The 143,141-nt window shown below is 41.8% G+C and overlaps 1 protein-coding gene across 10 annotated transcripts; it reads left to right on the top strand.

Annotated features, from left to right (window-relative positions):
- Window positions 1-43,983: 43,983 nt before the first annotated feature.
- On the top strand, window positions 43,984-142,715 carry TRAF3 (TNF receptor associated factor 3). Of its 10 annotated transcripts, XM_075926521.1 has the most exons (15): window positions 44,034-44,103; window positions 44,536-44,602; window positions 50,210-50,335; window positions 63,229-63,372; window positions 87,745-87,858; window positions 95,311-95,566; window positions 97,980-98,031; window positions 101,430-101,534; window positions 102,660-102,827; window positions 108,121-108,201; window positions 112,674-112,748; window positions 114,555-114,647; window positions 120,287-120,427; window positions 131,388-131,562; window positions 132,874-142,713. In XM_075926521.1, the coding sequence occupies exons 6-15, from the start codon at window positions 95,328-95,330 to the stop codon at window positions 133,443-133,445; spliced, it is 1,701 nt and encodes a 566-aa protein (XP_075782636.1). In that variant the 5' UTR covers window positions 44,034-44,103; window positions 44,536-44,602; window positions 50,210-50,335; window positions 63,229-63,372; window positions 87,745-87,858; window positions 95,311-95,327; the 3' UTR covers window positions 133,446-142,713. The 10 variants fall into 10 exon arrangements, with proteins under 10 accessions (XP_075782639.1, XP_075782635.1, XP_075782636.1 ...); XM_075926520.1 differs by lacking the exon at window positions 50,210-50,335 and having other exon boundaries at window positions 44,031-44,103; XM_075926522.1 differs by lacking the exon at window positions 44,034-44,103 and having other exon boundaries at window positions 44,546-44,602; window positions 50,270-50,335.
- Window positions 142,716-143,141: the final 426 nt, after the last annotated feature.

Genomic DNA, 143,141 nt, shown 5'->3' with positions numbered 1-143,141 from the left:
AACTCCTTCTTGAAACTCCCTGTTAGCTGCATCTGTTCACAAAGCTCCCTGGTTGCTTACTCTTCGGCTGTGTCTAGACTGGCCAGTTTTTCCGGAAAATCAGCCGCTTTTCCGGAAAAACTTGCCAGCTGTCTACACTGGCCGCTTGAATTTCCGCAAAAGCACTGACTTCCTACTGTAAGAAATCAGTGCTTTTTGCGGAAATACTATGCTGCTCCCGTTCAGGCAAAAGTCCCTTTTGCACAAAACTTTTGCACAAAAGGGCCAATGTAGACAACTGAGATTTGTTTTCCGCAAAAAAGCCCCAATCGCAAAAATGGCAATCGGGGCTTTTTTGCGCAAAAGTGCGTCTGGACTGTCCACGGACGCTTTTCCGCAAAAAGTGCTTTTGTGGAAAAGCATCCGTGCCAATCTAGATGCTCTTTTCTGAAAATGCTTTTAATGGAAAACTTTTCCGTTAAAAGCATTTTCGGAAAATCATGCCAGTCTAGACATAGCCCTGGGGTTTATAAATCCCTGGCTTTCCTGATAGCCCCGCCCCCTGGCTAAGGCTCAACCAATGAACAGGGGTTTCTAGATTTCAAATCCTCGTTAAGAAGCTCACAGCTTCCAACTGCTGGCCACAGCACATGGTCCTTCAAATGAACAGTTCAGCCCCTGAATCTCCAGACAAACAAACAAACAGAGAGAGACAAGCTCAGCAGAGTTTCTTTCAGGCAACTAGCAAGTAACCCCCAAACACATTTCAAAGCTGGCACGCCCGCATGCCACCCGGAGTCAGCGGGACTTCCCACTGGCCCTGGGCTGCATGTGGATTTCTTCATTCCTCCTTTGAAATGTACAAGAGTCCCTGCTGCGGCTCTTGTACATTTCAAAGGAGGAATGAGGAAGTGCCTATCAACTAGTCAAGTAGTTGCTGGAAATTCTGTCAACTACTCAACTAGTAAATTAATCGTTAGTTAACATTCTTATTGTAGAATGAATTTGACACAGCGCCTGTCAGTCTATGCTCTTATTTCTTGGGAAATATATGGGTAGGAGCAACATTAGCAGTTATGATTCTGCACTTCAGGATGAAATTTTAACTGTGGGAAGGGGAAGTAAGAATGACCAGGGGAAGGAGGAAAAAACAAATACAGGCAGTCCCCGAGTTACGCGGATCCGACTTATGTCGGATCCACAGTTACGAACGGGGCTTTTCTCGCCCCGGAGGACTGGAGCAGTGGGACGCCCAGATGCGCTGCAGTCCCACCACCCCCGTCCTCCGGGGCGAGAAAAGCTGCTCCCCGTCTCTCTGGTCTGCAGGGAGACCGGGAGCAACGCCTTGGAGCACGCCCGCAGCGGGACAGCCCGGGTGCGCCTGGGCTGTCCCGCTGCAGGCGTGCTCCAAGGCTTTGCTCCCCGTCTCCCTGGTCAGGAGACCAGGGCGACGGAGCAAAGCTGTGGAGGACGCAGGCGGTCCCGCCACCCGCGTCTCCCTGGTCTGCTGGGGGGGGGGGGTGCAGCTAGTGCCAGGCTTTTCTTGCCTACGCCTGGGGTAGAGCAGCTGGGGCGCTGCCGGGTTGGTCCCGCAGCGCCGCTCCTCGGCGCTACTGTACCAACCCGGCAGCACCCCAGCTGCTCTGCCCCAGGCGTCCTGATTCAGCCGCTGCTGGTCAGTTTCAGCAGTGGCTGAATCAGGATGCCTGGGGCAGAGCAGCTGGGGTGCTGCTGGGTTGCTCCAGTAGCGCCGAGGAGCCGCGCTACTGGAGCAACCCAGCAGCACCCCAGCTCCTCTGCCCCAGGCGTCCCCAAGTCAGCCGCTGCTGAAACTGACCAGGGGCTGACTACAGGAAGCCCGAGGCAGAGTTGCTCTGCCCTGGGCTTCCTGGAATCAGCCGCTGATCAGTTTCAGCAGCAGCTGACTTGGGGACGCCTGGGTTTCTTAAGTTGAATCCGTATGTAAGTCAGAACTGGCGTCCAGATTCAGCCGCTGTTGAAACTGATCAGTTTCAGCAGCAGCTGACGCCAGTTCCGACTTACATACAGATTCAACTTAAGAACAAACCTACAGTCCCTATCTTGTACGTAACCCGGGGACTGCCTGTACTCAATAAATGCAATCCTATGTGACTATACATACTAGTCTGTACAATATCATGGCTGAAGTTCTTCATATTTAATTTATGAATGTGAAACATGTAGCATCCAATAAGCTGTGCAATAATCTTATAAAACACAAATTTATTCTTAAGTATCTATGAGTTGAAGACACAGCAGAGCAAATATACAAGAATACGGTCTCTCCTCCTGCTTCTTTTGCACAGTGACATTTTCACCAGAATTGCATAGGGCCTTAACCCAGAATTTCCCTTATTGTTGTGGACTTGTGTCTTAATATTATTTTGTTTTTGTTTAATATTATTTGCATTAAAACAATTTAATTTGCATTGACCTTATTTCATTATTACAAAACTAATCTGCAATTTTTCTCATATTTGTTTTAGGATTGTAATCACATCACCACAGTCTTTTTCTTAAACTGGAAATGTATTTTAATGGTCCTGCCTTGAAATTGTTTTGCCATATAAATCTCACATTGTAGCTTTTCTGTAACAAAATCTCCTTATACTTTCACTAAAATGGTTTCCCATCATAATTTCACAGCGTAGCACTTCTCTCCATGATTATGATAAACATGGGGAGAGGAAGAAACTGGCAAGAGGTCTTTGTGTCTAGCAAACACGGGACACAGGAAAAATGTAACAGATGGTGAAATTCACGATGAGGTACTTTGTGTTCTCCTTGTAACACCAGTATTTAAATCATGAATTCAGATTCTGCCTTAGAATGCCCATGATGTGGTTTCATCCTCATTCCTCTTGAAGGGCATAGCTAAGGCAAGATTCACTTTCACTGGCAGAGCTATGTGTAGAAATTTTTATACAGTGCCTACTTACTGGCTTATAGGTCTAGCCAGTAGCATGGAGCTACTTCAAGAATTCAACTAACTTGCCAATAGTATTGTCGCAGCAAATTTTAAAATGTCATACATAGTGAAATAAACATGGAGACAGACTCAATTGTACTTTTAGCTAGTGGGGCAGAAAAGAATGCCTTTTTCCTGGAAAACACTTTCTCTTCCCAAAACTTATGTCTGTGCCTTGGCCTTTCAGAATGTTCCTGTTTCAAAATTTCAAGTGGCACTGGTTCACCAAATGAATGCTACTTGCAGATATTTATAAGAACTCCTGATTATTCAAGTAGTTCCACTGATTTCAGTGACATCACGCACGTAAGTGAGAATTACTTTTGCAAGTTAGGACTGCATGGTCAGGCCTTAAATATTTGTCTAACAGAAGATAACTGAAATGGAAGGGTTTTTTTATCACTAATTCAAAAAGAATTTTGTTGATATTTTAAAAGCCAGAGTAAATTTTAAAGCTGTACTGACAATACATGTTAACTAGAACATCCGGCCTGCACCTCTACCAGGTAATGTGATGAAATATGCATTACTTAAAATCAGAGGGGGAAAACCAGATAGCTGTTGTGCATTGATATCCACCAATGCAATCAATAAATTATAATGGCGGAATAAGTGTAACTGAGGACTGGATTTAGCCTATTGATGTGCAAGCAGAGAAGACCCAGCTTGTTTATCAGATCCCAGATTATATTTATGGTGCTGGTCATTTGAAAAGTGATCCTGTGAAAATGGCATGGTGGTGGTCTGCATTGATTGTGTGTCAGTGACTCCAGGTGTGGCTTGCTTACTTTTTAAACAGATATTATCTTTAAAAAAAAATCAGAATGTTAAGGCTCCAGTTTGGAGCACAATGACCCTTGCTCTTGATATTCAAGGACTCTGAGTTTTGTTTTTTGTTCTGTGACATATGTTCTGTTCTGAACAGACTGTCTAACTCTCCTGTGTGTTGTCTCCTAGTTCCTGCTACATGCATGTCTATCATATTGTGAGGAGCTAACCTGGAGAGGATGCTCTCCATTTATCCCTGTGCTAGTGCAGTGTTTCTGGCACAAAGATAGCATCTTACACTTTCTCCATTCTGGGGCTGCTGAGGGGCTAGCTCAACACTCAGAATAGTGTGAGGGCTGCCCTCCATTACATCTCAGATGCTTTGGCCCCCTGCTTATTGCCACCACTGGAGGAACTGTCAGGGTTTAGAAATGTCCTAGCCATACCCTTCCTACTTTTTATTACAGGTGTGGCAGGGTCAGACCCACGCCTGTGTCCCAGACCTCTGCTCTTTCTATAACCCCACAGTCTCACTTGCCTTTTCCAGTGTTTTGGGCTTCTATCCCTTGGCTAATGGGGTGCAGATGCCCTGGTCAACCTGGGCTGAGTAACTAGGCCCCCTCAGTCACCAGCAGGGCTCTCAGGCCGCTTGGGGAAGGGAGCTCAAACGCTCCCGGTCAGAGCTCCTTCCCTTCCTCCTCTATTCTGGCAGTGCTGACATTTAGTTTTCAGCTTCTCTGTCCTTTTCCTTATCAGCTCTCACTTCCCTCCACTGCCTTCAAACTCCTCTTCCACTCTCCTCCTCACCGAGAAGGCTTTTAAAGAGGTCCTGTGACAACCTGAAGTCAGCTCAACTGGTTCTTAATTGATTTGTCAGTCCTATCTCAGCTGCTCCTGATTAACCAGGGCAGTTGCTGGGTTTTTTTTCTCCAGAGCTGCCTCTCTCCCCTTCTAATCAAGCCTGCTCACCTGCCCTGTCACATGACCTCGAGGTGGCGAGAGGAGCCACTCTTCCAATGAGCACAGCAGGCTGCTGGTCTGGGCTTGTTGTGCTTCCCCCTCTCCCCCCCCCCCCCCCCGCACCCTTTCCCTCTTTTTTTTGGGGGGGGGGGGGATACTGGAGTTGTGCCAGGGAGGCCCAGGCTACTTTTGGGTCAGGTACCCTTGTCTCTCTGCCTGCTCAGTTTGCAGGCAGCCTTCTTCCCCCCACCCCTCAGCTGGCTGCAGAAGCTGCTGGGGGTGTGGTGGTGGATAGGGGGGCCTCTGCTGCCCTCACCCTGGGTGGGGGGAGGAGGACCCCCATTTTCCATCTTTTTGGGGACTACCTGGCCCCTTTCTTCACTGCTGCAGGCCTGGACCTTACCTTTCCTATGGCTTCTATACCCTCTGGAGTAGAGGAGGTAAGGGGGCTGCTTTACAGCAACTCCTGGGGTTCTTCCTTCCCCTCCACAAGGGGGGTGGTTCCCTCTGCCCCCCGCTGGCTCCTCTGCATCTCAGCTGCTGCTGCTCCTGTCCCAGCCCCAGGTGCTGAAGGGGCCATCTCCATCCTTGGCCCCACTGCTTGCCTCCCCACCCCTCCCTTGCTCTGTTGGGTCTTGCAGCAGGTGCTGTGAGCCTGCCACTCAGGCTCCCGTGAGCACACTAGTCCCTCCCACCCCCCAGCGGTGTCTTGCTACCCACCCTGCTTTGTTGAGCAGGCCCCTCCTCGCAGCCTACATTCCCCTCCCCTCTTCTCGTGTGCCCATGCCCCCCTCCAGGGGCAGATGACGATTTTGCAGGGCCCAGGGCAGCACAATTTTTCGGGGCCCCCCCTTTGACACGGCGCATGCGTGGGGCTTCTTGAAACGCGGGGCCTGGGGTGGCCGCCCCGCTTGCCCTGCCCTATATCCACCCCTGCCCCCCTCTGTCATCTTGTTTGGCACCGGAGCCTCCCACTCTTCTTTAGTTACCCTCCCCCTACGCACCGTTTCACTTCCCACGTGTCTTTCAAATAATTGACCCTCTCACATTCCCCGTGCAGCCAGAGGAGCGGCTCTTACCATCCTGTGCTGGGAGCTGTACTCCTTGTTCCTATGTGCGTTGCTTCCCTCTCATCCTGCTTCCAGCCTAGCAGGGGGAGTGGTGAGCCTTTCTCTCCATCCCTCTCCCCTGCTCCTTGGCACTATTGAGCTCCCCTAATTGTCTGTCCCTGTCTCTCCCCCTCCCCCTCCGCCCCTCCATCCATGAACATAATGGAGGGGCAGTCGTGCGATGCCCATGCCCACCGCCCCTCACTGCCTCTATGAACACTGAACCCTCTGAGGCTGCCGGGCCACCCACTCATGCAGCAGAGGTGGTGGACATGGGTGGGGATTCCAGAACCCCAACTGCTCCTGCCGTGGCACCTTCTGCCACCAGTGTCACCACCGAGAAAGCCTCCCTGAAGGGCAGGAAGGGCCGGGGGACCAAGAAGTGAAAGAGCCCCGCCTGGAAGGCAAAACCTCCTGTGGTGAAGGCTAACCCCCCTGCCACAGCCTCGGCCATGGCTTCTCCTCTTTCCTGTCCCCCTGTTCCTTCCACCAGCTCTGGGGACAATGGTGTCCCAGACCCCAGGGCGTACACCCAGGTAGCTGCCACCCCCTCCCCCCCACCTACTGCCTCCTGGTCCACCAAAGCCACCTTCTGGAATTCCATCCCCGGTAGCTGCGGCCTCTTCCCCACCCTGAGCAGGATGCACGGGGTCCGTTGTCTCCTGGTGTTGGCCTCGCCCCATGTGGAGAGCTACGTGAGGGCGTTGGCCCATGCGGTGGGGCCTGCAGCCATGGTGGCAGCCTCCAAGATGTTCGGGAAGGTGGTATTCTTCCTGGCGGTGGAGGCTGCCGCCCAGGAATTCATAGAATCATAGAATAATAGGACTGGAAGGGACCTCGAGAGGTCATCGAGTCCAGCCCCCCGCCCTCAAGGCAGGATCAAGCTCCGTCTACACCATCCCTGACAGATGTCTATCTAACCTGTTCTTAAATATCTCCAGAGAGGGAGATTCCACCACCTCCCTTGGCAATTTATTCCAATATTTGACCACCCTGACAGTTAGGAATTTTTTCCTAATGTCCAATCTAAACCTCCCCTGCTGCACTTTAAGCCCATTACTCCTTGTCCTGTCCTCAGAAACCAAGAGGAACAAATTTTCGCCTTCCTCCTTGTGACACCCTTTTAGATATTTGAAAACCGCTATCATGTCCCCCCTTAATCTTCTTTTTTCCAAACTAAACAAGCCCAGTTCATGAAGCCTGGCTTCATAGGTCATGTTCTCTAGACCTTTAATCATTCTTGTCGCTCTTCTCTGTACCCTTTCCAATTTCTCCACATCTTTCTTGAAATGTGGCGCCCAGAACTGGACACAGTACTCCAGCTGAGGCCTAACTAGTGCAGAATAGAGCGGCAGAATGACTTCACGAGTTTTGCTTACAACACACCTGTTGATACAACCTAGAATCATATTTGCTTTTTTTGCAACAGCATCACACTGTTGACTCATATTCAACTTGTGGTCCACTATGACCCCTAGATCCCTTTCCGCCATGCTCCTTCCTAGACAGTCGCTTCCCATCTTGTATGTATGGAACTGATTGTTCCTTCCTAAGTGGAGCACTTTGCATTTCTCTTTATTAAACCTCATCCTGTTTACCTCTGACCATTTCTCTAACTTGCTAAGGTCATTTTGAATTATGTCCCTATCCTCCAAAGAAGTCGCAACCCCACCCAGTTTGGTATCATCTGCAAACTTAATAAGCGTACTCTCTATCCCAATATCTACATCATTGATGAAGATATTGAACAGTACGGGTCCCAAAACAGACCCTTGAGGAACTCCACTTGCTATCCCTTTCCAGCAGGATTTAGAACCGTTAACAACAACTCTCTGACTACGGTTATCCAGCCAATTATGCACCCACCTTATCGTGGCCCTATCTAAGTTATATTTGCCTAGTTTATCAATAAGAATATCATGCGAGACCGTATCAAATGCCTTACTAAAGTCTAGGTATATGACATCCACCGCTTCTCCCTTATCCACAAGGCTCGTTATCTTATCAAAGAAAGCTATCAGATTAGTTTGGCATGACTTGTTCTTCACAAACCCATGCTGGCTATTCCCTATCACTTTATTACTTTCCAAGTGTTTGCATACGATTTCCTTAATTACCTGCTCCATTATCTTCCCTGGGACAGACGTTAAACTGACCGGTCTATAATTTCCTGGGTTGTTCTTATTCCCCTTTTTATAGATGGGCACAATATTTGCCCTTTTCCAGTCTTCTGGAATTGGTGAAGGGTTTGGCGGTGGGGGGAGTCCATGTCCCACTTGAGTCTTTGGAGGACCTGGGCGTATGGGTGGTATTTTCCTCCGTTCCTCCCTTCCTCCCCAATGCCTCCCTATTGCCTTTCCTCTCCACATTGGGGAGGCTCTTGTCAGTCCTAAGTCCCCTTCCTTTGGGCTGCAAGGACCCTACCCTTCGCCCTTTCTCTCTTTCCTCCGGCAGGTGCAAATCCAACTCCTGCCAGCGGGGCATGGTGGAGAAGCCTAAGAAGGGTCATTTCTGGTGCCCTATCAAGGGGCCCAGTACCAGGTATATTACACCTTGGGGGAGGCCCAGTGCTTTCTCTCTTGGGCGACAGGGCACGTCCTAAGGGACTGCCCTCTGGCCCGGCTTGGAGGTGCTTTCGGGACCCCTGACGCCCAGGAGGGCACCGGCCTTACCATCGCCGGTAGCCCTGATGGTCTAGACCCTGGGGTCATCCCTCCTCCAACCATGACCGTCGTCATTCCTGCTTGGGCTCTGCTCTAGAGCAGAGAACCCCAGTGAAGCCACGAACGTGCGGGCACCGCTGCCACCACCAAAAGCGGCAAGGCCGGACCTGTGGAGGAGAGGGCAGCGGGGTTGGAGACGGGACTCGGAGACGGGACTCGGACAGGGCCTACCTCAGGGGGAGGTTTCCCCTTCCCCAGCTGCCTAGCCCCTGTCTTCCCTCGCCCTCCCACCACTGCCCTTGTCCTGTGGCTCTTCTCCTAATCGGGCCCAGCCCTCCTCCTCTGAGGGTTGGAAGGTTGCCATGGGGAGGCGCAGCAAACGAGCCCGGCGTTCCACCCCATCTACTGAAGGGGAGGATGCCCTCCTCATGCCTCTAGGTGTGGATGTCAGAGCCATCCCTCCTTCTGAGCCCCCGGACGCTTCACAGAGCTGAGGTGGCTGTGGCAGTTGAGAGGGGGTAAATGCCTCCCTCCTGGAGTCCCTGCAAGAGGGAGTGTCCACGGGGGAAGCTCCCACCATCTCCACCTCCACTGTGAGGGCGACCGCTGACCCTGACGCCGACAAGGGCAACCATGTGGCAGCAGGCAGTGGGCTTGCCTTCCTCTCCCAAGAGGTGGAGGCTTTAGGGTTAATCCCGGCTCCCTCAGAGGGGGATCAACATGCCTTGGAGGGACAGCAGTTGGCCTCTCCTTCCCCTTCTAGCCCCCCTCTCTCCCTTTTCCCTGCCTCTGGGTTGCCCCAGGGTGTAACCAACTGCCCAGACATCGGCAGCACTTCGGCCACCGAACCCCTGACGGATCTTAGTGGGCGTAAGTTCCCCTCATTCCCCATTACCCCTGCCACTGGGGCCTCTGGCGCTGCACTCTCAGTGGTGCTGGAGCCTGGTGCTGGGGAGATACTAACTTCCCCCACCACTGCCACCGATCCCCCACCCTGCGAGGAGACGCTGCATCCTGGCGCCTCTTCTGCTGAGGCTTCTGATCCTGCTCCTGTTCCTAACCCCTGCCCCACTCGGCTCCCTATTCAGCCCCTCTCCTAACCAAATTTCTCATTCCTCTTCCTGCTTCCCCTCCTCCTTGTCTTTTTCCTAATCCCCCACTTTTTCCTCCCCCTATTCCCCTTCCTCCTCTTCCTCCTTTTCCTGATCCCTTCCTTGACATCTTTTCCTCCCCTTACACTGTTACTGCTGCCCACAGGGCTGCCACGTTCAGCTCAGACGTTGGCCCCCAGGAGGCGGTTTTTGTTTCTCCTGCTTCTAGCATGTTTGGGGCTGTTCTCCCTCCGCCACTACCCCTGTTGTCATCCCAGCAGGGACTCCGAGTTCCTGCTTTCCTGCATCATTCGGTTGCGGGGCACGCGGAGGGGTCTGACCTGAGGCCCTGACACCCGACGTGCTGAGGGGCGAGATGCGTGACTTCTTGGAGGATATTCATGGCTCCAAGAACAAAGTGGCTCTCGCCCTTTGGCACTGGGGGGATTTCCATCTGATCCCCCAGACTGTAAGGGCCATTTTGGGGGAGGGTAAAGGGACTGGACGGCAGGAGGCTGTGGCCTACCAGAAGGCCCATGGCTTCCGTGATGCCCTGCTTACATTTGGGTACGGTCACGGTTTGCTGCAGGATTCAATGGGAACTGCCAGCATTCCTGCCAGCGAGGATCTTCTCCAGCCCTCTCAATGCTGCCATTTGTCGTTGCCACTCTGAACACCCGGGGCTGCAGGCTGGGTCTCCGCAGGTGTCAGGTACTCTCCTTCCTTTGGAAGGGGGGGTACTCTGTCATTTTCCTGCAGGAGACCCATACCGCGTCAGCCGCCAAAGCTAGCTGGCGGCTGGAGTGGGGAGACAGGGTGTACTTCAGCCACCTGTCGGCCAATCAAGCTGGGGTGGCGACCCTGTTCTCCCCGAACCTGCAGCCCGAGGTGCTGAGGACTGCTGACGTTGTGCAGGGCCACCTGCTGCACTTCCGGGTCTGGGTAGAGGGGCTAATATTAAATCTACGTCCCGACATCTGGCCCAGAGAGGCTTCACTTCTACCAGTGGCCTCGGCTCTTTGGATCCTCGCGAGTGCCTGGTCCTGGGCGGGGATTTCAACTGCACCCTCGAGGAAGAGGACTGCACGGACGTCCTCAGGGAGATAACAGACCAACACTCCCTGATGGACATCTGGTGTGACCTCCACCTGGGTGAGGATGCAGCATTTACCTTCGTCTGGGTGGAGGGTCAACGGTCATTTCACTCCTGGTTGGACCGCATTTCTCTCTCACGTCCTCATCTCTCTCAAGCCCACTCCTCCAGCATTCAGCCAGCCCCATTTTCGGACCACCACTTGGTGGCTGTGATGGCCTCTCTCTCCTCAGAGAGGCCGGGGCCAGCCTAGTCACCGGCCCCAGAGATCCACCCCTCAGCTGAATGTACTGGGAGAAGCAGGAGGAACTTTGGGCCCTCAACCTTCGGGCCCGGGGTGCCTTTGTTTGTTCTCACATCCACCTCCTCAGGGAGATGGATCGTGGTTCCCGCTTCTTCTATGCCCTGGAGAAAAAGAGAGGGGCTAAAAAGCACATCGTCTGCCTTCTGGCACTCCCCTCATGGATCCGGTAGAGATGCGTGAGAGGACTCATGCCTTCTATACCTCCCTTTTCTCACCGGATCCAACCAACGCACGCAGAGTTCTCTGGAATGAACTCCCGACAGTCAGCATGGGTGACCGGGACCGGCTAGAGCTGCCTTGCTCTCTGGCTGAGTTGTCGGAAGCCCTCCGTCTCATGCCCACCAATAAGTCCCTGGGCATGGACGTGCTGACCGTGGAGTTCTACCGCGTGTTCTGGGATGTCCTCAGCCCAGACCTTGCCAGCGTCTGGGCCGAGTCCTTGGAGAGCAGGGTCCTCTCTTTATCGTGCAGGCGAGCTGTGCTCGCCTTGCTGCCCAAGAAGGGGGACCTCCGTGATCTGAGGAACTGGCGTCCCATCTCACTCCTCAGCATGGACTATAAAATCATCGCCAAAGCCATCTCCCTGAGACTCAAGTCTGTGCTGGCAGATGTGGTCCATCCAGACCAAACCTACACCGTCCTGGGCTGTACCGTCTTCAACAACCTTTATTTGGTCCAGGATCTCCTAGAGCTAGGGTGTAGGGATAGTCTGTCGTTTGCCCTCCTGTCCTTGGATTAGGAGAAGGCATTCGACCGGATGGACCACAGGTACCTCCTGGGCACTCTGCAAGCCTTCAGCTTCGGGCCCCGTTTTGTGGGGTTTCTCCAGGTGCTGTATGCTTCCAAAGAGTGCATGGTCAAGCTCAACTGGACCCTGACTGCACTGGTCAGCTTCGGGTGGGGAGTACGTCAAGGCTGCCCTCTGTCAGGCCAGCTGTATACTCTGGCCATCGAGCCCTTCCTCTGTCTCCTTCGCAAGAGGTTGATGGGGTTGGTGCTTCGTGAGCCAGAGATGCGGCTGGTCCTGTCGGCGTACACGGATGATGGGCTCCTCGTGGTCCAGGACCCAGAAGACCTGGTGCGGGTGGAGGCCTGCCAAGCCATCTACTTGGCGGCTTCCTCCGCCCGGGTCAACTGTGTCAAGAGCGCTGGCCTGGTGGTAGGGGCCGGGTGGCAGACAAGCTCCTTCCCATCCACACTTCAGGCCATCAGATGGAGCGCAGGTCCGCTGCTCTATCTCAGCATTTTTCTCTCTGCCACACATCCATCTCCACTGGAGAACTGGCAAGGTTTAGAGTCCAGGGCGGCTGAGCGGTTGCGGAAATGGACAGGACTGCTCCGGTGCCTCTCCCTGCATGGGAGGGGTCTGATGCTTAACTAACTAGTCCTGTCCATGCTCTGGCACCGTCTCAGCACCCTGGTTCCGACCCCGGGTTTCCTGGATCAGATCCAGCAGCTGATGCTGCGGTTCTTCTGGTCAGGACTGCAGTGGGTCTCTGCAGGGGTTCTCCATCTTCCCCTGGAGAAGGGCAAGGTCTGATGTGTTTGTGCAAGTGGGTCCGTGTCGTCCACCTCCAGGCCCTGCAGAGGCTCCTATATGATGCAGGTAGGCTGGCATGGAGCACGCTGGTGCACACTTTCTTTCACCGCTTCTGAGGGCTCCAATATGACCAGGAGCTCCTTTATTTGAGAGGTCTTCCACTGCCGGCCTTTTACCAGTACCTCCTCCAGGTGTGGAAGCTGCTTGCGGCAACCAGGTCCTTAGGAGCCACCGTGGGGGCAGATCTCCTCACGGAGCCCCTGCTACACAATCCCCGTCTACGTGCGCAGGCAGCGGAGTCCCCCTCAGTGCGCTAGAGGCTGGCAGAAGTCACAAGGATCAGAGACCTCCTGGACTACGACCGGAGAGACTGGGTGGATCCTCGGGTGCTCACCCAGCGCATGGGGCTCTCTACCCTATGTACTCCCAGTGCATGCTTCCGGAGGTGAAGGACGCTTTGCTGCCCACTGCTTGGGTTTATCTCGACAAGGTCCTGCGAGAGGGTGCACCCTGCCCACCCCTCACCCCTGGCCTGCCTGATCTATCCATTGGCCCTAAGCCCCGTGTATCTCCCCAACCGCCTCCCCCTCGTCACCCGAGCTGGCTGCACGCATTGCAACTGATCCCCTTCTGAACCGAGCCAAAGAGTCACTTCTACATGCTCGTGCTTCATATGCTCCACTTCCCACCCTCATGTCCCACCCAGACACCAAGTGGTGGGACCTCCTACCACCAATAGAGGGTGGGGAGCCCCGGTGGGCCAGTCTCTATTCCACCTTGGTTCCACGGCCCACTGGGGACATCAGCTGGAGAATCCTGCATGGAGCTGTGAGCAAGGGCGTGTATTTGGCGCAGTTCACCCCCATTCCTGACACTTGCCCCTTCTATGGCGAGAGGGAGAACCTGGTGTATGTCTACCTCTAGTGTGCCAGGTTACAGCCCCTCTTTCAGCTCCTCCAGAACCTCTTGTTGAGGTTCTGGCTGCACTTCTCCCCTCACCTGTTAATTTACACACACCCCATCAGTGGCCCCACAAAGTGGGGGACCCCCTGGTCAACCCACTCTGGGTTATTGCGAAGATGGTAATTTATAAGACTAGGGAGCAGAGGTTGGCCGAGGGAGGGGCCTGTGACTATAGGGCCTATTTCCATTCCTGCATCTGCTCAGGTATCCAGGCAGAGTTCCACTGGGCAGCATCCGCTGGTGCTCTCGAGACCTTCAAGGGGCAGTGGGCGCTGTCTGGGGTTCTCTGCTCGGTGTCCCCATCCAGTTCCCTTGTTTTAGCCCTTTGACCCTCACACCCCCTTTGACCCTCACACCCATCCCTGTTTTTTTCTTTATTTGTCCCAAGTAATTACTTGGTTCTCTGAGCTCAGTGGACCCTCCCCATAGGCTGGGGGGAGGTCCTTTAGATGTGAACTGGCTAACACCCACCCACCTCTCAGACTCCAATAGGCACACCTGGGCTGTCAGAGAGTTGGCTACAGTAGCTCTGCACCTGGTGGCAGAGTTTTCCTATACTGGGATAATTTTCCAGGAAGGCTTTATGGCTTCGTTGTAATCCCTTCATGCTGGGGTGGCGACCCTGTTCTCCCCTATTGTTGGACATTCCAAAGGGAAGGTTTAAGCCTCCACCATGTTCTCTGAAACAATCATTTATTCTTTCTCTTTAGGCATTAGGAATAGTATTAGGGAAGGAAGCAGACGATATTTAAATTAAATTTCCATGTGAGGATAAGAACCAGGCTCTCTGAGGCAAGAATTTTCCTTGCTTGATGAAATATATCTGAACCTCAGTTACAAACACCAAACTGGAAACGGACCAGTCGACCATACACCTCTTTTGGAACCGGAAGTACATAAATAGGTGGCTGCAGGACAAGACTGGAAAAAAAAAGCAATACAATACATTAATGTATTAAACATATACTATTAATAAACAAAGGAAAGGTTTGACAAAGTAAAGAAATTGCTTTGTGCTTGTTTCATTTAAATTAAGATGGTTAAAGGTGCATAATTCTTTTGCATAATAAAGTTTAACTTAATACAGCTGTGAATGTAAAGTTTTGGAAGAAGCATCATAGCATTTTGTTCTAAGTTACAAACATTTCAGAATTATGAACTGTGATGGATAGGAAGAGTGCTGGCCAGCACTCAGTAACTAAAGAGTTAAACTCAAGTAACTAGCAAGGGAGTTGGCAGGGGTCCAGAAGAACCAATGGGGATACAGTGCTGAAATTTGAATTGGATATAGCTACCTGGTTTGCTCTTCCTTTATGTAGTCTAAGTAAGGGCTGGAGAGAGCAGAGGTAGGGAGCAGAATTATTATGCCTATAAGAAATATTGGACGTGGGAGTAACTGGACCTTGAAATACGGATCAGAATGGATCATGAGTAGAGGGAAACATGTATTTAGTCGCAATTAAAGTATTTTTCTTTATTTTTGTGGTTTGGTTTGAACTTCTCTGTGTGAATCCATGCCTCCTCTCCCTCCTTCACTAAGAGTTGTTCCCAGAGATATTCTCTGTGTTTTAATTTGCTTCACTTAGTTGCTTTGTAACACTGTGACGGGGTCCGTTATGGGCGCGAGCGCGTGCCCCGCCCCGAGAGTCACGGCCCAGCGAGCCCTAGTCCACCCCTTCGGTCCGGGAGGTGTCGGTCCCGCCTCCCAGGGGTCACTTCCTACTCCGGGTCCTTGTCTCTAGTCCCCCGGGGGGGGGGGAGGGGGAAGTGTGCTGCGTTGCGGGAGGGGGCTAGGGGGACCCGGGCCCGCCCTCTCCACCGGGTCCCAGCCCGGGACCCTAAGGGCTTGGGGATTACCACTCCCTCACCCGGCTGACAGGGTTCCAACCCGTAGCGCGTCAGCCCACGGGCGCCAAAAGGTCCCTGTCCCGGGCTGTTTCCTAGCCGCCCCCATGGGGTCGTCCCTGGCCCCCGAATCGCCTGACCTCACCTCTTCACCCGCGGCGCTGGGTCCTTGCCCGCTGTCCTGTTCCTCCGGCTCCACCGCGGCGGGAGGGATCGTCTCCGCGGCGTCCTTTTAAATGCCCCGCTTCCGCCCTCGGTGGCGTGGGCGCCCCGCGCCGGCACGAAGGGGGCGGGGCCGTTTCTCGGCACGCCATGCCGGGGCCGCACACACCCAGCTCGCTCCGCTGGCCCCAGCTGCCTGCACCAGCCACCAGGCTTTGCTCCCCACCGCGAGCGGCGGGCGCGTTTCCCCGCCGGTGTGCCGGCGCAGCCGTCCCTCCCGGGGCTTCGGTCGGTGGCGGGGCTGTTGCCCGCCCCATTCTAGTGCGGGCCGCCGCTGGCCCGTCACACACACCTAGCAGTCAAATATGCTTTATCAAGTGTATCTTTTGTTTTGTTAATAAAAATCACTTTTTTTAAGGTGATGTTTTGATTCTTGTGTCCTGGAAAGTTACTGGAGGTCTGTGTGTGTATTTGCCTGCCTAAGACAGGGCGGTCAGCTACCAAAGACTGCGACTTGTTTCTCTCTCTTCCTTTTTTCAAGCTCTTTTGGGGTAAAAGAACTTGGGGTACTCCTGAGGAAGGAATTCCTTTCCCCTCCTGTTTTTTTTTTTTTTTAAGGGTGAAATCACTAGATGGTAGTAGCTTTTTGTTTTTCTCAGAGCCAGTGCATCTGTGACTTTGGGGAGTTTTTTTTATTCATAAGCAGAGCCTACAGAGGGAAGGTATTTAAGGTCTTTGCAGGCCCACACCTTCTGCACTCGGAGTGCCAGAGTGGGGAACAGCCCTGACACTATCTCCATTCCTGAGGTGCTCATAACTTTGAGGATCCTACTGTGTAAGGATAGACTGATATCTTTTTGTGAGAGCTTGCAATTAAAATCCCAGATCATAGGTTATTTTCTCTGCAGGTTTGGGGAAATCCTAGAGGTGGAAAGCCAGAGCTACAAAAAACATTCACTCAAATTTGGAGCTGTATACGTAAGAAAAACAATTCAAAACCTATGCTATTTATCTGTGTGAGCTTCTGCTCCAATTGGACTATTTTTTTCCAGTGTCACTCATCTTGTTCTTGGGTCTGTCGTCTGTTCCACTATCCATAACTCTCAGCTCTGTTAACAGACCTGTCCTTCAGCTGTCTGCAAGGACACTGATTTTCTCTTAGAAAAACAAAACCCTGTTTAAAAAGATTCCATGTAATTGCAACATTTCTCCGGTCAAAGTCACATTTCAGAAATTTTTGAGTGTAACTTTCTTTACCTTTTTATATTATTTTTTTACACTGGCACCTTCAAATCATGTACTATTAGCGGAATTCAGCATATTCTGGTCAGCATGACTTTCAGTTCTTCTTTACTGCAAGGGACCCCTTTCCCTACAACCAGGGCCAGTCCACAACATTTTGGTACCTGAGGCGGGGAGCTCAAATGACGCCCCCATATCCTCTCGCTTGGGCCAAAACTTTGAAAGGTCTCAATTCTGCCTTCTTCGTGTTCTACTCCTCTCATGGTACTGCAGAGAGAATACAGATGCATCAGCAGCAGACACAATTTTCTACACTCTGGGTCCTAGTGCCCCCCTTTCCCCAGTCTGGCACCTGAGGCGGCCGCCTCAGTTCGCCTCATGGTAAAGCCAGCCCTGCCCACAACCCTAATTTAAGAGGGGAAAATCTGTTCAGCAGCTTTTCAGCTCTCTTAGCATGAAACAAGGTGTGAGAAGCTTACAGTAAAACTAACTTCTAAGACTCCAGTTCCGCAGGTGATTCCCTGAAGATGGGCCACTGTGCCCCCATGTGAAGCCCCAGTGGCTTCACTGGGGTTCTCTACTCTAGAGCAGAGTTACTGGCAATGTCAGGACTAAGACAGAGAATTCCCTCTGTTAAAGGCTACATCTACACTACAATCCTCTTCCACAAGAGGAAATGCAAATCCTGTGCTCATTTGCGTATGTCACACTCTCATCTGCATTTCCTCCTCAGATCCCTTTTGCGCAAGAGGTTGTTGCACAAAAAAGCACTGTGGAGAGGGAGTTTTTGCACAAAAAGGAGCTGTCTACACTGTGCAAAAAGCACTAAAATCTCTAGCGCAAAAGGGATCCGAGGAGGAAATGCAAATGAGAGCGTGACATATGCAAATGAGTGCATCATTTGTATTTCCTCTTGCGGAAGAGGCTCGTAGTATAGATGTAGCCTTATACTTCTGAGTTCCATGTCTGGAATACACATCCAGGTCTGCTTTTCCTGGCATCTCTTGATGTATCAAATACTTCAGGGTCAAAATATTAACTTCTCACCTTTCTGCTTTTTTTATATTTGCAAATGTCCATTTCTGGTGCTGCGAGCATAAAATTCTTCTTTAAGAGGTCCCTGTGAATGCTCCATGCTTGGTCTTGGTGCTGTCCTGGCACCTGGATTGGAGATTTTGAAGCAGTCACTGTGGGATCCATGCATGCGCAGTGCCAGCTGACACATGCCATGCCAATAGGCTCTGTGCATGCCCAGCCTGAGCCCTCCAATTCCTTCTCAACCACCCTCGGCCTGAGACTGAGCTCACAGTTCTCTGCTTTACTCGACATTTCTCTAGCTGTCTTCAGTTATTAGCCAGTTATAGTTCTTGTTCTTTCTTTCTTTCTTAGTTGTTAGCAGGGAGGCAATTCCAATTTCTGACAGACATTTACAATGCATCTGGTGTTTAGGGGAACATCATTCATCCCAGGATTGTCCACATTGTGCCAAACTCAAGGCCAGAACTTGCAGGGACAGAGATCTCCTTTTGAAGCTGATTCTTATGGAAAAGAATGTGCACTCTACCTCAGAACCAGGAGCACAACCTCAGAACCTGGAAGGTACAATCACTCCCAGGTTCTCCTCAGGACACAAAAGGTTCCTCAGTGACTCGTTGTGAGCCCTCTTCCAAGAAATGGTCTCTGTCCAAACTGTCGACACAGAGGTCACGCATCAGTACTTATGACGATCCAGGTATCCCAGACATGACAGCACCATCAGCTGCAGCTGGCTCTGACTACAAAGAGTCCAAGCAGTGCTCTAAAGCTGTACAGGTACCAGTTATGATGCCAACTATTACATCATCTCTGCTACATACGTCATCAGTACCAACAACTGCAATGGTAATGACAACTGTGGCACTGCCATTACCATCGGCACTGCTGCCACATTCAACAGTACTGACAGCACTGTTGACCATCTCTGCACCAACAGCACCTGCTTGCTCATTGGCACTGTGGCACCAACAACATTAGTGGCACCAATTACGTACTCAGTACCGCCAACGTACCAGTGGTCACTACCATCCATACTGACCACGCCATTGGCACATTATAGACCGACACTACAGTCTCCAGCACCGATCCTCGCGGCACCGTTGCTGTATATGCAATATGCTAATCTTGTGGTGACGTCTGCTCCTTAATCACTTTTTGGCACCGATGCATCACTGGTACTGAACACATATCATGCGCTGTCTCCGGTGCCATTGCAATTTTCCAGCAATGAAGATGATGCTATGCAGGCCTCCTTCTCTCTGCACTGTACTCCTCCAACACAATATTATAAGCCACATTATGACCCACAAGTCACTCCCCCATGGAATGGACACCACTGGATGCCCCGTCCAGTACCGCATCCTGCACAATGGCCTTACTGGAACTCTTGAGGTTTGTAGAGGAGGCACCATAGTTTGCAGCCTAGTCCCTACAAGCAGGCTAGTTTTTATAAACCATGCACAACTTCATCCATGCAACAGCCAGGCCCTCAAGTTCCTCAGGAAAGGGGGGAGTCACCTCCTGATGCATCACCATCTACCAATTCCTCATCTTCACATGAGGACGCTGTGATGCTGCCTCCACCTTCAGCCACGGGTGACTTTGTCCGCCTTCATGAGCTCTTTAAGAGAATTGTAGCTGAGCTTAAAATAGCTACGGAGAAAGTCTCCGAACCTCAGCACAAGCTCACTGATATTCTACAAGCCTAACCATCATCCAAAATTGCCCTCCATTTTGGATCCTGCCAACACAATCCTGCATCAACCATACAGTGCTTTCAAAAATTGGGCTTTGAATAGCTGGGAAAAGTCATCTATCTACCCTTCCCAGATCATACAATTCATCGGGCCTGCCTGGATTCCACAGCAGCACAAGTCTACCTACCTCATGACAGATTCCTTGCCATTCAAACGCTGGTCTCAACAATTTATTTTTCAACATGCGCTACAGCCAAGGACTGGCTACAACTTCTTGGCCACATGGCAGCTAAGACCTTCATGGTATCACATACCCAACTCCACACGTGCTGCGTACAGGTTTGGTTTGGCATCGTATACAAGCCATGTCAGTCCTGCTCACCATATCTCATGAGGTCAAGATATCCCTCCGCTGATGGACCAAACCAGCCAATCTGTGAATGGGGGTTTCATTTCCCCAACATTCCCCCTCCTGCACAATTACAACAGACACTTCACTCACCAGCTGGGGCACTCCTCTCCGAGACCAGTCCACCCAGCGACTCTGGTCAAGAAATGTCCCTACACTTGACTTAAATGTGCAAAATCTGTTGGAATTGCACGCCATGTGCAATGCTTGCAGGTATTTCCTGCCTGCCATTTCCAGCAAGCCCGTCTGTGTCCTTACAGACACCACTGCCTGTGTATGCTATATCAACAGGCCACTGGGAGCCAGGTCTCGATCTCTGTGCATCGAGGCCATAAAATGGTGTAACTTTTGCATCAGCCACAACATCCACTTCATATACCAGATGTCACCAATGTAACAGCAGATGCTTTCAGAAGACATTTCCCTCAGCATCACAAATGGGTGTTGATTTTTCCATAGCATACTTCCTGCTCCACAAATGGAGTTGCCCATCAATAAATATTTGCAACACCTCCCAGTAGCAAATGCACACAGTTTTGTTCCTGTCAAGGCTGATTCCCCACTCTGGCACGATGAATGCAGAAGTGGGGGCCCGCAAAAGTACCCCAAAACATTATCTTTTCAGGCTTTGGTATAAAACTTCCCCCAAAAATCCTAACGGGGGAATCCAATGCCACCATCAAGTGCTTTTGAACCCACAAACAGGGGTGGATACTTGAAACCCACCCCAGAGTACCCCAAGCTCTTTTCCCCAAAGAGCTTAAAAAAGAAAAGAGAAAATATAAACTGCAGTTTGTGGGTGCTATCCCCTAGTCAGGCATGCAGATCCCACAGACGGATTTTCCAGGATACAGAATGGAACCAATACCAAGTTAATAAAAAATAAAGAACTTTTATTATCAAAACAATACTCCTGTTTCAAGCATAATGACTAGATGGAAAAGTTACCAATTAATATACTCATGGGAGACTCCCGCGGGCCAAAACTTAGTTACAAAAGGAGAAGAAACCCCATTTCTAAATGCACAGACATCAGATTCCCATTCCGAAACCATAAAACAATAAAACGTAACAGATTTATCTAGACTTTGCCCTACTTACAGATGGTGAAGAGTCTTTTCTTGGAGAGGGACATGTTGTCTGTCCTCCCTCAGTATCTTGAGAGTCAACTGACCAGAGATAAAGAAGGGAAAACCCAAACATTCCTTTGTCTCAATTTGAAATCCGTACCTGCATTCCTATTGGCTGACTGCTTCCTGGCTAGGTACAATTAACCCCTTAGGCTGTTAGCTAACCTTCATGGTTATGACAGTTCCAAAGTGGGCATCGACACAGGATCACTCAGAAACGCCTTTGTCATTCTACGGAATTATGAGCTCGCTTACGCAGTTCCTCTGATACCACTTCTCGCCAAAGTCATTCAGAAGGTCAGGACAGAGAGGTCCACAATCATACTAATAGCCCTTTCCTTCCCCTCCTCCCCCCCACTGGCTGAGACAACTGTGGTATCCCTTCCTGCTCAGGATGTCACACCCATCACCCTCCCTCTTCAGCTCAATCTCATTACTCTGGGTCAGACAGCACAAACCTACTTAGACCTAAGCAAGCTGCATCTAACAGCATAGCATAGCATGCCTCCAATCTGAAGTAGGGCTTACAAAGCAGATATGTGCAATCCTCATCCACAGCTGTAAGGTTTCCATCTGCACCTCCTACACCTACAAGTGGAAATGCTTCGCAGCATGGTGCACCTCGAAGGGGCAGGACCCGATATCAGTGCCCTGTCTTTTATCCTGGACTATCTACTCTCTCTAAAGCAATCATTGCTCTCGTTTAGCTCCATCAAAGTACACCTGGCGGCCATTATGGCCTTTCACCACAAAATTGAGGGATGGTCTGTTTTTACTCACCCTACAACTAAAAGATTCCTCAAAGGGCTGCATCTCCTGCACCCTGATATCACACAACCCGTACCTTCCAGGGACCTCAGTCTGGTACTGCGAGCCCTGACCAGGCCACTTTTCTAGCTTCTTGCCTCTTGTTCACACCTTTCCATGAAGGTTGTGTTGCTAGGGGGCCATCACATTGGCTCACCTTATGGGGGATATGGTGGCATTTATGGGCGCCCCACCTTTACAATACTCCATTCGGATAAGGTTACCCTTCGCACACACCCAAAGTACTTACCCAGGGTTGCGTCCTCATTTCATATGAATGAACCAGTGAACTTACCCAAAACCACATGGAAATACAGTTGAGGCTCCCATGCATACCCTCGATGTCAAGCATGAGTTAGCATGTTACCTGCAAAGAACTAAGTCCTTCAGACAAATGCCTCATCTCTTCCTCGCATTCACCAACTGAGTTAAATGGCTACCGATATTGAAACAGAGGCTGTCCAAATGGATTACTGACTGTATAAAACTCTGCTACAGCCACTGTTACGTTTGACAACTCATTCCACCAGGGCCGTATCTGCACTGCGTATCTGCACAATGTGCCACTGATGGACATTTGCAAGGCGGTACTTGGGCATCACAACTTACCTTTGCTAAGCACTACACACTTTCTTGTGTAGTCAACACTTCGCTGGGCTCCACAGCATTATCGTCGGCTTACCGCAATATTCTGAAGCCCCAGCCACCATGGGCTGAAACTACTTGCTAGTACCAAGCTTGGAGCATCCATGTGGACCTCTCGAAGAAGAAATGAAGGTTACTCCCCTTGTGCAGTAACTGGAGTTCTCTGAGATGGTGTCCCTGTGGATGCTCCACAACCCACCCTCCTCCCCTCTGCGTTGGACCTGGAGGGCCTCTGGGATAGACAAGGAACTGGAGGTCTCAGGCTGCACATATGTGGTACCTACCGGCATGGTGCGCGCTGGCTGGTGTCACGCATGCATGGTCCCCACAGAGACTGCTTCAAAATGTCCGATCCAAGCACCAGGCTGGCACTAGGACCAAGTGTGGAGCATCCATGGGGACACCATCTTGAAGAACTCCTGTTACTGATGAGTAACCTTCGTTTCTTGGGTAGAAAACTTAGGAATTTAGGTCTTTCAAAATACTCAACCAGTCATACAATAGAATGAAGAGAATTGGGGGAAAAATTATGTTTACCCAGCTTATTTAGGGGCTTAGCAAGAAAAGCACATAGGACAATAGGCAATGTTTCAAGTATTATTATCCTTGTTTTAGGGATGGGGAACTGTGCCATAGAGAGACTGAGTGACTTGACTAAGGTTACACAGGAAGTCTGTGGCAGAGCGTGGAATTGCCAACATTCTAGAGGGGATCTGCCTTCCTCTCTATCCCTATTATGCCAGGTGTGCTACAGACACTCAGGAAGACATGCCTGGGCTAAAGATCTTGAAATCTAGAAAGCCTGGGGAACAGATATAACGTATTGGCAAGCTGAACAGGATAATTGTGAATATATGTCTTGTGACCAGCCCTGCTGACTGAGGGAGGGAGCACTGGAAGGGATAATTGCCCTTGGGCCTGTCAATTCAAGCTCTGGATAGTGCTGAGGGGCTGGCGGAAGCCTGGAGTGCTCCAGGTGGTGCTGAGGGCAGCCTGGGGGACACTAGCTGCAGCCCTTCCCTTTCCACCTGAGGCCATACTCCTTCTGGAGTGTGGAGCTGGGCTCTCCCTACCTTGCCCAGAGGCCCAGTGAGTCTGTTGGCCCCACTGCTTGTTACATTATCTCTTCTTTTCAGCGTTCTTTAGGAGGCAGGTTGAGGGGATGGCAGGAAACAGGACTGTGTGTACTACAGATGTTAGCTTCCTCAGGGCCCTGAAAATACACCATCCCCTGCTCCGTCCCCTTCCTCCAAACCTCCACCTCTGCCCTGCCTCTTTGTGTGCCACCCTCACCCCGCTCCATATCTTTCCAGCCACTTCTCCAAATGTACCCTGTTCCCTCTCCTCCAGCCCTGAAGCAGCTATGCTGTCATCACCTATGTTGTGTCTGCTCTTTGTAAATGAACAGGCTTGCACCAAAGAAATACCCGACAGGAAGAGAAGTAGGTGATACTGAACAGAAACAACTGGGAAGGCCCCAAATACTAGCTGAAACGCAAACCAATGGGCCACCAATATATTACTTAAGGCTTTATTGCCTGCAGCTAGTTATTGAGGTAGAATTGTCATTACCACCTGTGGAGGAAAATGGATGGGGACAAGTTTGTTTTTTCTGAAATAGGAAAAAAGTGACTTAGAAACTAAGGGAGCATCTACACTGCACTGTTGTTTTGAGATTACTAGTGTTATTTTGAAATAAAGCGAGCATCTACATAGCCATTCTGTTATTTTGAAATAATTTTGAAATAAGACAACTTATTCTGAAATCTGTAAACCTCATTCTGTGAGGAATAACGCCTATTCTGAAATAGCTATCTTGAAATAAGGCGTGTGTAGACACTCCACTGCTGCTATTTCAAAATAGACCCTCACCAGGGCCATTCTAAGTTATTTCTCCTCAGTATTTCCTGGGGCTCTAAATCATGATAGCACGTCTACATTAGGGAAGCCTGCCTCGGACTAATTTTGAGGTTTCTCTGAAGTGTAGACGTGCTATTTTGAAATAAGCTATTTCGGAATAACTATTCCGGAATAGCTTATTCTGAAAAAAGCATGCAGTATAGACTTACCATAAGAGGGGGGAAAAAAATCAGCTTTAGTAAACTTGGTCCAGGTTATTATTATTGGAATACACCAAGGATATGAGTTTGACACTAATATATTAAATGGGTTATTCAATTTATTTGCCTTTCATTACTTTGAAGGCATGCATAATGTACCATATGTTTATTCTGAACTATTCAGTAGTGTGTGTTTATTGGGTCTGTTTAGTTCGGAGAAGAGAAGACTCTGAAGGAACATGATAACCATTTTCAAGTACACATAAAATTGTTACAAGAAAAAGGGAGAAAATTTGTTCTCCTTAACCTCTGAGGATAGAAGCAGCAATGGACTTAAATTACAGCAAGAGCAGTTTAGATTGGATGTTAGAAAAAATTTCCTGATTGTCAGGGTGGTTATGTACTGGAATAAATTGCCTAGGGATGTTGTGGAATCTTCATCACTGGAGATATTTAAGAGCAGATTAGACAATTACCTCTCAGGGATGGTCTGGATAATTGATCCTGCTTTGGGCAGGGGGTTGGACTCGATGACCTCCTGAGGTCTCTTCCAGCCCTATGATTCTATGATAATACTTAGTCCTGCAATGAGTGCATGGGACTGAATTAGATGACATCTTGAGGTCCCTTTCTGTCCTACAATTGTACAATTCTATGTTTTTAATGCTTCAGGGGAAAAGCAGATTTATTTGCATCTGCATAACTCTGGTAGACTGATTTTAGAACTCCAGACTTCCTGTGAACATTCTCCCCAAGGAGGACAGCGCCTCAGATATGTTTCAAGAAATGTAGTGACTGCTCTCTAGTCGTTTAGCAAGGCAGGAGAACTAACGTCTACCTCAGGGGCGGGGAGTTTTTTTTGGGTTGTGGGCCACTGACCCACAGAAAAATCTGTCAGAGGCCACACGCAAGAAGCAGAAGAGAAGAGAGAGACACCTCACCTGCTCTGCCTGCCTAGCTCAAGGACCAGGTAGGTGGAGCAGGGTAAGCCCATGTGCCCAACCCCATTTCCCTGGCAGGAGCAATGGGGGGCAACAAGAGGGACCTCAGGTGGAAGAGGTGAAAACCCTAATCTATCCTGCCCACTAAAAAGTCCCCCGACTCAAGCTGCCTTCCCCCTCCTTATACCTTCCCCCTTTCATGACTAGAGACAGGCCACTTCACTGTGACTGTTCCTTTGAAATGTGTGTTACTTATTTATGCTAAACAATTTGTTCTGTCTAGGATTTAGTTGTGACACTTTGAGTATGTTTCACAGACCTGAAGAGCTCTGTGTAAGATTGAAGGCTTGTCTCTTGCACCAATAGAAACTGGTCCAATAAAAGATAGTATCTCACCCACCTTGTCTCACTACAGTGCCATATTATGGAATAGAGTCCAAATATCCTGACTCCCAGTCCACTACTTTACCAGCTAGATACACTATAACTACAACAACTATAACTATCAATGCATATATAAAGGAAGAAAGTGTGAAGAGAATATTTATTACTTAGAATTTAAATTAAAATGAATTCAAATGTATGATTCACATGGCAACCACAACTTGGCTAAGTTGCATGTACATGCTAAAGCATGCATTATAGGTAGAACGTTATCTTTTTCTGTGTTGGGTGTTGGCTTCAGGCTGAACATTTTTTGAAAGTTTCAGCCAAAATAGTTCAGACATTTTCCGAGAATGAAGCTCGGGGAAAATGTGTTGTTTTGCAATGTTAACAAAATGCAGAGGCACACTTTTCTTGGAGATGCTCTAGCATACTTCAGAGCAGGGACCTGAAATTTGGCTGGGGGTGACATTTTCATTAGGGGGATGTGCCTTGTTCTCTTGCTCTGAAAACCCAGCCAATTTTAGCCAAGTTGTGGGCCTTTGACAAATCTTATCTTACACATGCTCAATGGAAATTTCATAGAGTTTATTAGATACATTCTCCACAGATTCCATCCTTCCCTTCACAGCTCCTAGTGCTGACATGCACCATCCCCACAGAATGAAAGCCCATATTTTCAGTGGTTTCAGGATGGCTCCAGGGACTAGAACTGAGCCTAATCCTCCTGCGATATCAATGACCCCCTGCTGCCCAGGAAAGGTAGAGGGAAGGCTGGGGCTGGGAACAGGGAAATGGGTGGCTGTGATTGACTGGGCAAAGAGCCTGGGAGCAAGTTGGTAGAAGAAGTAACATTTAGACTGGACAAAGCACAGGGGGACTGGACAAAGCACAGGGGATCTAGGATGGGTTGGACAAGGAGACTGAGACAAAAGGCTGGGGAAAATAGATTGGATGGGGTGGCATACTGGGACTGAAGCAGAGGTGAAAGTAACTTACGTTTCTCACAGGTACTGTCCTATTGCAACTCCCCCAGGGGCTGGCTCGGGGCAGGGAGTTGAGTTACAACAGTACCTGTAAGAAATGTAAGTGTGGGATGGAGTGGTGAGGTATCAGGGCAAGCGGTTGGGTATGTGTAAGTGTGGGGGAGCTCAGGGCATGAGGGCTGGGGGATGCCAGGGGTGCAGGTGTCAGGCAAGGGGGTTAGGTTGTGAGGGGTGCAGGACAGGAGGTGCTGGTTCAGGGCAGGGGAATTGGGGTGTGTCAGAACTCAGGGCAAGGGATTAGGGTCAAGATGTGTGGGGGGTCAGGTTTCAGAATGGAAAGCAAAATAGTGGTGTCTTCCTTGGATCGGTATTGCAGACGATACAAAATTATTCAAGATTCTTAAGTCCAAAGTAGACTGCACAGAGTTCCGAAGGCATCTCACAAAATTGGGTGACTGGGCAAAAAAAAAAAAAAAAAAAAAAATGGCAGATGAAATTCAATGTTGATAAATGTAAAGTAATGCAAATTGGAAAACATAATCCCAATCATGCATACAAAATATGGGATCCAAATTATCTGTACCGCTCAAGAAAGAGATCCTCGAGTCATGGTGGATATTCTCTGAGAACATCCAGTCAATGGGTAATGGCAGTCCAAAGAGCTAACAATGCTAGAACCCTAGGAAAGGGATAGATAATAAAATAGAAAATATCATAGTGACACTTTATAAATCCATGGCATGCCCATATCTTGAATACTGAATGCAATTCTGGTTGCCCCCTGCTCAAAAAAGATATATTGGAATTGGAATAGGTACAAAGAAGGGCCATAAAAATGATAAAGTATGGAACAGCTCCCGTATGAGGAGAGATGAAAAAGACTGGGATTTTTCAACTTGGAAAAGAGATGACTAAGAAGCGATATGGTAGAGATCTATAAAATCATGAACGGTGTGGAAAAAGTGACAAGAAAATGTTACGTACTCCTTCATATGACACAAGAACCAGGGCTCATCTAATGATATTAATAGGCAGCAGTTTAAAACAAACAAAAAAGAAGTACTTCCTCATGCAATGTACAGTCAACCTCTGGAATTCATTGCCAGCAGATGTTGTGAAGGTCAAAAACTACTAATTATATAAGTTCTTGGAGAACAGATCCATCAGGGCTATTGCCCCAGGTGGTCAGAGACTCAGCCACGTGCTCAGAGTGTCCTTATTCTTTGATTGCCAGAAGCTGGGATTAGATGACAGGGGATGGATCACTTGACAAATTGCCCTGTTCTGTTCATTACATTCGAAACACCTGGCACTGGTCACTGTCAGAAGACAGGATGCTGTGCTCGGTGGACCAGTATAGCCATTCTTATGACTGAATAAGGAGATGGGGGTTGGGATGAGGAGTAGCAAAAAGGGGTTGGATGAGGTTAGCCACAGGAGAAGAGGTAGGACTAGGACAAATGGGTTGAGGCTGAAGGGGTCAAGCTTGATAGGAGTGGGCAAAAGAGTCTGAATACTATCCGGAGCCCAGACTATACCCCATGACTGATGAGTCTCACCATTCCTCAGCTTTCAGCAAATATCTGGGAAACCCACTGGCAAAATCTGTGACATATCTCTTCCTAGTGCAATGATAGGTTGCCGGCTCTATCAGTTACTCCTTACCTGATGTGCTGAAGTTCTGTGTGGTGGATTGGAATGCTCCAGCACACCTGATGTACCCTCTTGGTGTCAATATAATTCCACATGGTGGATTTTTTTGTAGCTTTTTTTTAAAATTTAGGTAGTTTATTTTTGTGTCTATGTAAGCACACACATACTATGTTAAAAAAATAAAAGAATGAGGCAAAGGTCCTGTGGACAAAGTGTGCTTGTAGGATTAAAGACTATATCATAAGGCATATATTCAGGCAATCTTAATTCTGGCATTTCCTATCTTTTGCGTGCGTGCCTTTCCAACTTTAATATTCTTTTAGCAATGTAAACACACACAAAGTATTATATTTGCACAAATATGAGGACATTTGTTGTTTTAAAACACTTAGTGCCTTAATCTACCATGGTGCTGTACATAACAGACACAAGACACATTCCACAGTTCAGAGTTGACCATCTGAACTGGTGCACCGGTGGTTTCCCCCACCTCATATTAAATTACCAGATTTGACTATAAGAAGAATGCTGGCTATTGAAACTGAGAGACAAATTTGCTCAATTAAAAAGAGTATGAATTAATTCTAGCATAGATAGCCACAATGGCATCAATTGAGTTAGGCTTTGTCTACACTTACAAGTTTAAAGCATGGTGATTTAAACTGAAAGTGTGGCTATGGCATGAGCACTGGGAGAGATCTCTCCCAGCGCTCTATGTAAACTACTCTGCAAAGGGAGTAGCTGATAGCGCTGGACATGCAGCTCCCACAAGTGTAGTCTGGTTCACACTGGTGCTTTACACCACTGTAACTTGCTGTGCTTGGGGGCAGATGGGGTGTGCTTTTTCAAACCCCCATAGCAGAAAGTTACAGTGCTGTAAAGTGCCAGTGTACACTTAGACCTAAGTAGATTTACTATAGATTTATACTTGTATGACTGGAATGGATGGCAGGCAGCACTCACTTCTTGCAAGTGTCCCCTCTTGGCCAAGTGTGTGTGCCTGCACTCTTTTCAGTTTGCAGACAAAAGCTTCTTTAGCAACTTAGCCCTCCAACTAAGTCATACCACTGTGCACAAATCATACAAATCCCCTTCTGAGAGACACATTTAACAGGGGCCCATCTCAGTGCCCTCTGCTAGTGCCTCTCTTAGTTTGTTTCTCATTCAGAGTGGTGTCCCAGGGCTTCCCCTCCTGGAGACAATGTCCTCACCCTTGCCTTAGGGCTTTACATATCTAGCAGGGCTCATTATAATTCATGTTCAATAGTTCTCCACACAGATCTGCCCATGGTTGCTGCTACTCTTTCAGCCAGCCAATCCCTGGTATGCACACCTTCAGGGCTCCAGAGATACTGACTGATGTTCTGCTCCCTAGTTCTTTTTGTAGGCCATAGTGGCCCCTGATTGGCTGTTTCCTTTGCAGCCATTCTAAGCTCCTTGGAAGACTTCTCTATGGCTTCTTTTCTGGGGTGGTGTGTGGCAAGGCCACAAGCCTATAGCAGAGAGCTTCAGGGCCTGGTCTACTCCATCATAGACTGAAACAAGAATTTGGCTCCATGGATCTAGAAAAGTTTATGATATAGAGATAAATCCCATCTATCTCACATGTCATTAGCTTCTATTTTTGTTATGCCTCTCACTTCTTACATTTGTCACATATAGGTCTCTGCAGGATGAAAACTATGATTTTCCATTAGTCCTGACTGTACTATAAAAATTTAGTAAACAGATGATATTTCAATGCAGTTAAGAGTGTACAGCATGTTTGATTCATTTTTAGTGCATTTACTATTGGCTTCATTCAGTTTTTCAATATGGGGAAAAGTTGTATCCACTGTTAAGAATGATCTATACAATATTGCCTCCCCAGCATTGGAAATATTGAAAAAAATTAAGATTGAAAAACCATGAGATTTAAATCAGTATGTTCTGGGTTCTTTTTCTTTCGCTATGTCTACACTACAAAGAAAAGACAGAAAAAGATACGCAAATTGCAAAGTGCAATTTGCATAACTTTTCCTGCTTTTCTTCTGAAAGAGGCTTTTCCGATATTTGGCCCATCTACATGGGGCCAAATGTTGGAAAAAAACCCTCTTTCAGAACATCCCTTCTTCCTCATAGAATGAGGTTTACAGGGATGCCAAAAAATGTGTCTGCTTTTCTGAAAATTTTTTTGGAAAAGCAGATGCGTTCCTTGGATGCGGCAGAGCTTTCCCCAGATACCTGTAGTATCTGTAGTTCCCAAAAGGTGCTCCATTCTAAGAGCTGCCTTCTTGCTACAAAGATAGCACATCTTGAAATGTGTGAAAGATAAGAGATATATACTTCCATAAGAATAATGTTGGAAATAACTCGGTAATGGGATAGTCTATATTATTTGTGGGACTGTGTTTACGAATATGAATATGACATAAATGAAATATGCTTTATGCAAGATACTTCATGTGAGATATCATTGGAAAGGTTGTAATCTACAGAATATGATTGTCATTTGTAGGTATGTATCATTCCTGAATTTGACATTAGAAATATGAAGCATAAACCTTTGCAACTAATGTAGTCATGCTATGTGAGGACCATTAGTAATAATCAAGGACCTTAATGGCCCAATACTCAGGACAATGATCTGTGATTGGATTTGTTTTCCTTTGTCTGCCCCTTTGTCTGTGTTGCAGGAGGTTAGCACATCTGACTCAACAAGACAGGTTACTGGGGACCCAAGCTGACAGAGAAAACAGGCTCAGTGATAGAACCAAAGGGAGCCTGAACCTGTCGTCTTCATTCAGTGAAAGATTCTCTGCAACCATTGTGGTGAGAAGCCCAGCTAATGGAAACTAATCTCAGCTGAGATGCTGATCTCCATTATTCCAATATACATCTGGAGCTGCTCCATGAATGTGAGTGGAGTTATTCCAGATTTCTGCTATATAACTGAGGTCAGAACCTGCCCAAATACCCAAGGGATATTTGGAGACTCTGTTTATGATTTCTATAAAATTGTCTACTGTTTGTTATATGTTAGTCTGGTTTTGAGGCCCAAATCTGTTCTCCATTACACTGCTTTAAATTTAGAGGGACTTCACTGAGGTCAACTCACTAGACATTTAATCTGAAGAAACTCTGGATGTATACTGTAGGGCAGAAGAGAAGAACTTGACCAGTATTTTCCATGGAAATTGAAATTTGCGGGGGAAGGGCAGTACAAATGAACTTGGGGAGCAAAGGCCAAGTGATGAGACCATGGGAGGAAATGTGGGCTATATAACACCATAAGAAAACCCGATAAATGTTTCATAATCATTTTATTAAATTTAGCTCATGTTTTAAAATCATCAAATTAAATTTGGCTGCTCAAGCCTTCTGCAAAGCACTGTATCAACATCCTGCTTGGTTTCATGGTGTAATTTTGCATAACTCAGTTAATGTACTTCTGATTGCAATGTGTTCATCTTTGGTGGCTTCTTGTATGTATGGTACTTCCAGCCGTTCAACCGATATGCTTATTAGTTCAGTCATATGACAAGGCAGAATTTGACTTCTTCCAGAACATAAAATTCTAGTCAATGAGGAAAAAAAGCACTCAACTGTGGCTTGTGTAACTGGGAGTAGAGAGAGATTAATTCCTATTTCTTTCATCCCAGGAAATATAGCACAAAGAGCATGTCAAGCCACTAGCGAGCCAAAAAAGGAAGTTGAAGTCAAACTTTTATTTGTTGTATGATGTTCCACTCTGTGTTCAAATTCTCTGTTCTGTCCTGATCACATTGTAGCTCCACTGTTGGTAGTGCCTCACACCACACAAGTGTCAGTGTATTATAAGACCGGCCTCTCTAAAAGCTTTGTGTTTTAATTGGCATCAGTCAAAGCTACGTAGAGGTGGAGTAGAATCCAGAAGTTGCAGTTGCAGGTTTGTAAATATCAAGTAGTATACTTTTTCAATTGACTTAACAAACATTTCATGTCTTCTTCAGTTAAGGATTCTCGGTTAAGCGCCTGCAGCTCTGGACTGGTCTTTGCTTCGTCTACTACATTTTCAATGGCCAGCTCTCTAACTGAAGTGAAGTTCTATTGCTAGACAAGGATCTACTTCTGTTGTACCAGATGCCAAGTGATTTCAAAAGTAAACTTATAAGAGGGAGAAGGGGGATTGTCTTCTCTGAACATAGTAGCAATAGAAGTCTATCAGTCTCACTACTTAAGAGTCATCCCAACTTGGTAAATACTTTACAAAGCTAGTAATAATGGTTGGAATAATTTTAAGACAACAGCCAAGGATCTAGGATAAGAAAACCATTTTTTCCCTTTAATTTGGACTAATCTGAACTTCAGTCCCGCAGCATCATCTATTTTTTTCTGAACTATTTAGTTTTTTGAACACACAGAAAAAAAGAGTATAACAAAGACTTTTTAATGTCTCTTGAAGATTCTGAAGCTTGTACTAATGCTAACTGAATAGATCACAGAAACATTGAACCATAGGACTGAAAAAAACCTTCTTCTAGACCCTTATAAAGACTAATGCTGCATCTAGACTACATTCCTCTGTCGGCAGAGGGATGTAAATGAGGCACTTCGAAAGTGCAAATGAAGCGAGGATTTAAATATCCCGTGCTGTTTTTGCATAATTGCGTCATGGCACTCTTTTGAACAAGTGCCATTACGAAAGTAAAACCACGGTCTAGATGCGGTTCTTTCGAAAATGGCAGGGATGTAGTCTAGACGCAGCGTAAGTAGTTCCTATATAATCCGTGACTGGTGATTTTCTAACCAGCTCTTAAAAACCTCCACTGATGGAGATTCCCCAGTCTCCCTAGGCAACGTATTCCAGTGCCTAATGACCCTGACAGTTAGGAAGTCCAATCTAAAACTCCTTTGCTGGAATTTAAGCTTATTGCTTTTTGTCTTACCCTCAGAGCTTAACTAGAACAATAGTTCTTCTTGTTAAAATCTTTTATGTACTTGAAAATGTTTATGATGCCTCCTCTTAATCTTCTCTTTTGAAGACTAAACAAACCCAGTTCTTTCTGTCTTCCCTCATAGATCATGTTTTCAAGACCTTTAATAATTTTTGTGGTTCTCCTTTGGACTTTCTCAAGTTTGTCCACCTCTTTCCTGAAATGTCACCCAGAAGTGGACATAATACTCCATTTGAGGCCTAATCAGCATGGAGTAGAGCATCAGAATTACTTCTTATGTCTTGCTTACAACACTCATGACATAATATTCGCTTTTTTTGCAACAGCATTACACTGTTGCCTCTCATTTAGTTTGGGATGCACTAGAACCCCCAGCTTCCTTTATAGTAGTCATTTCCCATTTTGTATGTGTGTAACCAATTATTCCTTACTAAATGGAATACTTTGCATTGGTTCTTATTGAATTTAATCCTATTTCCTTCAGACCATTTCTCCAGTTTGTCTAGATTATTTTGACTTTTAATCCCATCCCCCAAAGCACTTGCTGCCCCTCCTAGCTTGTATAGGCCACAGATTTTATAAGTGTACTCTCTATGCCCCATTATTTAAATCATTGATGGAGACATTAAATGGAACCAGGACCAATCCCTGCAGAACCCCACTCGATATGCCCTTCTAGCTTGACTGTGAACCATTGGTAACTACTCTCTGGGAACCATTTTCCAAACAGTTATGAACCCACCTTAGGTAGTTCCATCTAGGTTGTATTTTACTAGTTTATGTATGAGAAGATCTTGAGAATATCACAAAACTTACTAAAGTCAAAACTTACCACTTGTGCCCTAACTATAAGGCTTGTTACCATGTTAAAGCAAGCTATTAGATTGGTTTGACATGCTTTGTTTTTTGATGAATTCATACTGACTGTTACTTATCACTTTATTATCTTCTCAAAGTTTGCAATTTGTTTTAAATTATTTGCTCTATTATCTTTTCAGGTATTGACATTAGGATGGCCTCTTCAGTGTGTATAGGAGAGATTAGGGTTACATTTTTCTCTGACCATGTCTTCTAGAGAAGTTTGCAGCTCCATCAAATGCACAAGCAGCCATGGGTCCATTTTACAAGCAATTAACTCTTCTAAGATGTGGCTTCTCACAGATGCAGCCAACATGTCATCTATAACCTAAACATTTAGAAATGTATCTGCTGGCCTACCTCTGACATCTAGATAATGTACTCATTGACTTAGTGCTCGATGCACGTTTACATGGGTGCATTCATCAGCCACGTAAGTACATTTTAAGGGGTGAGAGCATTCTTTATTTTTTCAGCTGCTGAGTCTTTCACTGTTGCATCCCATGCTTCTAACTAGTCAGCTGAATTTCTTGCAGAAACCTGGTGAGTATTCACCAGTCTTGTTCGGAGCCAGTGTCCAGTTCAGGATTAAAGAATGCCAATGCAATGAACGTTGGCCTCCAGTTTGTAGCGTGTTGTATCTTTTGCTTAAATAGAAAGTATGATGTGACAGCCATGTTGCTTCATATAAACTGTGTTGTGTCTTCAGTACTATTAACAGCCTGGTTAACTATTTCTAAAACTGGCTTTGGCAGTGACTGGCTGATAAGGCTTTCTGCATGTTGATAAAGTCCAGAGGCATGATGCTTTGTAGCCTTTCCATCTAGTATGTGAGCACTGGCTTTGCTGATCAATCTGGCAAAAAATGCTCCTCTAGTTTTACCTATTGTAGTAGTATGGAGCTTTCTTTCCTCATAAGCTCATTTGCAAGAGGTGTACCAGTAGCTGTCTTTTGTAACTTTGATAAAAGAGACAAGCTTGACAAACAAACATCAGGAACTGAATATAGGTTGCAGAGGCAGGTTTTCAGTAGGTAGCTGTAGTTGTGCTTTGGACTATTCATATGTTGATACTGGAACCTTCAGGTGGCATGTGGTATCGTCTTGATTCTTGGTATGATATTCATCTTGGTTGGTTTGACCACAGAGTGGTGGGTGGAGAATAATGGAAGAGTTTGGGGAGTGGGGTGGAGGGAAATCCCTGACTTGACCCTTTGGACCTTTTTCTTTGGCATGATGATGCCCTCAGTTACAGCTGTGCAACCCTGCTGATGGCTAGTGGGGCAGTAGAAAAGACAATTAGGGCTATATATGGGAGACCCAGGGATTGCACATGTGCTAGTGAGGGTGTTCTCCGATCTGCCAAATGTTTTTAACTAGTGAGAAGGAAAGAAACCAACGTGACTGTCAGACTCAAGCCTGTCAGGTAGGTTTTAAAAAAGTATTTACTTGTAAACTGAGCACATGTGCTATAAAGATCATTGTTGGAGCTCAGTTCCCCACTGTTGGATTCTCATTGCTGGGTCTCAGCTCCCCAGTGCTGAGAGACTAGAACTATTGCACTCCATGATTATTAGCCCTTTCTGGCACATGTATGGGTATCTCAGTCTCAGGCCAAGTGCCTCAGTGCCCTCTGCCGCATTGTGTTTCAGTTCCTTGAGTTATCTGCAAGAAGCAGAGAGCTCCCCAAACTATTATGGAACATTTCTATGCTAGGGAGAGATCATGTGGAATAAGAAAATCAGTCTGTGAAAACATTTCCCTCCAAATTCTGTAGTAGAATGCAGTTAAAAGACACCTTCAGAGAGCTGCCAGTTTGTAATTATCCCTCTAAACTGCATATATTCTTTGGCGTCTAACAGCTGAGGGGAAATCTCTCTAAATCCTAGCCCTAATCAGATCATGAAACTACAAGTCAGGACAGGCTGTATCCAAAAGAACATGGTGACTTTGTGAATTGCAACCCACAATAGAAGGTGGGTGGCTGAATGGGGAATATTGAATGGCCAGAGGCAGGGTCATATGGTCCCAAAATAGAGGGCAATACAAGACTTGTACTATGAAGCAAATAGCCAGAAGAAAATGTATTCCTTTGTATTAGCACAGATTCAAGTCTTGGATAAGACACTTGTGAATTGGTCCAGAAGCCTTGACAATACTAGACATCATAAAAGCTTTTATTAGATTAATATCTGTTGGTGAAAGAAACAAACTTGCAAGCTACAAAGCTCTCAAAAGCTGACCAGGAAGGGCCAGCTTAATAAAGAAGCTCCTACACAGCCTGTTAGAGAAACTGACCTGGGAGTGGAAGATTCCCCAAGAGGATCATGACCTCCCTATAGTATACAAGTCAAGTTTAGTGCAATATTCAATAATAGGGACTTGGGTTCCATTGTGAAAACAACTCTGTCACTCTCAGGACATTGAGTTGAGAAGGGAAGAGATATCGACTACTTCCCACCAGGTTTCTAGAAAAACTTCAGTAGATAAATGTTGCTATTGATCCTATTCGATTCATAATAATACCTGAATGGACAAATCAGCGTTGAGTATATACCCAGTTAATAGCTAGGATCTTTATGCCATTATTGGATAAGTTATTTTGCTTTTAGTTAAGGCTTTGTGTCAGCTGATGTACAGCATATCCTGAAGATTTATTCAAGGATGGGTGTATTACCCATGAAATAAGTAAATCAGGATCAATAAATATGGATACAGAGATGGTCTGTTATGCTCTGTCCAGCCTTTCTCCTCTGCCAGGTGGTTAGTAGAGTCACTGCTGTTGTTAATTATGTACAACAGGCATGATATAGGTGTGGAAAGATTTTGGGCCAAATCTGGTTCCAGCTAAGGGTCTTTTGTGCTGCTCCAGAGCACAAGGCAGCCTTCAAATGCTCTTGCCAGCTACACGCAGGTTCAGCTGTCATAGGAGACTCTCTGGGAAAGAGAAAGCATTGCTGATTCTGCACCATTCTCCCTCTCACCCCAGATTATGGGATGGGCTGAGCAGAGGAGGTTTGGCTGGAACATTGCTGTGCTCCATTGAGTACTCTGTTGTGGAATTGCCTCTTGAGACCAACGCCGAGCCAGCTATAATCTAGAGAATCTCCAAGGGCCTGATCCAAAGTCCATTGAAATAAATGGAAAGACTTGTTTGGATTTCAATGGATCATGTGCTAAGTTATGCTGGGGACTAAACAAGCCCAGCAGCCATGAAGTTGGGAGCGAGGGGGATCTGGCTCATCACCTCTCTCAATAGTCTCAGGACATTAGAGACTCTGCCATGATTAGTTAACTAGTTAATGTAATAAAGAGAGGTCCCAAGATCATCTTCAGCAGGATGGCAACTACCATTTCTGAGGTGACCCAGGAAGTAAATCAGCTTAAAAAGGGAACCTCACTTATCATACCCCTGATGCTGCTTATATAAACAACCTCCAGAGAACTTGAAGAAAGTTTAATTTCAGATATTCTTGTCACCCAGGAGGCCATCACTTTCCAGGAATTTCAAACTAGAAAGACCAAAATGGGGAGCTTTTCTTTTCTCGAGCAAGAAGGCTTTTATGCCCAAGATTATAGTCCTGTAGCAGTTGAAATGAGCCCACAGGAATCCTTGTACCATTCCTGGGATGCGAAAAATGAATGCATGTTCCCAAGGTGCTGGGAACATAGGCTCTTCCACAGCAGTAATGAAGTACTGTAAGCTGCAGCTTCATAATGTGACTCTGAAGCATATGCTGTTTACAATGGGAATCAGAATGCATATCAGGAAGGTGAAACAGAAAGTCCCAAAGGCCATAAAGATGAGTATCTGAGAAACTATACTGTAGATGTGTTCCAACCTTGAAATTTGGAAACATTTTCTTAACTGAAAAATTATCAAACTGGAGAGAAATCCATAATCCCCTAATATCAATATGCATGCAGTGCCATAAAAACAAGGCAAAGAGGCCTGAAGATTTTGTAGCTAAAAAAAAATGCAGGAACTGAGTTCTCTCAGTTAAGTCTTATCCAAATAATCAATAGTCAGTTAGGAATGAAAACTCATATACCTTCTTTGGGAATAGAAATTGTGGGATAGGCATACACAAATCATGGGGCTGCAATGGTTGGAGGGAGTGCTATGTATAGGAGCAGGGCAAGAAAGCACCCCTAACAGCCGCACTAGGGTTGGACACACAGTACTTTGAAGTTACAACAGTTCACATGAATTACTGTAAATAGCAACAGTCTCGTTCTCTTCCTTATTTTTCTCACACTCAGTAGCCTGCTCTAAGCTTCAGAAAAGAAAATCATGCGTTGTTGTTGTTGGAGTTGCGTTGGCAAAGGGTGTCATGGGCCCAATGAGGGACAAAATGTTAACAAATCTCTTGTTCATTTATCACATTAACCAGATAAACATGGTTTTGGGTTTTGTGTCAAGTTATCATTCCCATTATAACACCCATCACTAATCTTTTACTCTAAACATGCAGAAAAAGGTACAACAGCTAATGCATTTACAACGTGAAGTATTAAGTAAAGATTTCATTTCAGTAAAAATTTTCTCTCTTCAGCTGTAAAGTTTTTTTTCTTAAATAGGGAAACTCTTTGATTGACAGTCTTTTAGGGTATGTCTAGAGTACACACTTCTTTCGAAAGAGATCATCTAGACAGCCACAACTTTTTTGAAAAAGTGATCCACTTTTTCGAAAGAAAGCACTTAGGCAGTCTAGATGCTCTCTTTCGAAAAAGCCCTGTTTGCGGTCAAGAATGCCTTTTTTTGAAAGAGCTCTTTCAAAAAATGGCATTCTTCCTCCTAAAATCAGGTTTACCACTGTCAAAAGAACGCGGAGGCAGTCTAGATGCAGGTGAATTTTTTTTTTTTAAAAAAGGCCACTTTTTTTGAAGAAACCCTGTACTCTAGACATAGCCTTAGAGACGCAAGATGGGTGAGATAATAGCTCTTATTGGGCGAGCTCCTGGTGGTGAAAGAGACACACTTTTGAACCTACACAGAGCTTTTTTTCGGGTCTGGGCAACAGCAACACTGCAAACAGTCCTGGTAAAGGTATTTAACTCCCTTTTTCAGGGAAAAGGAAAAAAAATAGCTTAGATGGTACAGAGCTGTTGGGAGTCTGAATCTATTTTCTTTAAGACAACACACTCACAAAAGGGAAGACAAAAAGTAGCATAATAAGAAAAAACAGGCGGTGACTTTTATTTGCAACTTTTTACTAAAGAAACACAGGCCCAGCAAATAGTCTTATCAGCCCTTTTGAGACATGGTACATTTGTACCAGCATAGGGGCTGTTTAAAGTTTTGCTTTTCGCTTGCCTTTCTGGTCACAGGCTCACAGCATTGTTGAATAAGGTGTAAGTTGTCTTGGCAGATAGGCCAGACTTTTCTTGGATAGACATTTGGGATCTGGAGCATGAAGACTAAGGATGTCGAGGCAAATTCCATGGCCGAGACAGAGGGGGTGACATGTCAGTCAAGACGTTAAAGCTTGCTGTGTCCGGACCACTTACCCTGCTGCTCCCAGCTACTGCCCTCCCTTCCTGTGCTTAAAACTCCCGCTCTCCCCACAATAACCCAACGTCCAGGTAGCAGCAGCAACCCAGCTCATTAAAATTAACCAGTCAAAACATGTTTCAGTGCTTTCAACTATAAACATTTTCTCCTCTTTCTAGAATATTTTATTAGTCTGTTTGCCCATTAGTTTTGCTGACATTCATGAACAACTCTATGTAACCATCTGAGTTGGACTTTTGTTACTTTGGACAACTTAGATTACAGTACTTTTTACAATAGCAGCTCCATAAATGGCACTGATTGTGTGAATCTAATATGGGTGGGCATTTTTACCACTGTACCATCTAATTAATGATCAGTCCATCTAAATAATGTTCCCAAACCATTGGTGGCTAGTGCATAGCAGTACTGCCACCATTCCTCACCACTGGGGGAGGAGAGGAGCCTGTTAGTTGTGTAACGGTGAGAGTTCTGAGAAAAGTCCAGGATAGACAAAGGCCACAGAACCTCCATTCCATGGCAGAGAATTAGCCAGTGCAGGTGCATAGGGCAAAGTACCTTAGAAGGCCCTGAAAGGTGTGCAAGTCTGTATCATTACTAAGGCTCAAGGTTTGTCATTACATGAAAAGTCACAGATAACATGTATCCATGAAAACAGTGGTTCCCAACCTTTTCTGTACCGCGGACCGGCAAACTCATTCAAAAGCTTTTGGAGGACCGGCACAGAAACATTTGCATTTCATTATGGTACAGCCTCTTCCCGACTTATGAACCGGTTACAGACCAAGCAATTGTTTGTAACTCTGTTCGTTCGTAAGTCGGACCCCATAGAGTTACACACGACCGTGCTGTTCATAAGCGCGGATCACGTTCATAACTTGGGGTCCGCCATTTATGACAGCTTTGGTCGTAACTGCAAACGGTCCTATGTCGACCGTTTGCAACTCGGGGACCGGCTGTAATTAATTGCAAGCACGCATGTGTTATTTGACATTGCATCTGTACACACACAATACATGTCATTGTTACAGATTTTTTAAAATTATCCCTCCCAAAAGTATTTGTTTTTCACCTTAAAAATCATACATAACACATCAGTAGCTATTCAAAGTATTTTATTTCCACCACTGTTAAAAATCATATTCTAGTGATACCCAGTACAACTCAGTATTTTATGTTAGGATTTCTCATATAAACTCTATTCCCGAACTCCTGGTGGAATTAAATAGCGAATCATTACAATGTTAATAGGACAGGGACAGAGGAAGAGGGGACAGGGATAGGGGAAAAGGGAGATATTATTTCAGAGCGATAAGCAAAGGAGAAATAGATCCCCAGTTAAACAAATGAAAGATGGAGCATCAATGAGATACAAGAAGGTTGTTCCACTTGGCAGGGGGTGCAAAAGAGAAGGTTCTTTCATCAACAGTACTTAGGAAATATGGAAGAAGGAAGATCAGGGCCCCATTGTGTGCTATGCAGTGCACGCATATGGACCAGGAGATAGCCTGTGCCCTGTGCAGATTACATTACCACTAGAAAAGACAACCAAAGCTCAGAAAGGTGAAGTGACTTGCCCTACGGGAAGGCAAAGTCAGTGGCAGAGTCAGCAATTGCATCCAGCTGTCTTGAATGCTTGTTAAGTGCCCTTTCCACCAACTTTGGGGGAGTGCACTCACCAATCTATGGTCTTGTTCTTGCACCAATGAAGTTAATGAGCTTTGTTGGTGATTTCAGTGGTGCAGGATTGGGCCTAGGAGACAAGGGTACAGTTAGCTCAGAAGGGCTTTGAAAATGGAGGCTTATGGCCTGGGGGCACCTTTGAGCTGCTCTGCTGCAGACACCCTCCACACAGAGCTGGCCCCGGCCCCGGCCCCGGCCCCGGCCCCGGCCCCAGCCCCAGCCCCAGCCCCAGCCCCAGGAGCAGCCACCCTCCAAGTGGTTCTGGCTTCAGCTCCGGTCGCTGGAGCAGCCGCCCTCCACACAGTCCTGCCAGCTGGGCCACGTAGCATTCTGCTGTAACTGAAACCAGGACCACGGTGAGGCTGCGCCATTTAGGGACAGCCTCACCATGGCCCCTGCTCCAGCAGCAGCACACCTGGCTACTCACCTCACCACTCACTGTGCTGCTGGTGGGATGTGGGAAAGAGGAGAATTTTTTGTGAGCATGTAGCTGTACACCTTATGGTGAACCCCAGTGGATGGGGCTCATTTACAGCTGTGGGGCGTGGCCTGGCTGAGTGCCTCGGTCCAGCAGGCAGGGGTTCGCGGACTAACAGATTAATCTAAGATGCCACAGGCCTCCTCATTGTTTTTGCAGATACAGACTATCACGGCTACCGCTCTGAGATCTATCCCTGACTTTTTTCTGTGTCCATGACTCACTCCACAGAGATGGCTCCTGTATCCTGCGAGGCAGGGTCTGGCACCCCATGCATTGCAACTTGATGTGCAGGGTCACAATGACCCTCAGGTTTGGCAGACCTGATCTTCCATCATTTGAGGTTGGGCAGGCCAAATGTGAGTGGCACTGTGACTCTACACACCAGGTTGGAGCAGGGTTCCAGGGCCACCGCTGAGGACACAGGAACCACAGCAGTCAGGGTCAGTGAAGGTGCTCGGCTCAGCCTAATGGGTTATAGGAGTTGCTAAAGTCACCGTTCCAGGGAAAGAATGGGGGATGCTCACTGCTACAGGTGGTGCTGCTGGCTCAGGCGGTTCACAGTAAAAACCTGTACTGGGCCCCAATGGTCTGTTCTTCCAACACCCTCCCCACCTCTCTCACTTCCTTTTAGTTCAATATTATATTTTACTGACATGACAAACTATACAAAATTGTCCATGTGAAAAGAGAATCTTCTGTCAGCATCTAAGACAGGATTTAGCGTTATGTTGGGGGGTTAAACCCTTTTGTTTAATTAACTATTATCCACTGTTGATTCAGTAGTAGTTTGCTCTAAATAACATGGCATTGTTGCTGCCATCTTTTTCAATTTTCCCAGAGTTATGTATCATTTCCCCCTTCCTTCTGTTCAATGTGAAGTCTCTTATCATTTCTGATAATTGAGTAAATACAGTTCTCGTGCTTCCTTTTCTTTTGGACACAGAGTAGAAAATATCTCCTGCTTTCAATCTGTTCTCTTGTCACAGTGGTTGCACACTCTTTCTGGGTTTGCACAGTGGTGTGACTCTGTTGCCACCTCTAGTTTGTTTACTGACTGTATTTGGTGAGAGCAGGCAGTAGCTTTGCAATTTCCTCTGCATTGAAGCAAGTTTTGTGCAGAGAAGTAGCTCAGTGATTTGTATACTGGTATTTTAGGGTTTGGTCTAGTCACCCTCTCCCAAAGATCATTCAATTTTGGGTGGGGTTCTTAGATCCCCACTGGTTAGGAGTTTAGTCCAGCCCAGGATGGAGTGATATTATGTAAAAATGGGTATTTTCATGTGTGATAATCCATTTCCTCCTTATGCTCCCTCTTCCCATTCTAGTCTTCCCCTTGTTTTTCTCCATCTTTACACTCCATCTCCCCTTCCCTTTTTTCCTCTGGGGCATCATTTCTGAGAAATTCCCAGGGGAAGGGAATATGTGCCAACATAGAACTTTGTGTGTGATTCTATTAGATCCTGTAAAGTGTGTGTGTGTGGGGGGGGGGGGGGGAAGGAGTACGGGGAGAGAAAAGCAAACAGCAGAAAGTATAACGGAGCCTACAGACTTGAAGAAAATCTAGAGGCAGGAATCGGACTAAAGCGCGGTCAGCGGCCCCTCTCGCCCACCCCGGCCCTGCTCGTCTGGCCCCCGATCTCCTGCAGCCACTCGTCCAGCTAACCGGGGCGCTTGTGCGTTTGCGCGGACTCGAGCGCCGGCTAGGGGCCCCGCGGCAAGGCCGGGCGTTCCGGCTCCTACCCAGCCGGCCGCGGCTGAGCTCATGGGGCCAGCGACTGAGCCAGGCTTGCGGCAGCGGCCACGTTCCTCGGCCCCAGCGCTGCACCGCGCAGGGGCCTCCCCTTCCTCGGGCGTCGGGGCTGGCGCCCCAAAGCCGAGCCCGCTCCGCTTGCTGGCACAGACGCCCCCCTCCCGGGGCCGGGGGGCGGCAGCATCAGGTGCAGCCGGGGCGGGCCACAGGCCAGGCCCGGCCCCCTCTCGCCTGCGCGCTAAGGAGCCCGGCTGGAGGGAGCCGCCCCTCGGTGTGTGAGAGGACTAGAGGCAGGAGAGCAGCGCGCCGCGCCGGGGATTTCCAGCCTAGGCGGGCGGGAGAGGAAGTGCGGGGCGGGGGGAGCCGGGGCAGAGCAGCAGGGACTTTCCAGCCGGGCAGCGGCCGCCTCCGCCGGGCTGCAGTGGGTCCCCCTCACTTGCTACCAGGTAGGGGCGGCGGGGGGCTCTGCGCTCCTGCAGGAAGGGGCTTGAGCGAGCTGGCGGCGGCGGCTGCTGCCCGGGCTCAGGCTCGTAGGCAGGGGCAGGGCTGCTGCGGCGACCCGCGCTGCTGCCCCTGCGCCCACCTAGGGACCCGCTGCGGCTCGGCGCCGGCTGCTGGGGGCAAGGCGGCGGGGCGGCAACTGCTGCCTGGCTCCTGTGCGGGGACGCGGCTTCAGCCACCAGCCAGGGACAGACACATCAGACTCAGCCTGTTGCCCGGGATCTGGCCGCTGCTGCGCCGAGGGATTGATTCAGCTTCAGGCTGCGCCTGCTACTGGGGGCTCAGCTTCGTTCTCAGGGCGGCTGCTGCTCAGACCCAGCCCAGATACATTCATCCTCCGGGCTGCTGCTTTATTCTCCCTCTTTTTGTATTTTGAGGTGGGGGAGACGTACGTGCAAGGCTCAAGCCCGCCTGGCATCTCCCTACCTAGAGAGGAGCCGATCAGTAAGTGTTGATACAAAAGCCCCTTCCTCTTGTCGCTCTGCTAGGCGATGTGCTTAAGGGTTCTTGCATGCATTTGATGTGTTGTTTGAATGCAGAAAGCTCTCTCAATTTCTGGCTCTCATAGGCAGTGTGGGCGGGCCATATGCTTTAAAGGGCCAGTGTCTGTGTGCTTCGAGCTGTTCTTTTCACTTGTGGCGAACGCTTATTTTGCTAACTTTGCGTCCCCCAAAGACTGCTTTGCTTCGTTAACCATGCAGAAATATCTATGTTGAGCTGGCTTTTAGCAAACCCTTACCATATTGTGTGTGTGTGAGTGTGTGTGTGTTGCGGGCAAGGAGGGGTTCTCTAGTGAAGGATGTAAAATAAATTCAATTAATGTGAGTTTCATCAGTCCCTCTGGGGACTATCTCAGTATTTCAGCCGTATTTTTACAATGCATACACACCAAGGCCTTATTTTATGAAATGATCTTTCTAGCACGAACAAAAACTTCAATTAATTTTACATGATTTTAATACTTAGTAAACGTGTGCACTATTGACAGTACCATGCTTTAATGATTTCATTTGATAGGTTAGTGGAAAAATAACTATTGTTTAAAAGTTTATACTGAGTCATTCTTCTGCAGATGAACCTATGCTTGACTCATAATCAGAGAACTGCAGTGGCTTGTAAGATAGGAAGGCAAGACATTTACATATGTGAGATTTATTTGTATCTTCAGATAATATAGAGGGTTTAAATAAACTTCTGAAAAGCAAAAAAATTATAATTATGTCTACTGTTCTAGCGCGTAGTCATGTTATGCCATGCTATTGCTCATGTATGGTTTGGAAGGCTATATAGACTCCTGTATCTGGCTGCTCAGCATGTATTTGAACATTGTTGTATCACCTCCTGTGTTTCTGTAGTAGTAAGATGTGGGTTGGTGCTAAGGATATGCTTTGAAATGTAAGCTCTTTTCAGTTCAGTTGTTTCACTAGATTGTCAAGATTTATCTGAATCTTGCATATAGTGTATGTTTTAATCAAAAGCACCTTACTGAATATAACTGGTATGCATTTTGTATTATAGGTCTGTTATATAGAGAATGTATTTAACATTGCTGTGTACTAATCTTAATTCACATTCATACACCAGAAAAAGGTGTTTATTTTTCAGTGTATGCTGTGAATGCATATGAGCCGTGCTAAGCCTGGGCACATCATATATCGTACTGCTGAAATTTAGTAAAAATCCATATTTAAAATAGCTACTGTCTATACACAGGAGCTGCATTTTAATTACTGTATATTGACAGTCAAATCTTTTTTTCAAACTACAGTATGTGTGAAGCAGCATACAACCTTTTATTTTATAAAATGAGCCATTTTTAACTCGCAGGAGTCTAAAACTGTCCAAGTGTGGCAATTTATGTACAGTTCTATTTACAGTTTGGAATGTAAAAATGACACTGTGTGCATAACACATTTAATGGGTTTACAGAAAGAAGGTTCCTAGCTTGAGATAAAATATACCATGTTTCAGCCCGAATCTGAGTTTTTATGGTCAGGTTGGGAAACCCCTTATAATACAGCTTGATAATGGAGACACTGACATATCTTGAGCTTGGGCAGCACAATCAGACACCAATATAATGTTATAAATGGTGTCTTGTTCTTTAAAATGTAAGATGTGTTACTGAAACCCAACCTGGCTGGAAGCTTCCTGGAAGCTTCAGTTGGCACTGGATGTAGAACATAGAAAAGCAACCATACATGTAACAAGAAAGCAGTTAATCCTTATTAAAAGTGAATGTCAAAGGTCTCTGTCCCTGTGCTTTTCTGAAGATCTGAAATGAAGATTAGTGTTAATGCTGGTTTGAAAGACAGAATTCCAGTGCAAATAGATAATGGAATAGACCAGTAATTTGGATTCTCTTCATAATAATCTTCTAAACATCTCTACTGTTGTTAATATCTTGAAGCAGTGTATAAAAATTTCACCCGTTCAATTCCTATTGATGATACTATATTCTTTGTGTGACTGTTGAGATTCCATGGATAGAAGTAGCTGCTTTGACTTTCAAAATGGCTTTGAATCCTGCTGCATTTTATTTTATTTTACATTTAAATGAGGAAAGAGGAGCCCTCTTTTAGAGGGGGATATTTGATCTGCTAATGGATGTGAATATTGTGATGAAATAGTAAAAGCCAAAAATCTTTTTCATTTACATTATTGTTAAATTACCAGAGAAAATACAACCCTTTCCTCCCCCAAGTTTTGGAAACGTGAATTAAACCAATAAAACCGAGGAATGAAATAAGCTGATCTGCTGTCCTTATTTGCCCTGTGGTGAATAGACACTGCAGGGATACCAGGACATTGTGCTCTCATACATCTCATGTGAGTCAATAGCTGAATTTCTCAGAGTTTTGTTGATTTATTAAAGCTTTTAAACTCAAGCTCTTGAGTCTTATGATGTCTGAGGAATGCTCAAGATCCATCACTTTTGGAGGTCAATATCCCCCTACATACTTCCTTTTAAGAATTGTAAGAATTTGACATTCTTTTTCATGCCTAGGGATGGGTGATTTTGAGCTGGGTATCTATGCTTGAAACTTCCAGGTATTTTTTGGCCTCTGAACTATAGCACCATCTGTGCTATTGTTAAGGTTGAGAATGCTTTTCTGTTTTAAAAATTGATTCTTCTAAGTATTCAAAAATACATATTTGCTCATATTGTCTGAAATTTCGTGTGCTTCATAAGAATGCATGTCCTAGGGGTTTGCTAGCCTGCCATGACCAGCTGGATGTGTGTGGGTCAAGAGGACACGTTAAGGTCATTGAACATGTCTGACCGACCCTATGAGACATTTTAGGATTCAGCCCAACCCAACCTTGGCAGAAAGCTGAAAGTAACACATCCATGTTGCTGCAATCTGCCTCTCTCAAAGCCTTTTTATTATTTTGGGGAAATACAATACTGTATCTGAGTGTGGCAGAAAATTTAGAAGGCAATCAAATTATTTTCTGGTAGAAAATAAACTGCACATGCAAATGCGTGCTGGGGGAAAGGAATTTGGGGTTGGAGTGAGGGAAGAAGTCTCATTCTTAATGCTGAAGCTGTTTGTCAGTGAATATGGATAAAGAACACCAAGAAGGAAGAGAGAAAAATGGGGATGTCAAGAGGAAAGAGAGAGAATACAGAAGTTGGAGAATGAGACAGAACTAATAAGAGAAACTGAAGGAGGTAGAAAGAAAGGTGGAGACAAGAAGAGGGGAGAAGAAGCAGTAGAAAGGGACTAGAAGATGTAGTGCTGTCTTTTAGAAACAGGGGGAAGAGGGAGGAAAAACATAGGGAAAAACTGGAAGAGTAGGAAAGAAAATAGAAAGGAAAAAAAAAGCTGAAATGGGAGGCTTTGTATGCTGAAAATGGAGGGAGACAAGAAAAGAGAAAGAAGGGCAAGAAGAGAGATCTCATTGTTGAGTCTGTTCATTTTTTCTAAGTTCCTCCATGCCTTTGCATTCTTTCTGGGAATGTATTCCACTCTACTGTCAACTTGGACAGATGTGGAGAGAAGCACGGATGGTACAATATTTTTGTGTTTGTGACTGAGATTGAATTGCTGCTTATTGTTGGTTTTATAACTAGGTTACTTAAGCCTTAGAGTTCCATGCTGTTGCTCTTGTGCCGTGTGTGTGCTGAGTAAAAAACTTACATTTACTAGAATCTTGTGTTCTGAAGCATAAAGATGGGACAGAAATAATAATATGGGAAGAAATATAGTGAGTGGCTGTAGAGGAAAGACAAAACCTTTAACATGTTTCTGGAGATCAATATTTATATGGGAGATGTATAATTATTTTCCTCCCTCATGCTGTGTTCCTGGGACATCTCTCATGTTTTATTCTGTAACATTCGTTTTACAGCTCATCCTACTATAAGAACTGCACCAGGCTTAAAATCCTAGAAATGTAGGATTCAAAGAGATGTTGAGAGGTCATTGAGTCTAGCCTCTGCACTGAGGCTAGACCAAGTAAACCTAGCCCATCCCTGACAGGTATTGTCCAACCTGTCCTTAAAAACCTTCAATGACCGGGGTTGCACAATTTCTCTTGAAAGCCTATTCCAGAGCTTAACTGCCTTTATAGTAAGAAAGTTTTTCCTAATATCTTTCCTAAATCTCCCATACTGCTGATTATTTCTTGTCCTATGTTCAGTGGACATTGAGAAAATTGAAAACCATTTATAACAGTTCTTAACATATTTGGAGACTGGTCTCCAGTTCTTCATCCCTTCTTCTTTTCTTGAGACTAAACATATTCAGGTTTTTTTTTTTAACCTTTCTTCACAGGTTAGGTTTTCTAAACTTTTGAGCACTCTTATTGCTCTTCTCTGAACTCTTAATTTGCCCATATCTTAAAGTGGGTTCCTCAGAACAGAACATAGCACTCTAGCTGAGATCTCAACACTCGGGAGAGCACCCCTCAGAATGATATAAACCATATTCCTTTGTAATCCGCTATAACTCCCAGATCCTTTTCAGCAGTACTATTGCCTACCCCTTTTCTGTTTGTGCATTTGATTTTTTCCCCCTATCTTGAGTAGAATACTTGGCACTTGTCTTTATTGAATTTAATCTTATTTATATCAGACCAATTCTTCATTTTCTTAGTCTTTTTTTGAATCCTAATTCTGTCCACTACAATGCTTGCAACCTCTTTCAGCTTGGTGTCGTAAACATACTCTCTTTTATCCAAGTCATTAATGAAGTTCGTATTTAATTTAGAATGTTAGCTTTAGTGTGGTGTTCTTATAGGTTTAGTGTTAATATAAGTTCATTTAAGAAACAGATTTCTTTGTAATGCATTGTGATAACGGGTCTTAGACCATGTGCAGTCGAGAACAAAACTTTGGTGCTCCTGTGATATAGGGTATGAATTCTAAAGTGAATGTATCCATTTAATGGATCTGCACAGCAAATGCTCCAGCCCAAATACTCATGAATGCAAGCTTTATAGGTCTCTTCACTGCCGTAATAATGGCTATACTGAGACTTCTAGTAATTATACAAGTCTCAGAGGGGTAGACGTGTTAATGTGTAACTAAAAAAAAACTTAAAACAACAAATAGTTCTGCAGCATCTTAGTTTGTAGCATCTTAGAGACTAACAAAAATGTAGATGGTATCATGGCTTTTGTGGGCAGGGGCGGATATAGGGCAGGGCGAATGGGGCGGCCGTCCTGGGCCCCGCGCTTCAGAAAGCCCCGCGCATGCGCCGTGGCGCCGCTGTGCATGCGCATGGCGTCGCTGCGCATGCGCCGTGGCAAAGGGGGGGGCCCGCGGAATTATGCTGCCCGGGACCCCGCAAAATGGTCATCTGCCCCTGTTTGTGGGTACAATCCACTTCTTCAGAGGAAAGAAGTAAGGGGTCCAGGGTACAAATAAATAGCAAAGAAAGAGAGGTGATGGGGAGGGAAAGAGAAGGAAAAAAATATTGTCAATTAGAGTGTCCGTGCTAAACGAGGCTAATAACGTGGACTGTAAGTACTGTGTGCTTAGCTTTTTATGTCACTAGAATGTGTAATTATACAAGTTCAGCATCATACTGACCTTTTTTTCAGTTACAGACTAACATGGCTACCCCTCTGAAACTATCATACTGACCGTGTCTCTCTTCATAGTATCTTCATTTATATGAAAAACAAAGCATAGTGAATACAATAAGAAAAGTAGGACATGAGCAGTAGGTATGTATAAAACTTAACATTGTTGTTCTCACCAATGTTCTTGGTCACTTAACAAAATAGTTGCTTTGCTTTGTTCTGTCTTAACTAATGTATCATGGGCACTGCCATAATACAGATGCATTGTTCCATGTTGCCACTTCATGCCCACAGTGATTTCCTAGTTAGCACTTGCAAAACTCCTTGATATCCCATCATAGGAAAAAGGAGGATCCAGTCACTCGGGTGCTAGCCTAAATCTGGGATTCAGTTTCCTGCTCTGTTAGACCTCTGTGTGATCTTGGCAAGTCATTTAGGCCTAAACTATACTTAACATTTACATCCACGTAGTCCGCGGCACCATCGGGTGCAATAAATCCATATGCCCAAGAGCCAAAGCAGTACTGACCTAACCCTGGAGTTGACTCAGCTAGGTTATAAAAAAAATGCTTTTCTCAACTTAGCTTCCGTTGCTCAAGGAGGAAGGGTTTTTATATTGGTGGAAAAACCCTTTTGTCACTGTAACCTGTATCAACATTATTGCGTTAGGCTGCTATCTCTACAGTATTGTAGCTTTAGCTCTGTAGTCCCCATAGTGTAGGTGTGACCTGAGTGTGTCTGCTTCAGTTCCCCGTCTGTAAAATGAGGATAATAGAGTCTCTACTTCACAGAGGTTGTGTGAGGATAAATACCTTGAAGATGTGCAAGGTGCTTGGTATTATGCAGGCCATCAAAGTGCCTTAGATAGATATGCAGATAGAGCTGCTTTGTTACTCATTCAGTTTATAGTAACCTCTTGCCATGCTTTGTCTATGGTGGTATGCCAGTCACTGCCTCTAAATGGTAAGCCCTGTGCGGGCAGGAAGCCTGTTGTTGATTGCAGTTCTTCTGTTGTTCTGAGCAGTGTAATATGCAGTGCTATATAAACGTTATGTAGCTGTTTGTATAATATCTGTCAAAATGCTATCTGTTTTGGTTCTTAACACTGTGATTTTCTGCTAAATTTCTGTTTGGAATTTCTAGAGTGATAATAAATTTTCATAATCCATAACAAAATCAATTTTCCTAAAATCAAGTTTAACGCCTCCTGAACACCCCCCCCCCGCTGAAAATTGGCAGCGTGACGAACCTTGGTTTTATACATGCAGTCATTTACATGAGAAAATGGTTTAAGAATGCGGTAATACATGATACAATTAATATTTTAAACAGAGAAACTGGGTGCACCTTTCCAAATAGCGACTCTCTGAAAACTTAGTCATGCAGAATCTTTTTTGTCCCCTGCAATCACAGGACTTTCCAATGTGGTAGCGCAGAGTGGACAAATACCAGCCTGTGGGCTGGATCCGGTCCACCAGAGTTAGCTCGTGGTGGGCCCCTACCACTAAATTTACCTGCGCAGCCTCTGTTACCAGCAATTGCAGTTCTGGTTGGCTGCGGTTCATTGTTCCTGGCCAATGGGAGCTGCAGAAAGCGGTTTCCTGGTCTGCATCACTTCCTGACGCTCCCATTGGCCAGGAACAGTGATTCGTGGCCAATGGAGCTGTGACCACTGGTACCAGCATCTGTGCAAGTAAATATAGCAGTGGTGGCCCACCAGGGGCTAACCCTGGTGAACCGCTGTCATATTATTGCTGTCTCTTGGACTCACTGCTCTCCAAGTACCTTCCTTCCTGTATATTGGCTTATTTCTCCCCAGATATGCTTGCTTTTCCAGGATTATACTCATTTATGTACCACCTGCTGATATTTCTAACCTTTAAATCCATTTTTCTCTAACCTCACTGATATTCACAGTGGCTATTTATTTACTATCATTTTCAGAGTTAATTAACATACTCTGCTCTTCAAGATCATTAAACATTTTACTACAGTCAGAATCCAACATCAGTCCCTACTCATGCCATGCTCTAAATATTATCTATACACTTGTGGTCTTTCCCTCACATACAGTTTCTTGTTTCTTTCCTCTCTTTGCTTATCCCAGTATCCATAATAGAGGAGCTTTGTGCCTTTGTTATTCCTGCTTTGATTTACCTTGATTAGGATTGCCAACACTAGCCTCAGTAGGTGCAAAGAACAAAGCTGGTGTTACTGGGAGTCCCTGAGTGGAATTGCACCCACAGAAATCAAGCCAAATAAATCAGGTCAAACCGAACTGATACCACAGCCTGGTATACAGGGTCACAATGCCACTTGCTCAAATTTGGCCCAGACATCCCTTCCTCATGTGCACTGTGTGGGGGAGAAGAGGGTGTTAGAACGGCACGGTGATTAGTATTGTGGTCTAGTGCTTGTGGTTGCAATGACAATCAGCTTTTTTTGCCTGCCATTGATAGTGCTGATCTGGCTGTCAGGTAGTGAGCCCAGAGGCTGGAATGAAGTTGGGGATCCTGTTCCTACCTGCAGTGGGGCTCAAGTTCAGGAAGAGGTGGGACTTGGACACACAGAACCCCCTTATTCCCAAAGGAAGGGAAGCAACCCCATGGGCTTAGGCCCTCTCTGATCCCTATTCCCCTATTATTTCTTCTACCCCTGGGTCCACCCTGTTGAACTGGGAGGCTACCTTTGCCCCTGCACAAGAATAAAGAGCTTGAGTACAGGATTGCAAAATACTCTTATTCTTAAGATGCCAACATGTGCGTGTTAACTTGGGCTGGAAAGATGTAGTCACTTGCTTAAATAGTTGAAGGCTATGGCATCTTCTAACTCATATCTTACTCTCTCTGGTAGCTTGTGAACTAGTGCTGCAGTGGTATCTCAATACAGGCAGTCCCCGAGTTACGCGGATCCGACTCCGCAGTTACGAACGGGGATTTTCTCGCCCCGGAGGACTGGAGCGGTGGGACGCCTGGTCCTGCCGCCCGCCTCCTCCGGGGCGAGAAAAGCTGCTCCCCGTCTCCCTGGTCTGCTGGGGGAGCCAGCAGACCAGGGAGACACGGAGCAAAGCGGCGGAGGACCCGGGCCGGACCCACGGTGCTGATCTGGAAGCGCCGTGGGTCCGGCCCAGGTCCTCCGCCGCTTTGCTCAGCGTCTCCCTGGTCTGTAGACCAGGGAGACGCTGAGCAAAGCCGCGGAGGACCCGGGTCCGGACCCGCGGCGCTTCCAGATCAGCTGGAAGCGCCGCGGGTCCGGCCCGGGTCCTCCGCCGCTTTGCTCAGCGTCTCCCTGGTCTGCTGGGGGGGGACACAGCTAGTGCCTCCCCCTCCCCCCAGCAGACCAGGGAGATGTGGAGCAAAGCCCGGGCCTGTGGTAGAGCAGGTGGGGCGCTGCCGGTTGGTCCCGCAGCACCGCTCCATGGCGCTACTGGACCAACCCGGCAGCACCCCAGCTGCTCTGCCCCAGGAGTCCTGATTCAGCTGCTGCTGATCAGTTTCAGCAGCGGCTGAATCAGGACGCCTGAGGCAGAGCAGCTGGGGTGCTGCTGGGTTGGTCCAGTAGCGCCGAGGAGCGGCCGCGCTACTGGACCAACCCAGCAGCACCCGAGCTGCTCTGCCCCAGGCGTCCCCAAGTCAGCCACTGCTGAAACTGACCAGCGGCTGACTACAGGAAGCCAGAGGCAGAGTTGCTCTGCCCCGGGCTTCCTGGAATCAGCTGCTGATCAGTTTCAGCAGCAGCTGACTTGGGGACGCCTGGGGTTCTTAAGTTGAATCTGTATGTAAGTCGGAACTGGCGTCCAGATTCAGCTGCTGTTGAAACTGATTAGTTTCAGCAGCAGCTGAATCTGGATGCCAGTTCCAACTTACATACAGATTCAACTTAGGGACTGTAGATTTGTTCTTATCTTGTACGTAACCCGGGGACTGCCTGTACTTCAGTCTGTTTTCCCCATCTTTATAAGTCAAAGAATATCCACAGTGATTTGCATAAAGATTAGTAGTGATCTTTCCATGGGCAGCTTGTGAGTTGGATCATGTCTCTTCTATATAGAGAACCTGCTTGTGCTAAACTTCAGCACAGTGCAATGTGAGTGATAAAAATACCCAGTTTTAAAGGGATGGATTTATAATGGAAATACCAAGAGATCCTTTTCTGTAATTCTGCTAGTGATGTTGCTACAATGCTGCCTTTACTATTTAGTAGTTCCTTTTATGTGTGTGTCAGGGACACATTATGAAGTATTTTGAATTTTTCTTTTGGAACATACGTAGAAGAAAGCCTGTGGCAATCTCTGGAAAAATGAAGAGTTTATCGTAAATCATTCTTTAGTAAATACACGGGGATTTATGTCAACTGTTCTTTGATATCAGGGATCTGGGACCATAAAGTACCTTTGTTTGGACTTTTTCGTTTTCCAAATGCATGAAACTTCACTTTCGTTTTGAAAAGCTGTAAAGAATTTATACATTTCACATCCGGTATTTCATGTGGGAATGTTTGAGGTAGTTTCTGGGGCTTTAATTTGTTTAGTGGGCATACATGTCCAAAGTTTGTTCTAAACACACATACTTGCTGGTTCTAAACAACATATTCTTGCTGGCTTCCCTTATGGGATTCGTTATCGTATTTAGGAAGAAAAGAAATAGGTACTCTGGGGCGTGTACTGAGCAAATTGTTGAAACTATATTAAAAAATCAGAATAGTCAGACACGCAGATGAACATAATTTGTTGGGGAAAAGTCAACATCGTCCTGTAAAGGGAAATCATGCCTCAATAATCTACTAGAATTCTTCGAAGAGGTTGACAAGCATATGGAGAAGGGGGATCGAGTGACTATAGTGTACTTAGATTTTTCAGAAAGCCTTAGAAAAGTAAGCTGTCATGGGATAAGGTCATCTCAGGGATTGATAAGTGGTTAAAAGACAGGATACAAAGCATAGGAAAAAATGGTCAGTTTTCAGAATGGAGAGAGGTAACTAGTGGTGTCCCACAGGGGTCCGTACCGGGACCAATCCTATTCAACATATTCATAAATGATCTGGAGAAAGGGATAAACAGTGAGGGGGCAAAATTTGCAGGTGATACTAAACTGATCAAGATAATTACGTTCAAAGCAGACTGAAGAGCTTCAAAAGGATCTCACAAAACTAGGTGACTGAGCAACAAGATGGCAAGTGAATTTTAATGTTGATAAATGTCAAGTAATGCATATTGGAAAACATAATACCAACTATATGTACAAAATGATGGTGACTAAATTAGCTATTACCATTCGAGAGAGATCTTGGAGTCATTGTGGATAGTTCTCTGAAAACAATGTGCAGCAGATACCAAAAAAAGCGAATGGAATGTGCGGAATCATTTAAAAAAGGTTAGAGAATAACACAGAGAATATTTTATTGCCTGTATATAAATCCATGGTAGGCCCACATCTTGAATACTGCATACAGATGTGGTTGCCTCATCTCAAAAAACTTCGTAGCATTGGGAAAAAGTTCAGAAAAATACAACAAAAATGATTAGGGGTTTGGAACAGCTGCCATATGAGGAGAGATTAAAAAGACTGAGACTTTTCAACTTAGAAAAGAGGAGATGTGATAGATTCCTATACAATCATGACTGGCATGGAGAAAGCAAATAAGGAAAAATTATTTACTTGTTCCTATAACACACGAACTAGGGGCTCACCAAGTGAAATTAATAGGTAGCAGGTTTAAAACAAAGAGCAGCAAGTATTTTTTTCACACAAATACATAGCCATCTTGTGGAACTCTTTGCCAGAGGATGTTGTAAAGACCAGGACTTTAACAAGGTTCAGAAAAGAACTAGATTCATTCATGGATAACAGGTCCATAAATGGCTATTAGCCACGATGGGTAGAAATGGTGTCCCTAGTCCCTGTTTGTCAGAAGCTGGGGAGGGGTGACAGGGGTGGGATCACTTGATGATTACCTGATCTTTCATTCCTTCTGGAGCAGCTGGCATTTGCCACTGTCAGAACATAGGATACTGGGCTAGATGGAGTTTTGGTTTCACCCAATTCTTACATATATGCCTGCGCTCATGGGTGACTCTTGGTAGCACTTGGGAGGTGCACCGCCCCCCTAAACTCCTGCCAAAAATCTCAATTGCTAAATGTGGTGCCCCCTTATGCTCCCTCCCTGTTTTTCTGGGTGGCTATTGCTGCACCCCTCCCCGCACAGGCACCAGTCACCTGTGCCCGTACACACTAGTAGGTGAGTACATAATCTGGCATTATTCTGCAGTCATTTGCAGGACTACATAGAGTCTACTTTTTATAAGCAGTCTGAAGGATATTGGTTGACTGTATTGATTGCAAGCCAGGTAAATATTCTATCTGTGTTATGGTAGTACTTACTGGGCTTGGTCACCATTGTGTTGGGTGCTGTATACAAAATGGCAAGACAGTTCCTGTCCTAAAGATCTTACTGTCTCAAGCAGCAATTCTTGTGTTTGGGTGTGACTTCATGCACGTGAGTGTGTTTAGTGGAATAGGACTCTTGATTAAAATTAAGCATATGCTTAAATAGCTGCAGAATCAGGCTTAAATTTGTCACAATAATGGCGGTATAACAATACAAAGCAGCAGGGAAGGTAGTATGAAAGGAAAAAGCAATTAGGAAAATGTGTGTACTGTATGGCTTCAAATCAGGCTTACATGTTTTCATAAGATAAAAACATGTAAAGAGGATAACTTTAGGAAGTCACTGTCAGCTATCTTGCCCTGTTGCTCTGTTGTTCTTGAGAACTTTGTGTGCTGATATTTATCTTATCTGGTGTGTCCTATATAGCAGGAGAGCAAATGTAAGTTACGTTTTGCTAACTTTTTTTATTTTAACGGAAAATAAAACTGTGTCTAGAATTGACATGGATAAGATCCAGGGTTCTGAATCTCTTGTTCTTAGCTGGGACAGTTGTCGTTTAGAGATATTTGGACTTAAATGCCCCTCTGGTTGCTTGTGGAGGAGTAAGTATGAACATTTCAAGCAACTTATGTTTGCTGTACTTTAAAATTTATCTCTTCTGCATTTAAAACTTAAAACTGTTCCAACTAAAGCCTATCTATTTTTGTGCTAATAAATCTGCATGCGAATGTATGTTCATGAACTATCCATAGAGAATACAATCTACCAAGTAGAAATAGCCTGCCTTGTATTAAAGAAAGATTATCAGCTAGACATGGTGTATTGAATTGGTTATATAGAATATCTCTTGCTGTGTCTCTGCAATAATACATTGTCACATACAGGAAAAAAATTTGGTGAGCTCTCCATTAGATGGTGCTGCTGGGATTAAAATACTTGCACAGGCAAATGGAAATGGGCCACTTCCTGTGACTTTATTTTATAGATAATGGCATTTTAATGAAGTAGTATCCTTTTTATTTATTAAACAGTTTTCATAGGTAGGCAGACTTGCAAGGATTTTTGTTACATTTGGAGAAAATGTCTAATATCTGACCAAATCATTTTTGAAACACCCAGAATTTTTAGGAGAAATAGTAAATTAGCTGTTCCTTATGCAGGTGAACTTAGGTCTTAGCAAATATACCTCTCATCTAAATAATGATGTTTTTTACTTGGAAATTGTGCTACCATGAATTTGAAAGACGTTAGCAATATTGGAGGGGTCAGCTGTGGAGAAATCCTTGATTAAATATCCAAAGGTAATGGTTAGTCTAGTTTATCTAGATATTTAATACCCCATTAATCAGCCCTTTATCTATGCTAAGGGAAAAAAGGCTTTTTTAAAAAAGCATATATCATATTGTTGCTACATTTGTTTAACTTGTGTTTTAAAATAAAGCTTGACATCTACTGTAGACAGGCTCTAAAACATTTTACAACAATAACTGGTCTAAACTGTCCCCTATAGTGGACTATAAAAACTAATATTTTTAAAAACACACTTTGTCTATATGAGGTGGTGCTCAAAATATATTAAAACATGTTAACAATACATTTGATAAACACACGATTCCAAGTCTATACATGAGCCTCTCTCTGCGTCAGAAGGCAGCAAGATAGAAATATCTGATTAGTAGCATCCTTGATTATTCCTAAACCATAGAGGCCCTGTTCAGAAGAGTGAAAATCAGGTGTTTTTAAAAAGTGTTTGTCTTGAAAGGTCAAGGATAGCTAACCCTGACTGAACCATGATCTTTCCACAGTGCAAATGTTAACTTGAAGTAGTCATGGAAATGGTTATAGAATTTGTCTTCCAGTAAATGTCCCCTTCCCCCACAATTTTTAGTAAACAAAAGGTTCAGAGATTTCACATACATTTGGATGAAGTTGTGAAAAAGAAGAGTCACTTAAATTCATAGTAAAACAAAAGGAAAAACTATGTAGCACTTTAAAGACTAGCAGGATGGTTTAATAGGTGATTCAAGTGCCACATAGTTTTTCCTTTTGTTTTAGCAAGATCAGACGAACACGGCTACCTCTTTATTACTATTTAAATTCATAGTGTCTAACTATTTTTAAAAAACACCTTTCCCCCTCATTTGTAGCCATGTGGAAGCGAACTGAGAGAGAACCCTAGATTCATTATCAAATGAGGACGTCTTCTTGAAGCCAACTCTGGAGGCTGCATCTGTTGGCTGGCTTGCCAGAGTCTGTGTTTATTGAACAGGAGTGTGTGGGTGAGGTTCTATGGCCTGTAATGTACAGAAGGTCAGACTCAGTGCTCACAGTTGTCCCTTCTAATTGGAAAAGATGAGTCTACAGTTTAATGAATGGACTTTAACTGATGAAACTTTCAGTGTAGTTGGAAATCTCTCAGTCCTTCCCAATTCTACTGAATTTAGCAGCAATAAAATGGGGCAGTTCCACTACATTTAATCAGAACTCTTGGGTGATAAATGTGTTGGAAGAACTCACCAAAACTTGCTGCAGAACCAGTTTCAGCTTTGATTTCACAAAGATAATGCAGAATAATCAGACTGAGAATTACTGAGAGATTATCCTTGTGGATGACACATACCCCCCCTTCGTGTTTGTATGGGGCACAACACATAAAGTAAGTAAAATGATGGACTGGGAGCCATTTTGTTATGGCTATTTAGTTGATAGGAAAGAGAGTTTACTCAGGTAAAACTAATTGTGTTACCAATTTGTCAATATACTCCAGAGAGCATTACCTCATACTTTTAGAGCCACAAGTTATCCAGCAATATTCAGAAACGGTTGCAAACAGTCTCTTACACTATCCCCATATGTGTAATTTTCCATTCTTGAGTTGACTAATTGAGACGCTAGCAAAAAACCATGCCCATCTGACTTCCAGTATCTTGTATCCTTCCTAACCTGCTTTAGAGTAGGGATTTAAGATGAGAAACAGCAGTAGTGCTTTGGAGGACCACCTTCCAGACACGAGCAATTGTGTATTCATCCTCATCCTTGATGGAGATGCTGCAGGTTCCCGTCTGTGACCTAGCAGATGAAGTATTGGGCAGATGCTCGGATTGTTCTTTTTCTTCCTCATAAACTTGTGTCCAAAGGACTTTGGAAGTGCTGTTGCCTATTGCCCTCAGATATCATCTGTATTTCACAGGCTTTTATTTTTTCCCTCATTCTGTTCACACCTACTTAAACTCCAGAAGGGATTAAATGCCAACAATATGCTGACAACATCTAGCTGTCTGTGAACTTGCCATTCCTCAGCTGCTGACTCTTGGATCACAAGATGGAAGTGATGATAGTGGGAGAAGGGAAATATTTAGGCCAGGTCACTATAAAAAAGTTAGGTCAGCCCAGCTTTGTTGCTCAGGGGTTTGATATAGAGCAGGGGTGGCCAACCCACAGTTCTAGAGCCGCATGCAACTCTTTGTTTAAAGAAATGTGGCTCTTGCTAAGATCTGAGCTGTGCCCCAGTGCCTGTTCCCAGCTGGCTGCTCTGTGCACGCGCACCAGTGCCTGGAGGGGGAAGTGTGTAGCTCTGGCTCTGGGACCCAGGCATTGGGTTAGTGTGGGTGCTGGGGGTGCTGGGTTCTGGGGGAGGGAGGGAGATTGGGTTAGAGCGGAGGGGTCTGGAGGTGCCTGGCTCTGGAGGAGTGGAGGAGGATTGGGTTAAAGCTGGGGGGGGGGGTGGGAAAGTGGAGGGCTGGCTGGGCATACCTGGTGCTGGGGGAGAGGAGAGGGATTGGGTTCATAGAATCATAGAACCATAGAGCTGGAAGAGACCTCGGAAGGTTAGAGTAGGGAGCTGGGGTGCTTGGCTCTGGGAGATGGGGAGAGCATTGGGTTAGATCAAAGGGGCTGGGAATACCTGGCTCTGGGGTTAGAGCGGAGGGGAGGGGGCGGGAGGCTGGGGCTGGGAATCCCTGGTGCTGGGGGAGGGATGGGGCATTGGATTTGGATGGGGGGGAGGGGTCTGAAGCACCTTAAACTCAAAGTCTTCATGGATCCAGAATAAGGCAGCCAACACAGATGTCATATTAAAATCCAGGGCAAAAAAAGAATCGGCATGTACCTCGTTTACACTGTGTTTCTTTAAAGAAAATTCAAAGCCCATTGTTTGCCAGGCTGAAGCAATTATTCTGAGATATGAATCTCTCCCTTACTATTTTTGAGCCTCTCATATTTGCAATCTGGGACCAATCTAAATTTTTACAACTATAAAAAAGCCATAATCTTCATAAGTTTAAAAAAAAAAAAAAAAGTAAAGTAAATTGTGAGTAGTACCAGAGATCAACAATCTGGAGTGAAACAGGCACTTCAAATTGTGCTCATTTACTTCTCACTTCAGTTTAATTTTAAAAAACTCACAGGATATAATAGCATCAGGGGAGATAGCTGAGTTAGTCTGTATAGGATAAACTTAAAAACAACGAATAGTCTGGTAGCACTTCATAGACTAACAAAACATGCAGATGGTATCGTGAGCTTTCATGGGCATAATAGGAAGTAGTGTTACATTTAAAATACATGGTGGGAATGCCTTTTGTGTGTGTGCGTGAATATTACTGTATTTTTAAAGGTTTTTTTTTTTTAAATTTGATGTTTGTTCCTTGTCAAGTTATCTGAAGATTTATGGAGTGGCCATGAATTTTTCAAGTGACTAGAGACTTTTTTATTGGTTTTTGTCCAAAATGTCCTGTAATGTTGTTTTTATCACTGCATTTTGTGTGTATCTATGTACCTACCTGTCAGAAATTGTACCACACTCTGGCCTCAGATATGCACATTGAAGTCTGGCAATCCTCTGCCACGAAGAAGAATTATTCATGCAAATAAAACACATTCTGGTGTTTATTTTAGCCCCAAAGGCTGCAAGTACAACTCTAGCTCCATTGCCCAAAAGGGAGCACATGGCTCTCAGTCAATGTTGTGTTCAATCAGCACGTCCTCACTTTGTGTCCTTATTATAGGTGCATGTCACTTTAGTAATGCTGCGAGGGGATAAAAACCTACATGGATGGAAACCAGTGAGATCTGGCAACCTTGTGTGTGGATAACAGTAACCAAAATGTCTCCTGGTACACACGTTGAAACTGATGGGTCACATCTTTGCCACCACTGAAATAGAGCGAGGGTAGTCTGACAGGATAGGTTTAACTCTCCTTTCTTGAAATTGTGAGTGGTACCTTCTATATAAGTGTATGTTAAAGTTTTAGGATTTGCTAGGAATCTCAAATAGAACTAAAATAGTGGAAGGATTGTATTTCATTCTTTAGTATTAAAATAATGTTTGCTATGTTCTTTTGACACTATACATAATAGAGTGTAGTTTCATAGTGAAACTTGACCTGACTCAAATTTCTTTAGGTTTAATTTTAAAGCTGGTTTGATTTAAGGTTCTCTGTTCCCTCATTTCCTAGCTTTATAAGAGCTGCTGGGTTTTTTTTTTTAAACTTCATCCAAATGAGCTTTAGTGCACAGTAAAAATAAATATTTGTTTTAGAGGAATCATTATCCATCAATATTCCAAAATCCCCCATATGTGTAGCAGAAGAAGGTGACATGAGACACCTTTTTACCTGGGCAGGATTCTCATAAAATGTGATTACATGTGAGCAGTGAAATATGAACATTTCTTCCATTAGGTTTTATTTTTTTTAAGGTGTCTACTTCTAACTGTAATCCCAGGGTGATTAGTCAACTCTTTAAAAGAAATGAGGACTGATTCTATAATTTTGTTTTATTTAGTTTGAACTGTTTTTTCTATTTTTTTAATATAAATATTTGTTTTTTGCTGAAGAAAAGAAATACCCCATTCAATTTCTTACCAACTATCTGTGGGGATTCATGGCTCTTTTGTTTGCTGTTTCTGTCACAGGAAAGTGAAGAATTAAGATGGTATTTTCTGGCAATATTGAAACACCAATACCATATGTTTCACTCATACTAATGTTTTATTAGAACAGAAATGATAATTCAGTTACTTCAGATTTAAATACTGTTGAATGGAAATGTCCCCATCATGCTGACCAGTATATGGCAATGCCATTTGAAAAACTCTTTCAACATTGCCTGTATTTTCAACATTAATATTTCTTCCCTTTGGTATTAAAATGTAAATCCTTCATACTCTGGGTAAGTTGGAGTACAGTAGCTGGTACATAATTAGATCTGCTGTACTGTGAACCAGAGCTTAAATCCGAAATAGTTTCTTTTCATGGTTTTGGTTTGTTTATATTATGAATCTTTACATCTGCTATTTCTGGAAACTTAATAAGAAAGTTTTAAACCTCTTAGCTAATACAGTGTTTCCCATTGTGTAAAACATCTTACAGATTGGCTTGACTTAGTGAATGGTGGCAAGGAGGAGTCTCTTCCTGCAGGAGATATATCTCTATTTATTTATTTATTTATTTATTTATATTTTTATTTTTTTTACCATGAAATTTAGTGTATTTAGTAAATCTTCATGTAGCTTCTTACATTGGTAACATTGACATGATTTAGTGCAAGCTCAGCATCCCATTTATCGTTTCTGCCTCTAGGGTTGTGAGAATTGTTTCAGTATATTAATAGAAGACACTTAAAACCAGCTTCATTTGTTTGTTTCCCAGCAGGGGGACTGGAGTGCTCAGGCTTCAGCAGACTCAAGACCAGCTTTCAACATTGGGAGACAAAGTATTAATCCTTTGGAAACACAGAGTGGAGTCTTGCATATCACTTTGCAGTTTGTGTTGTGAATGGTGTTTTTCATGTAGGTAGGTAGCTGCAAACAGTACTCTGTGTGCATGATGTTTTCACCGTATATATATTTAGGAACCTCATGACAGATGCACCAGGCTTTTATTTTGTATTAGTCTTCTACTTTGATGCTGTTTTATTTCCAACAACATAGAAGGAATTTTCCTAGTAAGTTTATTAAGGTTTACCATGACTCAGTTTCCACACAAGAGTTTCTTTATTAGTCCAAAGGCCACTTTGTGTTGGTTGCATTAAAAATAAGCAACCCCCAAACAGTCAACACCCAAACAATAATATAGTGAATATGTCAGGCTCCGTGTCTGTCAGGGGGTGGTGGAAGTCATGGACTCTTTGACTTTCCTCAACCTCTGTGACATCTGTAAGGCCCAAGCAGCTGGCCCATGGGACAGCCACACCAGCTGCTGCTCTGGTGACACCTGGCAGCAGTCCCTGGGTGGCCAGAGCAGCCACAGTCCTCTTCTCCCCCCCGCACTCTCCCCTTTCCTTTCTTCCCCAAAGATTTAATCACAGATATTTTTAGTATAAGTCACTAGAGGATTTACCCAGTGTTGCTTAGGCCCTTAACTGAAATAATTTGTGTGCGTGTGTGTTGGTTTTTTTCTTCTTCATTAAAATCATTGCTCTGGGTTGGGCATGAGGGGAGGGGGTCAGTATTCAGGCTGCCTCGGAGAGAGTACAACCCTATCCCTCTCTCATTGCAGCAGCTTGGGATCAAGTGAGAAGCACCTCTCCCTGGCTGCTACAGCAGGCTCAGCTGGGGGAGGGGTACATGTTCCCCAGTTGGGGGACAGACACACACAAACTCTCTTAAATGTGTAGTAGATAGCTGTCTCTTTCTCTACTCCTGCTGCTCCAATGGAGTTATAGCTGTCCTGGTCCCCCACCTCTGGCCCCTTGCTGCCTCCCTGTGATCATTATACAGTGTAACTGTCCCTGTTAGCAGACCTTTCCCTTTCCATTTAATGAGAAACAATCACATTCCATTGTCCTGGCACAACCAAACCCTGATTTTGCTTTAAGTTATAAGAAGAGGAAGCTGCATACCAAATGTGGTGGTCCTAGGTCTTACTGTTTAGGAGGAATTCTTGAACAAATAGACTCATGGACAGACAGACACACAAACTCAAATGTATAGTAGATGAACAGGAGTGAATTTTTGTGTATTCACTTTGACCCATCCATGACTTTTACTAAAAATATCTGTAACTAAATCATTGCCTTAGTTATAAGCATTTACCAATTACTTGCAGTTAGTTCAGATTTACCATCTTATTATGGCATAACTCCAGTGGGGTAAAGAGGAGCTCTAATGAAGGAACCCCAGAAAACTTTTTTTTTATGCACTGTAACAAATGAGATGTCAGTGCTGTTTATTGGACCTTAGCTAATATTAACTGAAATGGTTCAAAGTTGTACTCTTTCTTGAAGGTTTGTTCTTCTTGTCTGTCTTCACTTTGTTTTTCCCTAGCTACTGGGAATTATTTAACCTGATACACAAATAACACTACTTATTTATTTCTATTTCTTAGCCTAAGCCTTTAAATAAGGTAACACAGGTATTTCTAAAGTTATTACAAGTTTAACACAAACAATAGCTTTTTATTATTTTCTCCTTGGTCATGTGATTTGGGCTTATCACTCATGTCCTGATTCAGACTGAATTTAAAACGCACTCAGGATGAATATGGACGTATAGTCTTACAAAGCATGAAGCTTGATAAAACGAAATTGCATGAAACTTTCTCAATGTTCTTTCCTTCAGTGTGTGAACTGACATTTTTGTGGACAATTAACATAATGCTCAAGCTCACAGGTTACTGAAATTGGTGGTTGCAAAGCTCAAATGGATTCATGTTTGTTTCTGTAATTGGACCAATTTGTAGATCTGACCCTGTTTATTCTCCATCTAATTTTTACTAGGGGCAGTTAGCAAGTATATCATCTTTTGCTTGCTCTCACTGGGTAGCAACCTAGGTTGTTATTTTCTGAAAGTACATGAAGGTATTGAAGTTTTGTTTCTAACTAAAGTGTATCTATTATTTATCTGTTTTTTGTTTGTTTGCAACATACAGATATTTATTTAGACACCTAAAAAGGGAAGTTAGAGTGATTTTTAAAATTTGGTTGTAAACATCCAAGCCATAGCCAGTTTACAAAACCATAGTTGTCCAGTTAGAAAAGTAACACCTCGATTAGACTGCAGGAAGTGATACTCTGATTTTTCTGAAGACTGTGCATGGCTAGAGATTCCTGTTCATTTTATGCACGACTTAAAAAGTTTAGAGGTTCTGAGCACTACCTTGATGATAGCAGCAGGACAACAAACTAATTAACTCAGGTACAGGTAAAACTCTTATTAGCCTGGCAGATGAGCAGAAAAATCGTGGTAAAAATTAAACATAATTCAAAATAAATTATACCGTTTAGAGATGTTGTAGCAGAAAAATTGAATCTTTTGAAAATAGATAACAGCTAATAGTTAACTTCTTAAAAATGCAAGACTTAGCCAACACACAGGGTACATACTTCTGTCATAGAGGAAGCCTTTCTGCTGATTCAGACACCTAATATGATGCTTTTGCAGATCATAATCTAGGCTTGGCATTGGAAGGAATGGAGGGGAGGCAAGGATTGTTGTCTTCTGAAACGGTCAATTATTGTTCTGCCTTGTGTCTTCTAGCGAGTGTTCAGAGGATCTTTAATTCTGTCATTTGGCTAAGTATTTTCTAAGAGTGAGATTCGATTGTGGTCTTACCTTCTTTCTTATTGTTCACTGCTGCTTTTTCAGAACATTTGTTTGCCATTGGTGGTTCATGGACCACAGCTTGGGAAACACTAGTGTCACATTTGTACAACTATTTTCTGAATCCTCCATCTTTGAAGAGTTTTTGTTTAAAAAGGCACAAACATCATTTTGAAATAGTTTCCATGAATTATGATGTGCATTAGAAAGATTTATTTTAAAAAAATTCTAGTCTGGTGTAAAGATTACAGTACTGTGTTAGTGCATGAATAGTGAGGGGTGCTGTTAAAAAGGAAAACGATAAAACCCCAGACATTTAACATTCTGGAATGGGGCTTGCTAGACACCATTGTGGCACCTCCTTGTGGGAACCAGTCAGCTGCCTCTCCTGTTTCTTACCCAATGGTCAGTCTTTCTCTGGTATCAGATTATTCCCTTTTTGTCACTTAGGGGGCTCCCTCTTTGTTGCTTTGCCCTCCAGCTGGGTCACTGTGGTTATTTCCTCCTTGGGTATTAGAGTCCACTGGATCTGCTGTCCTTTTATGCTCCAGATGGTCTTCCAGTTCAGTGTAGGTTGTATGCCATTTTCTCAGTGGCTGATAGGGGCATCCAGAACCACCCATTACAGGTTCCTGTCCTTGGAGCTTGTGTTCATCAACCAGGGTCTCCTTGCTCTCAGTCTCTATTACTTGGACTCCTTCCTACGTCTCTATTCTATCTTCTGGCTACCCCATCTCTGGGTTTACCAGCTCAAACTTTCCCCTCCCAGGAAGCAACTGCAGAAGACTTAACTCTGTAACCTTAAACACATCTCACTTCTGCCACGAGTGACTTCAGCCTGATAGCCCTGTAGGCCCTTTCTGCTGCCAGCTTCCTGGCTTTATATGAGCCCTGCCTGTTTCTTCTTAGCTGAATTCCATCATCAGTCAGTGTTTCAATCCCTGGCATTCTCCCAGGTACAGCTTATTAGGTTAATTGACCTCACTCAACCTGCTCTGCCTTGTGTGGGGTGGACATCCCATCACATATGGCTGTATATCATGTTTGTGAGTAATGTTACCACTTTTTTCTTGCTTGTGTGGGTAGCAAATAACAAGTTATAACAATGTTAGAGAATGCTCTTTTAACTCAGAGTCTATGCCAAAGCTAGCCTTTCTCTCTCTCTCTCTCAAACAAAATAAATTATTTTTTGATGTCAGTGTGAAACACTGGCAAAGAAAGGGTCACATCTCTGTTTAATTGGAGGATGATAGCCTGCTGGTTCTGCCAACTCAAGGGGTTACTCTTTTTGCCTAGTTGAGTAGAGGTCTATGCTGCAGTGCTGGAAGTCCTGGTTTTAATCCCTGCTGATGAATTAAGGGGTAGAGACTGAAAGAAGTTATGTGAGTATTGACTAGCTGCCAATTGACTTTTTTACATTAATGCTTCCATTGTTGTTGCCACTGGTGCACCACTGTGGAATCTGAGGAAACAAGGCAAGTGTAGGTGATGACTGGTAGATCCCTAAACCAAATTGTAGTTCTCTAACATTGCTTTTACATGTGCTGTTAACGGGGGGGAGATGTACGCAGTCAAGTTATATATTTTAGTATAGAATTAAAATATGAATTTCCCACAGCTATGCTTCACACCCACATTTAAGCATGATTATTCCTTTAGAGTAGATGAGGATCTAGATATACAACCAGTTAGTCTACATTTTTGCATCTCCTGATTCAGACGAAATAAATAAGGATGACTAAAGAAAAGTAGATTTGACTTTGAAACCCTTGTTTAAATATTAGTAACAACAAGGACATGTATTTTTACAGACTCTTAACTTGACAGTGCCTAATTTTTAAAGTTTTTTGTTCCGATTATTGCATGTTCATTTTTAAGATAGGTAACTAATCTTTTAATTGGTCTCCTATGTTACTTGTGGTGGTGTTACTCATCAGCAGGCCGTGTACTGCTGCTGATTATAATTAAAAAGTATTGTAAACTAGATTTTGCCATGTGCATATTGCATATGTGACGTTTCATCTTGCCTTTAGCTAAAAATAGGATGTTAGTAAAAACAAAAGAAATTTCTATAAACTAATCAATGTGGTGAGCTCACTTTTATTTATTTTAATTTAAAATAACCAGTTTGTGTTAAAAGCAAAACCAACAACTTTGAGTTCAATCAATATTTCCCTTCCCCACCTCCTCCTCCTCCAAAAAAACAATCTGAAAGATGGGGGTGGAGATGTCAAGAGCAGGGGGGAAGAGGAGGAGGCAGAATCATGAATATTCTACTGAGCTATATGCAGCATTCCATTAAGTCATTTCTCTTTCGATGTGTCTTGAACAGAAAGCTTACTGTAATGTTGTGTTTCTTTCTTGCATTCTTTCCCTTATTATATCCATTGTATAGCCTATAAGAAAGACTGCAATGCATTAATTGGCAAGGGCTTTTATTAGTAGGGAAAACCAAGCTGTGGTAATTCTTCCCCCCACCATTTATGCAGTTGTTGACCAAGGTCTGCATTTTAAAGAAGGAGATAATGAAGTGATGCCTCCAGGTTCAAAGTTTCAAGGTTTGGCTCCTTACCAAAAAAACCCTAAATTGTTTTCTGTAAACTGTTGCTAGCGTGTGCATGTTATGCAGCCTGTTAGTTCTGGGATATCTGCTTTGTATGAAAAAATCTTGCAATTTGTGTCTAACAATATTTTATTTTTAATTCTCTGTACTCAGATGGTGGAGAATAAGGTAAGGTACCTTTTGTTGTGCACAATTTATAATGGTAATGGAAGCAACTTTTAATAACATGCTATATATAGTACTTTATCTTCAGTTGTTTTGTAATTACTAGCTAAAGTTTTTTTTACGTAATCTCTTTTGTTGCTAGTAACCAGTTAAAATGTTTCTTAATAGAATTTAGTAGATTGAATTTCAGCTTTCACAAATCTAGCCATTTATCTCAAATACACACCAAATATATTTTCTTTGAACCAGTTTCTTTAATTATCTAGGTGTACCTGAACTCCACGTTTGAATATATAAAGTTCATGTTCTGTCATTTTAATAACATTTTATTAAATAATTCTTAATTAATGAATTTATGAATAGGTTTGGAAACAATACATTGTTTTCTTACTGTTAAACTATGTAGCTAATAATCTTACTGATTTTTGTTTTCTAATAAGAATTTTTGCTTAGGTTAATGTGGTTATATGTATATTCTATAACACTTCCAGCTGTCCAATGGTTATAGCCAGAATCAAAAGTTGGTAGTTCCAAACAAAACACTGCATTAAATTCAATGATATAGCAGTGTTTGAATGGACAACAGTAGGGAAATTCGAAGCTGTATATCTCACAGTGAACATGTATGACTCAGAACTGGTCCTGGGGTTTAAACACTTTCAAATTTAGATTTCATGCTAAAATCCTACATTAGTGTTTAGTTCAGGAAAATTCTACTCTGGATGAGCCATTCATAAAGCTTTTTTGGGGGGTTACTGTGGGCTAGAAAAAGTTTTCTGTAAACAGATGTCTTAATTTTATATAAACTTGTTTTAATTCTTAAACAACAACAAGCTAGTATTCTGTCAGCAGACGGTCAGGGCAGTGAGTGGTGTGTGTGTGTGTGTGTGTGTGTGTGCTATACACCTGAGATGTCAACTGCTGAGACCGGGGTCCCTTGCAGCGGGCAACCTGGAGGAGGTTGACGAGCGCCCCAATAAGTTTGCAGGGAGAGCTTATTACACTTCAGATTTTAGCTGCTAGAATCTGTGATTCCTTTGTAGCGGGCAGCCTGGGGGAGGCTGAGAAGTGCCCCAATGGATCTTCCACCTGGGAGTGACACAAATCCAAACGCCCAAGCTCTCCCTATATCTATCCCTTAAAACCGGCTGAAGTTCTTTTAAATTGTGCCTGGTTCTGTTATGGCAACTGAAGGAGTCAGGTTAAAGCTTAAACAGTTACAGGTTTATTGAGGAAGCTTATAAATCATATGGTTGCAATGGCTATTGTTCTGTTTCTTAACTGCTAGCAAAATATAGATCTTAAAAATGGTTACAAAGAAGATAGATAGGAAAAATAGAAATAATGGTACCAAGTAACAGCTTACTCTTTCTATGTGTACACTTAAGACAGAGGACCACATCCAGGTACAATTTTTACCCCCTTCTGTGCCTTTCGACTCCAGCGTGTCAGGCCAGGGCCGGTCCCTCAATTCCTAGGAAAGACGAAAATACGAGGTGGGCGTCCCTATAGAACCTCGGGAGGTCAAACACCTAACCTGACCAGCAGGTAGAGGGTAGATTGACACTCAAAAGTGAGTGTGCTGCTGTACCCATCTTTATACCCATGGGGTCACGTATTTCTCTTTCTTAACTGTGATGCCAAATGGTGCTGGTCTGTCTTTTGTGAGACCAGTCCTTACAAGGGAGTTGTGAACTTAATTTACACTTGTAAGAGAGATAACTAAATTGGAAGTACTGGGCATTCTTTTCTCAGTGGGAAATTCCTCTTCCAGGGACTGTGTGTTCGTATCAACATGGGTGCCAGCCGGGTACTTCTCGCAGTCTCGAGGCCAGCTTATTGCCTTAATCATTCTCTCTTCATATCTATGTTTTCAGCTTCTCAGGATCAGATGAGCCAGCATAGACTATGCTGATTTTATTGCTCCTTCTCTGTCCTGTATGCTTCAGGAACCTCAGAGAGGCAAATAAGATGGATGAGATGGGGGAAGGGGACGGGGGGAGGGGGGGCGGCGGCGGTCTGTCTGGCTACATATATCTGGCTCTTTTAAAATAGATCTCAATCCCAGTATGAAACTGGTAATTGCTTGCATTAATATATCTCTGTCTACTGACTCAGTTAAATATTATAGCATAATCAGTTACTGGCATGACTTGTTCTAAATGTGGTTCTGGTCAACCCAATTCATCACTGATACTTTGTTAATTGTAGTAACCATACATCTCTATCTGGTAAGACCCAGGTATAAGGTGTGATGTATAATAAAAACTCAAGATATTAAAAGAAACACAAAGTGATTTGTTTAAAACACATAAAATTGTGTGCTAACTCATTTAGAGTAAATAAGTCTTTATATAACCCCAGTTTCATAATTATTTCTTATATAAATAATTTTCAACAATAAAAGGGAGGAGACACCAAATTTTAGTGGGATGAGAGTAATTTTTGGATTTAAATGACTGATATCCCTAGGAGTAAGGATCATGTGAGGTGGTATGTTGGCAGCTCACCATGCCTGGATTTTAGCAGTCTGTCTGATAGTTCCTTAGTTCCATTAGTTTTTCCTAAAGGTAATGAAAAGCTTACTCAAAGGCATCTGAATCAAGGCAATGTTACCAGTTTCTGTTTTTTTACAGTGTTAAATGAGCAAACTCTGGGAAATCAAAGAAAGTGTTAAAGAGAGATGGGGAAACCCCCTATATCTATTGGAATGAAACTAAAGCTAGGAAAATGTAAGCAGTCAAGAAGAAAATTATTCCAAACAGAAATGGGCTGGTAGGCGCTCAAAGGAGAGAAATGTCATTGAGATTAGTACAGCTAGCACCATGTAACTCCAGAAAACCAATGAGTATCCATTAAGCCTAGAATTAGATCTTAGTAAAATTAACTATTTTTATTATCTTTGTAAGAGGACAGGGGAAAGGATCTTTAACTCCTCATTTTGGAATTGCTTATTTAAAAAAAATTCTTTGACAATTCCAGCTGGGTATGTAGTCATTTAACAGGGAGGAGATGACTGGGAAAAGAAATGGGAGAAAAGGGAAGGGAGGAAGAGGAGCTAGATGACTCCAGATGGAAGAATTGGAAGGTGCATGAAGGATGCAAAAGGACAAATTAGGTTAAAGACTGCAATGCTGTGTAGATCATAGTGACACTTTGATTTGATGGTAGCCATGAAGTTGCCTCTAAAGAGATATTGAAGTGTAAATGGTTAAAAAGACATTCCTATGGCCCCCTGCTCAAGGGAACCCATGTTGAAGAGAGAATTTACTACTCCGAAAAAGATATACATGGTCATAGGAGGCTGTATAAGTACTAGTAGGATGAATCTGCATTTAGTGTTTTCAAGTCAGTGATTTCTCTACAGTTTGCCAATGGGGTTCTGAAATAAAACATAATTTTAAGAAAATGATAGGTGCTCTCTGCTTTGTGAGGCTGTAATGCGAGGAGTTCTTTGTCAATGTTGTGTCTTTGAATCTTAATTTCTTGAGTACTTGAGAGACTTCCTGCTTACATCAGAGTAAAGGAGCTTTGGTGCTGAGTTGGACATGTATATAGGATGTGATACACATGGAATTGTGTATCATCCTACATGCCCATAGGGTGAGTACTTGTTGCTTACAAAAAAAAAAAGAGTGTCTGAAGTGGACACTGCTTCACCCAGGACAGACCTGAGCTTGCCTGTTCATGGAGAGGAGGTATAAGAAGTCAGTTGCTGAATATAAGAACTTGAGGATCAGAACCCAGATTTGCTGAGCCTGGGACTGCAGATATTCCCACACTGCCACCAGAAGGTTAAGGAGAACCATAGTTGGCCATCTACCACATGTTGCTGCACTGTTGTGAACCCCTGCTGTGAACAAACAAGAGAACTATTTACACTGTTGGGGTTTATGCTATTTCTAAAGAGGAACAACCTTCACTTGTGTAAACAGCAGCCTTGCTGGTTTTCGCAGTGCTGATGGACACTGGACAGTAATGGCTGTACTTGGGCATGCCACTGTGGCAGACAAGGCCTTAGAGAAGAACTCCTGTAAATTGCAGAGAAAAGGTGCATCTGTTTACCTAGTGACAGTTCAAGAACAGGAGAGAGCATTTGGTTTGTTCAAAGTTGCTGCGTCAGCATACCAAATGTTGCCAGAGGCCTCAAGTTACTTAACATAAGTTGCGGAATCTCAGGATACAGCATCATGTACAGAATTTTCATGACAGAAAATTTCCTGTTTTCTTGAGTGAAACAAATCCCCCCTCCCCCCTTAGACAGACTTCAGTTCAAAAAGATTGTGGATTTCGGCTGGGCAGCTCCTCATGCTGAAATCTCACTAGGAAAACATGCCAGAAATAATTGATATTTCACACTTGTCTAGCACGTTTCATATGAGGATGTTGTGAAAGATTAATATTACTACTCCTGTTTTACAGATGGGGAAAGCAAAAGAACAGAGGTTCTAAGGTCACAAAGCCAATCAACTGAATTTGCAACAAAACCCCAGTTCCCTGCACTAACACTACACAGCACTTCTGCCCAGACTAATAATGCAGGTTGTTTGGCAAAGCTCGGGAATCGTGTCAGAATAAACAGCTGAGGCAGCATGAATTAAATACTTCTCCATTCCTACAGACTTTAATGTCTTGCCTTAAGGACTTACAAGTCATAAAATGGTGGGAATCCTCTGAATACCTTTTAATCTGGCATTTGCTCTGACTATTGTTTATATTCATCCTGCATATCTGAAGCATCCTTGTATGGATCTCTGTAGTACTAGTGGACAAATGTCTGTCAACATAAATCCGCAAGGAATCTCGAAATCCCGCAGTAATGATTTTGTCAGACTGCTTTATGACCTTTAGGTTTGAGAGCTTTAAAAATAAAAATGCATTATTAAATGCAAAATTGCCATTAGTGTGTTAAACAAAATTGCTCTGATCAGTATTCATTTAGCAGAAAATACCAGTGTCATTAGTTTTAGTAGAAGAGCCCTGTAGCTTTAGGCACAAATAAAATGTTGTGCCTTATGAGGATGGCTGTTTAGTGAGGGATGAATGATTTGTCTGTGGCCTTGTTGTCATAGAAGACTAGGGTTGGAAGAGACCTCAGGTGGTCATCTAGACCAGCCCTCTGCTTGAAGCAGGACCAATCTAAGCTGGGCTTTAAAAATCTCTTAAGGATGGAAATTCCATCACCTTCCTAGGTACCCCATTCCAGTGCTTCACCAGCCTCCTAGTGAAATAGTTTTTCCTTATATCCAACCTAGACCTCTCGCCACTGCAACTTGAGATCATTGCTCTTTGTTCTGTCATTTGGCACCACTGAGAATAGCCTAGCTCCATTCTCTTTGGAATCCTCTTTCAGGTAGTTGAGGGCTGCAAATCCTTCATTCTTCTCTTCTGCAGACTGACTTGCCCTGTACAGTTTGTCAGCAATGGCGGTGAAATATTCTGGAAACAATTTTTCATGAGCATTTTTGGCAGAAATCCAGCCATCATGCTTAACATCCGCCATTACTGATATGTTCTGGGTCCTGAAATGGAAGAAATTTATTCCATATGGATGAATTTTTACCCAAGCAGACCTCAGCCGAATGGACTACTTGGCCTATATAGACTTTGCATAATGTTTATATGTATATTCATGATTTCACAAGTCGTCAGATTTCTCAGATTTACATTGGGCCACTTATTCTTTCTTGCTTTTATAATCTTTTCTTTTGGATGATATGGCTTACTTATGCTTACCTTTTTATGGCTACTGCTGTCATGACCATTATGTTTGTATTTGTTTAATTCCTTACATGGAAAGATGGATTATTATAATCAAAACACTTCAGGAAATTCTTCAGGATAAGAGCAGTGTTTTCCTTGTGGTAATTGTAGAAGAAAAATCCTGTAATCTCTTGTCTCAGTGCATTGATAGATGCACAGGACTTTTTTTAATTCATCAAGTACAGTTACAAGGGAGTGGAATAAGAATGGTCCTGTGTCTGTCAAAGGACTGGGATTCAGAAATGAAAGACTTTGCCTGAGACTGCATGGTCATCTATAAAGCACCTTTTGGTGCTTTAGTTTCCCTACCATAAAGTTGGGATAATTTTTAACTCCAAGGGAGGTTGTGAAATTTAATTAATTACTGTTTGAAAAGAACTTTTGAGATGTTCAAAAACTTCAGCAGAGGCCTACAAGGAAAGGTTTAAATGCTATGCATGTTTCTTCTTGAGAAAAGAAGGGAAGTCCTGATAATAGTCCTCAGATATGTTAAGGACTTGTATTTAAAAATAAGACCGCGATTATCTTCAGGGCCATGTAGTGTACGACAAGAAGTAATGAGCTTAACCTGGAGCAAGGGAGATTTAGGTAAGATATTACCCCCCCCCCCCCCCCCCCCCCCCCCCCCGCTACAGACCAGGAATATATTTCAGTTGGATTCTGCTAGAAGAATACCCACAAAAGAAGTCACAGATTCTCTTAATCCTAAAATTGGTGATAGTTTGCAGTACTGAATCAAAACTGATTTTTTGAAGGCAGCATAGGCGAAAGATAAACTTAAAGGTAGTGGAGATGAGACTGGAAGTTTTTCAGGCTAGATTAATGAATAAGAGTTTTTTCACTGCTATTTTGTAAACAATCAGTTAAATGGGAAATTGCTTTACCTATCCTTTTCTTTCTCAGAACTTAGAATGTATCATGTTGGATGTATTTATATCTGTAGGACACCAGAGAAAGTGGAAATAGTTATTGCAGGCCAAGTTGAAGACCTCTTGAAAATCATACAAAAGGCTACCTGAAAGATACTGTGGGGAAGTCTTAATGGAAATGGAGCATGAAAGAACTTTCTGCAGCCACCTTAATGTAAAGAAGACATTTTAGTAATTGTCTTGCTGTGCTTGTCAGTATTTGCTTAACAAATTATTCATTTTAATTAATATTTCTTGTTGCTGATCTTCTGCTCATGGTTTTCAGTAACCAGTTATTTTAAAATGGGGGACGTGAGCTGCCCTACATCATGTTTCCTGGGGAGAGAGGGAATCAATCAGTCTTCCTTATGGGGACTATAATACAGTACATTGTTTTCTGAGCTCTTGAGGGTAGGTTTAAAAAGCCTTTACTTGTACCATTGATTGGTTAAGAAGTGACCCTTTGTGTAAGTCAGTGGTTATGTCACTTTAGGTTTAATATGAATATTTGAATACATGTTATTTCATCTAAACTTTAAATTTAAAGAAATGCACATATGTAGTTGAAGAATATTTGTGTGATTTTTGGCTTCCCCCACAGTGTGCAATATTAAAATTCCACAGGAGGACAATTCTGTTAAACATCTGCATTTTAAAATTAATTATATTTTGGAGCACATTAGAAGAGACAATTTTCCTGTAACTTTTCATCTCAGGAATGAGTTTGTTGTATCTCTGCAGTATTTTGTTCTTTGTTTTTCTGTGGTCTTGCTGTGTGATCTATGGTAGTGCTGAGTTTCCTGTTTCAGGTACTATGTCTGGTATGTATATATTTTTAAATATCCCTAAGTTGACAAAAGAATTCCGAGAAGACCAAGATACTACATGGTGAACTTTAAGACTGGATTGATTCAGTGCAGAGGTAGTTCTCTATGTATACCACCAGGCGATGTAAAGAGCAAGATGTTCAAGGAATTAATAGTAATAATTAATCATATATTATCTCAATTACTGTTTCACTAGGCAGAACGAGAAGATAATTAAATTTTGTTTTAGAGAATGAAAACTTAAAAGCCAATTTGCTGAACAGAAAAATAATTTCATTCACCGAGTCTCAGTGAAAAAGATAACCAGACTAACAATATAAAAAATGGGCAGGAACTTTGGGAGCACTCGGCTACAGTGAGATTTCATTACAGCATGAGGCTGGTAACTCCATGGAGTTTGGTGTAATTAATTAATGTGGTTCGACAGCAAGGCTTTTATATAAATTCAATCCCTAATATCTTGGAGGTTCACCTCAGGAGGAGAACCAGACTTTCTTCCAGCCACTTAAATGATGCTTCGTTGCCTCGGACCATTAAAACAGTCACGCCCTTGAGGTGCCCCATCACTTTTGTCTGAGTCTGTTAATTACTTTCTGGAAAACTAGAAAGAAAATTCCTTTGCTGAGCCCATAAGAGGCTGATGCTTTTGAGGATAGTCAGTCATTTTGTGAATAGTTCAGGTTTTACTACCGTCTGCCTGCCACAGAAGGCATGAATTTACACAAATCATAGCTACCAGTCTCTCTTAGATATTGTGTATCACTTAAGTCTGTCCTTTTCGGTACACTAGTTAATGATTTGTATGCTACACAGTGAAGACAGTGAAAATTTTTTAGCTTGCAGTAGGAATACATTTATGGGATCTGACAGATAACTGAGGAAGTATGAACTGTAATAGATTTAGAACACAAGGAAATTGCTATTATTTCCCCTAAATTGATGATTGTTACTTCGGTCACAGGAAACTTTTCGATTTGAAATAGTCATTAGTCTGTTATGGTGCCTAGATACTTAAGGAATGCCTCTGTAAATATATGTAATGATAATACTCTTCTTCTGTTTCACAATGGCGAAGTATTTCCTTTAGAGTGAAAGAGCAGATTAAACAGCTAAATGCACTCATCCACTTCCTCAGACATGACTCAATCATGGACTTTCCCCGGAAGAGAGCAGGGGTAGAGATTATAATGCATCTAGTCTTGTGATAATCTGATGAGATTTAACTTCTCCAATTCTTTAGCTAAACATTTCAAATAAATGTCTTCTACAGTATTCTGAATTCCAACTCTGGATGAAGCTCTTAGGTGGAGTGAAGCTGTGTCTCAGTCTCTATTGCCTTTATGAACAAGAACACAAATTGGAATTCAGCTTACTGAGGAAGGCAATATCTTGTTGGCTAGGACAGATGTTTGATCCATGAGTATTTGTACCATGACTCAGATATGCAAACTGAGTGATCTTTGTCTCTTTTTAAACAATGTTTTTTATTTCTTGCATTTCAAAAAATTTAGCCCGTTGAGATTATGTAGTGATGAAATAATGATTAATAAAGGTTTGTAGTTAGCAAAGATAACTTGAAATACAAAAAAAAATTCTTTTAACCATTGCCCTAGGCAAAATCTTAGTATAGTAAGGTTTTCTTGCATTGCAAATGCCATCATTTACAAGAAAAGTAAACTGTTTTTAAACACTAATGTTTAGACAGTATTTTAAAGTGAGTTTTCCTAAATCACATTAAATTGCTAGTCCATCTACCACTTTTTTTTCAATCCTTAAATTAAGAGAGATATCTCAGCTGGCCAGGGTTGTACTTATATTTTTGAGAACTGTCCAGTCTTATATAATTTCTGGATTACTAGATACCTCATAGAATGAATAAAATATTTATAACTATTCATATTCCTATCCCTTTTTTAATGTTATTAATGGACACGTTAGTGGCAAGCTTTCTTTTCTTAAAAAGTATCAAAACGATAAACTTAAACAACAGCAAAAGGTCTGGTAGCACTTTATAGACTAACAAAACATGTAGATGGTATCATGAGTTTTGGTGGGCACAGACCACTTCTTCAGAGGACCCATGAAAGCTCATGATACCATCTACATGTTTTGTTAGTCTATAAAGTGCTACCAGACTTTTTTTTGTTTCAATTTATCCTGTACAGACTAACTCGGCTACTCCCTCAAGTATCAAAATGATGAGACTTGTTTAGCATGCCTCTAAGTACATTGGAAATGACAGCTTCCCTGGTCAACAGAAAACCCAGTTTAATAAGCTTGCCAAGAACAGCTCTTCACAATGTGGTGATCTTTTATTTAATATTGTTACTAATCATTTCAGATCATTCAGCTAATACATCTGCAGATGACTTAAGCAAGAAAATGAAAAAATAAACATAATTCTCTGCCAATTTTTTTCTTTAAATCTCCCTATTCACTTTTCAGTCTTGTAATCTGAAATATGGAAATCCTATTACAATGTTGTTGTGTCATTGATTCTGTTTTGTACAGTGGGTGTATGAGTTGCTTAGTTCTTGTGTTTTTCAAGTCATGGAAGAGCCTCTTGGGGCCTGATCCTACACCATTTAAGGGAATAGGAGTTAGGTGTTGATTTAAATGGGTGCAGAATTGGGCTCTTAAACATCATGATGATACATAACCTGGCCACTTGAGAACGTACCATGTGCTATACATATGGGGACTGTGTTTTCCAAACCAAAAATGAGGACACGTGATCTGACACAGGATTTTTTTCTGATTTGGGAATTTAGTTATATGAAAAACCATAATTATATATATATATATATTATGGTTTTTCATATAATTAAATCATAGGATGGTGAGTGACTGGGCTGGGGGTGTGGGGTCTCGATAGGGTGGTGAGTGGGTGGGTGCAGGGTTTGATGGAGGCGGCGAGCAAGGTACCAGAGGCGTGGGGTCTCAGCAGGGCAGTGAGTAAATGGACTGGGTGAGCGGGGTCTGGGCATAAGGGGAAGGGAGGCCACTTGCTTTTGCCCAGCTCCTAACATAGCCCCAGGTACTGCCTCCCTCTGCTCCTATTGGCCAGATTCCAGAGCAGATCTAGAGCAGTGGGGAAAACTTCCAGGAAGTGTGTGTCAGCGCTGCAGTTCTCCCAGCCAGGGGAAGGAGTGGAGGCAGCGGCTTCTAGCTGGGCTTCTTCCCTGCGAGCTGGATCCAGCGGGGAGCCTCATGGCTTTTTCTCTGTCCCCTCCCCCCACCAAAATATTTGCCAAATATTGGAATTTCCAGGACATTTCAATGGTTTATGGGGACAAGGGGACAGAATATTTGAAACTGCGACTGTCCCAGAAAATCTGGATCTATTTAGACTAGTACCCACTCTAAAACAATGACCAGTACCAGAAGATCATTCAAGAATCATTATATTAAATAATTATGAAATAACCTGCCCATAGTCTCTTTCTAAGAAAATTTGGTTAGTTAATTCTCTCTTGTACTATAATTTGTCTTAGAATCACAGAATACTAGGACTGGAAGGGACCTCGAGAGGTCGAGTCCAGTCCCCTGCCCTCATGGCAGGACCAAATACTGTCTAGACCATCCCTGATAGACATTTCTCTAACCTACTCTTAAATATCTCCAGAGATGGAGATTCCACAACCTCCCTGGGCAATTTATTCCAGTGTTTGACTACCCTGACAGTTAGGAACTTTTTCCTAATGTTCAACCTAAACCTCCCTTGCTGCAGTTTAAGCCCATTGCTTCTTGTTCTTTCCTCAAAGGCAAAGATGAACAAGTTTTCTCCCTCCTCCTTATGACACCTGAAAACTGCTATCATGTCCCCCCTCAGTCTTCTCTTTTCAAAACTAAACAAACCCAATTCTTTCAGCCTTCCTTCATAGGTCATGTTCTCTAGACCAGTGGTCCCCCAACCTTTTGGGGCTGCTCACGGGCCACACGCCCGGGGGCGGGGCTGCGCATGCGCCAGGCGCCCAGGGCTGGCACCGACATGTGCTGCAACCCCAGGGTAGGGGCCGCCCATGCGCCAGGGGCCGGCACCGAGCTTGTGCCGCGTGCCTGGGACAGGGGCCGCCCATGCCCCACACACCCAGGCCTGGCACCGCACGTGTGCCACGCGCCCGGGGGTAGGGCCGGCCCAGATTGTTTGGCAGGTGCACATAAATGGCCCAGTGGGCGCCATGGCGCCCGTGGGCACCGCATTAGGAACCACTGCTCTAGACCTTTAATCATTCTTGTTGCTCTTCTCTGGAGCCTCTCCAATTTCTCCACATCCTTCTTGAAATGCGGTGCCCAGAACTAGACACACTACTCCAACAGAGGCCTAACCAGCGCAGAGTAGAGCGGAAGAATGACTTCTCGTGTCTTGCTTACAACACATCTGTTAATGCATCCCAGAATCATGTTTACTTTCTTTGCAACAGCATCACACTGCTGACTCATATTCAGCTTGTGGTCCACTATAACCCCTAGATCCCTTTCTAGACAATCGCTTCCCATTCTGTATGTGTGAAACTGATTGTTCCTTCCTAAGTGGAGCACTTTACATTTGTCTTTATTAAACTTCATCCTGTTTACCTGAGACCATTTCTCCAATTTGTTCAGATCATTTTGAATTATGACCCTATCCTCCAGAGCAGTCGCAACCCCTCCCAGCTTGATATCATCTGCAAACTTAATAAGCATACTTTCTATGCCAGCAACTAAATCGTTGATGAAGATATTGAACAGAGCCGATCCCAAAACAGACCCCTGCAGAACCCCACTTGTTAGGCCTTTCCATCAGGATTGTGAACCATTAATAACTACTCTCTGAGTATGGTTATCCAGCCAGTTATGCACCCACCTTATAGTAGTCTCATCTAAGTTGTATTTGCCTAGTTTATCGATAAGAATATCATGCGAGACCGTATCAAATGCCTTACTAAATTCTAGGTATACCACATCCATCGCTTCTACCTTTTCCACAAGACTCGTTATCTTATCAAAGAAAGCTATCAGATTAGTTTGACATGATTTGTTCTTTACAAATCCATGCTGGCTGTTCCCTAGCACCTTGCCACCTTCCAAGCGTTTACAGATGATTTCCTTAATTACTTGCTAACCTAACTGGTCTGTAGTTTCCTGGGTTGTTCTTATTTCCCTTTTTATAAATGGGGCACTATATTTGCCCATTTATACTTATACTTTTCCAGTCTTCTGGAATGTCTCCTGTCTCCCATGATTTTCCACAGATGATAGCTAGAGGCTCAGATACCTCCTCTATCAGCTCCTTGAGTATTCTAGGATGCATTTCATCAGGCCCTGGTCACTTGCAGGCATCTAACTTTTCTAGGTGATTTTTAACTTGTTCTCTTTTTATTTTATCTTCTAAACCTACCCCCTTCCCACTAGCATTCGCTATCTTAGGCGTTCCTTCAGACTTCTCAGTGAAGACCAAAACAAAGAAGTCAGTAAGCATCTCTGCCATTTCCAAGTTTCCTGTTACTGTTTCTCCCTCCTCACTGACCAGTGGGCCTACCCTGTCCTTGGTCTTCCTCTTGCTTCTAATGTATTTATAAAAAGTCTTCTTGTTTCCCTTTATTCCCGTAGCTAGTTTGAGCTTATTTTGCGCCTTTGCCTATCTAATCTTGCCCCTGCATTCCTGTGTTGTTTGTCTAAATCAATCCTTTGGAATTTGTCTTAGTTTTCATTTTTTACATGACTCCTTTTTATTTTGAGATCATGCAAGATCTCGTAGTTCCCCTCCGTCTTGATTCCCATGGGACCTTACCTATCAGCTCTGAGCTTACCAAAATCCGCCTTTCCAAAATCCATTGTCTCTATTTGCTGTTCTCCTTTCTACCCTTCCTTAGAATTGTGAACTCTATGATTTCATGATCACTTTCACCCAAGCTGCCTTCCCCTTTCAGATTCTCAACCAGTTTCTCCCTATTTGTTAGGATCAAATCTAGAATAGCTTCCCCCAGTAGCTTTTTCAACCTTCTGAAATAAAAAGTTGTTTCCAATGCAGTCCAAGAACTTATTGGATAGTCTGTGCCCCACAGTGTTATTTTCCCAACATATATCTGGATAGTTGAAGTCCCCCATCACCACCAAATCTTGGGCTTTGGATGATTTTGTTAGTTGTTTAAAAAAAGCCTCATCCACTTCTTCCACCTGGGTAAGTGGCCTGTAGTAGACTCCTAGCGTGACATCGCCCTCGTTTTTAATCCCTTTTAGCCTAACCCAGAGACTCTCAACACTTCTGTCTCCTATGTCCATTTCCACCTCACTCCAAGTGTGTTCATTTTTAATATATAAGGCATTATATATTAAAAATTCTTGTATAGTTTATAGCTAAGTTTTCTATTGATCTTCATCATTTTTTGTATTTTTCAGAAAAGGAAAAATTCTGTGGGTGTTTTTTTTTGGGGGGGGGGAGGTAACATAAAACATAATCACCACCATACTGAGTCAGACCAAAGCCAATGTCAGGTCCATGAGAGAGAATTAACAGAACAGGGAATCATCCTGTCCTCTGTTGCCCATTCCCAGCTTTTAGCAAATAGATGTTCGTGACACCACATCTCTGCCTATCCTATGTAATAGCCATGAATGGACATATCCTCCCTGAACTTACCTAGTTCTTTCTTGAACCCTTTTATAGTCTTGGCCTTCACAACATCCTCTGACAAGGAGTTCCACAGGTTGACTGTGAATTATGTGAAGAATTAATTCCTTTTGTTTGTTTTTAACCCTACTGATGATTAATTCCATTTACTGACCCCTAAGCTTTGTGTTATGTGAAGGAATAAATAAAACATCATTATTTACTTTCTCCACACCAGTCATGATTTTATAGACTGCTATCCTTGACCCCCTTAGTCATCTCTTTTCCAAGCTGAAAAGTCCTAGAATCATTAATCTGTCTGTCCCGTACCCCTAATCATTTTTGTTGCCATTTTCTAAACCTTTTTTCAATTACAACATATATTTTTGAGATAGGGTGGCTACATCTGCAGTCAGTATTCGAGATGTGGGCGTACTGTGGTTTTATAGAGAAAACATATTTTCTGTCCCTTTCGTAATGAATCCCAACATTCTGTTCACTTTTTTTACTGCCACTGCACATTGACTGGCTCTTTTCAGAGAATTATTCACAGTGGTGCCCAGTTAATTTAGACCCCATCAGTTTGTACATGTATTGTGGGGATTATGTTTTCTCTTGTCCCATGACAGCTTATTTTGCTTAAGAGCCTTTGGTGAGGGGGCCTAAATATGCATTATCTATTTGGTCCCCCTCTTCCTCACGCGTGTTGACCCCTCCGGCCCAAACAATTCTAGTAGATGGATGAAGGATGATATATTTATAAAAAACATGTTGACTCTTCCCCCAACAAATCATGTTTATCTATACTCTAGTTCTATACTCTAGCATAGAACTTTACTGAGAATTCTGTTCTATACTGTAGTTTCAATCATGGGTGTTGGGTCTGTAAGGCAGGAGAAGGCTCTGTCTTCCTAAACCCCCAGGCATAGCCCCTCCCACACTCTGCCCCCAGAATGCTTGCAGTAGAATGTTGCTGTCCCCAGCATCCACTCTCCCTGTGCTCTGGGGCTGGAAAGGCAGGACGGAGCCAGGCTACGCAGTGCGCCCTCCTTTGAGGCTGGGGCCTTCCCATGCAGTGCACGCCCTTCAACCTCCTCTGGGGCTGGGGAGGCTGGGGCCATGCTGTGCACCCTCCAACCTCCTCCGAGGTTGGGGCCATGCCGTGCATCCTCTGCTCTCTCTGGGGCTGGGGAGGTTGGGGTGAGTGCTCACCCATCTGCTTCCCTCCTCTCCCTGTGGTTGTGAGGGGGAGCGCGTGCACAGCACGCTGCCCTGTGGAGGCAGGGCTGGGGGCTTGTTTCCCCCAGTTGTGACTTCACCAACTGCCCATGGTTTCAATCAGTTTCTTCAGAATTGATGCTAGGCTTACTAGCTTGTAATTTCTGCAATCACCTCTGGAGCCTTTTTTAAAACATGGCATCACATTAGCTATCCTCCTGTCATCTGATACAGAAGCTGATTTAAATAATAGGCTACATACCACATTTGGTAATTTGACAGTTTTACATTTGAGTTCCTTCAGAACTCTTGGGTGAATGTCACCTGGTCTTGGTGACTTATTATTGTTGATCAATTTGTTCAAATTTCTCTTTTAATGACATCTCAACCTGGGACATTCCCCTTAGATTTGTCTCTTAAAAAGAATGGCTCATGTTTGGGGATCTCCCTCACATCCTCAGCCATGAAAATCGGCTTCTTGCTCAAGAACTGTTTTGCACAAGAGTTCTTGGGCAAAAGGTCTTGCACAAGAGCATGTCCACACTGCCATGTGCTTTTGAACAAGAGATGTGCTTTTGCGCAAGAGCATCCATGGCAGTGTGGATGCTGTCTTGCACAAGAAAGCTCTGATGGCCATTTTAGCCGTATGGCTTTCTTGCCCAAGAAATCCCTTTTGCCCGTCCACACTGCCTTCTTGTGCAAGAGGGCTTATTCCTCACGGGGAGAGGAATAACTCTTGTGCAAGAAGCCCTCTCTTCTGATGCTTTACTGTAAATTTACTTGCGCAAGAACGTGCGTGCAGTGTAGACACTGCAAGTTTTTGTGCAAGCACGGCCATTCTTGCACAAGAAGCCTGAAGTGTAGACGTAGCCTTAGTTTCTCTGCAATTGCTTTATTTTCCTCTAGTGCTCTTTTAGCATCTCAATTATCTAGTGGCCCCACTGGTTGTTTAGCAGGCTTCCTGCTTCTGATGTTTAATATTTTTTTTATATTACTTTTTGAGTCTTTGGCTAGGTATTCTTTAAATTCTTTTTTGGCATTCCTGATTATATTTTTATGCTTCATTTGCCAGAGTTTATGCTCCTTTCTGGTTTCCTCTTTAGGATTTAACTTCCATTTTTTAATGGATGCCATTTTTACCTCTCACTGCTTCTTTTACTTTGTTGTTTAGCCACAGTGCCACTTTTTTGGTTCCATTACTATGTTTTTAAATTTGGGGTATGTATTAAATCCACCTCTTTTATGGTGTATCTTCAAAAAGTTTGCATGCAACTCTCAGGAATTTAACTTTTGGCATTGGATTTTAAATTTCTGTTTAACTTTCTCATTTTTAAGTAGTTCCCCTTTCTGAAATTAAATGATGCTGTGGTGTTTTCCCCACCACAGGGATGTTAAGTTTAATTATATTATGGTCACTATTAACAAGTGGTTCATCTGTATTCACCTCTTGGACCAGATCCTGTGCTTCACTTAGGAATAAATCTAGAATTGCCTCTCCTCTTATGATTTCCAGCGCTATCTGCTCCAAGAATCAGTCATTTAAGGTGTCAGAAACTTTCTCTGCATTCCATCCTGAGGTAACATATGCCCAGTCAGTATGGGGATTGTTGAAATCCCCCATTATTATTGAGGGCTTTTTGTTACTTTTTACAGGTGCTCTTACATCCCTGAGCATTTCACAGTCACTATCTAACACTCACTAAGATTTGAATAGGTATTGGATGCCTATAATAGTTTAGGCACATTTGAAAATCTCACCCTAAATTATTAAATTACAAGGATTCCTCAACACCACAAAAAAGATGCAGTAAATCCAGGTGTAGTTTTACCTGTCTAAAGAAATTTGAGTTCATGTTTTGAATAGAGGAAGATAGAAATAATCCACCCTCTTTTTAATATAAAATGAATTAATATTAAATTCAGATGGTTGGAAGCAAGAGGAAAAATACTATTTCCCCCAAAACTTAAGTGTATCAGTTGCTGCAGATTTCTTACTTTTGATTCCATTATACTACCTACATCATAAAAATAGGGAATGATGCTTCAAATATGGTAGTTTCCCAACATTTTGATTTAAAAAGAAAGATTTTTTTAAAAAATGTTGTACTAAGGGAACCCTCCCACCAAAAGCCTGAGGATTTTTAAAAATCAGAATTTTTTGTCTTAAATGAACTTCTGTCTTTTTCCTCACTAATACTTGGAAAACAAGTGTAGAGAAAATCTTCTTAACATATATTTATATTTAGTTATTAATGTGTAAGTACATTAACATAATTGCATTAGATATGTCAGGACGATAGATTTGAAAAGAACATGGACTTCAAAAATGTATGTTTAGTGTAAGATTATAGTCCATCCGTTGGAAAATATTTGAGCTTCTATAAATATTATTGCAAGATAGAACAATGACCTCACTGTTTAGAACAGGAGTGGGGAATCTTTTTTGGGTCGGGGGCTGCCAACCGACAGGAAAATCTGTCAGGGGCCCCCACACGCAAGTGAGAAGCAAAACCAAAATAAAAAACCGCACTGACATGGCCCTCTATTAAGGAGAAAGACGCTCCCCACATTCTCCTCGCACACCAGAGCCTATGGGGGCCAAGATAGTAGATTATGTGCGCTCCTCCCCTATGTGGGGTGGAGTCCCAGCACAGGCTTTCCAATGCTGGGCGCTACTGAGCCTTAGGGACCAGATCCAGGCCTTAGGTTCCTCACCCTTGGTTTAGGAGACTGTATGTCATGTCATATGGCAGGTGTTTGTTGCAATTGAATATACTTACTGTTGTCCTTGGATTTAATTCCTGATTCTATTTTATGTGTGGTGTTTACTTAAAGATTTTTAAAAGAAGACTATGCAGCCTCAGTGGAAGTTCTTTTTTTGGCTTTGGGACTATCTTCCTGTGATGTATCTATCGTCATCTAGACATGTTTATGCTACAATGCAAGAATCTTTTATTGTGTGTGTGTTGGAATGGTGGTAGCTATCATAGGAATGGTCATCTACACTAAGAAATCTTTATAACAAAAATATTCCTTGCCTATGATTTAGGATTCTAGAGGAATAACAATATGCAAAAATATGTATTCTGCTGTATGTACTGAACTGATTAGACTGGTGGAAGCATCTCTCTGAGTGAAATGTTCCTGTCACTTTTTCAGTGTAATTAGTTGTTTGTAAAGCATATTCTGCCCTGGAAATACCTATGTAAAATATGCAGTCCCCTATTTAGTTATGCTTCTGAAATTAACAGGGAAGAAAATATGTGGTTCTGTTTAATAAAAAGTGTGAATGAAGTGCCCTTAAAGCACTGTATAACAGTGACATACAAAATAACAAAAATAACTGATTAAAATAAGGAATTCTGAAATTTAAATGGGAAATGTCTTGGCTTGTTCATGGTTCCCTTACACAGAAGCAAACTAGGAGTAATTCTTAAAGACTGAGATGACTGACATCTGTCAACAAAATTAAAAGGCTAAACAAACATCTAGCCATTTGATCATCTGAGAGTACTCTAAAAAAAAAACCACTGTAAACAACCCATTTTGATGTGAAGTTAAACTGGTGTGTGTTCTGCTTATTTTGTAGATGAAGGGATCCCCATCATTGTTTGGAAGAATACTGCTTCACTGCTCATTTTTCTGTTCTAGTCTTTTGCTCCCTGTCCAAGCTTAGATGTCCTTTTGCTGTTTGGATATACAGGTATGCTACTGTATTCTGTAGTTTTCAAACTGGGGTGCTCTTGTCCAAGTAAGCAAGAAAAATTCTGTAATGGTGACAACACTTTTTATATATTACGACTTAGCATCTGATCAACAAATAGGAACTTTTATGAGGCACTAACCTTATCCAAAATGAAAGTAGATATAGTAAAATTATTCATTATAGTAATTATAATAACCAGGACAACACAACATTGTGTTATTCCTTACATAACTCTGCCCCCCCCCCTTTTTCCTCATAGATATATTAAGACCTTGTCTCAGATGGTGATTCACAATAGACTGCAGTATTAGGAAAGGGGCTATGCAACCTAAAAAGTTGGAAAACCACCGAAGAAATTGTATTCTGGTCCAAGAACGAATCTTAAGATTTTGGTAGACTAAATTATTTTTTAGGCAGAAAAAAAATCTATCTTCACATTCATGCTCTTCCTTAGTAGTGTAACATAATTGCATCTAATTTTTTTAATCTACTTTTGTAACCATTTATTTATAACTGATAGCCGCTTAGTTAAGAAAAACAGTTAACATTTCCTTTAAATATTGGAAATATAACTATTCATATTTAGTGCAACTAATTATGGTTTCCTTACACTGTTTAATAAGATGTTTGGGTATTACATTTACCTCCTTTTACACTTTAAAGGGACATGAGTAGTAAGACTGGGACTTTTAGAGCTACATGTATCTGCAGTATTTCTGTTTATTACTGCATTCTGCAAATAATTTTTTCTTATACATTGCCTAAAGCACTGGTGCCCAAATCTTTGAGGTTTTCAGGAAGTACTATAATAGGATAATATTTCGGAGTGCGATTATCATAGGAATACACTATATTTCTTTAATATTTCATGGCTAAGAGGCTGTGTGTATGAAGAATAAAGAATATGATTAAAGCTTAGTATTGATGTAAATGCAGAATGGATATTTTTACACTGAAACTTTTTTTAGTATTGCTAGCATGTTGCACAAAGACATTTTGTATAGACTATTGCTGCATAGAAAAATTTCTGTTTTAAAATCCACCAATATGCTCTGCAACCAAAGTACCCGATTGTACACTTGATCTTCATACAGACCTCTGGGGGGATGGGGAATCCTGTAGTTTTAGTCTTGCTCATATATGGGTGTCTTGTCTCAAATGAGTATTACAGAATTTGCCCATAGATGTTGGTTTACTCAAAGATTGAGAGTTGTTTGTGTCACTTAAATAACTCTGCCTCCAAGTTGATCATCTCGTCTGGTCTTTTAAACAAATATTCCTTGTGTAATCTTTTTTTTTTTAACTGTTAATAGAGCTTTCATTTTACGCGTGAGAACTATTTTCCTTATTTCACCCATTTGTTCCTTGCTTGGGAATCCCCGTGCTTTCTAGCTCTTGGAACACTCTTGTGTCAGCAGATTTACTTTTGCTTCCAGTTTCTAGCCACTGGTGCTAATACAGTTGAATTAAATTATAAAAGTATATTTCTCGTGTATGTTCAGTAAGAGAGTCCAATTTGCTCTCACCAGTCATATTCTTTGTTTTAACAGTCTGCAACTCGAACCTTACACAGATAAGCAATAAAGTCTATGCTAGATGATTTCTAGGACAGGTTCAAACTAAGGACTCTGAAGCTGGCCCTATAATGTGCACTATAGTTCTGAGCAATAAAATTATAGTGCTCAGCAATTAGCTTTGAGTTAGAATCTCCCAAATTAGAGTTTTAAATGATTAAGTTACTGTTCAAAAACTGTCCTCTCAATTTTTTTGAAAGCACTGCAGTTACGGATTTATACAGGCCTGCCGACAGGGAGCGGGCAGCGGGGTAAAAGAGGTAACTGCCATGAGGCTCAGTGATTCAGAAGAGCCTGGGGCTCCGGTCACCATTGCTGCTGCTGAGGCAGTGGTGCTCAAAGTTTCAAGTCCTTTAAATTGTTTCCAGAGCTCTGCACAGTGCACTCTGGGCGGCTATTATAGCTGCCTGGAGAGACAGGGGCACTGTGCGCTGCACTCAAGGCAGCATGCTGTGTGGAGTGGGAGGAGTGTGACACCGTCCTGGTGACACTGAGAGCTGGTTGCCCTCAGCCCTGCCCCTTCCACCTAAAACCCCACGCCTTCCAGAGGCAGGGAGTTGACCTGATACCCCCCCCCCCTCCAGCCATGGTCTTGGCATGGTTGTCCGTTCCCATGGACTTATACAGTAGGAGTCAAAGTCCAGTATAGAACATTTCTAAGTTTAGTATACAAAGTGAGCCTTTATAGATTGTTTACATACTTTTTAAAAGTTAAGGCATTTAGTGTTGTTTAACCTTAAGTTCAAGCGAGAACAGTCTAGTATTTCAGCACATTGAAGATGCTGTAGCCCATGTTTCGTTATCTTCCTCCAAAGGCTTCATCTACATGTTGAGTAAGAGGAGTGACGAGAGAGAACCTTGTGGAACACCACAAAGGAGAGCCTCAAAGAGGAAGAATATTTCTATGAGAGGGAAAAGCAAAACTATTCTAGGGCAATTACTTCCACCACTGCCAAATCCAGTAGAGATGTAAATAGCGCCTTGTAGTTTGATGGTATCAAAGATTACTGAAAGATGTCATGGAGCTAGCAGACATATCTGGTCATTGAAATAATACCTGTTTCCATACCTGAGCTGGTCTGAAACCTGATTTCTTGATGTTAAAAGAATTGAAAGTTTTTCCACCCCGTATCTTAATTATTTTTCCCAGAAAAGGGAAGTTATAGGCTGGATAATAGAGAATGATTACATTTGTGTTAAGAAATGGTTTATTGAACAAGAACCATACCATTGGATTTTTGTGGTTGTGTGGGCAGTCTGCCCTCCCTTTTGGAGACCCTAATGATCCCCTCCAAAACTGAGCCACCTGAGTCATCCAGCTGAGCTCAGCTATACATGCCAGACTGAATACTTCATCACACATGGCGGTGTTTTTATGAATGGTTTGATCTCACCGTGAGTGGCATGAGTTGAAGTTCCAGGTTTATTCTCTGCTGAGGTCCTACTCACTAACCAACAGTTTACAAGTTACATACGCTTATATATTAGAAAATCTAGTTTAACACTCAGTATTTATATTATTGATTGAGCACTGTTGCTCAAAAGATGGGAGTCATGTCCGCCCAGATCTTTACTGCTGACTTAAAATTATATTTGTCTTTGAGTCAAGCACCTCCCACTCCTAAAGGTTTTATTTGTACATCACCTTTTCATGTTAATTTTAGCTGATGCTATCATGGTAGCTGCAAGTATATACAAAATGTAAAATCTGTGATGGGAACAAAAATGAAAATCATTATAGTATGGAACTTGCACCAGAACTCTAGCGAGCAAAATATGATTAAGCCATAGAGTAACTAGTGGCTTTGTGTTAATTTCTGAAAAATACTGTTCTGTTTGTTCACAGGCATGCTCCAGGATTCCAGTTTGTGTTTTCTAATGGAGATCTACTATTGAATCCTTAAGAGTTTGTTCCTGAAAGAGCTGTCACTTTAATTGAGTGACAAGGTGCACTTGAACACTGAGAGATCCATTGATCTATTATTGTTCTGAGCTTCAGGGATTCTGTTTTCTGAAAATCAGCCTCTTTGTACTATGGTTGCTGTAGAAACGTATCTAGGTGGAACCTTGTGTCTTAAAACTACATCTCCTTGGGATTTTGAAGTGTGCTTAGAGGGTGTTACTTTAGTTCTTCTGTTAAAGTTCACCCAAATGAAAAAAAAGGCACATGAAAATGTAGTGCCAAATTTTCAAAAGCTGAGGTGTGTGCATAACCCAGATTTCATAGAATCATAGAATACTAGAACTGGAAGGGACCTCGAGAGGCCATCAAGTCCAAGCCCCTGCCCTCACAGCAGGACCAAGCATCATCCTAGATCATCCCTGATAGATGTCTGTCCAACCTGCTCTTAAATATCTCCAGTGATGGAGATTCCACAACCTTCCTAGGCTTTAAAATTTGTGTTTTACCTTTAGTTTCACCTGCATCTGCACGTGCTGGTACCCCCATTCATGCAAATTAGTCAGTTTGAGCACATAATGTAAAGTATTCATGTACATGAAATTCCCTGCCCTTTTGTAATACAGCCTTCATAGTAAATAAAGTGCACGTCTATATACCTTTAAAACTGTTCTGTGTTTATTACTGTATAGCTTTGTGGTTGGTTTCAATTGTTTTACTTTGTAAGAATTTTCTAGCGTGTTACAGAAGAGAGTTCTTCACCCATTTGACTACCAGATCCTGCACATTTTTTTCATTTTTCATGTCTGGCACACTTTCTTGAAGATAAAAGATAGTTGTCAGGAGAGTTATCTAGGAAGATACTATTTATTTGTATGTTACTGAAAATTTTCTTTGAGATGTCCAATATATGTCATTTCACAAAGTGGACTCCTGTGGGGCCTTGTGTAGATACATCAGTATGAAGTCTCATTTGCCAGCTGACAATCCAGTCTTTAAGTAGATCCCATATCTCTATGAAACTGTCACCTGCTGCTTGTTCTATGTTCAATGTGTGTTTCTGGTCGAATCTTGAGTATGAGCCCTTGTTACAGCTAATTGCTCAGCTCTTGGTGAAGCAAAATTATCATTGAGGTTTTAGAACATCTTCATTTAGTTTATTTCTTCCCTTAATTTGCTAACTTTCTTTGTCCAGTAATTCTGGAATTGCTGTTTTCCATTGTTTTTCTTTACCATTCTATTGCTCCAGTTTGTGGAGTGGTATGTTCTTCTGAGCCTTCTAACTGGCAGATTGCTCCTTCAGCAGTGGCTTGAAGTGGCCCCTTTTCACAACTCTTTACCTCATTCAGGTCCTTCTTTAGACTACAGATGTGAAAGTGTAACCCCGTGCACGGTTAACTCATGAGTTTGGGCTTATCAATTAATGTTCATGGTTATGTGCAGGCGCCCATGGAGCTAACTGCTCTGCCCTGTGTGTAACAATGTAACAACTGAAATTTTTCATCAATTACATTATTACTTAAACACATTTTAATATCCCCACTTTAGACACTTTCCTTTAGACGTCCGTACTTCAGCCAAAGTTCAGCCCTCTCCTCTTCTTATCTCTTGGTGATCTCATCTTCTCATATGATTTCAGCAACCACCTCCAGACAGATGGGTCCTAAATTCATACTGATATTGTCCCCACAGTCCAGCTGTGCGCCTTCAGCTATACTGCTCACACATTCAGAAACAGTCTCCAACAGTGAACAACTTTCTCACCATTGAGGAATCTTCAGTTCTTCTTGTGTCTTTTAACCTCAGTTACCTGACTTGCTTCTTAATCTCCTCCCCATAACCACCATCATGGAATCTTGGCACTTTCCTTTTCAGTATCACCACAGTCTGCTTACTCTTTGTTACATCTGCCGCTTACACCCCTGTCCAGGCCTTGTTGATCTCTTGGCTTGATTACAGCTGCCCTGTTCACTGTGTTGGATAATCCATGTTTGCTCTCTGTAGAGTTCTGGTGCAAGTCTTCTCGTTCTCATCTAACACTCCCCTCCTCGATATCTCTTCAAATCATGTTTACCAAGACACAGGGCCCTCTGATATCTGAAGAATATTTCAGTGCAGCAGACTTGGTCTGGTTTATTTATACTCCAGTTATTGAAGCACTAGTTTCTAGAATAAGAGCTCTTCCTCCCTTAACATGCAATCTCCTGCTTAATTCTCCACTAAAGTTATGTAGGTGTCTGATGCTACCCTGTTGACATGTGAATACAAGAACCTTTTGTTTAATTACAAAAGGAACCAGGAAATCATAAATAGCATGTGTAGTTATAAAGTAAATTTGTTTTCATGGGGTTGTTTTCAGTATGATATATTTGGAATTGACAGTAATACTGCCATAGTAGTTGATGGAGATACACTAATGTATAAGAGAAGAGAATTGGGCCCCTTTGAATTTAAACAAACAACAAGAAGTCTTGTGGCACTTTATAGACGAACAGATTTATTGGAGCATAAGCTTTCGTGGGCAAAGACCCACTTCGTCAGATGCATGTAGTGGAAATTCCAGAGGCAGGTATAAATATACAGGCATATGAAAAGAGTACCAATCAAGACTAAGGCTAGATATAACAAGGTCAATTTAGTCAGGGAGGGTGAGGCCCACTTCTAGCAGCTGATATGGAAGTGTGAACACCGAGAGGAGAAACTGCTTTTGTAGCTGGCTAGCCATTCACAGTCTTTATTTAATCCTAAGCTGATAGTGTCAAATTTGCAAATGAATTGTATTTCTTACCCCTCGGATATTTTCTACACTCTGATTCTGCCTGATAGAAAGGTTCCATGTTGATAACTATATACACCATTCCTTGTAAATAAGCAGGTACTCTCTCGGGTACATAATTAATTCTAATTTCCTTCCTGTATTTGTGTAGGTTCTCTATTAGGAACTCTTGATTTTTTGGTGCACAGGATAGGTTGGAAAACTATTTAAAGCTGTTTTAAATTGAATTAATAAATTTTCCTTTCTGTGGTCCTTCCAATTCTTTATACACTGACCGTAAGATATCAGAATCTCTGCCATAATAGACACTGTAATTCAGTCGTCAACTGTGTTAATTCTTTCCTGAACAGGTCATTTGTGCTGGGTTCTGCTGCATTCACAGAGTAGTCATGTAATGTGGATCTGTTTCCACCTGAAAAGTGGACTTGTACCACCTGATCATTTCCCTATGGAAATGCAGGTTGAAAAGCTTAGAAGGAGTTTGAGATAATAAAAATATGGGTTTTCACCTGTATTCAAACAAATTCTGGCTTGTACTTTACCCCTAAAATGCAACTGAAACAGTGGAGGAGTCAACCTGACTCCGCATCCCCTCTGTTGTGATCTGGTGATGCTCATCACAGAGGGGTAATGTTGATGGACCAACGGTGTGGGGCCAAGTGGTTCTGTGCACGTTGTGGATCTGCTGTCCCTAAACTCCTACATTGAGGACAGAGGCAGGCTATTTGCTGGTTCTTGCCCCAGCCTGTTGTGATTATTGGGGCTTAGCTGGGTAATACCAGAGACCTTTTCTGCAGAATGAAAGGAGGAATGTGTCTTCTACCTCTTCCTCTGCCCAAGCCCCATCGTGTTTTCCTCAAATAATTAAGGCTTTGCTCAAAAGACCAGTATTTGTGTGTCAGCCTTCTAGAGCCCTTGAAAAAGGAACAGTACTTCTATAATTTCACCACATTTTAAGACATTATGCAAATATGCTAACTTTGCCTATCAGTGGTCATATGTGCACCTGCATTTTTATATTTGTGTATGTAAATGTGTATAGAGAAACTACTCCTTTTTACAGCTATTACAAATGGTGTTTGTAGAAAATGAGTTTGTGTGTGTGTGTGTGTGTGTGTGTGTGTGTGTGTGTGTGTGTGTGCATATATGTCTCAAGTTACAGCAGTAGAGAAATGTCTTGTTTTTTTTTTCTTTTACAGAAATTTCCTATTACAATATGGACACCAGTAAAAAGACAGAACCCCCTGTGTCTGTGGAAATGTTGCAACAAAGAGCAAACCCTGATCACGTTCCTGGATCAATTTATATTCCAAAACAAGGTGGTTACACAGAGAAATTTGTAAACACAGTGGAGGACAAGTATAAATGTGAAAAATGTCATCTCATATTGTGCAATCCTAAACAGACGGAATGTGGACACAGATTCTGTGAGACCTGCATTAATGCATTGTTAAGGTGTGTGTTTCTTACTATGTTATACATGTTAATATGATAGAAAAATTCTGACCTGCAGAACCATGTTGAAAAATAGACATTTGTTTCATCTTGTCTTGCATGTTACAAAAAAAAAAAAAAAATGAAGAATATAGGGCTTGAGAGAGATTGTAAGACATGTTAATTTTTCATTACTTTATTTTTTCACAAAAATACCAAATTATGCAGCTGTTCATGGTCATAGATGAGAATAAAAATGCAGACACTTATTTTTAAAAAGGTAAGAAATCACTAAATCACTACAGGGCATCCTCACTAAACTTCCAAGATATGTTCAAAAAAAGTGGATATATAGCAAAAAAGATATAAAGCGGGGAATTTCCATTTTGCATGAATTGGTTTTTTTTTTTTTTTTAAGTGAAGGAAGAGTGGGGAATTGGGAGGATTTAGAACAGTTCCCACAAGCGGAACCAACGTATACTGGGGCAAATTATAGCAGGGACGCCCTGTAGCTGCTTAGTAATACTTGGCCATTTAAAATAATTTTTCATTTGCATCTCCAATACATTACTGCTGATGGCATTCAGAACACATTAGCTCAAGATTTGAAATAACACTAAACGCAAAGAAATTAGTGTGTTCAAAATATTGCGTAAACTTTAATCTAAACACACACTTGTGGGGAGATATTTAGTAATATCCTCTCTTTATTGATGGGAAAGCTGCAGGAGAAAAAAGAAGGTAACACCCTACTTCAAGAACAGAGCGGGGATAGAATTTGGGAATTTCCTTCCTTCTACTTATTTCTCATCACCATTCTGGCTCAGTATATGCAACAAACTGCATTTCATTGTGGGAATATAGCATTATTTTGAGTGTGCAGAGCTAGTGGAGTTAGATACATTTAAATATTAAATCTTTTTCTGATTCCTATTCAGTGCATCAGTTTTATAATAGGGAAAACAGAGTTGTTCTGGTATGTTTATTGTCTTCTGATAACGTGCTCTTTGTGCTAAGAAATCTAGTAAGTTTTCTGAATATACATTTTTGAGAAGCAGTCTTCTGTGCTTGATAAGTATTAGTTACAAAAATTTCACAGCCACTGCATCATACGTTTAAGTACATGCTGATTATATGCTAGTGAGAAGTGCATTCTCAGGGTCATTTGAGGAGAAGCCTCAGTGAAGCTATCTGCTCAGTATGCAGCAGTAGTTTAAAAGAGCAGATAGGATGCCTGAGTGCATTCAATAAAAGCTAGAAAATGACATTTGTATCGCACAGTCTATACCCTCATGTGGAATAACATCACCAGTTTTGCTCACCTTTCCTTCAGAAAAATGTGAAGATCCTGAAGCTGCGAAGCAATGAAGATACTGAGAAGCATGTTGAGATTTACAATGTGCAATTACAAGGAATGGGGTTGATTGATTAATTGGGCAGAGCGGGACTTGATTGGAATATTAAAACTGTGCATGACAGTGACAGTTGATCAGTTGTTCCTTTACAGTAACCCATCATATTATTAACAGCAACAACTTATTTATACTGTACAAATCACTTTATAAAAATAGAATAATTTACTTGCTGTGCAAGATATTATAGTTCAAACACAAGTAAAGGCAAGTGTTCATATAAGGAGGAAATAGAAGTTAATAATCAAGGGAAGATGGGGTTTTTTTCTTTAAACATTTTGTGCATTAGTGTTAGATATGTAATAGATCCTAATAATCTTTCTGTCTATGCATGCTGGAATACTGAGGGGGCAACCAAAGCTGCTGAACCCAGGGTATGCTGTAGAAGTTAGGAATAGTTGTTGTTTTTTCATTTAATGCATTGAACAATATTTTTTGGAAGCATGATGGTGTAGTTTTTTTTTCTTCCTCTGGAATGTCTGGCACAGTCCCCTAGGCTGAATGTACCAATGGTTTCATCCATTACTACTGTTCATATTGTTTCCATAATATGGTGTATAAACACATGTATATTGGTCTGATGTATCTTATGTAGAAATAAGTAGATGTTTAAAATGACTGCATTCAAGACCATCACAACAAAGTATTATTGCGATACTTTTTAAAGATGAAGAATTCTGTCCAAGGAAGCCTGTACTTCATTTTATGCTGCTATTAAATAAAGGTTTTTTTAAATAGTTAAAATGAATTTTCCATAGTAAGTGGAAGTTGAATTCAACTATATACTTAGTTTTCAACTTCTCTTATAAGATTACTTTATATTTTGTTTTCTTTAATGTTAGCATTTGTTCTATTTGATTCTATACTGACTTGCATTGAGCCATACTTTCTTAATCATTAATCTTTTTAAATACTTTGAGCAATTATAAATAAAAAGGCATCTTTGATTTACTAGCACCAATCTGATAAATACAAAAAATTCAAAGTGAGATAGAAAATAATGTGTCATTTTCTTTCCCCAGTTCACCTAACCCAAAATGTACAGCGTGTCAAGAGCACATAGTTAAAGATAAGGTATTGTTAAAATAGTTTATTTCTAATATTCAGTTATGATATATTTAAAATGTGCTTTTTTTTTGCAGGAATCTTTTTTAAAGTGTTGTAATACACTTTATTGGGGAAAACAATATTGTACAACTTAAATCTAGTATGTCCTACAGCCATGCTGGGTGACCTGCTGTCTGGAGTCAGTATGTGGCCCATCAGGGTAATTTGATTGCGGGCTATGAGACATTTTGCCGACATTGACCATCTGCAAGGACTGTTCCCTGCAGCTTCCAGTGGTTGCAGTTCACTGTTCCCAGCCAATGGGACCTGTGGAGGCAGCATCTGCAGGTTAAGGGGCTGCAGAAATGTGCTGTTGCTTCCCACGGCTCCCATTGGCCAGGAATGGTAAAGAGCAGCCACTGGGAATTGCAGGCGGTTGGTGGTGGTGCCTGTTAAACATAAGCAAAATGTTCTCTTCCAGGATGCAGAGAGCCCTGTAGAGTACTGAGCTGCATTGCCTGTACATGATATTATCTTACCACATCCATCTCTTAATAGAAACACATCTGTTGCACTTAGGTTCAAGTCTTCTGCAGTGGCTTTCATCCCATTTAATGGCATCTATAGCCAGTTCCCTGTGTTTATAAATTAAATCAGATTTTTATTTTTATTTTAAAAATAGCTTTTGTGCTAGATTCTGTTGATCTTGTTGCCTCATCCCTGCAGTCTTTCTATTTAGTGTACCATGCAGATTATAAGGTGTCTGGGGATTGTCATCTTTTTATACTTTTCTGAACAGTGCCAAACACAGGAGAGTCCTGATGTGCTTGCCATGCTGTGGGGTTCCTAGATCCAACAGACAAATAATAATTAATTAAAAATATCCATCTGGGACATTGCTTATTTCTCCTGCCTAAACGCCCCCAAAAGACACGTGACTGTATATGCTGGGAAACTTCAAATACCTTCAACTTTTCCTACCAATACGGGAGGAGGAAATTAAGTACAATGTGGATTACTGAATGAATACTAAACTTACTGTGCAAGCCACACTAACTTCTGCTTCCCACAAAATGGAGCATCCCATTAGTCTTACAGAACTCTAAAAACATCTTGTATATTTTTTTAAACTTTCATTTCATTATCTTTTCTGTGATATGCAAAACTGCAGTCTCTTTAAATTGTTTGGCCTTTTTTCCCCCCAAAATAATTCATAGAGTCCATGTTCCATAGATTATTTGTGTGCCAGCTCATTAAACTTAACCTGGTGTCTGAAAAGTATGCAGAACACTTTGTATCATCTAACAGCTACAGTGAAGATTCTGTTATCAGAAGTTTGCTTTAATTTTATTACTGTTAGAGTAGGCTGAATAGTTCTCATGTAACTACAGTAGAACATCAGCGTTATGAACACTGTGGAAACGGAAATTGTTCGTAACTCGGCAATGTTTGGAATAGGGATGTGACCAGATGATGCTTACTGGGTAATTGGAATTTAGAAGCCTGGTGAGGGGCAGAAGGGACAGGGGTGGGGATGGGGCAAAAGGGCTGCCAGCTCCCAGATGGCATGGGCTTTCGGGCGGGGAGTTGGCTGCCCTTCCTGCCCCACTGCTGCTTCTTTCCCTGTGCAAGGCTGCAGACTCCCAGCCCATACGGGGTTAGCAGCAGCCAGGCTGAAGCAGTCCCTGCCTGCAGAGTGGGGGCTGCTTGCTGCTTCCTCCCTCCCTCCCCCGTTCCATTTAATCAGTTAACTGGTTAACCGATTAAACGGGATTTTACATCCCTAGTTTGGACAAAACATTATGGTGGTTCTTTCAAAATTTTATAACTGAACACTGACTTTTAATACAGTTTTGAAACTTCACTATGCTGAAGAAAAATGTAGCTTTCCCGTTATTTTTTTTTAGTAGTTTGTATATAACACAGCACTATGCTGTATTTGCTTTTTTCATCTTCTTATCTGTGCTACTGCCTGGTTGCGTACTTCTCGTTCCAAATGAGGGGTGAGGGTTGTGGTTCACTGGTTATTTCATAATTCTGGGTTTTTGTAATTTTGAGGTTCTGCTGTATGTTGTCTCTGCAGTGCTGACAGCATTATATGCTTGCTTTCCCAGTGAAGTAAGCAAGAGGGTTGGCAAACTACAACTGACTAAAAAATTGTACTCTTTCCTGTTGAACTCAGAACAAGGCATAATTATCCATGTATTTAGGACATCAAGACTTGCTTTATTGCAATTTGTAACTAGGAACTAAGCTACACATTGGGGTTTTTTTTTTTTTTTTTTTTAAAAAAAAAGCTTCCATGGCATAAATGGCAACTTCTCATCAAGGCAGATTGCAGTGATCATATTACTCTGCTGCTTTCTTTCTGCCTTTTATTCCCAGTGAATACAGACTTCAGTCTCTGTACTGATGATCAAAGCCCTTGATGGAATTGTTCCTGCTAGCTGAGATGTCACCTTTGCTTCCATGACCTCTACAAAATAGCCATATTCCATTGGGAATATGAAATTGTTGCCCAATAAATAGATGTTTGCAGGCGCACAATATTGACCTTACGCAAGAGCCACCCTAAACTGTGAAATTCATATCTATAAAAATAGGAAAGAGCACTGTGTTAAGAACTAAAGGCAAAAGTCATCTTCTTTAACAAAGTCCATGGACTTGTATGTTAAATATATGGACACTCAATGGAAGCTATAGCTTCAATAGACTAGGATGGAAGAAAAAAAGATTAATTTGGATACTATGATTTTAAATACATAAGTACTGCTGAAATGTTTAGACATTGCTTCACAATGTCTGATTAGTGCTGTTCTCGCTATTTGATCACTGTCCTGCCATATATCATTGCTAGGCATGCTGTGCTCTGATGCACACTTTGTTACGACATACAGGTTGCTCTCCTTTATGCCTGGTTAATCACTTTATTCTTTCCTCATTTGTGAAAATTTGTTTCTCCTAGTCTTTCCCCAAGCCATGAGTGACTTAATTTCCCATTAAAAAGATAGCTTCTATAGGTGAGAGAAATTCTTTCAAGCCTAAACAGAGCCATCATCTCTCTCACCCATGGAAATTGATCAGTGTAAGAAACAATCAGAAAAATAGTTAAAACTCAAAAAGTGGGATTGGCAGGAGGCTTTCAGTCCTCTTTATAAACCAGAAAGATTTTTAAAGGCAAGCCCTATTTATTTTTTCTTTGTTAGGTTGCCATGAGAGTCTCATTGCTGTGAATGCACAATCAAGAAAAACTGTGTGGTTTTTTTTTTTTTCTAGTTTGCAGTATCAGTCAGCTCCCTGCACTCATACCTTGAATGAACTAATATTGCTATTGTGGGATTGTCTTAAAGTATTTCTACTTTATTTGAAGTGTTTATGTTCTTAAACTGTTTTTAAATCTAAAACAAAGTGGCTTCAAATTTCAGGTATTTAAGGATAACTGCTGTAGGAGAGAGCTTCTTGCCCTTCAGATTTACTGCAGAAATGAAAGCAAAGGCTGCAATGAACTGCTGACACTGGCACAATTACTGGTAAGTACCGTGATGCCATCACATTCTTTCTTTCAAACTAAAGAATGAAAAAATCTACAAAATTTAATTTTCATCTGCCTACTTCCTGATTAATCAGCAATGTGAGCTAGTCTGCCTGTTTATAGAAGTTATTATAAATAGTGTTTTTGAAACTCCACTTTTAATAGATCTATAAAATATCTTAGTCAATAGTCACAATTTTTGGTTTAGGGTGCCTAAAAGTCCTTCAGTAGGAGACATGTGTTCTTAGCGTCTATGGACATCAGGCTGTTTATTTAGGTGCCTAACTTTTAAGCTCTCCACTTGGAAAAGTTTAGCTATAATGTTCAGACATTGTAAGAGTAAACCAAGACTTAGATGCTTGTTCGGAAAACCTGTAATATGCAGCTGCTTTGCAGATCTGGAAGGCTATTAGGTATGTTGTTTTTCGTGATACTCTCTTTTGCTCTAATTTGCATATTTTCTTTTTTGAATTTGAATTGAATATCTTTTGGTATTTCATTGGTACCAGTTTTGGGATTCTAATATAAAGATTATTCTGCTTATATTTGTAATTGTAATATTCTGGTATCACCAAACATCTAAGATAACCTGAAATCTTAACTTTTCAGGACATAATATAGCAGTCATCCAAGGGTTAGGTTCTACACAGTAAATCTGTGAGGGTATATCTACATGGCATTGTTATTTCAGAATAACTGACCTTATTCCAAAATAACATAGTCTGCATCTTCAGAGCAAGCCGTTATTTCGACATAATGTCAAAATGTTGAGCTGGAGAACTTCTTACTCCGACTCCTGTAACCCTCATTTTATGAGGAATAAGGAAAGTCAGAGGAAGAGTACTCTTTCTTGGTCTTCTAGCTGTGTACGCAGCATTAAGAGCTGAAACAAGCTACATCAATTGCGTGGCTTAAGTTGCGTCGCTTATTTCATGTTTAACTCTGCTATGTAGACGTGTCTTTACTGTGTAGTCATGCGCAGCAGCAGCAGATGTTCTGAGGTACAACATGGTGTACATCTAAGATTAGTTTCTGGTCTTGAATTTACTTTGGGAAAGTTATGTTTCATGGGTATGATGATGATAAATGTAAAAATTCGTTAATTTGATTGTTTATATTACAGATACATTTGAGAAATGACTGTCAGTTTGAAGAACTTTCATGCCCTCGTGCTGATTGCAAAGAAAAAATCCTGCGGAAAGACTTGCCAGACCACATAGAAAAGACCTGTAACTATCGGGAGACTACATGTAAATACTGTAAAAACCAAGTCCCAATGATTACATTACAGGTGCAGTGTTTTCTTCTATCACTCAAGTCAGATCTTACCTTAATGTAGAATGACAACTTTTCAAATGCTCGTTTTTTAGCAGCTTTCAGTGGTATAAGGCTTTTAGCCTTATGTAACACACCATTTTCTCTAGCACTGTCAAATTTCAAAAGAAAGTATTCTAGTTGTTGAGAAGTACTTGCTGTTGAGGAAATTCATGACCAAACTGTAAATTAAATTGAACATGAAACATTTGAATGCCAGAAACATAAAGAACTAATTTTCAGCAGGTCGGGGTAATTTTGGTTGGCTGTTTTTTAAAGTATAGTTTTCAAATGATGCAAGGAATAGCATCCAAAGGAAATTTTTAGCAATTTTTTTTTTTTTGCTATTCCGTCCTATTTAAATTGGTATATTGTACAAATCTACCATCATAACAATGTACCCTCACACAGGGGTATGTGTTTCTGAGGAACAGCACATCAATATATTTTCCTTTGTTTGGGTGCCTGTGTCATCCAAAACAGCTTCACATCACTTTTGCAGTTGTGACAGGGAATTACATGCCCTTGTATAAGCTGGCAAGGAAGAAAATGAACATATAAAATTCAGTAATGCCTACTGTCTCTGCATATCATGTGCCAAGTGCAATCATATTATGAAAACATTGTTACTGTTAGCCCAAGAGTATGGTGTCTGGTAAGCAGTGTGTTGTCAGACCCAGGAAAGAAGTATAAGAGAGAGAGTTTTGCTGCCATTCTAGTAATTTGTGGCAGAATTTGTGGAGGTTGGGTGGCATTATGTTGTATGTCATCCCACTTTGCATCTTATGATATTGACCCCACTCTGAAATATAGTCACCATATTCATTTTTAATATACTTGTGCAATGTTTCCATGTCTACAACTCCCTGGGCCTCTTGCAGAATGGCTAGACCGTTCTAGTAATAATGTTCTTAGCTCACATAGGTATACAGGTTGTACCTCCCTGGGCTGGCACCCTCCAGAGCGTGTCAGGTTCCAAATGAAGGAGTTTATTGGACCAGAGGAGGTCAATTCTGGCTCTTCCTTGCTCTGTTCTCTGCCTCTCCGCCCTCCCCAGAAGCTTACTTGGACTCCAGGGCTTACCTGGAGCTGGAGCTGAGCTGCAGAGGTTGGAAGCACTTCTTTGTAGCCAGTCTGGCAGCAGGGAGCCCTCTGCTGGCTGACCGCAGCATGTGTGGGAGGGGGAAGGGAGAAGCCCTGCAGCAGCTCTGGGCATACAAGCACACAGGGTTGTGCAGGTGCACCCAAATATGCAGAGCAGCTGAGTGCCCTGGGGAGTCCTTGTTGTTACCCTGGCAGCACCACTCTCATGCCTCAAGTGGCTCTGAAGACTGCCAACCTCCCCCCTTCCCCTGGGGAGAATCCGGGCAGGCAGCCTGCACAATATCCTCCGCTCCAGCCTGGGCCTGCCCCTCGGCAATACTGGGTAAGTCTTCTAGTATCTATATCTGCCTTTTCTCCTATATTAGTCAAGGTTTCGTAAGTGATACGAACCAGTGATGACTTTCTAAAATACTCAGGGGCCTATCTCACAGTGACTGAGCACTAGGTTCATCTTTGGTGCAGCTGTCTTTGCATATCTGTCCAGTACATTTAAGGGAGCCCTGTAAGCTGTGGCAGTGCAATGATTGAATTGCAAATCTGGAAGGAGAAAAGTATGAAAGGTTTCATCTTATTTTAAACATACACTCATTTTATGCGTATACGTTGATTGGATTATTACCTTAAGTGCATTATTATAACCTCTGACCTTAGTTACAAGAAGATTACAGTTTTGGTGTACTTAGTTTTATACCTCTGATCATCTCTTTTGTTCACTCAGCTCACCAAACTGTATGTTAAAGGAAAACTTGACAGTCTGCCATCTGTGGGTTGGAGTTGTTGGGGATATGGTCAAAATGAGATTTCTAAAGCTATTTTGCATTTAATTTTTAGGTGTTAAATATTGTCTGTAGACTTAAGTAATCCTTTAAATATGTTCTTACTGAATTCACACTGGGTTACTGCCTGTATATCTCTACATTTTTTCTCCTCCATGAAAAGAAAAAAAAGATCTGGTCTTCTGAAAGTAAGATTTGAATAACAGAAGTGGAAGTTTCTCCGCTTCTCTTGCTGCATTTCCTGAAACAACTTAGTTGTGCATTTTGCCTATAATTATTAGAGTTTAATCTTTGAAAAGATATAAAAATACATCTTAATTCATATTTCTAGAAAGAGCAATGGTTATTTTTGATTTACACACGCTGTTTCCTATAGTTCTGGGAGGGGAAAAAAAGTTTAAGAAAAGATTTTCCTGAAAACTGGGTAAACTGGGGGCATTCTAAAAAGCATAACTTCATCTGCACCAATAGTATTTTTTCAGGCTCTGCAAAGTGAGGGCACTTCATACTAAACTGAGTTGTATACTAAGACGTCAGTCATTTTATATGTAGTAAAAATCTGAAGTATTAGCCAGTGCTTTTCATATTTTGCATCTTTATAAGCATCTCAACAAGAGCAAGTTTGTATGTGCTATCCTTCCTGTCTCTGTACCAGCTGCTACTGGCCTGGACATTAGGATGTCCCCGAGAAGTCTCTTGTCCCCATGAGAATGAGGGTCATTAAGGATTACTTTCTAGTTTGGTCTGATCCTAGATGGCTGGAGCAGGCTAATTGCACAGATAGGAAAAACCTTCTCTTGCTTTTCATCCAACTTTTTATTTAATCAACATATAGGTCCCAAATTAAAACTGTAAGACCATATCCTGCAGAACTGAAAGGGGCTCTGGAAAGTTAAGGAAGAGCGACAAGAGTGTCCGGATGTAGAAAATGGTGTTATAGATGCCAACCAAATGTTCAGTGACTAGGCGAATGCAAAAACTTCTGAATTCTGTTAAAAAATGTGATTAAAATGAATCACTGAAGCATAAAAAGGAAAGAGCAGGAACCTTTATAGAGTTAGACCAATGCCAGCTTGTTGTAGGAGTTAAGCAGATGAAAAGTATGAAGTGTTCCTTTATTCAAAATATTAACAAAACTAGTAGTTCTCTTGGTAGGACCAGCTTCTGGTCATGGTGTCTTTGGTGTTTCAGGGGTGCAAAAATATCCACAACATTAAAATCCAGGACGAGCAGAGATCAGCCACTGATCAAGCAGTAAATGTGTTTGTGCCTACACTGTTTTAAAAGCCTGGGAAAATATAATCTGGGAGATTATACAAATGCTGTTAATTTGGGGTTTATATTAGAATATTACCTCACTCTGCTTGAGTACCAAGACTCAGCCTGCTTGTAACCAGACCATTCAGTCAGATGAAAGAGAGATTTGCTTTGTGCAGTCTGTCTGCTCACTCTAAGCTTCAGTTCATCTCTGTTGGCCTGTGCAGACCATCAGGTTTTAAAGTACATTAATAAGTCAGACACGCATTTCAGGGACTTGAACAGAAAATGAGAATCAGTACAATGATTTTTTGAGATGGTGCAAAGAAAAAACCAAAGGTATGCAAATGGAAACAAAAATAATTTTTCTTGTTTCATGTACAGCTCATGTCTTCATAGAATCTGCCTGCCCTACAGCCTAGGAAATCCCCTTTGTGGCTGGTAGACTATTTAGATAGCGATGTGGACTTACAATTAAAATTTTAAAAAGCACAAGCATTTGTCTTATGCAGTGCTTTGTCTCGCTAGGTGAGATTGGTTTTTGTACACAGTTTTGTTTTATTTGAAGCATACATAAAGCTTTTGGTACAATCCACTATCCACGCTCCACTGTGTCTTTCTGGCAGACAAAATTGCTCATTCTTCAAAGCAAAAACAGAAGTGAATGTTTTATTTTATTATTAAAGAATCAAAGTACTATGCAGAAAAATATTTAATTGCTGTGAAATGGGTTTGCATACTGCTTTTGCTATTCTGGAAACCGTGTTACCCTAACTTAATTTTAAAACTAGATTATGTGTAACCTGCATCTCACATCATATGGAAGAATTAAAAGCAGCCTCTATAGAGAGTGGGTGCCCAGAAGCAAGACATGAGTTTTGCTGGTCAAAAATGGAAGTAGTAGTGTTCTGTTGCTAGGATGAAAATCAAATATGTGTTGAAAGTCACTAGAAGGGCTCCTGTTAATTTTCAAGGAGAATGCTTTTGGGCCTTGAACTAGTAGTGGATTACTTACCTCCTGAAGCACACAAGTCAGGGGTTCCCAAGCAAGCCTCAGAAGGCTTCTATACCCCAGGTGGGACTTGAACCCACAACCCCTGGTTCTAGAGGCCAGTGCCTGGTCCATTAAGCCACTGGGGCTGGACCCTGAAGCACACAAGGAACCAGAGAGAGAATGGTCAGAAGTTTTCTTTTACTGTCGGTCAGGAGTATCCCTTAATCTGTCAGACCTTCAGGGGGTAGCCGAGTTAGTCTGTACAGGATAAACTTAAAAAACAACAAATAGTCTTTAAAGTGCTACCAGACTAACAAAACATGTAGATGGTATCATGAGCTTTCGTGGGCACAGCCCACTTCTTCAGATGACCAGCAAGCCATGGGCTGTGCCCACAAAAGCTCATAATACCATCTACATGTTTTGTTAGTCTTTAAAGTGCTGTCAGACTATTTGTTGTTTTTTAAGCTTATTCTTTCAGACCTGTCTGACATAGTGAGAAATGGATGTAAATTAGGAGATGAACACTAAAAGTGCACTGTAGTTTGATTATAAAGAGCTTTAAATGAGTTTTAAGTGTTTTGATGTGTAGTGCAAGAACTCAATATCAAATGGCAATGAAATTAAAAATTAAAGGATATCAAGAGAGTGAATACGAGCATGTGCATTTACAGTGTTCTCTGGCATTCAGAAACATAAATATCTGAAGATATTGCAGTACAGTGTATGGTGATATTGGAAGGGTTATCATCCTGGCAATTCTCCTCTCTTCCAATAATATATTCCTCCCAGATGATTAATGGGGTTGAGAACTTTATTTTTATTGAGATTTTTTTGATAAAGGATTATTTGAACTGTTCTTCGCACAGGAAATATGATAAATTCCGTATTTTTCTGAATAATAAACAGTTGATAAATGTACATAAATTGAAAGTTTAACATCAATGTTTGTTCATTCTAAACTTTGTACAAATAAATTTGTAATGTTCACTGTTCTGCTCACTATATCCATGTGAATATATTTTTAATTATACCATGGTAAGTTACTACTTTTTCCATATAACTGCTGTTCCAAATGGTTTGTAATTTTAAATATAATGTATAAATTATAATTTGCTTTGCTTTTTTTCCCCTTTTAGAAACATGAAGATACAGACTGTCCCTGTGTCGTGGTTTCATGTCCTCATAAATGCAGTGTTACATCACTCTTGAGGAGTGAGGTAAGAAGTCATGCCCAGAGTTGTGCTGAAAAATTAAATAAAGCCCTATTCAACAGTGTTCAGGATAGAACTTTGTGATTAATAAGATCTCGCAAGAATTTTGCCAGAAGCCATTTCCTTATTACTATGTGAGATCTAAAGTAAAGGCTTATCTACCACTACAGTTAAGTGTGTGATAATTTTTTGATTTTTTTTAGTTATTTGTTAATAAAATATCTTTCAGAAATTCCTTTCCTAATTTTCTGTGTTTATTATACACGGCTTGTCAAAATCATAGAACCAGAGAGCTGAAAGAGACCTCAGAAGGTCATCAAGTCCAGCCCCCTGCTCTAGGCAGGGCCAATCCCAACCAAAAAATGAGCTTTTATCTTTCCTGCTTTCTCAATGGAAATTGAGTTAGAAGCACTTAATGAGGCCAGTAGAGCAGAACTTTTGAATAGTGTTATGCAGTACATGTTCTTCCATTTCAGTATTCAAATAGAATGAGAAATCTAAAATATAGCATTATAATCTGACATTAGAGATACCTTAAATCTATTGTTTATTTTGAAGAGCTTGTGGATTTGTTTGTGCAAAATAAGGTCATACTTAGTGATTACTTACAGATACCAAATTTTACATAAACAATCCTGCCACTTAAATTAGCTGAATGCACTACACCAGAATATTCTGGATGAAAGGTTTAAATCATTATTTTTGTTTTTCATCGGAAAAAAGTCATAACTGTTATGACTAGAGTTCATAAAAATATTTGCTAACAAAATTAAAATTGAGTCCCCAATTCAACCTCCATTTTAGTGCAAAGACAATTTTTAGTGTTATAAATCACAAAATTAAATTAGTTCGAAAAGAGTAATGGAAACTTTGAGTTTCTGATTCCAATTTATTCTGTATGGTAATTATTCAATAAAAATGAATGCTTGAAGTTGAAATCCTACAAATGTAAAACTGTTTTTTACTTCCCTTTTGTAAGCACCTTAATAAAACATTCTTTTACATCTATTTAATTTCTTGAACTTTCCTATAAACACAATCCATGCAAAATGACTTTGCCTGGTCAGTGATGGGTCTCATCTGCTTAGTGGTATGTGTCAGGGGTATAGCCTGACCTTAAATGCTGTTTTGATTTTCTCTCTTCATATCAGAAAAGAACAAAGCAGGCATTGAAAATGTTCAGAGAAGTATATAAATGAATAGCTGTTGTGTGGAGTTGGTCCATGCGAAAGATTAAAAATATTATTAGGACTCTTAAATTTAGAAAGTAGGAGAATAAAATACCTGCCACTTAGATATCATGGTATTATAGATGCCTTAGAAATATTTAAGTTAAAAAGAATTAGCTATATATACAAAATTCTGATGCTTCTTTTTACTCAGTACAAGGATAAGAAGGCACTTTTGGCTAAATTAATAGGCACCAAGTGTAAATGTCGAAAAGGAAACACTGTGAAACTCACTGCCACAGGGTAAAAGTTAAGTAAATAGTTCAGTCTTACTCGAGAGGATTCAGTATTTAATGTCTGTATTCCACACTATTGGGATAATATTACTGCTTTGAAGTAAAACTTATTAACAGCTGAGATTAAGAAAAAAATTCTTCTTTATGTTTGTCAGTTGCATCATGAAAGGTTGGAACCTTCCCCTAAATCCTTCAGCATTGGTCATGGTCAGAGAATGGATACTGGTGTAGACAGACCAATCCAGTATGACATTCTTTGTGATCAGGACCAACAAGCTTCTAAAGCTTTTAACTTATGTAGAAAATTCAGTTAATATTTTGAGCCAATAACTGCCTTTTGTATCTTACGATATTTAAATGTATTCCTTAATTTAATCATACCTTACTAGAGTCTATAAAGGCTGATGTGCATGTTTTCCTAACAATAAATACTTTTGTATAATTTAGAATGGGGAGCACATATTTGTTTCCCGCACGCCATATTGTCATACTTTAAATTCATCATTTTGAATTACTTTTCACTGGTATTCGGTTAGATTTTTTATTTTTTTGGACTGTTGTTCTTTTGATATAGGAATAAATCATTTTAGGATTATAAGAAGTGAATAATCATATTTAGTGCCCAAAGTGTCAGGCATTTTCCAACTGGATCTGCCCAAGAAATGTGCAACCTAAAATTAGGGATGTGAGCATATGACTGTGTAAAAGATTAACTGATTAGCTTGGCCTTATCAGTTAACATTCATAGTTATACCCAGGCACCTGGGGAGCTGGCTGCTTCCCTATGTTGCTGCGTCTGTATCTGAGGCAGCACTGTGGGGGCAGCAGCCAGCTCCCTGGGAGCCAGTATGCGCGGGGAGCTGGATTTAAAAGCTGGTTCCCCACGAACACCAACTCCTGGGGAGCACCCTGTGCTATTACCTCTGATACAAGTGAGACTTGTAACTGTTAAGTTTTTCAGTGGTTACATGTTTACACAATTACCCGCATTTTAACATCTCTACCTAAAATGTATACAGGCCCGTCTTTGCTATAAGTCCAAGATATGTTCCAAAAAAGTGGACTTACAGTGAAACAGCTTAAAGCGGGGATTTTTTTCCCATGTGGCTGACTTCCATTTGTTCATTTAAAAAAAAAAAAAACTTTTTTTTGGCATGACATAAGAGCAGGGAATGGGAGGTCTTATAATGCATCAGTTCCTACAAGCATCGATGACTTTAGTGCGGAATGGATTTACAGGGGTAACTTATAGCGGGGACACCCTGTATTAGGTCTTGTGCACATTAGTAGATATACTTACAAGATGATGATGTATACATCTAATTACATAAGTGGAGGGCAGCCTTGGGGCTCAATTCTGCCAGTAATTACTGATTCAGGAAAGCACTGCTCTTCAGAATAATGCCTATACATGATCTTAAATCCCACTGACATCAGTAAGAAATGCTTAAATGCTCTCCTGAGTAGTGATGGAGTTAAGAGTTGAGTGCTTAGTCCTTACAACTGTGAGTTGTCCCATTTGAAAACAAGAGGTCAACACACATCAGTAAGTGTGAAGCTTGATGATACGGATTGGCAGAGTTTGACTTTAATCAGCTGCCATCATTTCTGGCATCGTTTTGTTGACTGCTGATTAATTTTTTTTCTGATATTAAGAAAATGAATCTGAAGCCAAGTTGGATTATTAGGGAAAGCTGTTCTAAAGTGATGTAGGCAAATGCCTGCTTAACAGTTTGAGAAAATTGTGTGTGTTGTGCCATTCTTGGGAGTGCACAAAAAGTGAACATGGTGTTTTCATTATAAGATAGGAACTATTCTTAATATGTGTAAATGGTTGGCACAGTGCTTAGTTTTGAGGAAATGGAAGAAGTAGTGCCCCACTGAAGTCTTGTGTAGCACATGTACTTTTTCTTCTTTGATTTAATATTTTTTTCCTGAAATGTTTCTTTTGTAAATTTCTGCAGTACGTGATTAAAACAAAGTAAATGCTGTGTATGCCAAAGAGGGATTATTTAAGCTTCTCTGTAGGGCCACAGTTTCATATGCAGGCAGGATCAATTCAGGCCTTTTTTGGAGGTGGATGAGTTGAGTACCACAGGGCTTACTGTGCAGGTCTTTCAAGTAAGATCTTAAGTTTCTTGAACTCAGTAGAGCTATGACAGTTTACACTAGATGAGGATCTGGCCTATAGGTCCTCTCTGCTCTCTAAAGAAATAAAGCTCTAAAACACTTGTCAGAAGGGATAAGATTTTTCATAGTGTTCAATGGCCTTTCATTCCAGCTTTTAAGCAGTTTGCATTTTTTGTCCCCTAAAAATGGCTGCATTTCATTAGGGCTCTTTGTATACACTTCTGTGATTTTATTTTAAAGCACAAGTTATTTTCTGTGTTTATCATCAATCAGAACCTGTGTAAAAAGCAGGCCTTTTCCTACTTACGAACATTCACTCTTGTGTGCTATGTTATACCTGAGACTCAACTGCACCTTGGTATAAAGTATTTGTCTGTTTCATGCTGTATTTGTTTACAGTCTTCATTGTTTAGTTTTTTTTTCTGGCATTGAGAACTGCATGTCATGTTTTGACAGTCTGTTCCTAATGGAACTAGAGTTAGAAAAGATGTATGTTACTACAGTGAAACTGGTCTTAAGTGACTATCCAACAGACCAGCAAAAGTCATTTGTAAGTAAATACTGGCCTTTAATTAAGTCAAACAAAAATGTATGGAAAGTCTTGGATTTCTATAAAGTGTTTTTAATGGGGTTGCCTATAGGAACGGTCTTCAGTGGAGGTTTCACTGTAAATAAATGTGTCTCTCTGTATATTGTATTGGAATGTGCGTGTGGTTACATGTGTATATGCACTCTGAGTCAGAGTGGAGATAATATACATACATGTACTGTATGTTTTACAAATGGAACACAATACAAACCTGATAATCTGTGCCCTTTATATGTTCTGAGCATTATCATGCAAACGGTTTCTGCCAAAACTCATATTTTTTTCCTATTGCAGTTGAATGCACATTTGTCAGAATGTATTAATGCCCCAAGTACCTGTAGTTTTAAGCGTTATGGCTGCACTTTTCAGGTCAGTATATAACAATTATACTTCCCAAATGATGAAAGTCTGCAATAAGAAAATTTAACATTTTGACATGAAAGTTGCAACTTCTCTGCTCTTGGTTAAGAAACATTGATCCAGTTGCATGAGTGGTTAAGACTATATGCAGCAGGTGTTCGTTTTTGCATACTTTTTATGTAAATTATAAAGAGCATACACACACACTGGCAATGTCTTGGGATTCATTTAGCCAGTTACAGATGTCTTAGATCTTAAGATATTATATTAAAAATTTTAACTTCCCCTCTTTGAAATAGGAGAGTCATTTTTTTTCACCACAAGTTATCTAGTAATTTCTGCTGTTCTATGACAGTATTTATTTTTTTCTGATTTAAATTTAGTTTCTTCTGTTGGCAAATATGAATATATACATGATTAAAAATAGATTGGCCCACTCAGAATGTATAGATGGTGTGTGTGTGCGTGTGTGCGCGCGCGTGTGCATAGTTGAACCACAGAATAGAATTAATAAAAACTGCAGATTAAATCCTAGAAGTCACCACAAAGCAAGAAAAAACCTGAGTGTAGTTTTTCCCTATATGCAATATCTTACTTTTCATACTATGTGTTTGATCATGTCAGCGAATTCTGACAATTTACATAAAAATTCAAAAGCTGCTGACAGGAAAAAAGGAGTTGATCACATTAAATGCAATAATTTTGAAGTTCATGGTAACCTATGAAATCAGATCTATGTGTAGCAACTCTCCTATAAACCTTCTTTTCCACTGATACCTTAAAGCCTGTTCTGAGTCCCATTGAAGTATTTTTCCCATTAATGCCAAAGGATTTTGGATCAGGCCTTTAATATTCTGCAAGTGAACAAATAAAACATTCAGCAATTTAAACAGAAAAATACAGTTGATTTCTCAACTGTAGAAATAACAAATGATATAGCATTGCCCACTGTTATGTCTTATGTATCACTGTTCATTCTTTTTATGTATGTATATGTGTGTATATATGTACATATATCCACATATATATTTTTGAATATTTTATATAGAGTATATACATTGAAGATCATTGAAATTTTTCCAGTTGCTGGCAACATATCTAGATTCAAAATAAATATAAATTGCCTTGCAAACAGTTGCTGAAGTATGGCGTGAAGTAAAAGATAACATGATCTGCATCTTATGTACTCTGTATACTATCTATGTGTGTTTTGTAAACTTAAAGTGGTTATTTGTACCAACATTTGCAGACTGCGCAGGGACAGGAAATCTGAACATCATAAAGCAACAGTGGATATGTCTTTCTAACTTCCTATAAATTAGCCACTCTAAACTGTTTTAGTTAACAGATTCTACACAGTTGGCAGTTTCCAGTGATGATAAATTTACCTTTACTATTTCTCTTTTATATTTACATCAATGGAAATTTTACAGTAATTTTACAGTAATTTATAAAATGGTTAAACTATTTGTGGTATCAGATGTTTGAGTTACATGACTTGAGTTTTATTATTTTTTATGATAAAAGTTATAGAAATGGTTTTAAAACAATTCATTTTGTACGTCTTTTCTCCATTTTTATTGCATCTGATAAAATAAGCACATTGGACATATACAGCAATTGGATTAAAAAGCTCTACTAAATGTATTTCTCACTTTTTTATGAGTTCCCAAGTAGATTTCCCCTCTATATTTTTGCAAAGTACATTCGTGTACCAAAATATATGTAGTGTTGGTTTTATATTCTTGTGTTATATTATTGGGTTTTTTTTTAAAGTGAAATTGGCTAAAATGTATAAATTCTTTGTTGTCACAGGGAACAAATCAGCAAATTAAAGCACATGAAGCCAGCTCAGCAGTGCAGCATGTTAACTTATTGAAAGAGTGGAGTAATTCTCTAGAGAATAAGGTATATCTTCTACTAACTTTAATTTTCATGGATTTCTTTAAATTCTATAAAAACAGAGAAAAAGACTTGTTCAGAAGCTGTTTTGAAATACAGCTAAAGCACCCCTAGGTTCAAAACCCTGTAAATTAGTGTAACATTTGTATTACAAGAAAATAAAATTGGCTTCACATGTAAATATGTAAATTTTTATTAACTTGCTACTATGAATTTAGTATTAAATATTTAATTTATTAAACCAGCAATCATTAAATTTTCCCTTCAGTCTTTTTTCTTATGAAAGTGCTGTTAGGGAAAGTACTGTAGTGTTAGGAGCTGCATCTACCTGTGTATTTTTCTGGAGATCAGATCCTGGAAAACTGCACATACTGAACCGGCTTCATTTTTATTTTAAATTTATCAAGAGCCCTCCAAGCTTCTTGGCCTGAAGAGACTTTTATTAATCAACATGCTGTTACTCTCAGGTCAGCTGGTTTCTGTTCTGATGCTGGGTCTGTTTGAAGTTCACATACTACAGTGCTCCCTTGGAACTCTTGTCTTTAAAGAGTTTTGGGATATTGGGGGAATTTATTGTGAGACCAATCACTGCAGATCACCTCACTAACAGCTACAAGTCCTTTAGGGCATTTAGGTTGTGTTTAAAAAGCAGACTTTCGTAGTCTTCAACTTTACGATATGTTTCAGTGCTGCACCCGATCAATAGTGTAATGAGTCAACATATTTTAAAGTGACAGGTCTTAAAAGGGTCAGTGTTTTATATAAAGCATTATTTTGATAGCTTAACCAAATATCAAATTACTTTTAATCTGGTGTTTCTTAACAAATTCTCCTAAATCTAAAAGTAGAAAAGTCTGCAGAATCATTAGCCTGTTTTGGAGGAGGTGGGCAGTGTCAAGTGAAGGCATATATATATTAAAATAACGCGCAACATAAAGCAATTCACATGTGAGCCCATTGGCAAATAGAGACATAATCCTATTATTTTAGTCAATCTACAGAAGTTTATTTCACTGAACTAGGTGGAGAGCAATTTCTCTGCTGTGCTAGCATTTTTTTCCCCTCAGAAGTTCAGAAAACAATTTTTCCTGTTCTGGAGGACTCTAATGTGTTTTAGTCAGATGTATTTCTTTGTGTAAATTTTAGTTTCGCTGCAAAGAAGAACAGCATCTCAGTTTACCCTCACCTTTTCGATCTAAGAAACTCCCATAATTTTAGTGGTAATGTAGATACCAAAATGCTTCAGCTTTAACAGATTCAGTTTTATATTCTGATTTTCTCTCTTCCTAATTTGAGTCAAGATATAATATTTATTTTACATAATTAAAAGAAACCTCTTCCATTGATTTACAGTATATTTTTCTTACATATTGCACTTAAAAATAATTGCCCTGATACGCATGTTATCATTCAAAAGCTGTTGAGAAATTCTGTCTCTCTTTATTGTTTTTAGTAGTAAGAAAATTAAAGCCTTGGTATGATTTTTTTTCACCAAGTTGTAGAGCATACGTGTTTATCACAGTTGTCTTTTTGCACTTCCTGCTTTGTAGACTTCTTCCTATTCATAATGAATGAGTTGAATCACTGGAAATCCCAGGACAGTACCAAGTTACCAGAATAGCTAACCACATATCACATGTCAGTGATTTTTATTGTCAAGAGATGTTACAAATTGGATTGTGACTTAGGCCAAGTCTGCACTGCCATTTTACTGCCTTTCAGCTTTCTGGCTCAGGGTTCTGAAAAAACACTCCACTCCTGTCCCTGAGCACAAGTTACAGCTCTGTAAAGCACCAGTGTAAACAAGTTTCCAGTTCTGTTAATTACTCCCCTCACACGGGTGGCTTACATAGAGTGATAGGAGAACAACTTCCCAGCACTCCTGCCATGGTCAGACTTTTGCTTTAAAACACTGCCACAGCTGTGCTTTACTTTTAGGCATGTAAACAAAGCCTAAGGACCTTCTTCCAGTAATTCATGGCACTGAATGCATTAGGGTGAAGAGAGAACTTCTGAAGAATATAAGTGAAATCTTGACCACACTGAAGCCAACAGGAGTTTAGCCACTGACTTAAGTGAGGCCAGAAGTTCATCCTGTGTACTTAACTGGGTTGGTATGGAGGGAAATAAAAGAAGTTAACTGCTCCCATTCAGAATACATTTTTGATGTCACATAACACCTAAATGGTGTACTAACTGAAAACCTTCAGGCTTGCTGTCTGTTGTCACTTCCAAAGTATTTGCTAAATGATAACATCAGTGAGTGAATATTGTTGTTGACAGAAAAGTAAGGAGATGAAACAAATGTATAGCCAATGAAAACTTTGGATGGTGGGGAATCTGAATTTCATGATTTAAATCATTCTTTGTAGTGGCTCAAACTATAGAAGCCTGAATCAAAATACTCTGGGATTTTGGGAGGCTGGGAATCGTGACACACTCAAAATTGTGTAACTTCTCTAAGTCCTGCTATGTATGTTTAAATACAAAGCCATGCCATATGATTTAAATGTGGAGATTGACTATTTAATCCAATCTTGTAGGGGATGAGAAATGTTTTCATTTCTTATCTGGAAGTGTGAATTGGTTTCCTAAAATAGAATTCTGAAATTGCAAAATAATGCCTTTATTCGTTAAATGCTTTTGGAACACAACAACATAATAACACTGAAATATGGCAAGCAAGTGAAGAAATTATTTATTTGATTTCAGGTACAGTACATAAAATGCTGATAATAGTTTTGTTTCCTTTTGTGCTCCCTTTTCTGATTAATGTAATCAAATTCAGACAAATGAAATGTGATTCCTGTCTATTTATCTCTATTCCTGCATGAGTTACTTTTAGATTCATTGTTCTCACACCCAAATGTAGCATTTTGTCTGACCTAAGGATCATAAGATATGGCCCTATAACTGCATAGAAAATTCCAATACAAGGCAGGCCATACAATGTAGCTTACCTAAAAATGGAAATATAATACCTGCAGCACAGATGCAGCTGGCTTGTGATCAGGAGACATGGAGAGGAAAATAATGAGAGAAAGAGAATGGCAAATTTCACAATCAAGTAAAAACTCTGATTCATTAAGGAAAAGTTGGATGCACAAATTAGAGTAGCTACCCAGAAGGTCTGATTTTATTCAGAAGGAAATCTTTCACATGGTTTAACTGTTCTTGAAAAATATCCCCAATACACTTGGTATGCTTTTCTTCAGTGGTGGCAGTTTTATCCCTCTGTAATGCAAGAAAAAAATCAGCTTCATGCCTTATTTCTACTAGACCCTCTTCTATTGTGTTATACTAGAAATGAGGTATATGATCTGCTTGTGGTGCGATCATGTCCCCTTAAGTTTTTAGTGCTGTTGAGCACTCTTAATTTGTCTGGGTATTCAGCGATTGCACTTTGCGGGGATGGAAATCACTACTTCTTAACCTTGCCTTGTAAAGATCTCGTTCTTGACTCTGAGACTGGCAGTGAAGTAACAACACAGAAAATACTGAGCAAGGTTTTAAAACAGCAAAAATGATGATGCACCAAGAGTTGTGCCTACTTCGCTGTAAGTCAAGGTTGTCGTAATCAGATAAGCGTTAAAGCAGTTGTTTCCAGCTTTTTTTTAAGCACAAGATCATGTCTTGAATTTAAGTGTAATCCAGGATCTATCTCAAACCCAAGTACTCTTGCCCTGCCTTCTTCCCTGCCCCTTCTCCAAGGCTCCGTCCCACCTGATCTCTTCTCTGCAGCCCTGCCCTGCTCACTTCCTCCCCCTCCCTTCCACATCTTCACTCACTTTCACTATGCAAAGACAGGGATTTGGCATGTAGGCTCTGGTCTTTGGCCAAGGGGTTCGGAGTGTGGGAGGGGCTTCAGGCTAGGAGAGCAGGAGTAGCTCAGGACTGGAGCAGGGGTTCATAATGTGGGCTCCGGCTGGATACTATTTACCTCAGTTGGCTCGCAGGCGGTGGTGCACTAGGGTAAGGTAGGCTCAGCCCCACCCTGGCCCTGCACTACTCCTGATAGTGGCTAGCATGTGCAGCAGCCCTCCTGGGGCAGAGGAGCAAGTGACTCCACATGCTGTCCCCCATCCTTAGGCACCACCCTTACACTTCCCAATAGCCATGGTTACCCATTCCTGGCCAAGGAGAGCTATAGGGGTGGCGCTGGCAGGCCAAGGCAGCATGTGTAACTCCATGCCCTGCCTCCTCCAGGGGCTACAGGGACATGCCAGCTACTTCCAGGAGAATGAGAGAGATCCTCCTTTGAGGATGCTGAGCATGTTCAGACATAGGAGCAGCTGCCATCAAGCTCCTTCCATCCCGAACCCTGTCGTATTCCCCCTCTCTGTGGAGATGGGGTATAGAGGTGGTGGGGTTGAGGACACCCTGACATCAGTTTCCCCCTCTTCTTCCTCCCCCATATTGCACAGCAAGCAGGATGCTCCTGGCGGCAGCTCTAAGACAGCGGGGCAGGAAAAGCAGTGGGGGGGAGGGATAGCTGAAGTGCTGGCACTTGATAGCCTCCCAGCCAAACCAGTCAGGATCACCTGTCAGAGGCTCAAAGATAAACTAGTTGATCCTGATTTACTGGTTGGTGACCTCTGCACAAAAAGTTGTCTTGGCGTTGCTTAGTTCTGTTGTTTAAATTTGTTATAATTAATTAGTCTGAGGGACTTTCCCATTTGTTTTATTGGATCAAAAATGGTGTTTTGTATTCTCTGTCAGAAGCACTGCTGAGATGTAATGAGTCAAACCTTGTCTAGATGTCAAATACTTTGTTTTATTGTTGAAGAACATACCAATAGTTGTAGCCATGTTGGTCCCAGGATATTACTTCACCCACTGTGTCTTGCTCATAGGGACAATGCGTGCTTTTTGCCAGAAGGAAATTATGTAAAAGCTTTTTGTGGCTCCTGAAAGATGTTCCACACAGTATTCCAATGACATGGCTGATGGTTTAAAAATCACAACCAGTCACAAATGAATAGTATGTATAAAAAGGTGTGTCCCTACAGACAAAGAATATCCTCATTAGCATCCTCTTTGCGTGCTAGTCTACCCTTTTGGATTTTCTCTGGCTTCACAGATTTCAGCTACTTTGACCACCTTTCTTTAGTGCCCAGCCATCCCAATCCCACTGAATTACCATACTTGATTAATTTGTTTAGATTAGGATTTAGCATGGGGGAATAGTATTTACTAAACTTCATCCTTCCTACATAGAACTTTTTAATGCTACTTTTCTTTGGCATTTCTCTAAGTAAAATTAGTAAACCAAACCCAGTCTGGAGCTAAATAGGCTGCTTCCTCTGAACTTCTAACCAACTCCATGCTAGGGAGTCAGTTGAAAGCCTGGACACTGACCTATTAAATACGAATCCAATTAAACAGTTGTGTTTAGAGATCATATTTATTGCTGCCTTTGCATATCCCTTTTTCTCGTTTCTTAGGCCAAGAGGTATCAATACAATTATGTGGGAGGAGGACAAAAAAGCCATTAGAAGTTTCAGATTTTTCTGGTAGTTATGGAAAGAGATTTTGCTAGGATCTTTCTTCTGAATTTAAGGGGAAATCTGTAGGACAGTTTTAAAAAATGAAGTTATAGGTATTTTCATCAGTTTTGGCAGGAGTAATTGTAGAATTTTTTCCAGGTGGCCATGCTCCAGAATGAAAGTTTGGAAAAGAACAAGAGTATACAAACTTTACATAATCAGATTTGTAGCTTTGAAATAGAAATTGAAAGACAGAAGGAAATGCTGCGGAATAATGAATCTAAAATACATCATTTACAGGTAAGAATTTTAGACTCTCCCCATTAAAACAAAAAATGACAGTAGCTTCTGTTCTGTGCCTTTACACTTGCTAAGTGAGGGGGTCTAGTTAAAAAACAACAAACCATTATACTAAAAAAGAAGTGTATAAAACAAAGCTTTTAAATGTACCCTTTTTCTTGCTCAGCAGCTGGTTTTTCATATGTAAATCTTTTGATGGATTTTAAAAGTTTTCACTAAAATGTTAATTGGACTATTTTAAAAAAACTGACTTGCCCGAAAAGCCTATTTTTTTAAAAAAAGTTTAAAGCTAAATTGTACCTGGTCAGAAAAGTACTTGTAATCCTAAGAATGTAATTCCTTTTTGTTGCTTTATAAATAAAAAGTCTGCTTAACCAGACCACTGCCAAGTTAGAAGCAAAGGCCAGTTAAATCCCATTAAATTGTCTTATGCTCACTCTGTATTTTCTTTCTCCTTTTTGGTACTTACGAATGAAGGTATTCATCATGGTTGAAATTCACCCTTATACAGAGTCAGCATGAGTCTCTGCACTGCATTTGAGTATATATTTTTCTCCCATATATCTAGTGACTTTATGCCTGATTTTTTCAGAGAAAATAGTACCATATGCTTATATAGAACTTTTCACCCTCAAAAATTTCTTTATAAGTTATAAAGGTATTGTTGCAAACAACATTCTGACACATCTAGACATCTCCATCTCTCGAGTGGAACATAAGCAGCTTTAACAGTATGCTGAAGTAGTATACATCAGTTTTCAAAAGGATGTAAGTAACAGTGTCCTCTTCAGTTGATGTTGCAGGAGAAATGCAGGTATTTTAAGCAGTATGTCACTACCCAAACAAAAGTATAACATGGGTTCAGTTTTGTCCTTCTAAAAGTTGGCATGTTCAGCAGAACTGTATCCCAAAACTAGTATGCTGGGGCTGTTACTTCAGTGTCATCTAGAAGTCCCATGTATTTGAAACATCAGAACTAACTCCATAGCATCTGTTTCTTGGCCTTTCCTATTCAAGTTGTGATGGTGACAAACCCTGCATAGGTGGTGGTCTAAGATATGGTAGCATGCTTGCAATGTTGCATTCCAGCACTGTAAAAGTAGTTCAGGGTAGCAGCATATTTTTTTCTGTATCTTGGCACTTCCTGGTTCATCTGAAGATTATTATTTTTCTTTGCATTCTGTTTCTGGACCCCAATCAAAGATCAGGGCCCCATTATGTGAAACGCTGTCCAAACATAACAAACTTAAGGGTGTGCTTTACGTTTGTGTGCCTCTGTATTCATTGAACGAATGAACTTAGCTTGAAGTAAGTTATCTTGAAAATTTTTCACATCCAGTTCTCTCTTTTAATCACTAATGGTGGGAAAGGAAATATAAGAAAAGAGAGAACAATGTTTAATGAGGTACTGGCAACTTACTATAATTTTTTTAACTTGTTTAAGCCATGGTGGTGTTCTGCTTCTATTTGGAACATAAGAACATATTTTAACACATTTTAATCAGAAGGAAATAGATGTCCCTTTGATGGCAGATGGGGATTGAAGAGGTTTGTCCCCCCATCGTTTATTTATCTCCGTCTCCTACATACATTATTCCAAACCAAATAGTGCCCTTAATGTTACTTCAGTCTGATTTCTCTCATGTGCTGAAATCACGGTCTCTATCAGATTTGCAAGGGCAGTCTGTGAATATATATTTTGATTTCCTATGAACTGTTTGGCCAGTCTCAACACCTGTTGGATGACAGAAAGTATTAATTATCTATTGTGAGCTGCTCTTTTTCCAGACCATGTAAAGAACATAAGAATGGTCATACTGGGTCAGAACAAAGGTCCATCTAGGTGATTATCCTGTCTGCCAACAGTGGTCAATACCAGATGCCCCAGAGGGAAAGATCACAACAGGTAATCCTCACGTGATCGTCCCATCTCCCACTTGCAGACAAACAGAGGCTAGGGACACCATTTTTACACATCCTGGCTACTAGCCATTGATGGACCTAACCTCCATGAATCCATCTATCTCTTTTTTTGAACCCTGTTAAGTTCTAGCCTTCTCTGCATCCTCTGGCAAGGAGTTCCACAGGTTGACTGTGCGCTAAGTGAAGAAAAACTTCTTTTTCCTTGTTTTAACCTGCTCCCTATTAATTTTATTTGGTGACCCCTAGTTCTTACACTGTGGGAATAAGTAAGTAAATAACTTTTCTTACGTTGTTGAAGTACCAAAGCCACTAATAGTTGTAGTATAGTGCTGCATAGTTTGTTTGAACAGGCATTAATTGCGCAGCATGAAAGTCCTATGCATACTGATAACTTCCAGTAGGCTATCAGTATTAGCTTCCGTGCAAGCTTCCTTTGTATTGGGTACAGCTGTTTCATTGATTACAATTGTTAATTGTTGTCTGCTTTGCAAGACACTTTGGCAACAGTGATCTTAACAGTTCTGAGTATAAAGGCATTAAAAGACAAGCGGGTGCTGGCAGGAACCTCAGCACTTGAGACCTTTTTTGTTCAGACTGATTTTCTCTGTCCTAGTCTCTAAGGTAAACTTTATTACTTTCTTTGATTGAGTTTCATAACCTTGACAAGGAGGCCACAAACTGTTTTCTTACCCACCATTTCATAGAAGCAGACTGGGTATGTATTGGTAAATCTCCATTATCAATGGATGGTAATGCTCTAGAAAAGCTATGTCTTTCCTAGAACTTTAAACAACTACTTTGAGTAGTGTCCCTATGGGTGCTACACTGTAGGTATGTTTGTGTCTATTCTGGATTTAAATGATATCTCTTCTGCAGGGAGGCAATACCGGTTAAGATGAACACTGCTGCTGTGCTCTCTGCCTTAGAGGCTCATATGTTCCATAAAAGTGTACCTTCTGGCAACAATGGAAGGCTAGATCCCAAAAGAACTAGGTATTAAAGTTGAAACCCCTCCTATGGAAGGTGCTCTTAAATTGATGTCTGACCCTAGCCCCATATCACCTCTGTGGTGAAGATTGTTCACAGATCTGTCAGCCTCTAAGGTTGAGCTAAGGAGAAAATCTTCTGATTTCCCTCACAAATTTGCCAAAAAGAGGGCTGCAAGCCCTCAAACTGAGTTCTCGGGCTGGTGGAGATCCCCAGCATACTTGTTCACCTCTGCACCAGTTGCTCCAAAACACGGTACTCATAGGACAGATGGGTCCTCTACTGCAGACGCTGCCTATAAACCTAAAAATCTGCAGGGCACAAACTCTGAAACAGCACTGTCAAACTCACTGTCAAAGGCAAAAGGAAAGATAATACCATCTCCGCAAAAATGCTGCTGAAGTGGAAATCTGTGGTACAGACTATTTCCAAACAGCCCACAGTCATCCCGCACAAGATCTCTGCCAGTTTCCTCGGTACTGGCACGTCAGCGTGGACAAGCCCTTTCAGCACCGATCACTGCGGTACCACAGGAGTTAAATTTTTTTTGAGATTTCATGGTGGCTGAGACTCCAGTGTCCCAGCTGCTTTGGTGCCAGGGCCCCAGTACCTAACCCATCTTGATCCCTAGAATCACTGCTAGTGCTGACATGCTCACCTTTTCTTGTCTCCTTCACTACTATACAGCAAGAACTTAAATAATGACCATGATGCTATCCTCTCATAACCCTCACACATGGCTCATATCTACATCAACCAGGGCACTCCCTGTACATCATTGGTCTGAGCCTCAACGCTCCTGTTATCACCACTGGTGGATTCCACCACCCATGCCCTTTCTCCCACCCCAGTAGCCATATTAAGACCCATAGGTAGCCTATAAACATCATATTTCTTGGACATCTGGTGTTTCCTACCAAAAATTGATAAGATCGTCTCCTTCAGCCTCTGTTGCCAGAGCCCCAGAACTTTAAGAGGAAACTTTTGAGGAGCAAGAGGCCATCCTCTATCACAACAGCATGTAAAAGGACCAATAAAAAGTACTGTGTGCCTTCCAAGGATGCAGAATTCCTTTTTCCAGAACCTTCGCCTATCTTCATCATTATGGCTGCTGTGAATTCCCATCAACAGCATCATACTAAATCCACCCCTTATGAGAGACTAGAAGAGACTTGATTTATTTGGTAGGAAGGCATACTTCAAGATTGCATATTATCAAGTCTTAATGGGAAAGCATGACCACATGAACTATGCTAAACTTAATATATTTATTGACCATTTTCCAGAAGCACTATAGGAACAGTTTCAAGGACCAGTCAGTAGCAGGAAGATGGATACAGCAGTTTGCGTGATATCGGTGGTGGTGATGTGATGGGCATTGTGGTGTCACTTCTCAAGAGTGACGGAAGAGGTACAGGAATGGTCAAGGCTCCAAACTTTTGTCAGACAAGACTCACTCCAAACTCTTAAGGACTCCGGTGCCACACTGCATTCACTACAGATCTCCACACCAGGAAAAAGAGTGGAAATTCAGTTCTTCATAATCCCATAGGTACCGACCACTCCAATACCTGCCCTCACAGCATTACTATGAGCCACAGCAAAAGAGGTCTAGTATTCAAAGGCATTAAACCACTGCTCAGTCCTTGGTACATCAGCCTTCCACTTTGAAACAGCAGTTTGAATGCCTTGGTTTGAGGCCCTGAAAGACCACTCCCCACAACAGCTGAAACCTACATGGATTTCACATTCCTTTGGATGTCACCTCTTTCTTTTCCTCCAGTGCTAGAGTACTTAGTTTCCAACAGATGGGTTGTGGTGGTAATTTCCAAGGTTCTTCTGTCCAGTTTACTGCTCTCCCACCCCATCCCTTTTCAGGGACCTTTTCTCGCAAGACTATTAAGAGAGGAAATAGATCATCTCCTTAGGAGCCAAAGAACCTGTTCCTGTGCACTTCGAATGAAAAGGCTTTTATTCCCAAAGTTTCCTGGTTTTCAAGCGAAAAGGAGGTTGGAACACCATACTAGATCTAAGAGTACTAAACAAGTTATAAATTAATGGAGATTGCCTATCTCCTAGAACTGGAAGGGACCTTGAAGGTCATTGAGTCCAGTCCTCTGTCTTCACAGCAGGACCAAGTACCATCCCTGACAAACTTTTGCCCCAAATCCCTAAATGGCCTCCACAAGGATTGAACTCACAACCCTGGGTTTAGCAGGCCAATGCTCAAACCACTGAGCTATCCCTCCCTCCTGATAATTCAAGATGGTCACGCTAGTAGCAATTATTCCATCTCTAGAGCAAGGAGATTGGTTCTCAATCTTTGACATCCAGGATGCTTACTTGAATATAAGTATCAGAGGGGTAGCCGTGTTAGTCTGAATCTGCAGAAGCAATGAGGAGTCCTGTAGTATCTTATAGACTAACAGATTTTTTTGGAGCATAAGCTTTCGTGGGCATAGACCCACTTCGTCTGATGCATGTAGTGGAAATTCCAGAGGCAGGTATAAATATGCAGGTATAAGAAAAGAGTACGAATCAAGAGTAAGACTAGAGATAATGAGGTCAATTCAGTCAGGGAGGATGAGGCCCACTTCTAGCAGCTGATGTGGAGGTGTAGAACACCAAGAGAGGAGAAACTGCTTTTGTAGTTGGCTAGCCATTCAGTCTTTAGAATTAAACAAACTGATGGTGTCAAATTTGCAGATGGATTGTAGCTCAGCAGTTTCTCTTTGAAGTCTGGTCTTGAAGTTTTTTTGTTGCAGGATGGCTACCTTTAAATCTGCTACTGTGTGTCCTGGGAGATTGAAGTGTTCTCCTACAGGTTTTTGTATATTACCAAAACTTCAAGATCAGACTTCAAAGAGAAACTGCTGAGCTACAGTTCATCTGCAAATTTGATACCATCAGTTTATGATTAAACAAAGACTGTGAATGGCTAGCCAATTACCAAAGCAGTTTCTCCTCTCTTGGTGTTCACACCTCCACATCAGCTACTAGAACTGGGCCTCATCCTCCCTGACTGAATTGACCTCATTATCTCTAGCCTTACTCTTGATTGGTACTCTTTTCTTATGCCTGTATATTTATACCTGCCTCTGGAATTTCCACTACATGTATCCGACGAAGTGGGTCTTTGCCCACGAAAGCTTATGCTCCAATACATCTATTAGTCTATAAGGTGCCACAGGACTCCTTGTTGCTTTTACTTGAATATATTGATCCAGCCTGTAGACAATTCCTCCATAGACAGTTCCTCAGGTTTTCCCTTGGTCAGGATCATTACGTGTACAGAGTACTTCCTTTTAGCCTCTAACCCGCACCCAGAGTATTATCCAAGGAAAAGAAGAGTTATCCTGAAGGAACCATTTATTGCTTCTTGATATGATTGACTGGCATCTTAAATGCATAACTTTGCTAAATACTGAAAATCATGGTCTTAATAAAGCTTAATGTGGCTTATTACAACAGTTGTAGCCTGCTAACTCTTCTTTTTGTTCTGTAATTACTAGGGTGTTAACAGACCACTTCACCCTTGAATGGTCCCTGGGTGTAGCTCTACACTACAGGACAATGTCTATGTAAGGTGCACAACTCGGACCATGTAACTGGAGTTACCTTAGGTCAAGTTGCTGCAGGGTCTACACTCCAAGGGGTCGACAGGAGAAACTGTCCCATCAACTTCCCTTATGAGTCTCATTCTGGTGGAGTACCAAAGTTGATGACAAGTGATCAGCAGTCAATTTAGCGGATCTTTACTGGACTTGCTAAATCAACTTGCAGGGATTCTCATAGAATCATAAAATACTAGAACTGGAAGGGACCCCAAGAAATCAGCAAGTCCAGTCCCCTGCCCTCACGGCAGGAACAAGCGCCATCTAGATCATCCCTGATAGATGTTAATCTAACTTGCTTTTGTGGAATCTACATCATTGGAGATATATAACTTCCTTAAACAATTTATTTCATTGCTTAACCATCCTGACAGGAAGTTTTTCCTAATGTCCAACCTAAACCTCCCTTCCTGCAATTAAGCCTTTTTCTTTTTGTTCTATCATCGGAGGTTAAGGAGAATAGTTTTTCTCCCTGCTCCTAGTAGGACTCTTTTAGGTATTTGAAAGCTGCTATCATGTCCTCTCTGTCTTCTCTTTTCTAAACTAAACAAACACAATCTTCCTTCATAGGTCATGTTTTCTAGACCTTTCATATTTTTTGTTGCTCTTCTCTAGACTCTTGCCAATTTTTCCACATCTTTCTAGAAATGTGGTGCCCCAAATTGGACACACTGCTCCTCATCAGTGCAGAGTAGAGTGGAAGAATGGCTTCTCATGTCTTGCTCACAACAAACCTATTAATGCATCCCAGAATCATGTTTGCTTTTTTGCAGCAGTGTCACACTGTTGACTCATATTTAGCTTGTGGTCCACTATAACCCCCAGGTCCCTTTCTACAGTACTCCTTCCTAGGTAGTCACTTCCCATTTTGTATGTATGAAACTGATTGTTCCTCCCTAACTGGAGTACTTTGCATTTGTCCTTCTTGAACATTATCCTATTTACCTCAGACCATTTCTCCAGTTTGTCCAGATCATTTTGAATTATGACTCTCTAAATCCCTTGCAATCCCTCCCAGCTTGATTGCCACAGTGTCAATATCCCGGTAAGTATAGTATAGTTCTGTCCTTAGAATATGTGCTATGCTAAACTATTTGTTGCACCTAGTAGTTAGCAGTGGCACGCAATATCTTCCAAACTAGAGGAAGAACGCTGTGCAGTCCTAAAGCTTGTGTGTGTCACCAATAAAAGTTGGTCTAATAAAAGACTTTGCCTTGCCCACATTGTCTATCCCTTCCTTCCTTCCTGAAAGCTGCTGAGATCCTTTTGGAGTTCTACTGTCTAAGTTCTGGAGAAGGCTTAGTTTTACTAGCCAGGACTTGTCCTGAAATAATGTGTACAATTTTTATAAATGGATAAAATATAACAAATGAGTATCTGCCTTCAGAAAGATTAAAAATCACCCATTTCAGTATCCAGAAAAGGCATGTGTGGCTTAATGCAGTCATAGAGCTGTGTGTGTTAATAATCTGGAGAAGTCAGTGGCTGAAATAGAAAGTCATAAATAGAAAATTCATGTCTGTTTGAAAATTTATGAGTACAATGTGAGACATCTGCATGGTGACTAATGACATAATTAGAGAAAATATAATTCTCCACTGCTATATTAAATTCAGGGTTAGTTTGTCAGTACAGGCAGTCCCCGGGTTACGTACAAGATAGGGACTGTAGGTTTGTTCTTAAGTTGAATTTGTATGTAAGTTGGAACTGGCGTCCAGATTCAGCCGCTGCTGAAACTGACCAGCGGCTGACTACAGGAAGCCCGAGGCAGAGTTGCTCTGCCCTGGGCTTCCTGGAATCAGCCGCTGATCAGTTTCAACAGCGGCTGAATTTGGACGCCTCGGACAGAGCAGTTGGGGCGCTGCCAGGTAGTTCTCCGCAGAGCCGCACTCAGCACTGCGGGGACCAACCCGGCAGCACCCCAGGTGTCCCCAAGTCAGCCACTGCTGAAACTGATCAGCGGCTGTTTCCAGGAAGTCCAGGGCAGAGCAACTCTGCCTCGGGCTTCCTGTAGTCAGCCGCTGGTCAGTTTCAGCAGCGGCTGACTTGGGGACGCCTGGGGGCAGAGCAGCTGGGGTGCTGCCGGGTTGGTCCAGTAGCACCGAGAGTGGCACTGCGGGACCAACACCCCAGCTGCTGTACCCCAGGCGTCGGCGGCGAGAAAAGCCTGGTCTGCTTGGGAGGGGGGGCACACTAGCTGCGCGTACCCCCGCCCCCCAGCAGACCAGGAAGATGCAGGTGGCGGGACCGCCGAGACGCGCCGCGGTCCCGCCCGCATCCTCTGCGGCTTTGCTCTGAGGATCCACCGTAAGTCAGATCCGCGTAACTCGGGGACTGCCTGTATTCTCAGTGTGAACGTCCTCTGCTTGCCTGTAGGGGAAGAGGCATAAGGTCCCAGTGCCTACTTTTCAATAGATTACAACCCATGAAGGATAAAATAATACACTTTCGGACAACAAACAAAACTCTTTGTAAAACTTGTATGCTTTATCATCAAACACAGTATTAAGATGTATTGTGTTAAATATGGCTTGATGTAGAGAAAAATTGGTCTTAAAAATAGTCTAATAATTTTACCCATATTGCCACCATTGTTCCAAAGAAAAATCTGGCCCAAACTTTTTCCATATTTTTTTCCATAGTGGCACTTCCTGGTTCATCTGAAAATTAATTTTTTTCTTTGTGTTGGTCACAGATCAGGACCCTATTGTGTGAGGCACTATACAAAACTTGACAAAAAGATGCTGCTGCCTCACTGAGCTTGCAGTCTAGTGTTATGAATACAAGTCAAGTGTCACCTTATGGGAGTACTTTAAATTTTGTGTGCTTCTGAATCTGTGATCTCCTGGTTCCAGTTAGCTGATATGCTCTTATACAATTGGTTTAGGTCATCTCTTGTTGTGCTCCTTTTACCTATACAACTGAAGGCCGTTCTTTGCTTTATTCTCCTCTGTTGTCTTTTGCCCCAGAGGTGAGAGTGAAATAGGGTTTTTTTTATTGGTATTTTGTGATTAGCATCACAATGCACAGTAACATTAATCTATTTGATAGCACAAATCCATATATTTGATTTAGTGCAGAGCTTTGTTTCACATTTCAGGTTTCACGCATACTTATTTTGAAGCATCAGTGTAAAAAAAAAGTAATGAATATTTGTGAAATTTACCATTTTGCTTAGAATTTCTTAGCTATCGCAAGATAAAACACACCTATAGAATACGATAATTGTACCAGCAGACTGTCAAACTTGAAGTCTTCATTTAATTGTTATAGATTTTTAGTATGTAATGAAATCTAATGATTAAAATACACAATCAGAAGGGAAGTGAATAAAGTGAGACACATTCGAGTCATCCCCATGAAGAATATCGATTATTTGGCCTATCTGCCCAGCAAGCAGACACAGAATAAATTGAACTTGTTTTTGTATTAAAATACAAAATATAAATAAATAAAACATTTTGAAATTTGCTAAGGCAAATTATATGAAAGTGTCGGTTGAGATCTGGAATTTAACTGTAGCTGGTAGCCAAGTAGTTTCTTGTCTCAAATGGTTTCACTATCATTTGAACTCTATAATTGAATATATGGTTCTGGCTAAAATTCCTGCTGTTCTAAATTAACTGTGACAGTGTAAAACGTTCCATATTTTTTGTATTAGATTTGAAGCAATCTGGTGGGTGCACTTTTCTTTCCTAGTATAATTTTTTTTATTGAAATAGAGCAGTGAGAAATGAAGTGATTGTGCCTGCTTCAGAGATGAGATGGCTTTTTAAAATGATGAATAGCTGTAAAAATAAAGCTGAACCTGGGAGCACCTTCAGGATACATGACCTGTTTAAATTTAGAAGCAAAGGGTGCTTGAGTGAGCAGAAACATGTGTTCTACTGAGTTTTGGTGCTTAAATCACTTAGACACTTTCCAAATGAAACTCAACAAATGAATACAACTTTCATTGTAAGATCTTATACTGAAGCAAACTGTTGTAATCAACAAACAAAATATAATTTTATAAACTTTTTTTTTTTAAACTGGAGATCCTGATTGTCCTTCAGTCATAATATTTAGCACAGATAGAGGACTTTCTGATTTAAAAATGCTATTCAGATGTTCATTTGTCACAAAACCCTTGCTTAAGTAGTTATCTGTTTCACACGTGGTGGAAATTGAGAGTTTAAGTGTCCTACCCAAAGCCTCCCAGGAAGATCAGTGAGACAGAATCAGTAATAAAGCCATTCTGGTTTTAGTCCCATCCTTGTTCCTCTAGGTTACACTACCACTAAGGTTCAGTTAACTGATGTGAGTTTATTTTAAATGGTTTTTGTCACAGACACAATCCGTGTATAACATTCATATTTCCAGCTCTTCCAGGTGGTTGTCTTTTTTTACCAAATTTAGTTTGGTTAATTTTAACTAAATTTTGCTGTTTTATAAAGCGAGTAATAGATAATCAAGCAGAGAAATTGAAAGAGCTGGACAAAGAGATCCGCCCCTTCCGACAGAATTGGGAGGAGGCAGATATCATGAAGAGCAGTGTGGAGTCCCTGCAGAATAGAGTGAGTGAGCTGGAAAGTGTTGATAAAACTGGAGGACAAGGAGCTCGAAATACAGGTGAGTGTAAGCACTATGGAGTAAAATACCACCCACTTTTTTAGGTAAAAAAAGCCAAATAAGCTATTTTGAATGCAACTCCCATTGTGATTTTCCTTTAAAAACATAAGTGACACTTCCGTTTCCTGAAGAGGAAATTAGGAGTTGAATCTTTTTGTTAATGGAATTACACTTCTCTGCCTTCCTGTCCCTTAGACTTGATTCTTATCTTTCTTTGTTCTCAAGGAATATAGTATTAATTACACTGAAATTTAATTACAAATATTTTCTCAGATGGTCTTAGAAAGCTAATCGATTCCAGTAGCTTCTTTATAAAATATTTTCAGTGCATCAACAAGTCTTTTGGGAGTTATATTGCCTCCGAGAACAGATCAGTCACTTTTACTTGCTTGAAAATGTGTTTCCAAGATGTCAGTTTACTGTCTTTTATGTCTAGTAGAGAAGAATGTTTGACGTGAAGAAAACAATGAGATGTTTGTTCACACATTGAATAAAATGATGATAAAACACAAATTAGCAGTACAGCATAGACCATTCTTAAGGGTTCAGGAAATATTGTTTTGTTCAAAGGCAAATTACTATGTAAAGATAATTTTAGCTAAAAAGCCGTTTGTTAGTACCTCTACTACTCCAGGCTGCCTAATTTTTGTTGTTGTTGCCAAAGTGCGAAATACAAAGGAATAAAGTGATGACTATTACCTTCCCCTCTCATGGAAGAAAGGACCCATTAAAAATAAACAGAACCTTGGGGTGGAGGGAATACTTCGTCCTGTAATAAGATGTAGCTTGAATTTTCAGCTTTTACTCATAATATGTTGCGTGATCCTTCATAAGGGAGCAGCAGCACCAAAAGAGGAAGATTCTGAAATAACCCAAGATGCTTTAAATGGGATATCCTGGCTTCAGTCATCATTTTCAAAGGCTTCCACAATGAGAAATCTAGAGTTAATATTGTTAGACCCTTGGCAAACAGCTGATTAGGCAGATTTTGTTTAACTATGGCTGTGTCGCATTGTGATTTGAACAATATTTGTTAGATTTTTTTGAGTGCTTGAAATTTCTACCAAATGTAGTACAATTCACAGTTTTCTCTAAACATAGTAAAATATCAGCTGTATACAAAAGCCAGTGAATATAACTACTTTTTGGCAGTGGAAATTGTGTATGGCTCGATGTTACTTGGTTCTTAACTTTATTGCATTTTGAGGTATGTATTTATTTTGTGCTGTTGAGTATCTATTGTGCATATATTCTTAAAAAGTTAAATTATTCTTTTTTTCCCCCCACAAACCTCTCTCTGTTTTCTACTAGCCATACTAGAGACACAGCTAAGTAGACACGATCAAATGCTCAGTGTTCATGATATTCGGCTGGCTGACATGGACCTCCGATTCCAGGTGTTAGAAACTGCCAGTTACAATGGTGTATTAATTTGGAAAATTCGAGATTATAAACGTCGGAAACAAGAGGCCGTCATGGGGAAAACTCTGTCATTGTACAGCCAGCCCTTTTATACTGGATACTTTGGCTATAAGATGTGTGCCAGAGTTTACCTTAATGGAGATGGCATGGGAAAAGGGACGCACTTGTCATTGTTTTTCGTCATAATGCGTGGAGAATATGATGCCTTACTTCCCTGGCCATTTAAACAGAAAGTGACTCTGATGCTAATGGATCAGGGACCTTCGCGGCGTCACTTAGGCGATGCTTTCAAACCAGATCCAAACAGCAGTAGTTTCAAGAAGCCTACTGGAGAAATGAACATTGCATCTGGCTGCCCAGTCTTTGTGGCTCAAACAGTTCTAGAAAATGGAACGTATATTAAAGATGATACTATTTTTATTAAAGTCATAGTGGATACATCGGATCTACCGGACCCCTGACATACAAATGGGGAGACAGATTAAACAGAAGACAACTCCATTTGGGGGTTTTCTATCAGTTTGTCTTCAATCAGAGGTCCTAAAGCACAAAGGACCACCTTGTGGAACAGAAGGAAGAGTTTGAAGGCATAACTTCATAGGGTCCAATGGTGAAAGTAGCAACACATTTAAGAAATCATACCATGGTATATTTTCTAATAAAACTAGTAACACTTAAACTCTGAAGAGTTATTTATCCCTCATGTGGATAATGATTACAGTCAGAGAGGTTTTTTTAACTTATTAGTGATCTAGTCAATTGGAGGTGAAAAGACATGTAAAGTATGTGCTGAATAAATTTTACCTGACTTTTCTTCATTTAGACTAGAATACAAAAAAGTTCATCTGTGGGTTAGCTGGAAACTGTCAGCATGTTAAGTAAAAGAAGAAATGATGAAGTAATGTTGCAACTATGATATAATTACTTTGAAAAACTAAGTGCAATCGTGTCTGAAATACAGTATATTGTCTTTTTAAGGCCTCATCTGGTCTCTGTTTTAATAATTACTTTGTCAGAAGACCTTGAAATATCCAGGTCTTCTTGAAAGTATCTATATCAGAATCATATTTTTATTTAAAGTTCTATTAATAATTGTTACAGAAAAAAACATTTTATTTTAAAGCCGTTGATAGACTGATATTTCTTGGAAGAAAAATAGAAGATATCAAACACTGGTTATCACTTGTGATAAAAAAGAAATTATTCAACTATTGATGTTATTTCTCTTTAGAAATGTAAACCTACAATATATGTCGTAGTTAATGACACTATTTCAAAATTAGGAAAAATCACTCATGGATGCTGTGCATCATTATCAGATTTATAATTGTTTTCACCCTAAAATAGGGCATTTGTTGAACTTTGGAGTTCTAAACGGAATCCTGTACGCTTTTAAAGTTCTGCCTCATGCTTTCCAATCAAGCTATATATATTGCTGACAGCATAAATGTGCAACACCTAATATTTTCAGCATAGGGGAGGAGGATTAGTGCTGAAACACAGCCAGTCATGATCCCCTGAGTTCATTCTGTACTAGCGATCATTGCATCTTATTAAGGAGATATGATCAGAAAGCAATGGAAAGATGATGGTGGCTTGCATGCATACATGTGCCTTAAATGTGATGTGCTGCTTATAAACCATAGCTTTGTATTTAGATTAATTATAATATCCAAAATGGTAGTTTTAACTGGACTTCAGGCAAAGTGTGTAGACTCGTCTTCAGAGCCCTTAGTTAGTTAGTTAGCAACATGCAGAACAGAATCTGAAGTCCAGGTTTGGCTGCAAGAGCTTCTATGCTTTGATTATCATGGAATCCATCATGTTCAGGTGCCAAAATTGTATGCACACTGCTCCTATGGAGCATGGACTTTGACAGTGCCTCTAGGCTAAAATGAAGGAAGGAGTCCTGCTTCCTCCCAATCCTATGTATGGAAGGGGGCAGCGCTTTAAATTGACTAATTTGAGAATTCTGCTGTATATTCTCACGGGTATCTGTTCAAGGCCGAGTGACAAGCATCCCAACGTGGAAATGCACAGGTTTCTTTGTTATAACTGCCTGCGCTACAGCAGAAAGCATTTCCCAACCCTGAAACATGCTGATTGCAACCCACTGTGTTTATCTACTTCTGCTTGATAGTCTGGAAATATTGAGTCCAATGGCGTAGCTTAACTATATACCAGCCATCTGGGTGCTACTTAAAATCTGAGTGCTGCTTAGAATTAATGAGAGAAGCTAATTAGTACAACTTTGTGCACCTGAGAGGGTATTGAACCCCTCTTCTTGATTGTCAGGTGGTGCCCATTCAGTTTCCTACTTTTGGGGGCATAGCCACAGTATTTACCTAGGGCTCAGTTGAATTCATGCCTTTATAGTTCAGCTTGTCTCTGTTGCCATTGTCTTTTATGGCTGTGCCTTCACAAACTGTGCCTGCAAGAAGTATTTTCCTGTTACAAATATACAGTGCATGCTAAGTGGTCCTCATGGGTTTTCCAGGCACCTGCTAGAATTCTGCCGGCTTCTTGGCATCCAAGCCATTCCATAGCAATCAGTCTTCCTGTTCTTGCCTTCCCACTGTCCAGGTACTATATTCCTTTCATGGTACATGGGTGACAACAGATGCAACTTTTGTAAGGAGGCATGTGCTAATGTTTCACTTCTAGCACAGAAGGAGGACTTCCTGCAGAAGATCTATATGGCACTTGCAGTTTTATGCAGGTAGCCTAAGTAAACCCATCACTTATGCTTTAGGGCAAAGGTTCACTCAACTTGCATACCATTCTAATAGTCATGAATGTAGGCAGCTGAGCTTTTGTGTATGTGCATCACAGAATTTTACTGAAAACAGGATTCCCAAGTGGAAATGTCCAAAGGGCTCTGCTCCCATTGCTAATATATGTATTGTGAAAAATGTATGGTCACGTAAGAACGGTTTTTATCCTGTTTGAATCTGGGACTAATTTAGGTAAGAGTTTATTATCATCAGTCCCCATGTGTTTTGCAGTTCTATAGCTGCAGACTCCAGGTCTTGCAGCAGAATTGTGCTTCTGAATCCAAGCTCTTAAACAAAAAATGAAGTAAGAAAAAGTATAAATTTACAGCATAGTCCTCTTGAGTCTGCATAGAGTTAATAATAGGTCTGGGGTGCCTGAATCACCAATTCATATCAATGTGGTGTTAACTCTGAAACCTCTTGATGAAAATTTAAATGTCAACAGTAGTTTGATTAGTTAACCAGAAACATCAACTAATGTATTTAATCCATAATTCTCCAAACTGCCTTCCGTACTTAGACTCCAGAAGCCCTAGCTACTCAAACCTCTAGATTTATTCTGATTAGCTTCTAGAACACAGGAATGTATTGTCAATACAAAAATATTTTGGCATATACATTGATTTTAATGGCAAATCAATATGCAAGGTGATATTGACTATAATTTCATTTTAAAAATAATGGGAAGCTACAACAGTTTCCAGTTTGCTCCTCTAAATTCTGCAGAATCCCACAATCTTATGCGAAATTTAACTAAATCCTGCAATGGAGTACATGAAGCCTGAATTATAATATTCACCTCTGCCAAACTCACCAAATATCCCTAGACTGTGAGATTTTTGCTATGTGTAACTGGGTTCCCTTAGCATCCCAGCAATGAAACTATGTAGCATTTAGAGAAATGTTATGAAATGTCATCCAAATTTACGGTAAAGGTTCCTTGTGTTTTACTGTTTTATGGATTAGGTAATGTTATTAAACATTCTTTTTTCAAACACTGAGGTTTTTTTCTTCCCAGGTATTTCAGAACTTTTCTGGAGACTATAAAAGTAACTCATAGGGCATACCCATGAAACCCCATGAGTCTCAGTGGAGTTGCATGAATGCAGTGGCAGGCCAATGCTATTTGAGTTAATGCTAATTATTACCATAAACATACTAGAGCCTTGTAATTGCTATTTAGTATTCATTGGCATTGTATAGCCATATGCTCTTGCAGTTTGTTTCACAGTAGTGACCCTCTAACTGTATGTATATGTATCTCCTCCTCAGTTGGTACATCTAGCAAAAAGATTCCAGTCTACCAGAAGGTGGATCTTGTCTGTTGTACACAATACGTACAGTAGGGGTGTGTATTTGTTGTTTTTAAAAAGTCTCAAATTCTAAACAGGATGAAACTATTTTTCAGCATTTAACGACCAATCTGTGATCCTTATGCATGACCGCGTCTGTATTACTTCTCTGTTGATCTTAAAGGGATCTTGTTCAGCTATTGTCTACATGTACACATTCACAACTTACATCAACTGCTGACTTTTTATATGCAATGTTGATTTCAGCCTTTTACTGTAAATTTGTTCTTCTCAAAGAGAATGTGCAATAGGAAAACAGAAAGGGGGTAGCTCAAATGATAATGAAATGTAATGGGTAACATGCTAGCTATCTTTTTAAAATAAGATTAAAATGCAGTTTAATTCCTCTTCCAAATTGGTTTTCCTACTTGGAAAAGGAAAGTTTAATAATTGGTCTATACTGGGGAAGAAAGCTGACCTAAGATGCACAACTCCAGCTACAAGAATAACATAGCTGGAGTCGACGTTCCTTAGGTCGAATTTCTGTGGTCCCCATTGCGGGAGTTCGACAGGAGAAACTTCCCCATCAACTTCTCTTACTCCTCATGACCCGGTGGAGTACTGGAGTCGATGGGGTTGCCATCAGCAGTCGATTTAGTAGGCCCTTACTAGACCTGCTATATCGAACCTCAGAAGATCTGTCTCTGCAGCATCGATCTCCTGGTAAGTGGAGACAAACCCTAAGATGTGAAATGTGCCTGATGAATCTCTCAATGCAAGGTAATGGAGATCTGTTTTAGTTGTAGTTCTAAAGTATTGAACCCATGAATGTTAGGGTACGATTATACTGCTCAAGTTGCTACCAACTTGCCCTGATTATGGCATGTTGCAACTGAGTTTAAAATCCACCTATTTGTAAACTATAGTCCATCATGCTGAATAGGCATTTCACCAACAATGCAGTTTCTGATAACATTGGTGCTCTGGGTGCAAGCCAGAAATGCCTGTAGGCAATGATAAGAGAAGTATTCTGCACCTCCTGACTATATCAAATGTTACTGCAGTCTTGATGCCTTGATGTTTAACTATGCAAATATATTAATAGGTGGAGGGAGAAAAATAATCTTAGCTAATGAATTTTAGTTACAAACCTAGTATCAGAGTTTTCACTGTTACAACGTTCTATGTTTATTCTGAGTTTGTTGTCAGACAAAGAATTGTTTGACCATATGGAAATTATCAAAATAACCCCAGCCCCCAAATCAGTCTTGGTTGACGAGTGCAAATGGGTTTTTTGCTACCGTTAAGGGAGATTCATGGATAGTAGCAAGCCCTAAATTCCCACACTCCAGGTATGAAGACTCAGCACACTGCACACACAAACTGCTTTGTCTCATAGAAAGTGGGTAGCTTGCTGGATCCTTCTAAAAACTATATGGATGCTTCATGGAGTGGCATCTAGTTCACATATCCTTTCACTCAGCTAATCAGGAGATTCAGGGTTTAAAAAAAAACAGTTGGTGCTGGGCAGCTCAGAACAAAGAGGTGGGGCAAAAGATTACAGTGGTTTTTTTTTAAGATAAGAAAATGGAAAAACAACTAGTCTTCTGCCCGCCTCTTCCTGCCGTTCCTGTAGCTTCTTCAATACCTCTCAACTTCTGTTGACCTCGAAATGGTAACTTCAAAAAAAAAAAAATCTACCCTGGTCTGTGGTGTATTTGATAGTGATTCTTAGTGCTTACCAGGGGAGCCAACAGCCATGCCGGGCCCCTGGACAAGGTATGGGGGGATGCCTCAGCTTCAAGTGGAAGAAGCAGAGCTGAGGGCATTTAAACCATGGCGTACTTGGACTATAGTGCATGCTCCCCCCTCCAGTGCTGCCTGGAGTGCACTGCACTGCACCCCCGCCTCTCCAGGCAGCCTTGCGAGCTGCCTGGAGCATGTAGTGCGGCAATTTAAAGGGCTCAGAGCTCTGAGTGCTGTCACTGCTTTGAATCACTGGGCCCTGGGGCAACTACCCCTTTCTTCCCCCCTCCCAACGGTGGGCCTGGTGCTTTCTGTATAGACCCGGTGCTTTTCATTTACAAAGTGTTTTACAAACAAGAACTAATCCTCACAAGAAGTGTTCACATTTTATAGACAGGAGAACGGAGGTAGAGAGGTTAAATGACTTTGCCCAGAGCCACAAAAGGAGCCTGTGCTGGAATCAAGGTTAGAAAAGAGGTTCCTATCTCTTAGTCCTATGTTCAAACCACTGGACCTCAACTTTTCATGTGCTTATCCCTTGAAGAAACTGAAAAACAAAAGAAATGAAATTTTTAAAACCCACAGTCAAGCCTGTAAGGGTTAGAATTAAAAATATGAGCTGTCATGATTTGGGGGCGTGCATATGACCGCGCACAGGTCACCAATCAAAGTACTTTTCAGTTGATCCTTTTATGATGCCCTGGTTTTGGGGGTAGATTTTAAGGGCTCGTTTAGGCAGGGGGACCAAAAACAGAAGTGGATTGATTTGAGTTTTGGCAACCTTTACTGTGACCCTTTCTTAATCAGTTTAGCTGAGCAGCAAAATTGAGGGCTTAACTGTGTTACTTCCTGCCTTTTAATCTGAGCCTTCAAGACAGTGCCAAATGGAGGAAGGTCAAAGGAGAAATTTTGGGTGCACATTCAAAGGCATTCTTAAATTTTGGAAGAGTTGAGAGATACAGCACACAAGGGATCTGTTTAATCCTATTTCTCTTCTAATTTATTGGCAAGACTGTAGCTTTTTGTCTTCCATTTCATGATCTTAGTGTCTATATTAGGCCACATTTTCTCCAAGTTAGTATTAGTTCCTAAGGTTCATATCTAAATTTCACAGAGATACACCTGATCCAACCTCCAGATCAGGATCCTAACTGTGGTTTTGGTTCATCATCTCTTAAGCAATGGCTTGTTATTCGTGGTGGTTTTTTTTACCTTTTGGTCCTTTGGAACTAAATTGTTAATTTGGTAGCCAGTTCCACGAGGACTTTTTAACTTCTTATCAATGCCAGTGTTCACTCGCACCATTGCTAGCAGTGGGATGCGTAGTGAGAAATTTGACTCTGTGTAAGGGTTACTGAGATAAACCAGCAGTGCCACACGTAAAGGTCATTCTCCTGCATAGAGTGTTCTGAGCTTTGCATTCAGTTGTAGCTCGTTTTTGAAAGGACACATTTACCAACTATGACCTGTCTCACTGGCAGAGAGTTGTATAATCTGCACTTGTGGAATGGAAAAGTTCAAGCTTCCATCATTGCTGATGCACCATGTGATTCACACACTTATTTTCCTTGTAGCTGTTGTGTTTAGGGATTAATATAACTTTTCAGTTTCACAGGGGAATAAAGGGGAAAATTCAGGATTTCTTAGGAGAGATAAAGCTCCCGAATAACTTTTTAGTGGATGTTAATATCCTATTCAGAAACAATGGGCTGTAGGTAGGTCCATTCCTCTCAGACAAGTAGGATAACCTTTGAAACACACACAAAACATTCTGCAAATTGGAAAAACTAAAAGCTGACATTTCCAAGAAATTCTCTTAAGAAATATCTGTAGAAAATACATGAGTATTCAAGAAGTGTACAAATTAATGTTTACAAAACTTTTGTAACTTACATTTTATCTCATACTCTTCAGTGAATGGTACACCTGTTATGTTCAGTTCTGTGATCCAAAAACAAAGACCAAAGAAGGCCAACCTCATTTGATTGTGTATATTCTGCCTGTCTTAATTATAAATAGCTGTAAGGATAAAGTGCAAGTGATCTGGTAACCAGTGGTATTCGTACTTTTTTAAGGGTGGGGAGACAGACTTTAAAAATGTATAATTTATTGCTCAGCAATAACCATGTTGTTGTTGTTAATAATAATAATAATGAAGCAACATGTCTTAATTTTCCAGTAGCATTATTATATGTTGTACTTCAGTTTGTTGTATACTGTGTGTTTTGGTATTTATTTGTGTTTGGAGGTCTTGCTATGTCTTTTGTGTTTTAATGCTAATACAAGGACAGTGTGTATAAGAGTGTATAGAATGCGAAACTATGAAATGCTAAACTGTCTGTTATTAAAGGAAAAATAAATAAGTAGGAAACCATATTTTTAAAAACAAGTTGGTGTATTGGAGTTTGAATGGCTGGAACTTATTTACAGAGTAAAAATGTTACCTTTCACCTCCTTTGTATCCATGTATATGATTAGTTAGGGCTCTATGATTACAGTTGATAGACCTGTATCACATTATTATTACAACATTTACCTTGTTCATCCACAAGATGTGTTGCTTTGATTTTAATAGAATCCCAACTTCCATGTGATGAGTCATAAGTAGAATTAAGTAGGAAATTAGTATTCAGTCTGACATCAAAACAATAGCATAGTTTCCTGGCAGATAGGGTAGGAACAATTAAGATGAGTTTTCATACATTTTATATGAATGTGCCTCCCCAGGAGGTTACTGAAGGTAGAGTGCATGGCTTGAATTTCCAGAAAATTGTTTCCCATCCTAACAACAGTTTTGAGTTCTAAACGTGTAACCAAAAGAAAAGCAGAGATGTACCCTACGGACATGTAAATATTGTAATTCATTTAGATAGTCCATACAAAGTATCATGCTCTCTCAAAATCATGTAAATTATGGTGTTGCTCATTCACACATGGGTTTCAATTGAATGAGAGAGGGAATTATCATGTTTACCAACAGTGAGAGGTATAGCATGTGATTTTTGTCAACCATGCAAACTTCTTAAACTGCAATTAGCTCTTCTGTCTCCTGGCCTCCAGTTTTCTCCACTCCCTTCTTTCTCCATCTTCCAATTTTCTTTTCACTTTTGTTAGCCTAGTCCTCAGGTTTGCCTCTGCTTGTAGAAATATGGGTAGAATGATACCCTGTTTCACTGTCCAATGTGTGTCTAGTTACATTTCTGGTGGTAGGGCTGTGCTTTAGGCTGCATCCATCTCTCTTGCTCCTCCTGTCCTATATGGTGACTAGAAAGCTTCCCCCCATGACTCTAGCTCTCCCAATCCAAGAGTATGAAGTGGATGCTCAGGATCCAAGTAAGTGGCACCTGAAATTGAGTGACCCATGTCAAATCCAGGAGACTTTTAACAGATCAGCCTTTTAAACATCCTGGAGTTTAACAGGCTGGTCAGATGCATCATCAGTATGACAGGTATGACTAAGTGCTCCATCTGGGGGTAGAGTCCCTTATTAAAGATCTCTTAAACAAAGCTCATTTTGAAAGGACACATTGTTGGGATGGATGAACGTGTCTGAGGAGGCGGGTGAAAGTATTAACCTTTTTGAACATTTGCAATGTGCTTAGCTATAAAGTGTTTCCCTTGCTGTGAGGGCTAGATTACAGGCGTCCAGTGCACTTTGATGATACCCCTTTGGATACTCTTAAATTCTTTAATAAATGTTAAACACTATAGTTTAGAAAAGGAAACTAAGAGTATCTTCATTTTTACACACAGGGTGCACGCTGTTGTTCCATTGGAATTGGGCCAGGGAATCATTCCCTCTTCCTGTAAGAGTTATTAGGAAGTTGTTAATAACTTGGTCTGTGGTCTTGTCTAAAAGATTTTGGGCAACAGTTTCAAAAGTACTTCACTCCCTAAGAGTATGTCTACACTACCCCGCTAGTTCGAACTAGGAGGGTAATGTAGGCATACCGCACTTGCAAATGAAGCCCGGGATTTGAATTTCCCGGGCTTCATTTGCATAAGCGGGGAGCCGCCATTTTTAAACCCCGCTGGTTCGAACCCCGTGCAGCGCGGCTCATTTCACGAGGAGTAACGGTAGTTCGAACTAGGAAGCCTAGTTCGAACTACCTAGTTCGTGCCCCGTGTAGCCGCGCTGCACGGGGTTCGAACCAGCGGGGTTTTAAAAATGGTGGTTCTCCGCTTATGCAAATGAAGCCTGGGAAATTCAAATCCCGGGCTTCATTTGCAAGTGCGGTATGCCTACATTAACCCGCTAGTTCGAACTAGCGGGGTAGTGTAGACATACCCTAAGTCTCATTGACTTTCAGTGGAACTTGGGGCTTGACAATCTGGGGTTTTAAAC

Source organism: Pelodiscus sinensis, chromosome 4, assembly GCF_049634645.1.
Source record: "Pelodiscus sinensis isolate JC-2024 chromosome 4, ASM4963464v1, whole genome shotgun sequence".
NCBI classification, from domain to species: domain Eukaryota; kingdom Metazoa; phylum Chordata; order Testudines; family Trionychidae; genus Pelodiscus; species Pelodiscus sinensis.
This window is presented reverse-complemented; position numbering and strand designations above follow the sequence as displayed.

Bases quoted from the DNA above. Each gene is read 5' to 3' on its own strand.
- TRAF3 (XM_075926529.1), top strand. From the start codon at position 95,328: ATGGACACCAGTAAAAAGACAGAACCCCCTGTGTCTGTGGAAATGTTG. The intron at 101,535-102,659 runs GTAAGTACCGTG...TTTATATTACAG, and splicing joins TGACACTGGCACAATTACTG to ATACATTTGAGAAATGACTG. The intron at 120,428-131,387 runs GTAAGAATTTTA...TGTTTTATAAAG, and splicing joins CTAAAATACATCATTTACAG to CGAGTAATAGATAATCAAGC.